Below are 139,541 nucleotides of genomic sequence, written 5' to 3'. Positions count from 1 at the left end.
CCGCTAGAAGACCTCAGGCTGGGTGAGTGCCAAGGCCAGCAGAGGATAGGTTCATACACACCACCAAGAACAAAACATCTCCCAGTGGACGTAGGGTATTACGCTCCGGCGGCCCGAACCACTCTAAATCGTGTGTTCTTGAGTCCTTGTCTCAGCGTAGATTCAGCCCCATCGCCTAGTACTTCCCCGAGTACTCCCTCACGGGGAATAGGCGGGTGCGCTCCGCCACCCGGCTGTGGGTACCCCTAGAAACCCCACGACACTTGAGTTTGGATGAGACTTCTTTATTGATCTATTTGGATGTCATAGTGCAAAATTATTAACTATTGGCCAGGTACATAGCATCTACCATTCTACCATTTGATATCTAACCTTAGTATCGTGATTTGAACTGGGTTAAAGTTTATACTACCATATTTCCATTACTGTTAACAAAAAAAACATTGTTGTTATCTCGGTACCTTGAGTTTGGGTGAGACTTCTTTATTGATCTATTTGGATGTCACAATGCAAAATTATTAACTATTGGCCAGGTACATCGCATCTGAGCATTCAAAATGCTCTGTAATTATTGTATGATGTTATGTTTATGATGGTTAACTATTCATCATGAATTTGGCTATATCTCAGTACAGATTTACTTGTCAAATTGTCACTTAAATTCTTATAAGCCATAAAATTGTTAGGCTTCTAGCTAGTAATTTGATGATGTTTGACTTGTGGTCTGCAGCTATTGCTAGTATCATCTTCTTCAGGGAGTTTTCAGTTCTACTCAAGGTATACTTTGTAGCATTGATAGCGACTGTATCAAAAAACAAAATTATGATGTTTTCTTCTTATGCTCTTAAGTATTTAATTTGAAATGTCCTTTTGGTACCCTACAGAGTTGCTGGTTCCCGAAAATTTTCATGGTCCTCCTCAGGTTAGTATAATTGTTTGTAGTATTATATATTCTCGAAACACTTAGCAGTTTTTGATAATGTTACTTGGATGAGAAGATCTTGTTATCCATTTGCATTTGAACTTTCTGGTAACCAGTGATGTTCAGAACTTCTGATAGATAACCTCTCAAGTATATTGTCTCCTAATAAATGAACTGTCTTTCTTGATCCATTGGTATTCTATCTTTGTACTACCCCCTGTCAATATTTCAGCGTTATAGCAGTAAAAGCATGACTAAGGACATGATGTTTACTTCATTCTTGACTTTTGGATACATTTTCATGATTTTTTTCCATAAAATTTTCTGGTGTGCATTAGTGTCTATCCTTATCCTCCCAAAACATGAAGAACTTTCCTTTTCAAGCATGGATACATAATTACATATTAATGATATGATACTTGATGTCATACTGATCTCATAGATGGATAGTTGGTTATGGATCACTCTTTATCAACTTAGACATCTTGTAGCTTGTGCCAGTTTTTTATTTCCTGTGTAGCAACTAGGGCCATTTTTTAGTGCACTGAAATAAATAAGATGTATGCGACTAATTTTGAATTGTGCTGCAGTGGCGTGGTGGCAGCCTTTTACTTTTACCGCATTGCGTCCGGTGCTCCCAAAGATCTCAGCAGCAAGAATGATTCTGCGAACTAATGGTAACTTTGATTGACACAATGATCACTTGGTTCTATGTGGTTTGGTTTCCCATGTGCATTGCACAAACATACTATACTACTATTACATCATCTATACACTTTGATAACCTAACTAGTTCAATCACCTGCACTGTGCAGCACTGGTATGAATCAGATGGCATCCGGAAAGTTGGACTTGGAAGATTATGAATCAGATGGCATCCGGAAACTTGGTGTCGTGTCTTAGTTGTCACAGCATGGTGGCACATGGATTCAGAAGAACTGCCTGCTTACTCGGCCTCGTTGCCCGCATTCCGTTCCTTTACTCATGTAATATAGATGGTAAGCCAGCAACATTAATAAATGACCTTGAAAGGTCATGATGTAGGTAGCTGTTTCAGTTTGTCTGTTGTTTACTGCATGGGGAAATAGTTGCGCTGTAACGTGTTCAATGTTTAGCGGAAACTGTCAAGCAGTATTCTTTTATGTAGTTTGTTGCTTGCATTCAATTACATCTGGTGGATGAGAAGTTGGTAACAATCAGAGGCATATGACCCCTTCCTGCTCTAGTTCTGTTACAATGAATTTAACGGGCCATGTGCTGATATGCAATTCTTACACGTTTGGAATTCTATTTGTTCATTGCTTGTTCTACAAACGTCTGCACAAAAAAAAATATGTTCTCAAAATGCCACGAGCCGAATATCGGCTCATTCGTCCTAGATACCTTACATTTTCTCGCAAAAAAAAAGATACCTTACATTTCAACACTGCTGAGCTTTGCGCTGCGCAAATATGCTCCGCTTTCCCTGCGTTGTCTACTAGGATAGATGGATCCAAGTCTGTCAACACAGGTGCCGAGAGTCTCAGGCCCAAACAGTTCCAAAAAGGGTCAGTTGGATCCATGCCACTCCAATTTTTTGAAATTGGATCTCATGTTGAAAATCATGCCATTGAGTGGCATGATTTTCAACATGACACCCAATTTCACGGAGTTGTGGTGGCATGAATCGAATTTTCCCTTCCAAAAAACATCACGTCGAATGTTTCGACACATGCATAGAGAACTAAATGAAGTTTATTTACAAAATATTTTAAATGGATGGGCTGTAAGTCGCGAGACGAATCTAATGAGTCTACTTAATCTATGATTTGCAACAGTGATGCTACAGTAACCATCCGCTACTTATTAATTAATCATGAATTAATTAGCATCATTAGATTCGTCTCACGATTTATAACTCATCTGTGTAAAAAAGTTTTGTAAATAGATTTCATTTAGTATTTCAAATTAAGGTGTGCTCTGGGTCTACGGCAGCTTCTCTCCAACAGAGCCTGAGAGAGACTCTGCCTGAGCCTGACTGGGCTCGTGGGGTTGCCACTCATTACTGCTCGGTCGGACGTTCTACTACAGCGACAGCGACGGCGACGGCGACGACACATCCAAATCTACTGTCCTGCCCGGATTGGGCACATCATTCACAGCCACAGCTGAGCTGAGCTGAGTTTTTTTTTTTTGGTTTGAAAACTCTGAGCTGCTAGAGCTACTGAAACGTAGCAATGCGATGGAGACCAGCGAAGTCGAGGGGATCGTTGAGGACGGCCTCCCAGCCGAGGCACCCGTCAAGGAACTCCGTCACCGGATCCGAACCGTAGCAAGGAGCCGCTCCGATCAGCTCGTCGATCGTCGCCGCGTCGTGCCACTCCCACTCGTGCGCGTGGGCGCCCTCGAGCTCGAGCCCCGCCTCCGACGACGGCGACGCCGAGACCGACGGCGGCGACCAGCCCCCCTGCTGCCCCTGCGACAAGGACGCCGCGTCGGCGGAGCCCAAGGAGCTGGAGCCGAAGTCGACGACGGCGGGCGGCGGCGCCCCTCCCTGCGGGTGGCCCGTGGTGGCGCCCCGGCACGTGTGCTCCCCGTAGTAGGCGATCTCGTAGGCCGCGGGGTGGTCCCGCGTCCGCTGCACCCGCCGGGTGGCGTTGCAGCCCTGCTGGCGGTGCGCGCAGCGGTAGTAGAGCCTCGGGTGCTTGCGCCCGTTGATGTCCTTCTGCCCGTACTTGCGCCAGATGAAGCCGTCCACCGTCGTGACGCTCGTCACCACCTCCTTGACGGCCTCCGCGCCGCGACCCCTGCGAAACCGAGCGCCGGAGCGATTTGTTAGAAACGCCGCCGCTTCGTGCCAATCCGCCCAAGGAAAGGCTCTACGCCTTTGCGCGCGGTTCACGACCCGATCGACACGTACGGTGGTTGGTCGGTCTCTGTCTCTCACCTTCTTTTGGGCGGCGGCCCCGGAGGAGGAGACCAGGCTCCTGGCGCCGGCGCTTGGTACTCGGCCGCCTTCCTCTTCCGGGCGCCGCTGGTGGCCCTGAGCGCGTCGATGACGCGGCCGCAGCAGCGGAGGATCTCGGCGGCGAGCTCCTGGTGCGGCGACGCCGGGGACGCGGCCCGGAGCAGGTCCCCGAGGTGCTCCGCGGACTGCTGCCCCATGGTCATGAGCTCCAGCACCACGGCGGCCGGGGTGTCCAGCGCCATGCTGAGCCCAAGCGTGAGGCTGCTGCGCTCGCTGCCTGGGTGCGTCCGCCGGCCGGGCTGCCTCACGCACTCTCGCGGGTCGCTCGTCGGCTTCCCACCAAGTCCAGCACCAGCCACCAGGACTGCAGGACAGGTCGTCTCTGTGGCCAGCGGGCTGGAGCCGCCGAAAGCCGAGGAGGGCGCGCGGAGCGAGATGCGGAGCCAGTGAGCTGCCGGGTCGCTGTATTTATAGGCCGTCGCGGCTCGGCGACGGGCAGGGGAACGAGGCCGCGGGGAAGCCGCAGGAAGCGGTCAGCGAAGGAGACGAGAGGGGGGAGGCGCTACGCGACAAGGCCCACCCTGCTCCGCTTCGCCTTTTCCGGGACGCAGCGGGGGCTACTGTGACGTACGGTGGCCGAGCTCGAGCTACGCCCTTGGCGTCATCCCGGTCACCTACCACCTCCGCTACGCGGCATGCCGCTGTTTTGTTTGCTCCCGGACCCGGAGCGGCACGGTCTCCTATCCTCCCCAGATCCTCTGGTGCCTCTTGGAGCTCGAGAGAAGCCAGCAGCTAGCAAACTAGGAGATGTCAGCGCTCTGGCTGCTCGGATAGATTATGGCCGGAAAAAGTCCTGATTAGATACGGCCTCGCACGCGGGGGCGACCCGAAGCCCCGACGACCGTCAAACACTCAAAGGGACCATAAAATACATACGTGGACCGTGTACGGTGTACGTACGTACATGCCCCCGAATCCCGATCGATGCCGTGGTGGTTAGTTGGCCCCAAAACGTGTTTTGCGACCTTGTTTACGCCACAATTATACGTAGGCACGCGAGTAGGAGGATCACCATCACATCACATGGGTTCGGTAGTGTTGGAGCTATCAGCTCGGTTCAGAGTTCCAAACAGCCGAGTCCTTGTATTATGCTCCAGTGATCCCAGTGCCGTATCGCTCCTATTCTAATTCTCCCCTCGATCGGTTAGGCTTAGGCCCCCGGAATGTGCCGGACGCGTGAGCGGTCAGCGATTCCGCGGTTGCCGGCGCTTACCGGCCGAGCGCGAGAGCGAGCACGGAGCCGCGGCGACAACGACACATGCACGCATCGGCATCGCCTACGCGCGCGATCGATTCCGAGCGCTGGTAAAAAGAGAGAAAAGACAAGTGTCCCGGGCGGGCGGGACGAGATCCCTTTATTCCGGGGAGGTCAGCGTGCAAGCACACGGTTCCGGGAATCCGATCAGGTTTAGTAGCTATCAGCCGAAGGTTCACCTATATCGAGTTCAATGTACTTGCGGGCCGGCCGGGTGGGGGAAAAGCCACCCTACTCAAGTACTCATTTTACATTGTGCAAACTATAAAGCTACACGTATAAGCTACGGGCCGGGGTTCTCAAATAACCACGTGCATTTAGCATTCTTATACTACCTCCGTTCCAAATTGTAGCTCGTTTGACTTTTTCAATACTAAATTTGATCACTCGTCTTGTTCAAAAAAATTCATGCAAATATTATCAAATTTAAGTTATTGTTGAAGATCTTGTATTGATAAAGCAACAAACCCACAACAAAAAGAAGTGATACTTTGTACAAATTTTTGAATAAGAAGAGAGTGATCAAACTTGAGTCAAAAAAGTCAAACAAACTATAATTTAAAACGGAGGGAGTAGTTCAACACCAGTAGGGTTTATATATAACTCAGTTGACGCATGGCCTTTTTTGGGTAATTCTGTTTTACTTGCCAAAGAGTTTTAGAGTTTGGTTCACTCACAATCGTAAATCCTCGTGCTACCGCTTAGGATGCACTACTACAGGTATGATTTATGCAAGCTCCTTTTTTTTATGCAGTTGAGAAGTTATCTCTCGCACTTTCACAACGCGTGCTATCATTCTCATGATATGTCTGATAAGATGTGTGAAGCTTGAGGCTAATTATATATTTTTTTAGATATAGATTAAACCGGTCTCTATACCTACATAGTGGATACATACAACTAAAGGTTATAAGAGTTCTTAGACTATAAAACTCAAAAAAAGGGATTTCACAGATACAAGAAAGCTCTAAAAAAAGAAAGGTTGGAGACTAAAATTCAATCTTCTTCTTCTAGAAAGCACAGAAAAAAGAACTCCGTCTAGTACACGGTTGCGAGAAGATCTCAACATCGCCTCTACGGAAGGAGTGGCACCAAGAGGAATCGATTGCCGTTAATCTAGATAAATGGTTCCTCGTAATTTTCCAAAAATATTTTTCACGTGTGTGTATATATATTTTTTGTTAATCCAGATCGATTGCCGTTTGCACGCGACAGGAAATATGCGCTCGAGAGGGCTGACTTGATGAAGGTCGATCGGGACGTGAGAACACTGTTCACACACGGTCTTCTGAGAATCTAACATATATATTACGGGGACTCTAATGCTCGCGTAGCGTGATTAGGTACCGTAGGACCAGCCACGCTTTCTCACTTGACTCGCCAACATGTGCGCAGTCACCTCGTTCTGGATTCTCTCGTCAAAGAAATTATGTGGCCGTGCTCATCACTGCCCTCTCGATTCCTTTGCTTTCAGTACTACTATACTACTACTTGACCTTATTCTTATGTTTTTTGCACATGCTACGATTACGTAGACGCTGATCAGCTGATGTTTTTTTTTCTTGCATAAAATTAACTCCCGCTGCGGATGGTAGTTCAATCTCTTTGTTGTTACTTCGATATTACATATGTGTAGTTTTAGATATTTTTTTCTAAATACAACTAGATTCATCATGAAAAGTAAATTCATAGTAATATATTTTTATTTAAAATAATACATCTTTATAGAAATTATTGAGATGGTCCAAATTGTACCATGTAGACGGTGTCGGCATTTGTGATCGGGAGGGAGTACAACCGTGCAAACATACTTGATGAGCGCTCTTGACCTCCGAAGAAGCCGGGTCATTAAGGCCATCAAAGGCTCTGTTTTGTGCGACACGTGTAATGCTTCCGCCAAAGTAGCAACATCAATGATTGGGCTCCTCTACGCCTCTGCTTCCAGCCAACACACCAAACCAATCCGGACACTGGAAGTGCTATCTCACCAAGTTGCCAAAATCCATAACCGCCATGCATGTACTGTTAGGGTTACAGTTCGTTCTGTGCTAGCTACCATGCAATTCTGTAGTTGTGTACTTCATTTGCAGACATCGTTAGATGTAGCAGCTGCGTTGATTTTAGAAAAAACAAACATTAGCCAGATCATCTGTGCATGATCTTACTATACTAGATTCTTAATACAGAAAGGGGATATAAATACTGCTACAAACTGCAGACTTTGACCCCTTTTTTTTTCAAGGAATTGACCCCTGGCCGAGGCTCGCTTTTGCTTGCATCATCCACCGGCCGGCAGCAATGCTTTGACCCAGAGTAGTCGCGCAAGGTTTTCACGTCCACTTGCGCGGATGGTAAGACCATCTTAATTATTATAGAACCTTCCAATAGAATTCCTGATGCGAAACAAGACAGTTCCACCTCTAGTTAGTTTCACGCATACGCACAAAACTGGGCTCAAAAGTCCCATTTTTAAACGACTAGACGATCATGGTCCGGGCAAGAAATCCGTTCGTCGTCTATTTTCGTGTTTTTGACCAAAATCGATCGATGTAGGTCGGCAAGTAAGAGACGGATACAGTAATATACACTCTTAACTATAAACAATTGGAAACGTACACCGACCTGGGAGAAATTCTCTTCCGCTTTTGACCCAGGCACGGTGTTAGGAAGTACGTTAGTATAGCAACATAATTTCCTCCAGGAAAATGAAGCACCATCTTCTAGAGCTTGGCCCATACGTCATTGGATGGCTGAATCGACGAGATACTCCATCCGTTCTAAACTGGAGGTCGCTTTATTAGTTCGCTCTGAGTCAAATTTATCTAATTTTAAGTAAGTTTATGAAAAAGTATATTATCATTATTATTAGATCAAACAAATTAAATGCGCTGTCAAAAAACATTCTATATCTAGTAGTCAAACTAGTTTGATGTATATATATCTAGCGGATCGAGCGTTGCTCGATTGGTGCGACTCCCAGCTGGGGAGCGCACCCGCCCGGGTTCGAGCCCAAGCGCCTGCACGCTGGGGCGCGGCCCCTCTGCGGCGCGTCCCAGGCCGCCTCTGGTGGCACCAGCGGGCCCCTCCGTGGTCTTGCCTAGTGAAAAAAAATACATCATTTGTAATTTTTTTTCTATAAATTTTGATCAAAACTAGAGAGAAGTTGGACTTATGACTGAGCTTAAACCACTTGCAATTTAGAGTATATAGAGGGACGGGTACTTGCATTGCGCAGTCATATACGCGGCATTTTGGGACCCAAGAGTGATTGGCGGAGCCTAATCAGCTTAATTATCAGTAGTGTTAATGACGTACGCGCCAACACGCGTTCCAGCCGGTAGAAAGCAGAAGCTCATAGTTTGCGGTTACTAAAAGGCAAGAAAGCGACGTAGCTCACATCAAGGGACGATAAAGATATTACTAGCTAGCTCGTTACTTTCCCTTTTGCATGCTAGGTCTTGGTCCCCCTTTGAAACGGTCAAGAACTACTCCAGAACCATGGGGCATGAGCTGCGTCCGAACTGTATCCAGTAATTAATTAACCAGAGCTAGCTGCTGTGTGCTGTGGCTGAAAGGGGTAGGGTTTCGATCAGTTAATTGGTTCCAACGGCGACATGTCATGGAGGCAGGCAAAGCTTATCCCGTGAGCGGCGGCAGATAGAACTGCTACTGTTTTAGCAACGCGGGGATAGGGTTCGATCCGATCCCCTTCTTCAGAGAAAGCTATAGCTAGATTCCAGAACGATCACTGGTCTGGTCATCAATAATGATCTCGCCGCAGCAGAAGAAAACCAAGAAAGCTTGGAGGCGGATCGGTGAATGGCTTGGTGCATGGACAGGACACTATGACAGGCATGCTTGCCATGGATGGCCATGGCCTCCGATCCGGATATCCCCATCGATCGAGAGCAAGGAAACTTCTAAAAATCGCACGGGGACCCGACCCGACGCGATCAAGCAACAAGCAAGCAAGCGCCTCGCTGGCCGCAGCAGGGCCGGCCGGCCCCGATCGAGCTGGCGCGCGACCATTGCTTGGCGCATGCAGCCGCAGTAACTGGCCTGGCGGTCAATTAAAATCATGGAGCTAGCAGTGACGACGATCGAGCGCAGGAAAACGTGTCGCGATAGTACGAAGAAAAAGAAAGAGGCAACACGGATGAGTGAGCGTGAGCCTATCACGGATAGGCTGGCTGGTCCTGCGGCGGCGTCGTCACGGCTTAATTACTTACCTTTTCAGGCGCAAGTAGCACGACTGGTGGGGTTTCAACAGTGTTGGGTTCAATTCAGCGAATGCTCGCCGGGCCGGGGTTACGGGACACAGCAGGTACGGTCATCAGTTCATCAGGGGTTAAAGAAACGGACGAGAGAGGGACGGGCGGCTAAACAAGCAAATTACGGTACGAACCAGTGAAAGAGCGGGGTGATGACGGGCAGTATCTGTATCTGCGTTGTGGAGATACGGACCCCACATCTCGCAGCAGTACTTGCAGAAGTTGTCAACATTTATTCTCCTCGGTGGAAAACGGAGTCGTCGTCAAATGTCAACGCGCGCGCGAGCTGTACGTACGTCGTGTCCGTGCTGGTACATTGACCCCAAGTTCGACCGTCTTCTAATAAGGGCAAATAGAGACAACTTATTAGGTACAGTGCTGGCTTGAGTGCTACGAAACCTTGTTTGTTTTTAGATCAGAGACTAATATAGATAGACAGCAAAGCTCCGGTTGCTGCCCTGTACTATATACTTCTATTTTGCACGAGTATATACTGCATGCGTTCTAGTAGCAACTAGTGGAGGAATAACAAATTTAGTCAAACAAGAAAAGTTCTATGGCTAGATTTTCTTTAAAATAAGTACGCACACTAATAGAGTATATGCTCCAGGTTGAAAAATATAGTTCATTCATTTGTCAACAAAAAGTGGGCAAACAAAGAAATTTACCTGATATATCTACATGATCTTAATTTGTCTCCGATCCACCGACGTAAAAACACGGATCTTTTGATTAATCACGGAAGGATGTCTTTTGGGAGCTTTTCACTAATCGTGCTTTAGAGTATACCACGCGATGTGCCCTTAATTCCGTAAGTTGTTTTATGGGCTTTGCAGTTTACATAAATTTGTATAGTCTTCGAGGTGAAGTTGTAACGACCAACATCTATAAAATTGTACTACTGAAAATAGAAAAAAAAAGTGTATTACAAAAAAAAAACGGCCGGACGAGAGGGACGGGCGGCTAAACAAGCAAATTGCGGTACGAACCAGTGAAAGAGCGGAGTGACTGTAACACCCAGGTGTTAATCAATTTTAATTAAGTTTAATCCGGGGCATTAGTTTCGAACCTAAACACTAAACCATGAGTTAGCAAAAATTCATGTCAGTCTGGGCCGAACCGGTCTGACCGGTCGAGGCAACCGGTCTGACCGGTCGAAGCTGATCAACCATTTTGGGACCACATCATTTAAACCACTCTCCTCTCTCTCCCAACCACTCCCTCATCCTCACCACGCCCAGCTCAGCTCCTGCCCGAGCTCTCTCCCTCTCATTCCCTTACCAAGTCCTAAGCTCTTCAATCCTCCCCCTCCCTTTGATTTCAAGGCCATGGGAGCTTCGGATTTGCGTAGGTGATCCTCTCCTCCATGTACTCCTTCCCGGGGTGAAGAGGAATCCAAGTTCTTCGTGGGGGAGAAGCCCATTCAAGGTAAACAAGCTAGGGTGGTTCGATCATCTTTTCTAGGTGATTATAAGTGAATCCCTTTGGTCAAACATCTCTAATTGTATTCATGAACTAAAGCCTTGAAGGGATGTAGAATTTGGTGGGCTCGTTAACTCATCCAAGGTATTTCACCTAGGGTTGGGTGAATCCATCCTTCTAGAGGATTTTAGTCGATTTCTTTGGGTCAAGATCATCTATATGCACCTCTGAACTAGTGCCTGGAAGGGATTGAGTTTTGGTGGGCTAGTTTAGCCGCGACTTGGGTTCTAGTTTTTGCACTGGTTAGGACCGGTCTGACCGGTCGGAGGGACCGGTCTGACCGGTGGTGTGGCTGGGTTAAGTGTGACCGATCTGACCGGTCGGATCGTCCGGTCTGACCGGTGGGGTGTTGGCTGAGAGGGTGAAAGTCGGGGTAGTTGGTACAATTGGTTAGAAGTTAATTTTGTTGTTGATTACTTGTAATTTTTACAAGTCATGAAAGCATTCTCTCATATCATATGCATATGCACACGTGTAGCAGCCGCGGCGGAGGAGGTTGTGTACGAGGTGGTTGCGGAGCCACAGGAGCCGCAGGGGCAAGCCCTGCAGCAGGGGGATCGTGGGGAGTCGGCCCAAGGCCCATCTCACCCTAGCACTGAGCAACAAACTAAAGGCAAGCCCCGGTGCACATCCTATTATTTGAAATTATGACACTTATATATATATTTATTACTTGTGCATTACGTTTCAGGAGTTGATTGGAACCCTGGTTGCATGATCCCTAGTTTTCCCTGAATTATACTAGCATATATAGGACGATAGAAATGCTATGCTTAATACTTCTCGATAGAAGTCGAGTGACTTCTTACACTCGTGAGATATAGGATACTTAGAAGTCGAGTAATTTCCGGTTACTCGCGAGATATAGGTTATATACTTATATACAGTACCTGAGCTGTTGAAATTGACATGGAAATATGAGACCGGGCGGGGAACGATGACGATGTATAGGTATGGCAGCAGGACAGGGTTCCTGGGTGTCTTAGCCCCGTCCGAGTTGATTGAGGACCGTACCGTTGTTGGCCCTGCTGATCATGATTGAACTATACTAACCGCATGCCGGGAGTAGGAGGTAGTCAAAACCGGTAAGCCTAGTGCTACCTCACTTTGAAAGTACAGGACCCCATCTCACCTCCTGGGGTAGTCGAGTCGTCGCGGAGAAATGGGATGCATGTATTTACTTTTGGTGGTCTCACGTTGAGCTCGGCTGACCATATGATGGTGGGGCGGTCCTGTAGTTCGAGGCGGGGAGGAGAATGGTTGGTGCGTGTGGTCCGACGGGGCTTATGCGTGCCGTGTTGGTTAGGTCCACCTTGCAAGGATTAAATCGAATCGATTCGCCGTCAGTCGCTCTCGGATATGAGCACTTTGGTCACTGAGTCACATCGTAGTGCTATGATGGGATGATAAGTTATATGTATATGAAGATTATTACCTTGAATTAATATTCATTGCACCACTATGTTTGTTAGAGTTGGTCTATGCAAATGTTAGATTAGAGTTAATTTATATGTAATTTGGGGCTAAAATCATAAAAGTAAGGAATTACTTTAGTCGCTTTTCTGCAAAATAACCACCAGCCAAATGCCTTGCATATCTAGGTATGTGGGCTAAGTTATACCCACTGGTCGGGTAAGTCTTGCTGAGTATTAGTTGCTCATGGTTTGTCGCTACCCAAATTATTTCAGGACCTCAGGACGTCGACTTCTGCCCCTGTTGTGTCAAGTTCATCCGTCGGGATGCAGAGGGGTGGCAGATCGTGGAGTGAGACCCTTAGATTAGGGAATTGGCGGGTTACACGCTTGAGGGCTGAGGGTGCAACCCCTCTGTTTTGCTTAGACCGGTCTGACCGGTAGTTCACGTGGGGAATCCATGCAGACCGATCTGACCGGTCGGTTGAACCGGTCTGACCGGTAGTGCAGTGACTGAACACTAAATTAGTTGTAGGTTGCTTTCCGTTTGAACCTGGTTTCCTAGTGTAAAGTTTTAAATTATTTTATTTATGTAAACTTTGTAAAACTACTGTATTTGAACTGGGTTTGTAAGAAGTTGTGTATTATTTATGTCGTGTTGTTCTATTTTTAAGTATATTGTCGTGCTTGTACCATCTGCGCCCACTGTCGCGTAGGACTACCGGTGTTGTTTCGATTGGGCCGTGGGTTTAGAAAGGATCTCCAAATTAAGCCGTTAAGTTAATGCGCCCGATGTGTTCAAATGACGGCCATTACGCTTAATTAGAGTTTTAATTTGGCGGTTCTGTCACAGCTGGTATCAGAGCCGAACCACACTGGGGGTGGTACGAGCATGACTAATTTTCAGATATTACAAATTAAAAATGAAATTCTGACTTAGGATAAGAGTAGTTTAGTAGTGTGGGTGGGAATTATTCGTAGTAAGCCCTATATAGTTTATGTTAGAGTTTTAGTTAGATGTCCCGTTTTGGTCGAGAGGTTGGCGCAGGACGTGCATGCATCATGCTGTTTATATTTCTTCCAGTTGCATATATGAGTTGGTTTAGGAGATCGTGCATTATATCATGCATCATGGCATTTATTATTTTCAAATTGCATTTGAAGGTTTGTTTAAGGGGTTGGCACACAACTTTAGATCTAAGAGTAACTTCTGGTAGGGACCGGTCTAATCGGTTGAGCGCAGACATAGGCCTCCCAGTTGTGTTCAAATGATTTGTTTCTTGCGATTTCTTCTATGATTCGGATATTTGTTGCGGTCATGATTATTTTTATGTAATAAAAAATGTAACTAATCCAATCATGGTTGAATGCAAAATGACAGCACCCCCGAACCCTCCTGATTTGGCCCAGGCCATTGCAGCCATGCTCACCGGACGAGACGAGCAGACGGCACTCCTTCGGGAGATTGTGGAGCAGGGCAGAGCGCAGCGGCATGAACATTACCAACAGCCCGCTGTCCCCAGATATGAGAAGTTTTTGAGCACTCAACTGCCATTGTTCCACAAACAGATGAGCCACTGGAAGCAGATAGCTGGCTCCGGACCATTGAGTCCAAATTCACTATGCACCCTTACAATGATGGGGACAAGGCAGGATTTGCAGCCCAGCAGCTCAGGGGTCCCGCACGTACCTGGTGGGACAATCACGTGGCCATGTTCCCTGAAGGTACCCGGTTCACCTAGGCACAATTTAGAGAAGCATTCAAGGCGCATCACATCCCTGCAGGGGTGATCAGAAGGAAACTCACGGAGTTCTTAGCCCTGAAGCAGGGTAATAATAGTGTGATTCAGTATGCCCAGGCCTTCAACACACTGTCTCAGTACGCCGGTTATCATGTGGATACTGATGAAAAGAAACAGGCGTGTTTCCGGCAGGGGCTTAGCAGCAAGCTCCAAGACCGCCTGGCCATGATCAAGTTTGACACTTTCAGTGAGCTAGTCAATGGGGCTATCATTCAGGAGGATGCACATCTAGCTCACAAGGCGGAGAAGAAGAGAAAGGCACCGGCAGGGGGATCTTCTAGCTGTGCTCCTTAGAGGTTCTGTCTGGTGCAGTCGGGCCCACAGCGAGCCCTTTTTCAGCACCAGCCACAACAGCAGTAGAGCTATCGGGCACCTCAGTACACACAGGCACAGGGGACTGTCAGACCTCCTGTTCCTCAGCAGATTGAGCAGAAAGTCTGGGTGCCGCAGCAGGGGGCGCGTCCCAATTTGTATCCATGCTACAACTGTGGGCAGATCGGTCACGTTGCACGTGACTGTCAGATGCCGCCCAAGCAAGGACAGCAGTCAAGTCAACAGAACCAGAAGGGCAAGGTAGCTCACTTTAAGCCAGGGCAGGTGCACTACACTACCCTGGAGGGCATACCAGAGGGAGCTCCAGTGATGGTAGGTACGTTCTCAGTTAGCGATCACCCGGTTACCGTATTATTTGACTCTGGGGAATCTCATACATTCATTAGCAAGGAGTGTGCCATTAGGCTGGGATTGAAAATAGAAAACATGCCGAGTCCATATAATATCCATTCGCCCGGGGGACAATTGATTACCAACCAAATTGTCAGGCGAGTGCCTCTCTAGATACAAGGGAAAAGATTTATCGCGCATCTTATAGTACTCCCAACTCAAAAAGTGGATATTATACTTGGCATGAACTGGATGAAGGAACAAGGAGTTCTTTTAGACACTAATGCACATTCTGTGCACATAAAACCATCTGTTCATGATTCTATGACCTTAACTCTGAGGGACTATATGCCCTCGACACTTATTCTGAACCAAGTTGAGGTCAAGAGCCTGGCTGACATACCAGTAGTACGTGAGTACCCAGATGTATTCCCGGATGATTTACCCGGTATGCCCCCAGATCGTAATGTTGAATTCATCATTGAGTTACAACTGGGCACCGCACCGATTTCTAGAAGACCCTATCGGACACCACCCAATGAGCTGGCGGAATTAAAGAAACAGTTGCAAGAATTGCTCGATAGAGGCTATATCCGTCCTAGCACGTCGCCTTGGGGCTTTCCTGCACTATTTGTTAAGAAGAAAGATCAAAGCATCAGGTTGTGTGTGGACTATAGACTTTTAAACGCCATCACCATCAAGAATAAATACCCGCTTCCCCGGATTGACATCCTATTTGATCAGCTATTCAGGGCCTGGGTATTTTCAAAAATTGATCTCCGCTCTGGTTATTATCAGATAAAGATTAGAGTTGAGGATATTCCCAAGACGGCCTTATCCACCAGATATGGGCTTTATGAATATCTGGTCATGTCCTTCGGGCTAACAAATGCCCCTGCTCATTTCATGTATCTCAAGAACTCAGTGTTCATGCCTGAGCTAGATAAGTTTGTCGTGATTTTCATTAACGACATTCTTATATATTCCAAGAACGAAGAAGAGCATGCAGAGCATCTCCGCATTGTGCTTCAGCGCCTGCGGGAACACAAGCTGTATGCCAAATTCAGCAAATGTGATTTCTAGCTCAAGAAAGTCTAGTTCTTGGGCCACATCATCTCAGATAAGGGGATTTCTGTTGATCCTAGCAAGGTTCAGGATGTCCTGAATTGGAAGGCTCCCACCTCTATTTTCGAGGTTTGGAGTTTCCTTGGGCTAGCAGGTTACTATCGCTGGTTTGTACCGGACTTCTCAAAAATTGCCAAGCCGATGACTGAATTGCTCAAGAAAGGGGTGAGGTTTATATGGGACGACAAATGCGAGCGGGCCTTTCAGACCCTGAGAAAGCTATTGATGTCGGCCCCTGTTTTGGCTCAGCCAGACATTACTCGGCCTTTTGGTGTTTATTGTGATGCATCAGGTACGAGTTTTGGCTGCGCTCTCATCCCTGTTTTGGTTTAGCCGATATTACTCGGTGTTTGACATTTAATGTGATGCAACAGGCACAGGACTTGGCTGTGTTCTTATGCAAAATCAGCAAGTGATTGCTTATGTTTCACGAGCTCTCAGGCGGCATGAGGAGAATTATGCTACTCATGACTTGGAGCTAGCAGCAGTGGTCCATGCATTAAAAATATGGCGGTATTATCTTCTGGGTAATCCTATTCATATATATTCAGACCATAAGAGTCTCAAATATATTTTTACTCAGAGCGAGCTGAATTTGCGCCAGAGACGGTGGTTAGAGTTAATTAAGGATTATGACCTGGAGATTCATTATCACCCGGGCAAGGCAAATGTTGTTCTGATGCATTGAGTCGCAAAGCCTGTTGCAGTTGCATCTCAGCTACAGTGGTGCATGCAACCTTATGCCAGGAAATGGAGAAGTTAAATTTGGCTATTGTATCTGAAGACACGCTTGCTAATATTACCCTCACTCTATGTAACATCCAAAAAAATTCGCTAAATTAAATCGTGCGATAACTAGTTTCAAAACCTAGTGTTCATCGTTGAGCTCAAAGTTTTCCATAACCCCTTTTTGTGTCGGGAACTCTCCCATTTTCCGCCCGATCTCCCGATCCCTGTTGGACCCAACCCCGACAGCCAAATCCTCCGCCCTGTTTCCCCCTCGACCCGCGCGTCGCGCTCACGCGCGCCCAAGCACCGCGCGTGGCCGACCGGGCGCTGGTTCCGGCGCGATTCCCTCCCCCTCCTTTTTTCTCTCTCTCTCTCTCCCATTCTCCTTTTTCCTTTTCTTCTTTTTCTTTCCCTCCCTTCTTCCCTCCTCCTCTGCCGCGCGGCCCGACCGCGCCACCCCTCCCCGCTCTGCTCCGCTTGGCTTGGCCCCGCTCCTCCTGCTCGGCCGCGCGCACGCCGCCCGGTCCCCGACCTCGCCGCTCCCGCGCACTCCGCTCGCCGCCACCTCGCCTACCCAGCCTGCGCGCACCGCCCCCGGCCCGCCCGTGCACGCACACGTGCGCACGAACGCGGCGCTCGGCACGGCGCGCCGCGACGTCGCTCGACCCGCCACCGGCCGCCTCCACGCACGCGCGCCCGGCCTCTGCTCGCTCGCCCCGCGCGCCGTGCTCCACCCCAGCCCGCGCACTCGCCACGCCTGCACCTCCTGCACCACTGCACAAGCGCTGCCGCCCCGCCTCGCCGCCTGCACCGACAACCTGTGCACGACGACCTTGGCACACCGCCGCCGCCTGCCACACGAAGCCGCCCCAATACGACGCCGTGTCGCACCTCACCATGCCCCACCCTGCTCGCCCAAGCACGCCAGCCCAGCTGCCCCGCAGAGCGCGTCGTCAACTCCGTCGTCATCTCAGCGCCACCGCCCGCACGCCGCGTCGCGACGCCGGAGCGCCATTAATGGCCGCCCATGGACCTCGCTAAGCCGGCCATCTACCCCGGCATCACCACCGCCTTTCTTGCCCTATAAAAGGACCGCCCACGCCGCTTCTCCACTCCACAGCCACCTCCGCCACCCCAGCCCTCCATTTCTAGCTTGCAGTGCCGCCGTTTGCCATTGCCGCCGCCGACCACCGCGGAGCTCCCCTCCCCACTGCTCCTCGGCCCGAATCGAGGTAGGGAATGGCACCCCCATGGCTCCCTGATGCTCCTCCCTCTCTCCTTGATCGCCACCGCACCCCCAGAAGCGCCGGCCCGAAGCCCCGCCGCCCGCTGTCGCACGCCGTTGCGGCCAGGCCGCCCCGGGCCACCTCCGCCCAAGCTACGGCCGGGGATCAACCCCGCGGGCTCCCCTCCTCCTTTCCCCTCTACCCCGAGCCGCCGCCGAGGCCCAGAGCGGCCGAATCGGGCCGCCGCCGGCGCCGCTCGACTCCTCCTCTGTTTCCCGTGGAGGGAGGAGGAAGAGAGGGCATATTTGCCCATGGCCCCTCCCCTTTTTTGCTATTTGCTAAAGAACCCCCCTGCCCTTGGCCTTTTACTAATAAAGCCCTAGCCTTTAATATATTTCCAAACAAACCCTCCACAATATAAACTTAATAAAAATTAGGACCCTACCCTTTTCCTGAATGACCCAAGCTTTCCCAGTAATTACAACCAAGTCCTTTCCTTTTCAAAAATAATTTGCAAATGAACCCTCGGACCCCTAATTAACCCTTTGGCCTATTATTTCATGCACCAAAACATCTCTGATCGACCCAAAACTGTACCACGCCGCATTTAACTTAATTCCGGCCATGCCATTCAGAAACCACTCAAAAATATTACTCTGTACTCCATATTTCATGTGTTCCCGATTCGAGCTCAACGATAGATCTTTATTTCTGTGTATTGATGGTGTGCTTGTTTGTGTACGCTGTAGACCACGGAGTGAACGAAGGAGAGCCCGTCAATGAGCAGTACTGTGAATAGGTGAACAAGGACCCGTTCCGCGACCCCGAGCCCGAAGGACAGGACATCCCAGAAGGCTTTGAAGACGGCAAGTTCAATCCCATCCTTTGATGCATGTTTCTGTCCTAGTCTTTATAAACACAACCTAATGGCCTGCTTTATAAAATTGCATATGTTTTGCTTACGTGAAAACACGGTTGGATAGCCACCCTTGATTTGTGATGACCATTCCTTGACCACCTAGATTAACGTCTGATTTTGCTTTGACGTTAATCGATATTAGAACGCTTAGGACTTTACTCATAATACGATTTATTTTATAAAGAAAATGTGTGCGTGTGGGATGGGATAAATGTGGTGTTTTTGTAAAGAAAGTTTAGACGGGATGGATGGCATTTCTACGGATTTGCCGTTTGGTGTGCTCGTGCCATTGTGGCAGGGCAAAGAAGGGAGGTATCCATCTTGTTGTGTCTAAGGACCGAGTTGGTGTGTCATCTCACCTAACTCCACCCTCGTGCAAACCACTCGACCGTTGAATGGGCAACGGCTTAGCATAAATCTCACTAGTTAATTTGATAGCCATCAGGAGAGCTGAGAGCAACGGGTGACTAAGGAGTAGGGATAAGCCCCGAGTGACTTATGCCTGGTTATACCTCAGAGTTAGGTTGATGACCCCTTGGTGAATCCCGTGATGGCTAGTCAGGCTTAGCTAAGGTGGGTAATGGCTATGTTGGGATCTACACCGACACTTCGGTGCTCGTGTTGTGGTACCCGCTTGTGGGTAAAGTTGCACACCTCTGCAGAGTTAAAAGCTATTCGAATAGCCGTGCCCACGGTATTGGGCGAGTTACGGTGTGGTCACATAACTAGTGTTTCATCGGGATGGGCTGGTGTGAGTTGTTTTGGTTCAATGTCCGGCAGTTGTGCCGTGTGCTACGACGAACGGGGAGTCCGGTAGCAGTTTAAAACTTAAACTCTGTGTTACTCAAAACAAAAACTGGTTTCTGAAATGTTTTCTGCTAAATAAACCCCTGCATAAAATTTAGCTTTCTGCAAATTAAACCGTAACCTTATCATTGCTTTACCTGAGCATGTTATTCTGATATAACCCCCTCCGTGGGTGTGGTTGGACTTGCTGAGTACGTTTGTACTCACCCAATTCTTACTTTTTACAGAAGAAGACCCAGACTTCGTACCAGACGACGCCGAGTAGGGTTATCGTCCTACACCCAACCTTGCCTGTGGAACCGGCCCTGTTCGAGATGTTTTCGCTGACGCAGTACTCTGAGCCCGAGCTAGATCCCATGTGGGTTGCGCTCTGGTGTTATGTCGTAGCTTGGTTACTTGTTATTATCATCTGTATCGAGTGTCCTCCTCGGAGGTTTGTACGGTAATGAACCATCTGATGTAATAAATGTGGCATCAGCCTCCTGGGACTGATGTTTGTATCACATTTAAGTTCTCTCTTATGAGGGGACGCCTCACAGGGCTTGCCTTGCGTCTGCTGCTCAGTACTAGGGTGAGATGGGCCTTGGGCCGACTCCTCGCGACCCTCCTGCTGCGGGGCTTGCCCCTGGGGCCCCTGTGGCTCCGCAACCACCTCGTATACGACCTCCTCCGCCGCGGCTACTACACGTATGCATATGCATATGATATGAGAAATGCATGCACGATTTATAAAAATTTCAAGTAATCAATACCCAATTAAATTTCCAACTAACTGTGTCAACAACCACCTATCTACCCCTGCTCAGCCCAGCTATACCGGTCAGACTGGTCCACCCGACCGGTCAGACCGGTCCCCCTTAGCCTACCGTGATACCGGTCAGACCGGTCCCTCCGACCGGTCAGACCGGTCCTACCCAGGCCAGAATCTAGAAACCTTGGCGCGGCGAAAATCGCCCACCAACTCCAAATACCTTCTTGGATCTAGTTCAGGGGTTCACGTGGATGCTTTCGACCAAAGGAAACCACTCAAAACCTTCTAGAACAAGAAATCATTCTTGCAGAAAGCATGTGGGTTGCGGTCTGGTGTTATGTCGTAGCTTGGTTACTTGTTATTATCATCTGTATCGAGTGTCCTCCTCGGAGGTTTGTATGGTGAGGAACCATCTGATGTAATAAATGTGGCATCGGCCTCCTGGGACTGATGTTTGTATCACATTTAAGTTCTCTCTTATGAGGGGACGCTTCACTCTAACACTTCGGGATCAAATTGTTGCTGCTCAGAGAAATGATGTGGGCATGGATAAGATCAGACAACGGCTCGGTGAGAATGATCCTCAGGTTCAATGCTTTCATCAAGACAGTGAGGGGGTTCTATGGTTCAAGAATCGGTTAGTGGTACCTAAAGATTTGGAGCTTCGGAAGCGGATTCTTTATGAGGCTCATCTCTCTAGGTATTCCATCCATCCTGGCAGCAACAAAATGTATCAGGACCTCAGACAGCGGTTGTGGTGGACGAGAATGAAGCGGGAAATCGCCCAATATGTGTCTGAGTGTGACATTTGTAAAAGGGTTAAAGCGAGCCACTTGAGACCAGCTAGTCTTCTACAGCCACTGACTATTCTGTCAGGAAAATGGGAAGATATTAGTACAGATTTTATTGTCGGACTTTCCAAGACTGCAAAGGGATACGACTCCATTTGGGTTGTAGTGGATCGCCTCACTAAATCCGCTCATTTTATTCCAGTCAAGACAGGGTATAAATCCCACCATTACGCCAAGCTGTACATTGCCCGGATTGTGAGTCTTCATTGTATTCCTAAGACCATTATATCTGACAGGGGCTCACAATTTGTTGCATGTTTTTTGGAACAATTGCATGCAGCTCTTGGTACTCAACTTATTCACAGCTCGGCTTATCATCCTCAAACCGATGGACAGACTGAGAGAATAAATCAGATTCTTGAAGATATGCTCAGGGCCTGTGCACTCACCTACATCCAGAAATGGGATGAGTGTTTACCTTTGGCTGAATTCGCCTATAACAACAGCTACCAAGAGAGTATCAAAATGGCTCCTTTTGAGGCCTTATATGGGCAGAGTTGTAGAACACCTTTGAATTGGTCAGAAGCCGGGGAAAGAAATTTCTTTGGGCCTGACGTGGTTAAGGAACCTGAAGAATAAGTCCAGCTCATACAGAAAAATTTAAAAGCTGCGCAGTCCCGCCAAAAGAGTTATGCGGACAAGAAACGACAAGCTATCTCATTCCAAGTGGGGGAGCACGTCTATTTGCGGGTATCACCAATGAAAGGGGTCCAACGGTTCGGGGTAAAAGGAAAGCTCGCACCTCGCTATATTGGGCATTTTCCTATCATTGAGCGGTGTGGGCCAGTGGCATATCGCCTGTAACTTCCTGCCCAATTATCCTCGGTGCATAACATATTCCATGTCTCTCAGTTCAGAAAATGCCTCCGTGTTCCTACCAAGATTACTGAAATGGAGAATGTGCAATTGGAACCCAATCTTGTCTATCCAGAGCATCCTATCAAAATTGTGGACCACAAGAGTCGGGTCACTCAAAATCAAACCAGTAATTTCTATAAGGTGCAATGGAGCAATCACTCCGAGCGAGAAGCCACTTGGGAAACGGAGGAATTTATTCAGTCCAACTGTCCCAAGTTGCTGCAAACTCACCAAGGTACACCATCTTCCATTTTCCTTTCAATCTAGAACCTTCCTTAAATCTCGGGATGAGATTTCTTTTAGGGGGAAGGGTTGTAACACCAGGTGTTAATCAACTTTAATTAAGTTTAATCCAGGGCATTAGTTTCGAACCTAAACACTAAACCATGAGTTAGCAAAAATTCCTGTCAGTTTGGGCCGGACCGGTCTGACCGGTCGAGGCAACCGGTCTGACCGGACGAAGCTGATTCAACCATTTTGGGCCCACATCATTTAAACCACTCTCCTCTCTCTCCCAACAACTCCCTCATCCTCACCACGCCCAGCTCAGCTCCTGCCGAGCTCTCTCCCTCTCATTCTCTTACCAAGCCCTAAGCTCTTCAATCCTCCCTCTCCCTTTGATTTCAAGGCCATGGGAGCTTCGGATTTGCGTAGGTGATCCTCTCCTCCATGTACTCCTTCCCGGGGTGAAGAGGAATCCAAGTTCTTCGTGGGGGAGAAGCCCATTCAAGGTAAACAAGCTAGGGTGGTTCGATCTTCTTTTCTAGGTGATTATAAGTGAATCCCTTTGGTCAAACGCCTCTAATTGTATTCATGAACTAAAGCCTAGAAGGGATGTAGAATTTGGTGGGCTAGTTAACTCATCCAAGGTATTTCACCTAGGGTTGGGTGAATCCATCATTCTAGAGGATTTTAGTCAATTTCCTTGGGTCAAGATCATCTATATGCACCTTTGAACTAGTGCCTGGAAGGGATTGAGTTTTGGTGGGCTAGTTTAGCCGCGACTTGGGTTCTAGTTTTTGCTCTGGTTAGGACCGGTCTGACCGGTCGGAGGGACCGGTCTGATCGGTGGTGTGGCTGGGTTAAGTGTGACCGGTCGGGTGGACCGGTCTGACCGGTGGGGTGTTGGCTGAGAGGGTGAAAGTCGGGGTAGTTGGTACAATTGGTTAGAAGTTAATTTGGTTGTTGATTACTTGTAATTTTTGCAAGTCATGCATGCATTCTCTCATATCATATGCATATGCACACGTGGAGCAGCCGCGGCGGAGGAGGTTGTGTACGAGGTGGTTGCGGAGCCACAGGAGCAGCAGGGGCAAGCCCTGCAGCAGGGGGATCGTGGGGAGTCGGCCCAAGGCCCATCTCACCCTAGTACTAAGCCGCATACTCAAGGCAAGCCCCGGTGCACATCCTATTATTTGAAATTATGACACTTATATATGTATTTATTACTTGTGCATTACGTTTCAGGAGTCGATTGGAACCCTAGTTGCATGATCCCTAGTTTTCCCTGAATTATACTAGGATATATAGGACGATAGAAATGCTATGCTTAATACTTCTCAATAGAAGTCGAGTGACTTCTTGCACTCGCGAGATATAGGATACTTAGAAGTCGAGTAATTTCCGGTTACTCGCGAGATATAGGTTATATACTTATATACAGTACCTGAGCTGTTGAAATTGACACGGAAATATGAGACCAGGCGGGGAATGATGATGATGTATAGGTATGGCAGCAGGACAGGGTTCCTGGGTGTCTTAGCCCCGTCCGAGTCGATTGAGGACCGTACCGTTGTTGGCCCTGCTGATCATGATTGAACTGTACTAACCGCATGCCGGGAGTAGGAGGTAGTCGAAACCGGTAAGCCTAGTACTGCCTCACTTCGAAAGTACAGGACCCCATCTCACCTCCTGGGGTAGTCGAGTAGTCGCGGAGAAATGAGATGCATGTATTTACTTTTGGTGGTCTCACGTTGAGCTCGGCTGACCATATGATGGTGGGGCGGTCCTATAGTTCGAGGCGGGGAGGGGAATGGTTGGTGCGTGTGGTCCGACGGGGCTTATGCGTGCCGTGTTGGTTAGGTCCACCTTGCAAGGATTAAATCGAATCGATTCACCGTCAGTCGCTCTCGGATATGAGCACCTTGGTCACTGAGTCACATCGTAGTGCTATGATGGGATGATAAGTTATATGTATATGAAGATTATTACCTTGAATTAATATTCATTGCACCACTATGTTTGTTAGAGTTGGTCTATGCAAATGTTAGATTAGAGTTAATTTATATATAATTTGGGGCTAAAATCATAAAAGTAAGGAATTACTTTAGTCGCTCTTCTGCAAAATAATCACCAGCCAAATGTCTTGCATGTCTAGGTATGTGGGCTAAGTTATACCCACTGGTCGGATAAGTTTTGCTGAGTATTAGTTGCTCATGGTTTGTCGCTACCCAAATTATTTCAGGACCCCAGGACGTCGACTTCTGCCCCTGTTGTGTCAAGTTCATCCGCCGGGATGCAGAGGGGTGGCAGGTCTTGGAGCGAGACCCTTAGATTAGGGAATTGGCGGGTTGCACGCTTGAGGGCTGAGGGTGCAACCCCTCTGTTTTGCTTAGACCGGTCTGACCGATAGTTCATGTGAGGAATCCATGCAGACCGGTCTGACCGGTCAGTCGAACCGGTCTGACCGGTAGTGCAGTGGCTGAACACTAAATTAGTTGTAGGTTGCTTTCCGTTTGAACCTGGCTTGCCCAGTGTAAAGTTGTAAATTATTTTATTTATATAAACTTTGTAAAACTACTGTATTTGAACTGGGTTTGTAAGAAGTTGTGTATTATTTATGTCGTGTTGTTCTATTTTTAAGTATATTGTCGTGCTTGTACCATCTGCGCCCACCATCGCGTGGGACTACCGGTGTTGTTTCGATTGAGCTGTGGGTTGGGAAAGAATCGCCAAATTAAGTCGTTAAGTTAATGCGCCCGATTTGTTCAAATGACGGGCATTACACTTAATTAGAGTTTTAATTTGGCGATTCCGTCACAGTGACGACTGGCAGTATCTGCGTTGTGGGGATACGGATCCCACATCATTAAGCAACAGTACTTGCAAAGTTGTCAACATTTATTCTCCTCGGTGGAAAACGGAGTCGTCGTCAAATGTCAATGCGCGCGAGCTGTACGTCGTGTGTGCGTGCTGGTACATTGACCCCAAGTTCGACCGTCTTCTAAAAAGGGCAAATAGAGACAACTTATTAGGTACAGTGCTGGCTTGAGTGCTAAGAAACCGCGCGCGCGCGCTGTACGTCGTGTGTGCGTGCTGGTACATTGACCCCAAGTTCGACCGTCTTCTAAAAAGGGCAAATAGAGACAACTTATTAGGTACAGTGCTAGATTGAGTGCTAAGAAACCTTGTTTGTTTTTAGATCAGAGACTAATATAGATAGACAGCAAACTTCTATTTTGCATGAGTATATACTGCATGCGGTCTAGCAACTGGTGGAGGAATAACAAATCTAGTCAAACAAGAAAAGTTCTATGGCTAGATTTACTTTAAAATAAGTACGCACACTAATAGAGTATATGCTCCAGGTTGAAAAATATAGTTCATGCATTTGTCAACAAAAAGTGGGCAAACAATGAAATTTACCTGATATATCTACATCATCTTAATTTGTCTCCGATCCACCGACGTAAAAACACGGATCTTTTGGTTAATCACGGAAGGATGTCTTATGGGAGCTTTTTACTTATCGTGCTTTAGAGTATACCAGGCGATGTGCCCTTAATTCTGTTAGTTGTTTTAAGGGCTTTGCAGTTTAGGATATTGGCATAGTCTACAAGGTGAAGTTTTAACGACCAACATCTATAAAATTGTACTACTGAAAATAGAAAAAAATGTGTATTACAAAATTAATTTTTATGATGAGTCAAAAAAACTTGGCTTTGGACAAATCTGAAACTGTTTAGATTTGTTTATTGGAGGGTTGCGGTGCCCAGCGTCAAGCTCGCTATCTATCAAGGATGATTGACCATAGGAGGTTGCCAAGCCCCAAACTATATGGGAAAACCTAATAAATACCTAATCGAGTCGGAGGATATGAACATTTCTAGACAACAAAATAAATAAACATTTTGGGTTGGGCTCAGGCTAGGTCTGATATACTATACTTCGAGATGTGGATATATATAGTTACTCAAGTTCGATCACCCTGTAAACATCAGCTTGTAGTGGATTTTTTTCCGCGATAAAGGAGAGAGATATATCTTGATTACTCAGAAACCTGATTACATTCTTTCACAATAAATGACTCTACACCACACTGCTGAATGTGTTGTACATTTCACCAACTGCGTGAGTTAGAAGCCAATTGTGCGAGTTCATGGGCGATCAGATTATGCTCTCTCCTCACAGTTTGGAATCTCACCTTCGGTAGAGATTTTTCTATAAATTTCAGATTGTTTATAATAAACGCCATATGTGATTTGCCAAACCTGGTTTAGAAGCTGTAGCAATAACCGTCGAGCAATCTGATTCAATAATTGTTTTACCACGCGTCCATTCTGCAGCCTGTAGCGGATTTGATCCATGCTCAGGCATTGGTCCCCTACCATGCGAAAATTCCATTAGTTAAACAGTAATTTTAACACTGATCATTGATTTAGCGACTCAATAAACAAAGGCTGGCCCCCTGACTCTTTGGTCAGGCTCCGCCACTATGTTCAAGCAAATCACTACTAGAAAAAGTGGCATTCGTCCACCTCCAATTAGTACCGGTTGCTTTAAAGCCGGTACTAATGCCAATTTAGTATCGGTTCTACAACACAGTGCTCTCCGGAGCCATTTAGTACCGGGTCATATCTCCACCCGGTACTAAATGTCACCATTTAGTACCGGTTGGTGTTATAGCACAGTACTAAATGTCTCCCGGGGGCCCAACTATTTAGTACCGGTTTTTAACACCACCCGGTACTAAATGGTCCACCTGGGTTACTTCAAAAGGATAACATCTTCCATCCACTCATATGAATTGTGTGGATAGAATGGTAAAGGAGACTACGCATGAAGCCACAGGTCACAAGTTCGAATCCCGACGCACGCGTATTTATCCGAATGTTTTTTAAAGGATGGTACATTTAGTACCGGACGCTACTAAATGTACCATCCTTTAGAAAAAATACATCCGGATAAATACGCGTGCGTCGGGGTTCGAACTTGTGACATTTAGTACCGGGCGCTGCAACCGGTACTGAATGGAGCATGCGCCCGATACTAATGGCCTTTTTTCCTGCAGTGAATCAAATAATTTCCGTTGAATCAAAACTGATGTTTTCAAATTCAAAATTTTCATGCTCTAGAAGTTTGTCAATTTCGAAAGATATAGGCTCTGTTTAGTTTCCAAAAAAAAATCTACAGTATTCGTCACATCGAATCTTTGGACACATGCATGGAGCATTAAATGTAGTTGAAAAAATAACTAATTGTATTGTCTAACTGATTAGCACGAGACAATTTTTTTAAGCATAATTAGTCCATAATTAAATATTAATTGTCAAATAATAATTAAAGTGCTACAGTATCAAAACTTTGATACTCAAAAATTTTCAAGAACTAAACAAGCCATAGTGTACCCCATAGGCCGGGCACCCCATTTGTGCTAAAAGAAACGACTTGCTGTAGTACGGTCCTGCCGAGTCCACAACTCCGCGTAACGCTCCCTGTTACCGTCACCAAACCACCCCCCGGCCCCGCCATCATATCCAGCCAGCTCGCCCTGAGCTGTGCAGCTGCCACGAGACTTCTTCCGCCCTCGCCGGCCGGCTGCCCTGCCCGGCTATATAAAAGCGGCGAGGACGCTGGCCTCTTCCTCTAGTTCCGCCCGCCCAAGCCCACCACCGAAGCTGCCGAGCTTTGCTTCCAGCACTCATCCGCTCGATCCGTACCAACAAACAAAACGAACTCAGACTCGATCTCTCACACGTTACTAATCGCCTGCTCGCTAGCTATAGCTCACCTCACCATGCAGGCGCAGTCCCGCCTCGGCGTGATGAGCGGCGGCGGCGGCAGCATGTCGGCGTCGGAGGGCGAGCACGAGGCGGTGATCCGCGAGCTGACGCGCGGGCGGCAGCTGACGGCGCGGCTGCGGGCGGAGGCCCTGCGCGCGCTGCGCGGGCAGGGCCAGGCCGAGGCCACCGCCGCATTAATCCTGCAGGAGGTGTCCCGCGCCTTCACTGTCTGCCTCAACATCATGGGCTCGCCCGCCGGCGCCCCGCCGCCCCCGCCTGAAATGCCCACTGGGCTGGGCGCCGTCGTGGACGCCGCCGCGGCCGCGCCTTCCCTGCTCGGCCCGCCGCGCCGGAGCCGGGAGGACAGCATCCCCAGACAGTGAGTTGCCTCCCTCCCTCCCTCCCTCCCTGTGCATCTGGCAAAGGATCGCATCGGGCTGCAAGCTAGCTTGCTTTCTTCTCGCTAACGAATTATTGCACGCCGACGATCTAATTAATCTGCCGGCGGCGCATTGCTAATCCAAAACAGGCAGACGGTGACACCCTCGCCGCACTACGACGGGTACCAGTGGAGGAAGTACGGCCAGAAGAGGATCACCAACACGCGCTACCCAAGGTCAATAATCTCCCCATTATTACCACCAGTATTTACTTGTAGTAGATTAGCAGTACTACTAGCTCAGCACGGAAATTAACTTTAACTATATATATTGACCGTTCCATCTCTACTCATGGAGTGCCTACCAAATCAAACCAGCTAGCAGTACGTGTAGTAGTAGTACTAGTGGTAACCTGCAACTGGCCTTAAACAACCCCCTGCTCCCCGAATAATTCCGGCACGGCCGCTGTAACAGAAAAGGAGTATCCTGCCATGTTGCCGCAAGGGCAAGCGTACGTTGTGAGCGCGACGCGTCTGGTCAGGCGCCGTGCTAGCAACGGTGCTCCGTTCCGATCCGCCGATCCGGCTGGGTGGACGGGGATCGGGTGTGCGCGGTTGCGGATAGCGACGCGTGGGGCCGGGGCACTCGTCTGGAGGCATCGCGCAAGCACCACGCCGCCCGGGCGGATGATCACCCACACGTTTGAAATGAAAGCCATCTAAAGCTTGATTAGGCCTCTAGCCTCTAGCAGAAAAAGCAGCTCATCAGAGATCATTCTGATGTCGACGCATGTTTATTATCCTCCCGGTAAAAAATGCTCCTCTACGCTTGTTTTCTTGACCCGGCTTTTTGTCCCCTGAAAGTTACCGGCCCTCTTGCGGCGTAATTCTCGTGCGACCGAACGATAGTCTAGTAGAGCTTGGGGGTCAGTGACGTGTACCAGTATTTTACTCAGGACATCTTGCTGGCGTCACGACTGGCTACCTCGAGTGACGTCGGGCGTGGCTAGCCGCCATGCGGTGATGTGCTGAGATAGTGAGATGGATAGGCTCTGATTCCAACAAGCAAGCGTGCGCTGTCTTTTACCTGCTCTCAATTTGTTTGTACGTGCGTGGCGCAGGTGCTACTACAGGTGCAGCTTCCACCGCGAGCGCGGCTGCCGCGCCACCAAGCAGGTGCAGCAGTGCAGCGGCGGCGACCAGCCCCAGTACCTCGTCCTGTACTTCAACGACCACACGTGCGACACGGCGGCGGCCCGGGAGCCCGAGGCGGCGGCGACGACGCGGCTCGACCTGCTGCCCGGGGCCGCCCTGCTGGCGCCGCGCCGCGGCGGCCTGCTGGACGAACGCGGCGTCCAGGAGGAGCACGAGCGCCAGGTGCTCGTCTCGTCGCTCGCGCGCGTGCTGGGGGGCCAGCACCAGTTCCACCAGCAGGCTCCTCCCGCACCTGATGCTGCGGCGGCGGCCACCAGCGCCGCCGTCGCCGTCAGCGTGGAGCCGGCGCCGGTCGTTGACGCGGCTTCGGGGATGCCGCGGATTGACGTGGACGTGGTGGGGCTGGATGTCATGGACTACGACGACGTGGCGGGCGAGCTGTGCTTCGGCTATTCCTACGGCCTACCTGGCGGCGGCGGCTTGTTGCCGTTTTGAGGGCGCAGGCGGCGGCGCCAACTATTCTCGCGCAACGCGGGTTGGTCAGAGTGTCAGACTCGGGAGGGTTCAGAGACTTCAGACCAGGCCCGACGACGGATCACTGAATCTTCGGTGTACAGTGATCTGCAATGACTACTGCTGCTACAGATACACGTTTGGGCATACCGTGTCGTAGAAAAGTACTGTAATTAGTGCAAGAGTTAAGTTATAGTACTTGCACTAGAGTACGACCGGGGGTTGCGTCTCTCCAGTTTAAGTTTTGGTCAGGCTGGCGTGATTAATTTCGCACGTGCTTTTGTGTCTCATCAACCAGCACGTAGTAGTATACCCGTTTCATGTCAAGTAGTAGTTCTTTATCGTTTGGCTATAATTTTTTTTTTGCAATGTTTTACATGCACCGCTACGGGCAAAAGAAAAGGTATACCAGCATATATATGCATAATCTTAAACCTTGTCAATTTTGTTGCCATTCTACTTTGGATTCTCGACCATTTGTCTGATGAAAATGGAATACCTTTGATTATTCATGCACCTGATATAATACTCCATTTTAAATTATAATTTATTTGAATTTTTTAACTCTAAGTTTGACCACTCGTTTTATTCAAAAAGATTGTGCAAAAATAGTCAAATTTAAGATATTTTTGAAGAACTTTTATTAATAAACTAATCCACAACAAAAAGTGATATTTTTGCACAAGTTTTTGAATAAGATGAGTGATCAAATTTATAATTAAAAAAGTCAAAAGAATTATAATTTGAAACGGAGGGAGCAACCAATCAAGTGAACAACCAATGCACACCCACATGTCTCTCTTACCTCACACAAGCCACCACTCTCACACCTTGACCTTGAGGTTCAGCCCCCTAGCTTGCTCGACTTTTACCTCCACACCATCACTCAAATTGCTGCCTCTTGCCAACCCCAATTACCACACTATCAGCATGCTGCCCATGTGTAACTCTTGCCATATTGGCGGCATCGCCCTTCTTCCTTGTGCTCAAAGTATGGGTAGGAACTACGATCGTTATTCATCATGTTCTCTTCATATGACCCAACAACCTTGTATTAATATTTCAAGATACTATTTATTGTGTCATAAGAAGATGAACAATGGAACATGCAAGATTACTATGTGCTAACACGGGATGAAAATGATCGGAAACGGTCGGTAGCGGTATCACAATACAAAAAATGAAAGCGGTCGGGTTGATATTTTCCCGTATTTATAAAACTAATAACATCAAATATGGTAAAAAACGACTATAAAATTAATTGTAAATGATAATTTTTATGTTTTCAAAAAATAGGAATGGTCGGAAATGGTATCATAATATGGAATACAGTGTCGGTCGGTACGGGAATTTCCCGTCCCACTTTCATCCCAGTAGCACCCGTGCCTCAGAGAACTAAATTGGCCTTTCCCAAGAGCAACATAACCCGACCCCGTTTTATCCCTAAGCATAAATGGCAGCCCTAGCCATAACGTTGTGATTCTACCATTAAAGATGTGAATGGCACCCTATAGCAGGAATCACGAAGCAAATCTCCAAAAGTGTAAAGTTCGTCCACTTCCCCTTTGGAGAACATCTTTAAGTTGTGGAACAAAAGAGATTCTGCCAGGCACTTTATGCGTCACGTATCGATAGTCACAATACTTAAACACACTATTAGGTTGGGAAAACATGCTTAATTAAATCGCCACCCTTTCTATGCAAGTGGCCGCATATACTATTAGTAAGTGGTAGCATAAGGATTACGAATAACAGGTGGAGAAAGGAAAGGTCACGGCCCTTTGCCCTTTTGGTTTCATATGCTAGTATCATAGTAGGCCACGAAATCAAAGGCACGGAAGGCCAAAATAGAAGCCGAGAGGTGTTGGAATTCAAGAGTCACGATATTACAAAAGCTAGCGCAACTTGAAGACAAGACTAGCATTCCCCAATGACTGCGACCGTTACTACAGCCAGCTTTCCGGTCTGACGACCGAGCAGGTTGGAAAGGAATTGGCTTTCCCAGTTTGCCACTGCCTGGTAGTAGTACTGGGCGTGTGGCAGCGCGTCGCGGTCTGAACCGGCCAAAACAGGGGTAAACAAAGGGGGCGGGGGATCGGAGCAGCAACATGGACCATCTGGAGCTGCAGGGCTGGTGTGAACGCACGCGGTGGCGGGCAGCGCTACTGTAGCCCGTGCGGTACAGCGCCCTCGACCACACGCACATCATGCGTGCACGCACTGACTCGTGACTCGAGATCACTTTGCATTGCTTTCGGCTGACACCGATCCGAATATCTGATCCGCGTGCAGCCGGCCGGCCGGGGGCGAGCTGCAGGGCTGGCTGATCGATGACGCGCGCGGCCGGGCAGCGGGTGGTACGGTGGCGGCCTGACGGTGACATCACGGACGCGGGCGTCACGCTGCGCCGCTGCGTCGACGTCACGCGCGTTCGCGTTGGTTGATTCTGTGGATCGCCGCCGCCGGATGGCCAAGTGTGTGGTCTGAGGATGGCGTCGCCCGGACGGGGTGTTTTCGGGTTTTGCTCGCGTGCAAAACATTGTGCCGCGCTACAGCCCAAGCCGTAACCTCGTGTGCCCACTCGCTGTCACTCACGTTCCCCGGCCCCGCGCTGCCTTTATTTCGCGATCCGTCGTCGTAGCTGCTGGCTGGCTGGCACTACATACGCTGGGTACGTTCCGACGACGTACCTACACGAGATTCCTTTCCGTGCGCACATACGTACGTGACGACAGCAGGACACGTACGGGTACCGTCCTGGGGATCGACGTTCTGTTCGACAAGTGCTAGGTACATACTCCCTCCATCCTCAAATGTAAGTCATTTTGAGATTCAAAATTTGTCCTCAAATATAAGTCCTAGGTTGAGAGTGAATCCAACCATCTTAATTGTGCATTATTTTTTGGTCTTTTGTCTTTTCTAATAGAAAGATGTGCATGCAACCATATAGGAAGAGGTACATGTGGGGGAGGTGCATGAAAAAAACATACTAGTTTAATTATCACATTCCCAATGCTTAATAATTAGGGGTAGGAGAGTTTTTTCTACACAACCATAATCTGTTCTAAAAACTCTAGAATGACTTATATTTGAGGACGGAGGGAGTACTCCTGTACAGTAGTATTTGCTTTTAAGAGACTACTCCCTCTGTTTCCAATTATAGGTCATTTGATATTTTTTTACACCAAATTTGACCACACGTCTCATTTAAAAAATTTGTGCAAACATAGTCAAATTTAAATTATTCTTGAAAAGTTTGTATTGATAAAGCAAACCAGAACAAAAGTAAATAATATTTTATAAAATTTTTAATTAAGACGAGTGGTCAAACTTGAATAGCAAAAAGAATCAAAGGGGCTATGGTTTGTAACGCATGGAGTACTACCGGTCTACCACTAGCCAAAGCAGAGCCAAAGATTTCACAAGTGAGACCATCATTGACCAGTCATCTATCTCGTCTTGTCAGAATCAGAAGCTTCGGTCTGTCCCGAACTGGCTGCGGCCTAATTTTGGAACCTACGACTACAAACGTGCAGCAGCAGCATGAGTACACAGCTGCTTGTTTTTGTCACACCGTGGGAGAAAAGACAGAACACACCGATTATTCTACCGGTCGGTTCTGACGGGGTACCAGCTAGGTGCATGCATCCAGCAAACTAACCTACCATCATCACGTCCCATTTTCAGCATTCATTTGCGAGCTGGATGGATGGCTAGATACCTCCGGGAGTCAACGGCTGCTCGTGCCGCGCGTGTGCCACTCGCACTCCGATCCGGCACCGGGCGCTACGGCAGAGCATGAGTAGTGCTTGCATATCACAGTGCCGGTCGGTCGGTCCCCTCCCTCGGCAACTCGGCTCTGGCTCTCGCTTCCTTTTGGTTTGCTTGGCTGCTACCTGCCCACCTCGGCGGGCACACGTGAGGCCGGAAGGGGACGCGGCACCACACGGCCCGTCTTGGCCAGTCGGTCTGTTTTTGCTGTGGTGTTTTTTTTTTTGCCAGTTTTAGTGGGAGTTTTATGAGCACAGATATGTAGACTGAAAATCAGGTGATGAAACTCTCATCACATCCCATGAAACTTCATACTTCTTTCTCCTTGCCACATCAGCAAAATTGATGACATTTAATGTCATGAAACCCTTCATAAAAGCCCCCATTGAGATTGGCCTTAAAGAGAACAAAAGTCGGTTAGCTGGTTAACATCGATCGGGGTAGCACGCCCGGGCCGAGATAACTAGCCTGAGGCTACTACTATGGTAGTACTGTACACCAACAATTACTCGGGGAAGCCCATAGTAATTCTGTTCGAGCCCAGCCCATCATTAGTGATTGATACTGACGCCAAAAATAATGCAGTACTACTGCTATTTTTATTCTAAAAAAACTACTACTGTTTCTAACATCCCCCCTTGCGAGGCTACTACTGTAGCGCTGTTTCTGCTTCGCTCACTGTTGTCATGGCTACTTCTAGTTATATAGGATCCGCCACACATGGTGGTCACGACTCACGACTTCATAACTACTAGTACTCCACAAGTGACCCAACACCGACACTAGCCAACACAAAACAGTACACTACTCTCTGCAATACCAACCGCCTACACGAACACTCGCGCGCTAGCTGCACTGACAGACGGACACTGATTGTTTGTCTGCAAGGCGGACCGGCTCGTTCTTTCTGGCCAAGCAACTTTGAACTTTCAGCAGCTCGCAAAATGGCGGCCGGTTGGTCGGAGAGATCACTGTCACTACCATTGATCCATATGGCCCTGCACTGCCCGATTCCGTGCGAGGACGACCTGCTTCGCGGAACATGCTATAGTCCCTTGTCCCCGGAGGCCCGGATTAGTGTGGGCGCGCGGCGTCAAGCTCGACGCCACGCACCGCACGTGTGCTCTGGCCACACTGTGTCCGCGAACCCGCCGGCATCGTCCTTGTCCATGTGCATGTCGTCCCGGTGGTGGTTCGCCGGGTTCATCACCACCAGCTGAGGCCCGGAGGCGGCTTCCTCGACGGGGCACAACGACCACCAGGGATCCCACGAAAAGCCCGTGTCGTCGACCATCATCGTCATCGTCATCATCGCCTCGTCGTCCGCCACGGTCGCCGAGCGTCCGGCCGCGTCAGGATCGCTCGCGCTCGCTTCGGGTGCTGGCGGCCACCCCGAGGACGGCGGCGGCGGCACGGATCCGCTAACGACGGCCGCGAGGCACGAGACCATGGCCTCGTTCTCTTCCGCGCTGCCGGCGCCATGGCCATGGCCTCTCGCGGTGTCCACGGCTCCGGCGAGGGCGTGGCGACGGCTCGTGGTCCAGGGCGACGCCATCCTAGCAGCAGCAGCAGCAGCGTCGTCGTCGCTGGCACGTAGCTCGTGGCAGGTGTGCTCGTTCACGTAGGTGACCTCGAACATGGGAGGGCCGGCGTCCTGCTGCTGCACCTTCTTCTTGGCTTCGCAGCGCCGGTGGCGGTTGCACTTGAAGTAGTACCTGCACAGGTGGTGGGTGGGCCCCAGGGTTAGGAATGTTGGCTAGCGGTTTGTGGGGGCACGGGCCCCACGCCATATTAATTGTTTCCGAATAAGGACAAGGGGACCATGTGCTTATTCTTTTCTGTGCATGGGTCGCGGATCGGAGGGTGGGGGTTTGCCTTGACCATGTTGACGAGGCAGGTCAAGTCGTCGGATGCAAGCGTGCCTCTCATGTGCTCTAGAGGAGCGTGTGACGGCACTGAACTGACTTAGTCGCGTGGTTAAGTGGGTAATTACTATGAAATAGTGGAGGATCAAGCGTAGTATCTGTTGATCACGCGTGAATACCTAGGACTTCCAGCAGACTTCGCAGCACAGGATTTGCATTATAATTCTAACAGAATTACTTATGAAATTCTTCCCTCTTTCATTTTTTTTAAAAGCCTTGCCCATTCCAACATAAATGGCACAACATGTACGTACTCTCTCCGATTTAAAATATATGTTTGAAATTTAGGATATCAGCATGGTTTGAAGGTGAAACTTTGAATATCGCTGTGTATAAAAGCATGATATTTCAAGCAAATATGATTAGTGCTGTTGAAGTACCGTACCTTTTTTATGAATCTAACAAACCTATCTTATGTTGTCAATCTATGTGATTGTTATACTTTGGTGATCAAAAGCTAATACTTTTGATATGTGAGAATTATTGAACGACAGATGTTTTGAATTGGATAGAGTATAGGACTTCACCGCGAGAAATTGCAGTTCTGAATTTTCTTTTGGCCATATTTTCGCCACTGGTAACCATCCTTATGTGGCGAGGGTGTAAACTCCTTCCTAATAATCCCCTCTTCCCTGCTCTTCTTGGTGGGAGTAACCACCCCTCCATTATCACTCCTAGAAAACAACATGGTGATTAATTATGTTTTTGAAACAATAACCAAGTAAACAAAGTTCTCACTGAAAGGAAGAAAAAAAAACTAAAAGCTGAACAAAGTTGGAAGCACGGAGTCAGAGTTGAGCAGGGTATATATCAAGATGGAACGCGCGCCTTCAGTAATCAGTATGTACCTGGCACGCTTTTCCTTCGCCGGAGTGCTGACGCCGGAGCTATTGCCCGTCCTTACCTCCGGCGCCACTGATGAGTTACTGTTCAGCATGGACAGGGATACCAAGAACACCCGCGACAGCTCTTGGCTGAAAGCCATGGCCAGCTCCTGGCCGCGGCTATCCAAGGGACGGCTGAGCAATGCTTGGAGCTGGTTGTTGAGATCGTAGCCGCTGGCGAGCACGTCGGACAGCTTAGCGTCTGGATCAAATGCCATCTTCGACTCTCAGGTGATGGCTGGAGCAGCCGGGGATGGTCGGCGACGGTCGAGGGCTTTTCTGTGGCCGCTAGCTAGCTTTATTTGGGTCTTGGACTCTTGGTGAAGCGAGTATTTATGCAGACTAGACCGCTGACTCCAATCAACTTAGCTTGCCAACGTTTGTTCAGAGATTGCTCACGTTGATTGACTAGCTCAAACTCTTTTTCATTAATCTAAGTTGATCACTAATGTCAGCGGGGAGCTTTTCATTCGATCCCGGTCTTCTGACCGACGGATCCATCGCCAGATTATATAGATGGGTTGACTGCTCTGTGTTGTATCATGGTACATGCAGCAGAAATTTCAGGCTCTGCTTCCGGTGGTCAACCCTGAGTCTGACCTGAGAGCTGGTAGTACTATAATAATTGAAGCAGCTACCGTGACCACACTTTAGGTTGCTGCAAACTGACAATATAGTACGAGGGCCAGAGCTTCCATTTCAAACTCCTGCCGTCCTGCGCAACGAATTTCCAAGTTCAGTCCCGCAAGAGACGTCGGACAGGGACACCGGCCCTATGGATAACCGTAACGCCCTCGATCTGTAGCAATCAAGAACCCGGCCGCGGCATGTCATGCAACACATGGCGCAGGGTCAAGGCGACCGCGCACCGCGTATGAGCTAGTAGCTTTTTATCCCACGCTGTAACACTGTGAGTGATGCCGGTCAAATCCATATGCTCAGCTGAATGTTTCTGCTAGTTACCAACTTTGCCGATCCTGACAGTCTAGGAAAGTGATCTCAGCGCTTGAATTGAATTTTCTCTTCTGACCTTGAAGCGGCGAGGTCATGGGAGAAACAGCGTGAATCTATGGCTCTCAGGATTCACCAATCAGGGTTACACTGGTTAGGGAAGGGGAGTTCTGTCGGATGGTCAATAAGAAAGGCCGGCGACCAAAACGACCTAACATTATGCTGACGCTCTACCAACCGAAGCCCAACCCCGTCTTAGATTGATTTGAGGCGATCTATTCAGGATTGCAGCAAGCTAGTGCCAGTTGGGATCTCAGGAGCACCTTCACCTTCTACAGCTAGCACAACATTATTGAGCTGAGCATTCTCTTATACAGCAACCAAGCACCAGCAGTTGGATCTTAAAACCAGACTAAATAAGTAATATACAAGTTTTCTAGATTTGTTTTTTGTATAACTCGGTCTCGAAAGCTGGATACGCATGATGTTGCTTATTAGAAACTAGCATGTGTAGGATGTGTTAAGTTTATCTCATGCAAATAGATTGAGCCCTAGGATAAAAAACGATTAGCGACTCTATTCACCCCTCCCCCTCTAGGGTCGGACACCCCGGTGATCCTTACACGCGGGTATCTAGATTTTCTACTAACCTTTGGTATCTTTTTAAAATTGAAAAAATAATTTTTGTTTTGTTGTTTCGAGACCAAGTAAATTCTTAGACAATTGAAGTTATATCAAGGTAAATCAAGGCTAGGGTAACCTCATAGAATAATTAATGTCATTAAATCATCATAAAATTCAGTGATATTTATTCTTTTGTTTTTTCAACTAATGTGATAATTTCTCTAAATTATCTTATTATTTAAAACTTATTTGTATTTATTTGTTGTACTCAATGAAGGTCTCGTCGGCACGTCTATTTTTATGAACTATTTAAAGTCTTTCTAATTTCAAGATCTAATCAACCTAAATATTTTTCCATAGATCAATTGATTAGTTCACATAGATCGAAGTATTTATAAGCATTTCAAAAAAATATATTAGGATTCCAATTTTTTATCATTACTAAACCACCATTCATTTAATGTAATGCTTTTTGCAATGCCAATCCAAATAGCATAATACAGACTCGCAACCCTTATGCTCAAATCTTTTCCCATCCATATTCTCTTCCTACCCTTTCTACTATAGCTCATCCAGGTCCCATCGCTTCAGGCCCCTTCCTCTTCTCTTCCGACGTCTCGGCGGTGGAGAAGAAGGAGGTGGGCTGGTTCCTTTCTCCTAGTGTATATGTTGGTATATTATCTATGGTCTGTTGTATTCGAACAGGTTTTCTTTGGCCGTGTGCCACCGCTCCCCTACATCTGTGTCCATTTCCGATGCGAATGGTGTTATCATCGTCTTCTCCATTGCGGTGGCTGCAGGATGAAACCAAATAAAATTTCCTTCTCTCCTTCTTGTTTCTTTTGCTCCGCCCGGCCACATCTCCTCACCGTTCTCTGTTTTCTCGGTCCCGCATGGTTCTGTTCCGCCAGTTCCTCCTCCTTCCTCTTCTCTCTCCTTTCTCTTGCTTCCAGGTTTCTACCTGAATATGCTTGTTTTAGTTTTTATTTTAGTTAGTCGTCACCGTAGATCTGCTTGCTCGTGTTGCGGATTTGCCTATGTTCTTCACATGAATGAATTTATGCAGTCTTCGCTTACTAATTTTTATTGTGATTCCGGTTTGCTTCACCTCTTTCCTTGCAATTTTTTTTATTGAAGAAGCTTTGAGCCTTTTTCTCTCCAGGTTCTCATGGATCTCAACCATTTGTTGTGTTGGAAGCCTTCCCATAGATTTAAGGACTTTGCTTTTCTTCTCGCTGGCGCCGTTTTCATCTGCATCCTTGGGTCGGAGGTGTTGGTCTTCGTCAATGGGATCTTCTTCCTCTTCAAGCCTCCTGGCAAGCTTCAACGACACTGGCCCAAGCATCATTATGGGCCAGTTTGGATGTCGGTTCCTCTAGTAGCCTTCAAGGCGAGCTTTATGGTAGTGATGACAATGTTTTGCAACTTATTTATGGATTCATCTAGGATTGCGCTTCTGTGATATGTGGAGGTGTTCATGTGTGTCTGGCCATTTGACCGGGTTTGTAATTGGCTCCTCTTTGAGGTGCCTTTATATAAGACCACAACTTCTATAATATATGTTATAGGTTTATTTTCTTAAAAAAAGTAGCATAATACAGTCAATCCTCATCTTCATCAATTTCTTTTCATTATCAGATGAGGTTGCGACTTAACACATCTGGTGTCTACAGGTTATGCTTCCCCTATCATCTAATTATACTTTGCAACAATGAAGTGTTGTCTAATGTTTAATTTTTTATGGAGTTTTATTAAATGTAGATCAATAGCTCATTGCAAATTTATCTATTTACTAATCATACTTGGCGTAGACTCCTTGGTCATATCCTAATTTTCTTAATCCTTTTAGTTCTGAAATTATCTATTTATTAGTTGTATTTGATATTCACCCTTAAGTTTTCTTCTTTTTCTAATTCCAAATTTATCTATTTATTAATCATACTCAGTATGGACTCTTTGGTCACATATCCAAATTTTTCTTAATTTAATTCCAAAATGAGCTATTTAATAATTGTATTTGATATGGACTCTTAAGTTACTCTATACTGTTAACTAATCATATTCAATATGTACTATTTTACCACGAGCTAATTTTTCTATTCTTTTATTATGAATTTAGGTATTCCAATCATATTCATCATGTACTCTTTGATCAAGTCCTAATTGTTATTTTTTAAATACCAAATTTAGCTAGTTATCAAGGACTCTTAATTATTAATCAGATTTGATATGGACTCTACAAGTTAGTTTAGATCGTTAGATCTTCATAAAATCCAATAACATATATTTTTCTCCTTTTTAGATAATTTTGAGTAATTTTAGACTCTCTCGGCAGACATGGTGACTTCTAACACTGAATCCGTTGTCGCCTTTTGCCTTGTTATTGGTCTTGAAGTTACATTAGGATTTTCATCATCTTTAATCTACAAATTTGCTAGCTACTTCCAGTAATGTCATGTCATGTCATTCCCCTTGTGCTTGCAAACGGAAAGCGTTGAAGGTGGCAAGTGATATAAGGATAATAAATAGGAAGATACATGATGCTAAGTTTTTTTTTATGAACTTTGCCAGTTTGTTAGGTTGGTTGGGTGAAGTTGTCCACTCGGTGCGAGTATTTGACTCGGCATGGATGCTTGTATTTTCTTTAGATTTATGCTAGGCATTAGCAATGATATCTTAAGCGTGCACAACAAGTCTCCTAAAGTAACTTTTCTTAATCTCAAGGTCAATCGGCTCAGTCTTTCCGAGAGTGCACATAGAGTAGTGTCAAGCGTATATTCGTAGAATTAATTAATCGTGAGCATATGTGTGCATCTGTGCTTTTACTTTGTTTTATAAAATTATTTTTTATAGCTGGAGGATAAAATCAAATAAAATAGTTTGTAAAAGAGAATCATAGGCAGCCGAATTCCATATCCATCTATTTACATAAATGCTATTGACGTGTATTACATAAGGTTTACACTAAAAAGGTAGATTACACGTTGCTAGTAGAAGAATGAAGTTATGTAAATTAGAACCCACCTGAAGTCCGTATCTTTGCAATTTCTAAATTGGTAATTTAGCATCACATATTTCTAAATTGCTAATTTAGTATCTCATACCATAATAAGCTTCTCATACTAAATGATATGAGATACAAATTTTCTTCTTTTAAAATTTCTAATTGTCTAGTCGTATTTGATATGGACTCTTTAAGTAAGTCTAGATCCATCGTATTTGGTATGGACTCTATGAGATAGTTTAGACCGTTAGATATTTATAAAATCCAACGGTTTAAATTCTTCTCTTTTTTAGATTAACGTGGGAATTTTTTGGTCCTCTCGGCGAACGTGATGGCTTCTTCTAACACTCAAATATGTATATAATAGATCTTTGCAATTCCTAAATTAGTAATTTAGCATCACATATTTCTAAATTGCTAATTTAGTATCTCATACCATAATAAGCTTCTCATACTAAATGATATGAGATACAAATTTTCTTCTTTTAAAATTTCTAATTGTCTAGTCGTATTTGATATGGACTCTTTAAGTAAGTCTAGATCCATCATATTTGGTATGGACTCTATGAGATAGTTTAGACCGTTAGATCTTTATAAAATCCAACGGTTTAAATTCTTCTCTTTTTTAGATTAACGTGTGAATTTTTTGGTCCTCTCGGCGAACGTGGTGGCTTCTTCTAACACTCAAATATGTATATAATAGATAGATATTTTTGTAACTGTGAGTCTGCCTCCCTGTGAAACAGAAAGGTAAGAAGTATAAGGAGAGTTGTTGCCAATTTCGTCAGAAATAAGACAAGATGATACAGACAGATGATGCTCGGTGAACTGCACCTTCAGCTCAAATGACCCTTTTGGATAAAGGTGGATTAGGCATAATTAAACCCCTTGAATTAGGACAGAAAATGTTTAAATTCCTGTACGTACGTATAAGCAAGTAGACATCGAGATTATCAGTCTCCCACAATTATACTTTCGGATATAAAGATTAATTAATCAAAAGGATGCCACTTAGAACAAGAGTCGTGGCTCTCGCAATGCTTCTTTACACTACCTTTGATCAGAAATCATCACAATCGTAATTACTGTTATAAGGTAAACGCGTGTGGTCGCCGAAGTGCACATGGCTGTCGAAATCATACGTGAAGGAGTCCCATGTCGGGAACATGTCGCCGTCGCCGTTTGCCGGCGGCGGCGCCGGCAGCCCCTCGTTCGGAATGGACGACGACGTTCCGGGCTCGGCCAGGTCAGAATGGAAGGCAGGCTGCTGATTGTGCGTCTGGCAACTCGAACCAAAGCTCAGCATCATGAACGGACTCCGACAAGTAGACTGGTGCTGCCCCTGATGCTGTTGCATCATCTGCGCGGCGCCGCCGTGGCCGCCGGCCGGGGAATCGAACCTGAGCACCAACCCTTCCCTGGAGGCCGCCGGCGGCGGCTCCGCCACGATATCCGGGAACGGGATGGGTGGTGCGCCGCAAGTGTGCTCGTACGTGTAGGTCACCTCGTACAGTGGTGGGTCGTCGCCGTTCTTCTGTTGCAGCAGCTTAGACGCCATGCATTGTCTGTCTCCACGGTAGGAACATCTGAAGTATAGCCTGCAGGAGCACACATTTCACTATTGAAATATTGGCAGAAACGAAAGTATAGCCTGCAGGAGCACACCTTATAGATTTTTGTATCACATAAATGAAACGTTGATAAAGTAACTCTTGGTCAAAGTTTTGATAGAAACTAAACACGCCTTGAAAAGGAAAAAATTGAGAGAGTAGTCATTAACTCATTACTTTATATGACAAATGTAATAAATCTCAATACTTTCATGTATATTAGGCCCTGTTTGGTTCCAAATAAGTCACCTACTTATAAACTAAAAAGTAAAAAAAATGACTTAATTTGCCAAACAACCCAAACTTATAAGTCACATCAACTTATAAGTTTTAAGCAGCTCCATCCCAACTTAAAACTTATAAGTCCCCTTTTTCTGCGTGGGGCCCACACCTTTTAAGTCACATAACAACCAAACACCCCTGACTTATAAGTCACTAGTTTGAAGTCACCTGACTTATAAATAGGTGGCTTATTTCGAACCAAATAGGGCCTTATATTGTTCAAATAATGATTTAAGTTTGATAGCGTGCATAGGATAATTATTAGACTAGTTTCAGTGTACAGTTAGTTACTAAGACAAATTTGTCGCATCTCATGAAACTCCCTTCTTCTCTCTTCTCACCATATCAGCAAAATTGATGATGTGGCATAGATTTAATGCCATAAAACTCTATATGAAATCCCCATCGAGACCGGCCTTATTAAGAACTAAGGGAAGTGCTCGGTTGTTGAAATGAACTATCGGCATAAGCTAAGTATTATTGGTGTCTACTCAATCCTGGCAATTTTGGGCGGACTGCTACTATGGTAAAAATATAATATGAGTTAAGAGAAAAATCTTACACTCCCTCCAAGGTCAAGCCCATATAGTGTTTGGCCTCTATCCCTGTATAGTCATTTGTTTCATTAATCTAAATATTCTAGACTAGACACATTGGAAGTTATATAGGCTTGACTAGCTTAGCCACATGTTTTAATACTTATATAGTCATTTGTTTCATTAATCTAAATATTCTAGACTAGACACATTTGAAGTTATATAGGCTTGACTAGCTTAGCCACATGTTTTAATACTTATAAATGAAATTAAATAAAAAATGAAACATAGTGGGAAAAAACTATACCTACAACTAGTAAGAACAATAACAAATGGAAATTTGACCATTTCATCATCAAATACGAATTGGGCATTAAACTTCTTAACTCTGAGTTTAGTTTTTTTTCCTGTGGGTTACAAGGATCAGTCCCTCGTGCCATTTTCACATACAAGTTATGGATATAATAATGCTTGTAAACTTTTTTATGAACAAGTATAATAACCCAAAACCTTGGGCCTCAAATTGCGCATATCAACACACTTGACAAGTAATTTTTACATACCTAGGGTACTCAGCGTCCTTGATTTTCTTTTGGCCATATTTGCGCCACAAGTGACCATCAAAATAAGGTGTATACGTAATTTTAACCCACGAAGGTCTATCCCTCCTGCAACAATATTCCAATAGTACATAGTAAAGTTGGACAAGTTCAAAAAAAAAATGTATAGGTTCCATAGTCTTAGTCTCTTAGATGAGTTTCAGGAACACTCACCAAAAAACATGAATAATAATATAAAATGGAGATATAAGCATACAACACTAAAAAGACCAAAAAAAGGTTCTGTTTAGATGTGGCCATACATATACAACATAGCAGTAGTGCCTATGGACAGTTGCAATGTTTAGGACTTGACAAAATGTTATATCTTGTGTTCGTTTCTAAAGAAGCTGAAGAAAACATCACATATGTCATATGGAGTTTGAGGATCCCCGATAAACCGTGTTATTACAAGGGCCCACGCCTAAACCACCTCAACACGCACATGTTTAACCAGTTCTGACCATTTTCGAGCCACATAAGGCCAAACTAGTTGAAACAATCTTATTCAAGTGCTTGGATTAGTATCTTATTCATCGTACGTGTAGCAGTGAAAAAATTACAATAGAAAAAATTAGCGTGACAACATTTAGACACTTTATCAGCATTTTTTTTAAAACCCCAAGTTGTATCTAACATCAACAATGACTACAATATTGGCTCCAAATTAATGAATGGAATGAATTGGTTAAGCATGTTGGATGGTATAAACTAATGGTATGGCTCTTTTTTTTTTACCTTCGAAGGTATAACTAATGGTGATCTAATCTGATACCTTTCAGTACTGTAATTAAGAGAGAAGTTAATGTCTCTTTAGTTCTATTATCCTTCCTCTTTGGATATATATAGTTGGATCCATGGAGGCATGCATGAAGATATGTAGGGAACTTAATTAGTATGCAGATTCAAGCAACCACTCTCATGATCTTTCTCCACGGCAGTCTGTGTGTGTGTGTGTGTGTGTCTATATATATATATATATATATATATATATATATATATATATATATATATATATATATATATATATATATATAAAATCATACAATTTATTACCTAAATCTTTTTTATCACCTGTCATTACATCAATATGTTCTCTACTACTACGTATACAGTAGGTAGTACAATGCCAATGAAAACTTTGCATGTCTGAAAGCCTTTAGGGGTGCATGAACACGAAACCATGCATGTATGTGTTTGAGGTTTCATCTTATTTCACATTTGGTAGGGAAACTAGAATTTGCTTGAGTCATAAAATATTAATCGTTTCTGGACTTCTGTTCAAAGGGGGGGAAAAAGAGAAAAGGTCCAGTATAGTGATGAAAGATATCATAGAGAGGGGTCACTATGTGCGCAGTCCTTTTTAATATAAGCATGATGAAAATGTGCAGAAGCTAGCATATAAAGTTAAGTACTGGTGGTAATAATCTAGGGCTCTTGAGCAAAGGAGCCCTCCACTATGGGAAAGTTACGAGAAAAAGTTGCTTTGGGTTCTAAGTCTCACTATAAATGGCCTTGGCTGAGTAATGGAGAATATGCTTTCTTCTAAGGGAAATATGAAGAATTCCCAGAAAATAAAGGATTATACGATGATTCTAGGCTACGAAAATTCTGTTGTATTTTAAGTGTAGTCTCTGGCATATCAGCTCCTTTTCCCAGTCCATGAAATATAACTCCACTCAGGAATAATGGAACATAACTAGCTAGCTAGAGCCAGTAGTCTCTGGCAGGCAGAAGGATGAATGAAAGAAGAAGAAAACCTGTTGGGGTTTCGTATGCATTATTCATTTAATTGACATCACTTTGTTGTACTGTTTTTAGCAGTAAACTATTAGTCCAAGTTGTAAACGTATTATGATGCCTCCAACGTCTGTACTCAAGCCAGAATTAACCTACTATCATCAACTATTGGCCAAATATGTTGCTGTTTCCTTTCTGAAATCTTGTCCATAAATAATTAAGGCACAAACGAGGAGGCAGAAATAATTAATAGCTCTAGCCCTTTACACACGCATTCTGGCAGATTCAATCGCAGACACGAACATGAAGAAGAAGATAGAACACTGCAAGACACACAACAAAGACCAGCCAGCAGGCATGTTCAAGATCTGAGCAACAGCTACAAAGGCACTCAAAAAAGTTGAGAAACAAAGGAGAACGATTGGAATCAAGCAAGGAGGCAACAACGATGACAATACACAGAGAGAGCTAGATATAAGCACGATGCTTATGTAACAAATTTAGAGCTGAGAAGATAGAGTGCCAATCAGTTCGTTGGTTTATGCACATACCTTCTATTATTCCGGCCGCGCGGCGAGGACTCCGGTGGGGAGACCCCAAACACAGCTCCGGGAGGGCTGTAAGACGACTCTGAGGCAGATCCCATGGCATCTTGAGGGCTGAGCTCCCCGAACTCAAACGACTGCTCCGTCTTCATGGGCGGAGATGCCATTCTTCTTCTTCTTAGCTTAGCTGCCTTAGCTTCTGCTGTGCTCAACTGCAGTAATGTCTCTTTGGGCGGCAGGTGTGTGGGAAACGGAGGAGCTTGGCAGGCACCTATGTCGCTTTCATGGTTACCAGACCGACCGGAGGTGCTTAAATTTTGAGCTAGACTACTCGGCGCAGTACAAACGCGGACAATACTTTATGGTTCCATTTTGTTCCAAGTCAAGAAGGTTGCGGGGTCTTTAGATAAGTTTAGTATTTACAGATATTAGATTCGAGCCGTTGAATCTGTCACCCAATAATCATGTGCCTATTATATGAGCGTCGAGGTGGGAATCCTCATTTTTTGGGGGGGATTTTGGACAGTATATGGGACTAAGGATACAGATGTTTAATTGCACTTGATCTATAATATGATCAAATTTCGTTTGATTGGCTGCTCTTGTTTGTTTTTGCGAGGGATTTCTCTCTACTAGTACTATGATTTGCCATGAGGACGAGTCCCTCCTACGTATGTGTGTGATCGATGCGTGCATGTTTATTTACACTCAATGCTGCTTTTGAAACAAAATAACTATAATAATAAGCAAATTGCAGAAAGGACAGTGCAAGAACAGTGGGTGACAGCCGAGATTAGATGAATTGCCAAGTGGGATTACAATACTGGCGGCTTTGTTAATCAGGACAGTGGAGGCTACCAATCCCGAGCCAGTCCCACGTTTCGGTGCTATTTTCACAACATTTTTCGCTGCAAACAGCTAGCAGATTGGGTGGTCTACGGCCTACCAGAAGTGATTTGCCGAAAATATAATGCTGTGATCTCTGATCTGGAGGGCTTCATTCATGCGCGCGCGTGGATGCAAATATTGTCTGACGACCTAGTGTGCTGTACACTACTTGAGCTAATACTTTTTTCCCTGGGGCAACAGCAGATTTTTGGAGATCAGTGAGGCTCTCAGCTATCCAGCTCATTGCTGACGAGCTCACTTCTGAAGACAGGTTTTTTCAGACCAGATGCATTGTATTGTATCACGCACACACAGCTCGTCCCTGAATCCCGATGAATGGGCCTTTATGCTTTTTTCTGGGGAAGAAAGCAGTTTGTCTCTGTGTCCAGGTTGGTTTAATTTTCTTCTAATTAATGTATTGTTTCAGGAGCTAGGAATTGGCAGCATTGTGCTCGTGCATTCATATGCATGCCTGAATGGCGATATAACCTGCAAAGCTCTGCAGTGAAGTGGTCAGTGAGGTAGCTAGGCGTCATACTACATACCTTAATCTTTTCCATGGTGCAGCTCCTGGGCACCCAGAGAGAGCCAGATCGCGTCGATCGAACCAGAGCTGCCTCGCTCTTTTTTGTCTCCTACCAGTTGGCAACAGATTCAGTAACAATCAACTTGACGGAAACGAAGAACCGCGACAACAAATCTGATGTTTAACTGGGCTGGACTATCGTGCCAGTACCGCGATCCGGAGCCGGAGAACGAGAGGGGACACGCCCGGCCATCTGCGGAAAGGCCACGCGTCAAAAGGGTTTCCGGCGACGCGGTGCCGGTCGGCGGCCTGTCGGGCCGCGGCTTGGCCGTTGGTGCAGGGAAGTCCGGCGCGCAGGGCCGCCGGGGTTTGGAGGAGGAAACAGCACTCGTGCGGCTCTGATCAAACGGCTCGTACGCGGATAGGAGAGTACACGACAATACTCCTTCGCTTGAGAAATTTCAGAATTTAGGTCTCAATTCGTGAGTTTTTCAGAATTTAACACCATGTTCAATGACTCGGATTGATCCCACGTGTCATTGTGATAAGGGTGTCCTCAAATTCTGAAATTTCTCGGCTACTACCACGAACACTCATGCTGAGTTCAGAACTAAACACGAACAATCAACAGAAAATGGTTAGCATGCTAATGGTACATACAAGCGGATCACGGGGATTGCAACCGGTTTAACCTTAGAAGTAAAGCTTTCACTCTTCATGCTTGAGCCATGTCTTTACATTAGTGTACGTACATATAGAATATCTAGAATTTAGAATTCTTACTTACCATGGATCAAGGAATGCGAGACATCAATGCTTAAAAGATTGCCCATGCTTACAATACAATAGTGTGTGGTCTTGGGAACAAATAAAGATGACGAAGTCAACCTTAAGCATGCCTCTCTCAAGTCTCAACCTTAGAGCTTGCGGGGACCCAATAATTAGAAGTTTCTATAAGGCCACCAAGACCTCCTCCAGGAAAAGGTTTCACCACCATGCAGATTGAGCATTGCAATTTTAAAAAGCACCACCACCAATCATGAGCTCGAAAAAAAAAGAATCAAATTATCAGGTTTCTCACGGGTGCTCAGATTTGTGTAACGGTAAGAAGTGAGGCGTGCAGGGGAGAGGCAGAGATGATTGCACACTATATTACCGAGGAGGGAAAAACAACTAGCGTAACTGAGTGAACATAGAGGGGCACACTGTAAGGTAGTTTGCTTATGAGAGTCAAAGGCATCCCTTCCCAGCTAAGCGGTAGGAATATACGTACCCTGAGGACTGATCATGAGTACTGTTCACTCCGCTTCTCTCCTCAAGTTGACCACGTCAAATTCAACCCAATGAGAATCCAAGATGTACCAATAGGCATCACAAGGCAAATGCGATCTGAGGAATGTTGAGTACTCTATCCTGCTTGTGATGAGTGAATTGTCAACCGTGCGGTGTGATCGTGCGCTTGGTCTTTGGATTGCAGGTACACAGGCGTCGAGTGTCGACGGGGAGCTGTCGTGGAGGTGCTGTGGCCGATGGACCGTGCGGTGGACGGCGGTGAAGGGCAGCCGGGACCGGAGCTCGGACCGGGCGGCAGCTGTGGCGTCCACTCCTGGATCGAGGGCGCAAGCGGCGACGGAAGGCGGGTTTCTTGGTTTGCGCCACAAAACCAAGGAGGCGGACGGCGGTTGAAGACGCCAAGTCGTGGAGGCACGGGCGTCGGTCTCGGGACTGACGGAGGCGACGGGCGTCGACGGCGTCTAGGGCCTCGCTGCGGGCGAGGAGGTGACGGGCGTCGGGCGGCGTCTAGGGCCGTCAGAAGGCCGAGGCGGGAACGGCGTCTAGGGCCACGGCGTGGAGGCGGGAATCTTCCCGCGCATAAGGTTTTGGCGGTTTTCTCAAAACCGGCCATCTACCCGGGTTTTGCGGACCCTTCAAAACCGCGGACTGGATCTTCATCAAGATGGCGGCATCGCGGAGAAGACTTCGTTTCGAAGAAAGAACCTCGGCCGTCGGATGAGATCTTGTACAGGGGGTGCTGCAGGCCAACCGGTCTGACCGGTCCCTGGCACCGGTCTGAATGGTCTAACACACCGGTCTGACCGGTCCAGCGTACCGGTCTGATCGATCCCGCGGGTATAAATACCCCTTCACTTGTGTTAGGTTAAGAGCGGCTTTTGTAATCTGTTCGTGGACTCTCTGTTTCTCCATGCCGCCGCCCCTGTGTTCTCCTCCCCCTGTTTCTCTCTTTTGAGTTGATTTTGTCCATGGATTGTTGAAACCTTATAAGGGATTTGATTGGGAAAGGAGGTCCTATCCTCCTCGTGCCCTCTGGGCTTTTGATTTGATTCAATCCCCTGGTTTTGTGCCTTGTGCAATGAATTTTCGATTTCGTTTTTGGCACACTTGACTGAGAGGAGACCTCGAGTTCTTTGATGTGATTCCCGTGCTCCCAACTCTGATCTAAACCCTCTGGAATCACTGGCGTGTTTAAATTCGAGTTCTTGAGTGTTTGAGAAAACCCCAATCCCTTTTGATCTCCCCCATAATTCTCACGATTCGTTGATCTTTGGGACGAGATCTTTTGGGGATATGTTCACGGGGTAGGGGCGAAGCAATCCCCCAAGTTTCATCGGTTTTCGTGGTCGTTTGCTTGGGATTCAACGTTTGAATCCAATTTCTCGGGGTTTTCTGGGTGCTACCGGTCAGACCGGTAGGCACGACCGGTTAGACCGGTCCAGCGCACCGGTCAGACCGGTCCAGCGCACCGGTCAGACCGATCCAGGCAGATCAGTTCTGCAGTTTTCCCGATTCGCTTCCGATTTGCTTTGTGGTTTCGCTCGCTCGTTCGAGGTCTTTTGTGTTGGATTAGCTTTTCCATAGCTATTCCAAACTTTGGCCAGAACGCTTGAGGGCTCGGGTGATTTTCGGGATATAGGCCGACGGTTTGAATTTCGGAAGAAATTTTGATCGGCTCCCATTCACCCCCCTCTGGTCGCCGGCTTCGGTCCCACACGATCGATTTCCTTGGATGCCCACAAGCAAAATTGTTACTTTGTTTTGGATGTGTCGTTTTCGTTGTGGAGCTGTGGAAAATGAAGAAGATTAATTTCTCAGAAAGCTTTTATTTGCATATTAATTTCCATAAATTAACTTTTCGAATAAGTTGATCGGCCCATCATATGTGCTTGCTACTATCAATCCTCCGTTCGCGGCTTGACCTTGACCTCTCCACAGTCTCAACTGACACCCGCATGTTAACCTGAGATGCGGCCAAGGGGTTGGAGACATGGTGACGAGGCACAGAGCATCTCATTTGGATCGAAATCATCGCCCTGTTCATGGTCCGGGTTTAGTGGGTTTTTTGAACCAACCTGCCCAGCCAGCGATGGAGCCAGGTTCGACAGTTTGAGACCCGCGGGTTCGACGGGTTTCGACGGATTTACTGTGCATGATTCCCGCAATCTCGCAGCGCATGGCAATCCCGCTCCCGGCGAGGAGATGTCCATCGCGAGCTGCTTGTGCTCGAGCATTAGCCGCCCGAGAATGAGCATCAACCCCCATATCGCGAAGCTAGTGCATGCTGAGCGGTAGTGTAATGGCGACATCTCGAGGTCGTATCCTTCTTCCAGAACTGCAAGACCGCAAGAGCTAGGTACACCGCGTGAAGGTGACTAATATAATGAACAAAACAAGCGGAGTGGCATGGGAAATCAATTTTTGGTGGATGGCAACAGCAGCTATTGCTGCCCGCAATAGATCTAAAGAGCTACGCTCCATTGGCGAAAGGGCAGAGAGAGAAATTAGGAGATGCAGTCCGAGGAGGAAGAAAGAGTATAACATTTCGTTTTTGCTTGTTGCAGCCGGCCGGCAGCGGGTTAAGCGGCAGAACCCGGACTGAACCTAACTCGTAGGGGCATGCTCAAATGGTTTGAGACGGGCTGGTTCCATGGGTTTGGTGGGTTGGAACCGGACCATGTACAGGGCGACGAAATCACTATTCTACTCTAATCTCGTCGCTGACATAGCTTATCGGCTCGGGTCTGCGATAAGAAAGAAGGGCACAATAATGCAAGTGGCGAGCTAAACAAAGCTGGACGTCGATGTCGACGACGATTAAACAAAGCCCCTCCCCCTGATGGTGACAGGGCATTTGCTTCCCTAAGCATCTGCCGAATTGTAAATCTAAAGGAATTCGCACGTGGTTTTGGGAAGGGAGCTGGAGCTCAGCCCCCCCCCCCCCCCCCCCCCCCCCCCCCCCCGCAGAAAAAAGAAAATGGCCGCTGGTCACTGGCACCAACCATAAACAAGCAACCTCTGCTGCATTTGCTTTGCTTACCAAAGAAAGAGGATTTCTCCAGATCTCAGCGCACCGGTCGAAGTCCACCGTCCACGTCCCCCAGCCTGAGACCCACGCGGATCTAGCGGCAATCTGGGGGCTTCAAATCCGAGATGCCACGGCGCCGGACAGTGCAAGCGGGTGCGCCGCCCTCCGCGTCGGCCTGAGATGAGATCTGGTCGCGGCGCCGGCGGGGCCGGAAGCTCGAAACGCTTGCGGTTGCGCCGCCGTCTTCCTCTTTTATCTGCCGATGAGCCGATCGAGCTGGCTGCCGAGCGGCGTGCGCGGGGCCTTCCTTTGCCCGGCAACCTCCGGACAGGGCGTGTGCCGACTGCGCTGCCCAGTGTGTGCGCTGCACCTGCACCCGCATCCAACACGCGCTCATGCTGCCACGCAGCTCCTGGACATGAGGTACCCGCCCATGGCCTGGCTGTCAGATCAGATACCCTTTGCCTCGTCCATACCAAAAGCAGCTGGCCTAGAGCCCGGATGTGACGCGGTTAGCATCTGTTTAATAATTGTAATTAGCGCAAGACTACGTCGACACGTCTGCCTCGTACATATCCTCAACAACCAATACGGTTCCCTTTACTAAATTACTATCCTATACTATAGTAATACTACAGTATTATCCTTAGCCCGAGGTCCTCATATATGTACCTACACATACTTTCGCTTTGCTTGATCCAAACTGAACCTTTCTTATTTCTTCTATCACTATTGCAGACTCAGTTACACAACTGAAATGGGTCTAGCGTATATCTATTTTTTATGATATTCCCTCTAGCTTCTCTAGATACATAATTTCTATTATTATTTAAACATAGCTTATATTTAGATTCATGTTAAAAATTATGAATAAAAAATATAGAATTATTTGTAACTTGGGAGCGATCAAGTATAATCTAGAAGTGCCAATCCCGTCAAATCATAGGCAAAGATTCTTATCTTTCTTATGATCAATATGTTATTATGGCATTCGGTAGGTCTAGCCACTAATGAGCTCGTGAGGGTGCCTAGGCACATAGTCCCTCCATCCAAAAAAAAAGTCATCCTAAAATTTCTAGAACAAATTAATAAAAAAAAGTAAAATGATCATGTTTGCTCTTATTTATTATCTATATTTGGCACTAATTGATTAGAAATGGTCAACTGCTTTATTTTTTTTAGATAAAAGACAAATCAACCTTCATATCCACATGCTGGATATATATAGCTAAAAGTTATGAGAGCTCCTAGACTCTAAATCTCAAATGAGGATTTTGACAATACTGGAAAAAAACTCCAAAACAAAGACCCATGATTTATCTAAGAGATGTAACTATAAGACCCATGATTTTTTTCCTCTTTAGATAATTGGAAAGAACGATCCGACTTTAATCCTTCAGCCCAATGTTAAACAGCTTGCACAAATCCATCGTGGGAAGCTTTTTTAAGAACAAAAAAAAGGAATAGAGAAGATAAATGGAAGATACGTACACTGAAAACAGCTAGGGCGTCACAAGCATCACACACCAAAGCTGCGAAACAGCCACCAAAATAGCCTGAGCTTATAAAAATCCAGTTGTTCAAAATTAACAATTCAAAATCAGGGTTAGACAATCAACAGCAAAACCAAAAGGCCCCTGGAATACCTTCTAGTAGGTTTTCCACACCAATACAGGTTTACTAGCTAAGTTTCTTTTTTGTTAGACTTTTCCACACCACAATGTGCAAACCTGTTAATTACATTGCAGGTAACTCCACAAAAACGCGTATGTACCAGATCGGTAAAATTGTATGGCTGCACCAAAAAGAAACTCTGCTAAACAGAGTACATATATTCTGCATAGAGTAGGTAAGCCAAAGATTTTTTTTTCTTTTTTGAAGGAATAAGCCAAAGATTGATTCTGAATGCGTTTAGTAGGAGATGATAGATCAACCAGTCTGCGTGTGTTCCATGAACCAACCCAAATCCAAAGGTTCGATCCAGTGGGACTCCAGTGGTTCGACAAAGTCCATTTTCAGTTCATCGGATGCCGCCAGCGGTACAGGTGAAACTGAAGGGATGGCTTCATAGCTGTTGCTGGCCATCAGAACAGGTGTGTTCTCTTGCATAGCTGCATGCCCCACATCCGATTTTGCAACATCACAGCCATTGATGACAGTGAGCAAGGAGGAGACAATGACATCTTTCTCTTCTTTTATCAATCCATCGCCAGCAACACAGTGGGTCAGAAGAGGTATTCCCGTCTCTGCCTTTATCAACGAGGCATCGGCAATCTGTTGGATGTGTATAGATGAAGCCATGTAGTCAGAGACACGGGTACTGCTGCATGTGTGCTCATTTGTGTAGATTACTCGGAACAGTGGCGGATCCTGGGAATTGCTTTGCTCCACATGCTTGGTTGCTGGGCAGCCATGATCCTGATGGAACGTGCACCTATAGTAGCACCTGCGTAAAACAACATCAAGAGTTATTTAAGGCTCACTTTTCCATGACCTAGGGGAAATGCTCACAAAAGAGGTCGCCAACATGCATGTGAAAGCCAAAAATTTGACACATGACAACACTTGGCGTTGTCCACCTGGCTCAGAATTGTTAATCATGCCGACATGCATTATTAGCTCCAAAGGAGGATTCCAATGCACGCATGCTCTGGATATCATGCCCCAATGCGGTGAGTATCCCCAAAGTACTGGATATCACATGCATCAACGCCAGAGAGGATCTAACATCATCGTTCATCGATACTTACTGATAATGGTAGAACACCACCTCTCATGTATGGGGAAGGCATACTGCATAAATGATAAAGTATTCTTTTGAATGCTTCAAAAATAATGATGCAGTAGCTCCTGATTAAATATTGGTTTGCCTCAAGTACTAACTCAATAACTTCGACAAATACAAATTTTGCAACATGCTAAATTTGATGATGTTTGTGGCTCCGCATTGGTTGTTTTCAGGCTTTATCTATTTTGGTAGTATAGTTTTCATCAATCTGTCTGTACTGTTATTATCCCTTGTTGTTGGATGTATAGCTGCTCAGTCTGAGCCTAACTTCTTTAACAGTACAATTGGAAGCTCTTTCATCTAAAAAAATGATAAATCAACATTACCACAGTAGAGGGAGTTTCCCCGACTGTTTCACTTTAAAAAATTCTGTAAAAACTGCTCATACACATGCTGATCTGTACATATGTTTGATGCTACTTATCGAAAATGTCACATCAATATGATGATCTATTGGCCTTTGCTAGCCCCCAGATAGGAAATGCTCCCCCTCACTACCAGAATTTGCATCGTTCTCAGGAATTCAATATTTATTAAGTACCATGCGTAGCATTATTTTGCAGAAATGCAGATTTTCGAATATTTGAGGAAACAAAGAAATAATAGTCTCTAAGAAATCAGTAACCTGCAAAGTGATATATATTGCCATTATATGTTTTCTTATTTGCCCTAGGCCTCAATTATAGCTAAGCCTAGCTCATTTGGTTCAAGATGTGGTCCTCATCAAGGTGGATGTACATGACTAGCGCCCGTGCCCAATCTGAAGTCATCATATAATAAAATTGATTCTTCCTAGAATTGATGATGTTTCGATCCCTATCTTCAAGTCCCAGTTGCCCTTGCAGAAGTTGCAAGTTGCAACAGGGATAAAGGTAATGACTGCAGGGTGTGTTAGACAATGAGTTATTTTAAAGGAAAACTAAATCACTTACTCGCATGGTCTAAAAAGGCAAAATCAGATATTAGCAATTCCAAGTTTCCTCTAAGTGAAATGTTCTTTACAAAAATGATGGTTGGAGCAAATTTACCTTTTCCGATCCACACCCCTCAATACAGAACTATTTGGAATTTTTTTGAAACAAAAATTGGGATTTTATTATGCCTAGAAGTTTTATAGGTTAGTAGTGGGGCTTAACCATAATGTGGCAGATCCATCATACTCGTCTGCTCATGTTCTTTCTCAAAATAAATTATATCCACATTATGCATTGGTATACAAACCTATGCAGTGGGTCATTGCATCCGCACAAGTATGGTACAATAGATCACCAATCATCCTTTTTTAGGGAATAATATATAACCAATTATTGCGAAAAACAAATATTATGTCTAGTTTACTCAAAAGCAAGTTGGTCAGGAAGCAAATAGGTATGTCATCCATGATTCTGCATTTTAATTTGGAAACAATTAGTGTTTTTAGCTAATAAACAACCCCCAATGAGTGCACAAAAGTAGTGTGTGATGAACTGATGATTCCCTCAACCTATGGTCCTTAGTTCTTTTCTCTTTCCTCTTGGGATTATTCCACTTCTTGAAAATTCCCATTATGGCATGTGACTTTTAGCTACACGACAACATAAAGGTAAACGCTAGAACCTGATAGGAACAGGTAGCTACTGGGGCAGGCAACAACCTAATAAACCATACATGCACATGCACTGGATTTCTTATTATTTCCAAACACACTTGCCATTAAAAAACTTTTATGCGATTAGAAAGCCAGGCTTGAAACGATAAGCTAATCACTACGTCTCGAAACCAGATCATCACTCACATGTACTTATAACTAATATGGGAAAGCCTAGAAATTAATGAGATTGATCATGTGTATAGTACTTACCTAATACAGGAAACAGCCGCTATTTACAGCTACTGTGTTTCAGTATTTGGATCTGATATATTTAATCTAGGCAAGAAATCCATCTTCACTTATATATCTACCCCCTTTTAAGCTATTCTTGTACCCATTATATATTTTGGGTGCTTCGGTAAGACCCAGAGAGTGTGGCTCGGTTGGAAAATGTATAATTGTATATGGATCGGTTCTATTTCGCCTAATCAGCAATGGTTAGCCTAGGTGTTCTTCTGTTATGAATTGTCAGACTTTGGCTTGATTAACATATTGCACAAATCTGTTACTGTCAGCTCCACTAGTTTGAAACTGTAAGATAAAAGAAATTGCATGATTGTATACCCATACCTCGGGTAGGTATTGCCCCGGATCATTTTTTGCCCGTATTTTCTCCACTGGTAGCCATCATGATATGGTACGTATGTGTACTCAGTTCTGGTGCTAATGTGGACCCTCCTACTTCAGGAAAGAGCTATTAATAACTTGAGAAAATATACATAAGAAGAAGTTGAATTGCACAGGTAACAAGAACTAGGATCATCAAATGGAATAAAAAACAATTGAAAGTCCATGACAACTAATTATTTCCTTCTGTAGGTTATACTTTTGTCTGTAGTTCACATACTTAGTTAGCTTAGCTCAAGACACATGGCCATGATTAGACTTACTTCTTAGCATGCTCCTGGGCATAGCTTCTAGAATCCTGCAGCAGCCTTTTATGGGCTCCGTTAGAGCTGCCGCTGGAGCTGGCCATGTAGTCAGCCCTCTTAGCCATGGTGGCTCTCCTCTTGCAAACGTCTTGAAACTGATTGAGAAGTGACCACTTTATGAGGATGCACGTTGGCTCCAGCAAATTACCTTGAATTTGCAGAGCTCCCAACAGATTTCCCAGCAGTCGGTGCTGAGTCCTTGGCTTGCGTGAACTGAAGATGATGGATTTTATTCTCCTTGTCCAGTGCTGCAGAGAAGCACAGCCTGTACCTCATATATGCTCACAGGAGAACCTTGACCTGGAGTAGGTGGCGCGTGCTTGTTTCCAGAATTTTTAATTCAGGCTTGACTCTAATAACCGCGTTTTGGACTTCCAAACTTAACATGTATGCAACGTGACATGCATGGTTGCACTTGTTCATGTCTCTTATATTTTGAAAGAAAGCAGGCACCAATAGCATACATGCAGCCTTTTGTTCTTGTTCTTGATTGAAACAGTTGTAACAATCCAAAAATTAGGGATTAAATAAAAATCAAACCTTACACGTGGACCCCACCTGTCATACTCTCACCTCCCTTTTTCCTGTGCTGCACGTTCGCAGTAATGGCGCCGACGCCTCCCATCGCTGTGTCGTTGCCGTCGTGGAGGCCGATCCCGGTTTCCCGGCCGTCGAGCGTCGCCAAGTCGTTCACGACGACTCCCCGAGCTCGCCACCTGCCTCGCTCCCTCCTGCACCTCGCCTTCGTCTCCTTTTCCTCCCTGAGTTCGCCATGGATGGCGTTTGAGCAAGCTCACCGTCTCCACCCGAATCCGCGAGCTCCGCTCCACGGATTTCAAATCCACCGCAACCAAAGCTCGACAACCTTCCTAGCTTCCTCCTCGACCCCTCCTTCACGAGCCCCCTCGACCAGAGCACCGGGAATCCTTGATTTCGCGGCCGCCGGTCACCAGTGAGCTCGAGCTCCGCCTCAACGCCGACAACCCACCTTCGACCACCGTTTTCTTCGCTTGACGGCTCAAATCGTCCCTAGGTGAGCCACTGGTGCTCATGCTCTCCACGTTCCTTCGCGTTCGCGAGGTTTCCACGCTCGTTCTCGACCACGCCGCCGCCGGCCGAACTGCGTCGCCGCCGCCGCACGCTGAGCGCCCCGCTCGCGCCGCCCCCCTCCACGTTAGTGCGAGCACCAGGGCCGCCCTACCCCACTGATGCTTGCACCGCCTCGCGCCGCCGCTGCTTGACCCCACCGTCGCCGGCACAAGCGCGCCGCCGCCTCCCCTGCTCTAGCGCCGCCGCCGTCGCGCTGCCCCGCTGCGGGCCCAGGCGCGCGGGCCAGAGGCCTCGTCGCCGCGCTGCTTGCCGCCGCCCGGCGCCGCCGCCGCGAACTTCTTTCCCCCTGCGCCGCCGCCGCCGCGACACCCCCTGCGCCGCCGCCGCCGCCGCCGTGGGCTATTCTGCTGCCCGGCGCCGCGCGTGCGCGGGCCCTGCCTGGGCCGCGGCTGTGCCCTGCGCGGGCCGCCGTTGGCCGCCGCGGGCCCTCGCCCCCCCCCCCTTCGCCGCGAGCCGAAATTATGAAATTTTTGCAGTAGCTTACTTTAAACATGAGTGATCCACCATAAAATTTTCGAACTCATAGGACCTAGTTTAATATATGAATGTAATATGTAACCAAACTTAATTATGTGTATAGGTATAATAATATTTATTTTACATGTAAATTTTTATACAAATTATAAGAGGCAAATAATATTGTCTTTGCTAGTCATATTTTATTTTATAGTAAATCATGCTCTAATTTATAATTTGGCCTCTAATTGTTCTAGCACTAGGGTTAAAGTTATCTATCACCATATTTGCATCCTTTTATGTAAATTGTTAATTTGTTTAATATTTATCCTCTAGTGGCAAAGTCATGTTAGCATTTACTCGTTGTCTCATATGCATAACATTTACTCATTATTTCATATGCATACATATAGAATCCGCGACCGAGGAAGTCGTATACGAGGTGATCGCGGAGCCGCAGGAGCAGACGGAGCCAGCCCCGCAGGAGTTTCGTGACGACCCGGCCCAAGGCCCAGTGGACACTAGCTCTGAGCAGCAGCCCGCAGGCAAGCCCCGGTGCACATCCGTTTATTTCAAACTATGACACCTATATTATGTTTCTATTACTTGCGCATTAGGTTCAGGAATTATTTGAAACCCTAGTTGCATGATCCCTATGTCTCCTCGAGTTATACTAGTGTGTAGAGGACGATAGAAATGCTATGCTTAATAGAACTCGGTAGAAGACGAGTGATTTCGGGCAGGGGCGGATCCAGCGTGGGGGCTGGGGGTGCGCCAGCCCCCCCTACATGCTTGCACATTAAGGAAAAATAGAGGAGGAATGAGGGGAAGAAGAAGAGAAAAAAGAAGGAGAGGGGGGGCTGGAGGAGGAAGAAGGATGTCAGCCCCCCGTCCATGAATTCTGGATCCGCCACTGATTTCGGGTCACTCACGAGATATAGGATATCTCGTTATTTTGAGTATATGGAACATTGGAATAGGTTGGATAAGGAAAAGAAAGTTGAGACCGGGCGGGGAAAGGTTAGTCCCGCCTGTGTCGGTTAAGGACCGTTCGTTGCCTGGCCCTGTGATCGAGTTTGAATTGTACTAACCGCATGCCGGGAGTAGGAGGTAGTCGAAACCGGTAAGCCGAGTACTGCCTTGTTTCGAAAGTACAGAACTTCATCACCACCCCTTAGGGCGAGTCGGGTAGTCGCGGAGAATTGGGATGCATATGTTTACTTTTGGTGGTCTCTCGTTGAGCCCGGCTGACTATATGTAGGTGGGGCGGTTCTGTAGTTCGAGGCGGGGAGGTGAATGGTTGGTTGTATTGTCCGACGGGGCAAATACGTGCCGTGTTGGTTAGATCCACCTTGCAAGGTTAAATCGGATCGATCCGCCGTACGTTGCATCTCTGATATGAGCACCTTGATCACAGCACCACATCGTAGTGATGCTATATGGATTTTAAGTGATGAGTAGTAAGGTCTGCCAGGAATTATTACTCCATGTTGTTATGATTGCTTAGCAGGTGCAAATAATAGTTAATGATTCATGAATATAGAATTTGGAGCTAAAAGAGGGAAAATAAGGACTCATTTCTAGAGCTTTTTCTGCAAAAGTAACCAACAGCCAAAAGCCTTGCATGTCTAGTTATGTGGGCTAAGTTATATCCACTGGTCGGGTAAGCCTTGCGGAGTATTAGTATACTCAGGGTTGTGGCTCAAACTATTTCAGGTCAGGATGAGATAGACTTCTGCCCTTGTTGTGCTAAGTTCATCCAGCTTGGCGCGGATGGTTGGGAGGTGGCCGGACCAGATGCTTAATCCTTGCTAGTTTCCAAATCACACACCCGTGGGCTGAGTGTGTGATTCGTTACTACGCTTCATGTATTATAGACGGCAAGTTTACTATATCGGACTTTGTTTTCAACTGAAGTTACTCTTGTATATTATTTTATGTACTCAAATCAGGTTTGTAAACTTGATGCACCCTACTCGGTATGGTAGTTGTATTTTTATGTACTCGACATGTTTGTACTGCCTGCGCTCACCTTCGTGTGAGACTACTGGTGTTTGTTTCGATCGGAATGTCGTTTTTGAAAGGACTATCAAATTAAACCGTTAAGCCAAATGTGCCTGATGTGTTCAAATGATGGCCATTTAGCTTAATTTTAGTTTTAATTTGGCGGTTCTGTCACAACAGTGAAGAGCTTCAAAAGCGGGTTGGGTTATCACATTCCGCTTTGCCCATCTACATGATCCTGAGCAAATAGAAAACCACAAGTATGATTCAACGATGACTAGTGCTCATGTACTGTAGTCTCTCTGCTGTTACCAGTTGCTGAAAACAACCGCTAACTTATAATGCAGTGAGTAAGAGTAACAATCAATCATAAACCATCCCCACAATGTCAGATCCACCCCCTCCGCCCCCACCGCCCCTTCCGCCCCCTCCGGATGCCACTCGCTCAGGCGCTAGATCCGCGTCAGATCCGCGTCGGCAGCTCAACCCCGAGGCCACTCCCTTCGGTCCCACCTCCGAGGCTGGTCCCTTGCGCCCATCTCAAGCCTCGCCGGAGGGTATTTGCTTTAGCCTCCCGTCAGATTCGGACGAGGAAGACGATCTCCACTGGATTCCCCCCTGTTCCTGTTGGCGTCCTGACCCGGCGGTCCGGACCCAACCAGTGATGATGCTGCGTGTTCCTCGTCCCAGATGTTGATGCAAGAGGCAATACAGTAACGCACGGGTTTATCCTGGTTCCGGCCGTGGGGCCGTACGTCCAGCAAAGGGGTGTGCGAGAGCACTGTACTATCTTGCACCGGGGGTGCTTGTAGTAGGGGGTACAAGCGAGGCGAGAGAGGGAGGGAAGCTCCCAAGTCTCCGCTAGAGGAGGAGTTGATTGAGGCGAGTGCCAATATCGGGGTTTAGAGGAGCGTATGTGCTTTTCTAGTAGTGCGAAGCGTCCTGTTCTACCGAATGGGCCGACCCCCTTAAGAGAAAGCCCGCCTCCTCCTTTTATAGACACAAGGAGGGACGGTGTACATGCACAGGGGATTGTGTAAGTCATCGTCTTCTCTCCGAATCGCGGGGGTGCAGTGGTCGAGCACTATGGGAAGTACACTGTGGGGTATGGCGCCGGGTGTGGCTGTCGTCCTGGGCATCGTCCTTGGTCTTGCGGAGATCGCGACGGCGTCCTGGCGGCTCCAGCGAGCGGCGTGGCAGCGTTCCGAAGGTCATGCAGGCCAGGGTCTTGTCCTGGTCAAGGCCGGAGCCGCTTCCGAGGGTCGTGCCCATGCCGTTCGGGGGCTCCGCGGAAGGGAAAGTACGGAGGAGGCATGGGGAGTTGGCAGCATAGTAACTGGAGCAGTGCCGAGCACGTCTTACACTGCGTCGCAGGTTCCCACAGTGTCACCACAGCGCCGGAGAGCAGTGACCAGAGTTGGCGGACGGGACTCCGGTCACAGCCACTGTGGGGAATGGCGGCCTGACGTCGTCTGACCCGGGCGCTGTGGAGGAGTGGTTGGCATTTAATGCCTTCGTACGGCGGGCGGGTGAGCGGAAGGGCCGTTTGTCATTTCTGCCGAGGGGTGGCCTTGCCCAGCGGCAGAAGAGCACGCCTCAACCACTCGCACTTAATACGGGTGGGTGAGGGAGCTTCCAGCGGAAGGCTTGTGCCCGCGCCCGCGTCCGCGTGACACGTGGCGGTTCCGGACCCCTCCCGAGCAGCAAGCTGAGCTAAGAGCTCACGGGGGTCCGGATAGTCACGTGGAGGTCCCGGACCCATCTGCGGGAATCCAAATGGCATGTGGAGGTACCGGACCCATCTGCGGGAATCCGGATGGCATGTGGAGGTCCCGGACCCATCTGCGGGGGTCCGGGTCCGTGGCCATAGGTGCTGAGTATTTCCACTTCTGGGACTCGTGGTGACACCGGACCCGTCCCCGAGCGGGAAGCGGGTCCGGGACCGTTGGTCCGGTGAGATGGAGTCGGACCCCAGGGGTCCGGCTGCTCAGCTCCTTAGGGCGTAGACGATCTGGTTTCACGAGGGCAGGCTCGCTTCCCTCGAGCGAGGCGGAAATGATCCGCCTTCTCGAGGGCAGGCTCGCTACCCTCGAGCGAGGCGGAGGCGCAGGGCGCGGTCGATGGCTTTGGCGGGGAGCCCTCGAGCGAGGCGGAGATCACCCCACGGGTTCGAGGGGGGTGCGGACGGGCCGCACTGCATACGTGGGCCGCGTGTTGGGCTTCTTTGATTCCTTTTCTTTCTTCCAGCTTGGAAGGAGGCTGTAGGGCTTTGTGTGCACGGTTGCCCAGCATGTGTTTGTGTTTTTGGGGCGATTTTAGTCCGATGATTAGGATGTCCCTAATCATGCTTTCCGACAGTTCTGTTGACGACGGCCGTAGCGGATCCCCCCCGGTCGCTCGTGAGCCGGCCGGTTTCATGGCCGATGCTCGCCGGTCGCTTCTCGCTTCAGACACCGCCGCTCGGTGGCGCCCTTCCCCCTTGGTGGATGAGGAAGGTTTCTGCAAGGACGTCAGCAAGCGTCGGGTCCGGCTGGAGGCGCGCCCCCATCGTCGCCCGCCCGTGCGCCGTCCGGTGCCCGGAGATCTGGTCGGACGATGCTTCAATTGCCTCGCGTTCGACCATGTCGCTTCCCGTTGCACCCAGCCTTCTCGGTGTCTTCGCTGCTAGGAAGTCGGGCATGTGGCCAGGAACTGCAAGCGCCCTCGCAGGTCGGGACCGTCGGCACCGCGCGGTCGGGGTCGCCTCGCCAGGAGGATCGGCCCCTCCGCCGATGTTGCGACCGCGTCACACCATTGCAGCTTGGAGCATTCAGCGGCCTCTGCCTCGACTGCGTCGTCAGGATCTGCCTCCACTGGTCGCGCCTACTCCGGTCCGCCGCCTATTTGTGCGCCATCTCCGGCAGGTCGCGCCTCCTCGCCGGGTGAACCTGGTGCCTCGCCAGATGCGACCTCTTGCTTCCCGCGGGGGCACCCTTCCCAGCGACCCGCTCTTGCTGTGCGCATGATCCCCCGTACGGCAGAGCTGCAGATGGATGAGGATTCTCTGGCATCCACCGCCCTGGTCGTCTTGGTCGTCGGCACGCGCCCCTACCTCGCCCCTTATTAGATTCGCCGCTTCGTCGTCGACAATTATGGAATCCCCAGCAGTAATTTCACCCTACATTGGTACTGGCCAGAGGATTTCCTTCTGATTTTCAGAAATACTGAAGATTTGCAACGTGTGCTGGCTGCTCCTCCTCCTCTGCGGGTGGATATGGTCCTGCACTTCCGTCGTTGGTGCAGGCTCTCGTGTTCTGAAAGCGAAAGAATGCGTTTCCGTGTGCTGCTGGAGATACGTGGGATCCCTTCCCATGCTTGGTCGGTTGCAACTGCGCAAACAATTCTAGGCGACGCCTGTACGGTTCCTGAACCCACTCCTTCCACGGCGGCGCGCGCTGATTTGCGTCGCTTTCAGGCTGCAATCTGGTGCAGTGACCCGGACCTCATCCCGAATGAAGCCATCATCCGTATTCCGGAGGGTGTTCCTGATTTGGGTGCGAATAATCTTTTCCTGAGACCAGAAGAAATTATACACCACGATCTCCCTTTGCTCCGATATAAGGTGGAAATTGAGATCCTTGAAATTCATGATTGGAACGACTACTCTGGTTCCTCGGACGACTCTGGCAACCTACCTGATCGCTTATTGTCTGATTCTGAAGACGAAGATGATTATCCAGGCTTCCACCAGGCATCTCGCTCTCACCCCTGGCCACGACGAAAGGTTTTTTCGTGTTCCTGGTTATGGCGGCAGCGGTGGGGACCCAGATCGGGGTACAGAGGATCCGTCCTCGAATGGCCCGGTTGATGGTACTTCGCAGGGATGGTCGCCTTTCCCCTTGCGCTTCGGCCGTTTCCCTCCTGTCGGATCACTCAGTCATGTTTCTCCTGGTTCTCAGGATGCTGCTGCTGCTGTTATGGTCAATCTGGATCGCCCGAAGCCGAGGGCTGATCGTACTTTCGACCCTATGCTTACTGAAGCTGCGGTTGGCCGTTCCTGGGTTGCTACTCCTGATGCTGATGTTAGCCTTCCCCCTCAGTGCAATTCACCGGCATGTGACACTCCCCTCGATCCCATGATCATCGAGTCCGAGCAACGGCCTCCCCCGTCGGCTCCAACTGTGGCCGTGGACGCGACTGCTCCGGATCCCCTAACTAGCTTAGGGGCGGCCGCCACCCCTGCTGGCTCGGTTGATCTGGAAGCGGTACGTTTTGGTATTCATGAACCTCCAGCGATTATCCCAGGCTCTCCCTCCATGCGTAATGTTACGGTCGGCAGGGGATCGCGGGAGGCCCTCCCTCTACATCTTTACGCTGATGCTATCACTCCGGTGAATGAATCTGTCTCTGATTTTGCAAGGGATATTTGCAGGGCGGTGGAGGCTCCACCGCAGGTGCTGGTCGCTTCTCCACCGCGGCGGCGTTCCAAGGAGCCGCAGCAAGTGTTTTCCATCCATCGCAGCGAGAGGCTCGCAATCAAGTCGCGCCTACGTGCAACCAAGCCCGTGGTCCAGGCGCAAAACGTGATGATGAAGAAGTTGGCTTTAACTTCAGACACACGCCCTCCGGATGCTACTTCGTTCCAACAGTTTACGGATACATTCTCCTCCACACTCACCGTAACCCAATGTGAGCGTTGGATGCATTGCTGCCTGCCGGGATGGGCTCTCTAGCATCTGAGGTGGCCGCACCTGTGCTGGTGTCGTGATCCCTTTGTCGTTGCAAAGGTCGCCAAACTGTTAGCAATGATAAGTGAACGATGTCTTGTGTGGAATGTAAGGGGTTTAAACTCCAGGGCGCGCCGGAATGTGGTCCGCGAGTTGGTCGATCAGGAGAGTATTTCTCTGTTATCCCTTCAGGAGACTAAACTTGATGTTTGTTCAGACGTTTATGTGCGGGAAATTTGTGGTGCCAACTTCGACTACCTCTTCCAGCCAGCCTCAAACACTTGTGGTGGAATTCTGCTGGCGTGGAAAAGCAACATCTGGTCGGTATCCAATCCAATAATCAGGGAGTTCTCTCTCACGGCTAGGGTCACGTTGTTACAGAGTGATGAAACCTGGTGGCTTACCTCTGTATATGGGCCACAGACGGACCAGGAGAAAATTCATTTCCTAGATGAACTTAGGGAGGTACGCACAGTATGCCAGGGAACTTGGGCGATTTGGGGGGATTTTAATCTGATCTATCAGGCAGAGGATAAAAACAACAGCCGCCTAAATAGACGTATGATGAGCCGCTTCAGGCAGTTTATTGTTGATGTGGAGGTTCAAGAGTTACATCTAAAGGGTCGTTCTTACACGTGGTCGAATGAACGGGACATTCCCACGCTTGAACGCCTTGACCGCGTCTTCGCTACGGACGATTGGGTGGACGCCTTCCCTAATCATGACCTGTCGGCTCTGGCATATCAATGTTCTGATCATGCACCCTTGTTGCTCAAAACTGACTGCTCTCTCCCACACTTTTGCCGCTTTCGTTTTGAGAATTTTTGGCCTAAATGTGAGGGGTATCTTCAGGTGGTCCAAGAAGCTTGGAACACTCCTTTGCCGTGGTCCCATAGTGAGGTTGATGCTTTCCGATGCTTTGATTTCAAGCTGCGTAACACAGCTAAGGCCCTCCGGAGTTGGAGTTCCAAGCAGGTCGGGTCGGTGCGTTTGCAACTTGCCATCGCTAAGGAGATTGTCTACCGTTTGGAGGCGGCACAGGACCAAAGAATCCTTGCACCACATGAGATGGCGCTTCGTAGGAAAGCAAAGTTATGCTCCTTGGGCCTTGCCTCAATGCAAAGAACTCTTGTCAGGCAGCGCGCTCGCATCACTTACTTGGCGGAGGGCGATGCCAATACGAGATTTTTCCACTTGCAAGCCTGTCATAGAAGTCGCAAAAATCATATAACCAAGCTGTATTCAGATGATGCTATCCTGGTTAAGGAGGAGGATATGGCGAATCTGGCCTTCCAGCACTTCGACAACATACTGGGGTCCCGTGGGGAACAATACAATTTGATCAACTTTGAGAATCTGAACTTGCCTTCCGTCCGGGATCTACTTCTGGATCATTGCTTTAGTGACGACGAGGTCTGGCAAGCTATCATGGATATGCCCACTGATAAGGCCACAGGCCCTGATGGATTTATGGGATTATTCTTCAGAACAGCCTGGCAGGTGATCAAAGAGGATATTATGACGGCTTTCCAAGCCATCTGGTCGCTGGATGGGCGTAGCTTCTACTTAGTTTATCAAGCTTACCTAATCCTTCTCCGCAAGAAGCATGACGCTTTCTGTTTAGGTGACTTCCGGCCTATTAGCTTGATCCACAGCTTTGCAAAACTGCTCACCAAAGTGCTTGCGCGTCGCCTTGCGCCACATATGAAGGGGCTGGTTATGTCCAATCAGAGTGCTTTCATCCAAACTCGGCTCATCCATGACAATTATAAAGTTGTTCAGTTAACAGCGAAGCTACTACATCGAAGCAAAACGCCGAGTGCCCTACTAAAGGTCGATATTGCCAAAGCCTTTGATACAGTGAATTGGCATTTTTTGTTGGGCCTGATGGAACATCTTGGCTTCTCGCACCGATGGCTTGATTGGATCTCACTTATTCTATCCTCAGCCAGCACAAAGATCATATTAAATGGATCCCCTGGAAAAAGGATATGTCATGCCAGGGGCTTGCGCCAGGGTGACCCTCTCTCACCGTTGCTGTTTGTTTTGGTGATGGAAGGATTGAATGCTATGCTGAAGCTTGCGGACAGCCGCGGCCTCTTGCTCCAACTGCACCCCAAAATAAAGGAGAGAGCCTTCATGTACGCCGATGATGTGGTAATCTTTCTGTCGCCGACGCAACATGATTTGTTGCTCACTAGAGTGATCCTCGATATCTTTGCTGGGGCATCAGGTCTGAAAACAAATCTTTCCAAATGCACCATCTCACCGATCCAGTGCAACCTAGAAGCCACGGTAGCACTCTTGTGTCATTTCCCAGGCAAGATTGCCCCATTTCCTATCCAGTATTTGGGCATCCCTCTTGGGTTGACAAAGCTGAGCAAGTCTACTCTGCAGCCTCTAGTTGACAAGGTGGCTAACCGCCTACCAGCCTGGAAGGCTAATCTACTAAACCGTGCTGGTCGGGCTGTTCTCATCAAAAGCACCCTTTCCGCAATTCCAACACATACGGCCATGGCTGTGAATATTTCCTCTAGGGCAATCAAATGCATTGATAATATTAGGTGCGGTTTCCTCTGGACGGGTGCTAATTCGGCAAAAGGCGGGCACTGTTTACTGGCTTGGCCCAGAGTCTGCAGGCCGCCGGAACTAGGCGGGCTGGGCTTGGTTGATTTGCAGCGGTTTGGGTACGCACTACGCTTGAGATGGTTGTGGCTGAGGCGCACTGATGATACCCGGTCGTGGCATGATTTGCCGAATGAAAAGGAACAGGTGGTGGAAGCTATGTTCCAAGCCTCCATTTTTGTGGAGCTTGGTGATGGCAATAAAGCCCTGTTTTGGACTGATCGATGGCTTCAAGGTCAATCACTTGCCGATCTTGCACCATGTCTTTGTGCTGCAGTTAGCCCCAGAATTAAGAAACAAAGGACTGTTGCCCAAGCCCTGCACGAGGATGGCTGGATAAGGGACATCTCTGGTGCCCTAACCGTGCAGGTGATTATGGATTACCTGCTGGTATGGAACTTGACAAGAGATGTGCAATTAGTCCCTGGTCTCCCTGACAACATTTGTTGGAAGTGGACTTCTGAGAAATGCTACTCTACCTCCTCCGCCTACGCTGCATTCTTTATCGGGCAGCATCCGGTCCTTGGTGCCAAGGTACTACGCAAGACACGTGCACCGGCAAAGTGCAAGTTCTTCATTTGGCTTGGGCTGCACGATAGATGTTGGACAGCAAACAGGCGTAAGCGTCATGGTCTGCAGGAAGATGACTCATGCGCCCTATGATCTCAATCATCGGAGACCTTTGATCACTTAATGGTCGCTTGCCCTTTCTCTAGGGAACTCTGGTTCCGCTTATTTCGCAAAGTAGGATGGGGGGCAATCGCTCCTACCTTACATGACCATACACTGGCTGATTGGTGGCATACTGCGAGAAAGAGAATTCGGAAAGATATGCGTGCTGCCTTTGACTCGTTGGTTGTGTTGACGTGCTGGATAGTCTGTAAGGAGAGAAACAATAGAACTTTTGATCGATGTGTCAAAACTCTAGATGAAGTTCTAGCTTGGGTGGTCGATGAGATTTTGTTTTGGCTACAGGCGGGGTTTAGGTGCCTGGAATATTGTTTAATTCCTTTAGGTTCGACAGCAGGTCGCACAGTTGTACCAGTGTAGCTTTCTAGGGTATGGTGGGATGGTTTCCCTTCTCCGAAACCACTCCCTCTTCTTTTGTATTCAAAACTCTTCCCCTCTTAATGAAAAACGTGCTCAGACACGGTCGCGAAAAAAATCAATCATAAACCACACGCATATGTCCAGATGTATGATGCAATAGATAATATTTTTCTATGTGAGGTATGGGTCTCAAGATGAACTTATAAACACAACCTGAGGCCTATTTATGTGAAGAACTGAAAGATAGACATGGGGAGATGGATGGACGTCTTCTTAGTCCATCATGCAAAGACTTTTCTACATATGTAGAGAGATAGTAGTGCCAAATCTAGTGTAGCTTAGATTCTCAGTTCTTGTTAGTGGTTAAACTCTAGATATTAAATGTGCCGGATCTAATCTTAGGCTCTCGGATCCCAGTTCTTATCATTGTGGTTAAATCAGGTTCATAATTTGCCATTTGAATACAGTTACGTGCTTTTCTTTGTATAGTTGCATGAAAATTAGTTAAGCAATCATTTACAAATGATGGCATGTGAGCACATCTGCAGATGGGACAGATCTACTATTTTAGGCCCAAGCTTGGTAGAATTAATATAAGTAAATAAATATATATAATCTTATACCTTTCTTTATTTCTCCAAATTTTGGCATTTTATAAAGGTTGCAGCATATTAGAAAAAAAATGAAGAAATAGCATATGAGTTTACTAGTAATGTAAACTAAAAGGAGGATTTTAAGAATAAAATTCCGCACCAACCTGTGAGTGATTTATGCTAAAACATGGGGTAAGCTTCAAGCAAAATAAATGAATCGGGCCTAATGCAACTGACAATTTAGAGCCTTTTGCTAACATAATAATATTTTCTAGGGTGATAATGTAATGTTCTTGGTGATGGCGATGGCAACAATATTACAGACCCATAAGTAAGCATAACCATTCTAAACAAGTAGCAGGCTAGCAGCATACAATACTTCTATTGATATTGTTAGATCATGACGTCCATTGAGTTCTTGATTTCAGCCGAAGGGACTGCCATACTGCATTTTTACACATATATATTTGCAATAGAAGTTGCAAAAGCTCACAACGTGCAAGATAGGTAGTATTATGCACTTTTGAGCACTTGAGTGAGTACACCAAGATGTATGTGTTGATGATCTAACAAGAAAGAACGAACTCTATTGATCATTATTCACATAAATATATCCTGATAGATCACTATCTGAAATATATGTCAACATATCAAGTGAAATGTGATACATGTTGTGTGGTTGGTGAGAGACTTTGATGCCAAATCTATGACCTTTTGAAGACAGTAAGCAAAAGGTACAGCTCAAAGTTGTCGTAAGTTTACCTGCCCTAATCATTCATTCTCAGTTTGACCCCCTTTTGATTCTAGAAAGCTTAGTCTGAAGCCTTGCGTAAAAAACTGATTGTGTTTGTATTCACGTTAATTCCACGTTCATTAATTTAATTCTTTTATGACTGAAGTAAGGTATAGGCACTAGGCAAGTCTTTCTCTCATCACACTCGTGTATACACAGTTATGACTATTAACCATCTTTGAATCCTAGGTCAAAAGTAGTTTGAAGGTGTCCCACAAGTTTTTGTTAATCTGATAAATAAAGATAATGGAGTACACGCTTCGTGAGAACCCACAATCTGAATGATACAAATATACTTTCCCAGGGAATGCAAAAGAGGGAAGAGGATGATGGGATTCTTACATGTTTCAGGTGATGTGAGCACGGGTGATGACACTAGTACAGGATAGTCATTAGCTTCACTGGTCAAAAAAGGTACCTATCCTGAGCATGCCTTCAGATATCTTTCTGAAAATGAGGCTGCAGCAAGTGGGCTCTGGATTCGTTGCAATACCACTTTCATTGATGACTTGATGTATATCCACAACTCAACTACAATATCGTAGACTTCATTGTGCCCATTAATCATCTAGAAGACTAGAACAAGTGGCAAACCGACAGTTGGAATAATTGTTTTGGAATAAAACTCCGTGTCACTGTAATAAAGGATCACAATAGAAAACCAGCATGACCGTCATGTGTCCATATGAGGTCATTCAGTCACGACACAGGCCACGATACTGAAAGTGATTATATCCTTTTCTTAAAGGAAGCCACAGCCCACAGAAATCTTCCCAAAGTAAGCTGATTTGGACAAGAAACCATTAGAAATCCAGAGTGTTGCAGAATAGTTTGGACGCACACACCGTTAGCCACTTATCTGTCATTACTAGTATAAAACTATAAAGTAGCACATGAGCGTTACACCATATTTTTATGATCATGTCAAAGTTATACGGGTGGTTGCCTAACATTCATTTCATCGGTGTATACATGCATGCAGTTATAGATGTGCTGAGTTGTTTACCTCATAATCTTTTAAAACTATGCTTGTTACAGATTGCGACCATATCTTAACTCGTTGAAAATTGATGTCGACTGCGGCCTTGGGCCTAGGAGACGATTCATCCAACATTTCAGCATCACAAGAGTATGCAGATGACCAAAGTGGGGCTGAAATTCTGGAATCCAGAAGCTGTTCAACGAATAGGCAGGGCTGAAGCCCCGTCCGGCGGAAGCCTCTCGGCGCGCGGCTCGATCGGACGCGGGGGATGCCGCAGCAACCGATAGCGTTGGCGGCCCATGGTACCCATCGCTACCAGCTCAGGTCGCGCCGTCGTCTCCTAGCACGATTTGTCGTAGGACGTGTCCGCGATGCCGCCTCACGGCGTGCCGGTGTCGCGCGGCCGCCGCCTCCTCTCCTCCCGCTCCTGCGTTGCTTTGTGTCTGTGTCAGTGTGTGGAGGAAGGAAGATTCCGTGGAGTTTTGTGGGCCGCCGCCGCCTCTGCCTTTGCCGCCCTCCTCTTCTCGGCGGTTTTTTTTTATTTTTTTATTTTTGTTTTTTATAAAAATATATTTTCGTTTTCAAAATTTACAGGAATATACCTCGGCCGCCCCGCTGTCGGACGGCCGGGATCTGGTCGCCCTGCTGCGGGGCGACAGGGTTTTTCTGCAAAAAATTTCGCGGAGAATTTGCGCTGAAGCCCCTGGAGGACCGGTCGCACGACAGCGGGGCGGCCGGCCCCCCAGGCCGCCCGGCAGCGGGGCGGCAGGCCCCGGCCGCCCGGTAGCGGGGCGACCGCCTCCCCCGGCCCTATATAAGGGGTTGGCTGCCCCCCACCCCCTCATTTGCCTCACTAAAAATCCAGAAAAAAAGAAAAGAGAGGGAGGGAGGGAGAGGCAAAGCGGCGAAGCCTTGTCGGATTTTCAAGCCGGCGACTGCAGGTAACTAAAATTTTCTACACTTTACAAATAGATTATGTTGTAATTATTTTTGTTGACACAGTAGATTAGCAATCAGTTACTATAGTGAGTAAGGTCAAAACCATATTTCTAGTTTAGGTGTAGTTACTTGTAGTGATTAGCGTTGACACATTAGATTAGCAATCATTTTAATTAATGTTAGTAGTGATTAGTGTTAGATTAAGGATTTAGGTTCGGTTATGTATGGATATGTATTTGAACCAGATGATAGCATGTAACAATATAATTTTATTATGTATGTATGTGTAGTTGAACCAGATGGTAGCATGTAACAATATAATTTCGTTATGTATGGACATATAGTGTGGTACGATGGTACTATTTAATTTAGATGTGTGTGATTGTATTGCATTGTTTTGATCTTACGTGGTAGGTATGGCCGGGGTTACTCCTGCATTGCTGGACCCAACAATAGACTCGGGTCACCGGTCATTTCTTGCTGTGGTTCAGCACCAACAACTCAACGTGCTGCGTCCACGTCCACCTGCAGAGTTGGTTCCTGTAGACCCACGATGGGTGCCTAGGTGATATGTCGTCTATTTTCTGTTTTCGTCCGTTATACATTTCATTATATAATGTACTAACGTTTATGCACTATATGATGCAAGCTGAGTGAGGCAGGTCTTCTTACCGTGGCTCGTCTTGCTAAGAGTGCCTTGATGAAGCTAGACAGGTCTCTACTTTCAGCTCTCGTTGACAGATGGAGACCTGAGACACACACGTTCCACCTCCCTTGTGGCGAGATGGCACCGACCCTGCAGGACGTTGCGATGCTGCTTGGCCTTCCTATCACCGGGGACGCTGTCGGGCCCCGCGTGGTACCTTCTACGTGGTTGGAGGACCTTGAGCAACGTTTTGTAGGTGTTGCCACCACGATTGATCCTGAAGACTTCAATGAGCACCCACAGTCGAAAGGCCCTTCGAAGTCATTGCTCCTACAGTTCCAGGTACAACTTCCTACAAAACGATGTGTTGATGCATTTTATAGCTTTGAAATACCTCATGTGTTTCTTATTCTCAATGTTCGTACTTCATTGCAGCCGGACCTATCGGCAGCCGATGCTGATGACTACAGCGTGACTAGATCACTCGAGGCATACCTGTTGTGATTGTTTGGGTACATCATGTTCAACAACTCATACGGCCACTGTGTGGATAGGGTGCTTGTGCCCTACGCACAGGAGATCGCCGATGCAGATGAAGATGCCATACCCTTATATAGTTGGGGTTCAGCGATTCTTGCATGCACATATCGTGGACTCTGCAAGGCATCACGGCAAAATGATCGCAATGCTGTCCTAACGGGGTGCCCAATTCTACTACAGCTTTAGTCTTACGAGAGGATTGCTATCGGTCGTCCCATGATTGATCAGTCACCATACAAACCGAATATGTACGGTGACACGGAGGACGATAGGCCCACCATGGGAACTCTCTGGTACTCTCGACAGGTATGGACCCGATAAAAGTTTACATTCTATGCATACTATGGTCATACATTGTTCCCTCAATACATTCGTTATGGACACATAATTTTTATTTTTGCAGAAAACATGAGCACATGTACAGACCCGGCGGTCTTATCCTGAGTTTGTCATAGCATTTGATCGATTGACCCCAGAAGATATTGTGTGGGAGCCATACAGACCTTCAGCTATAGCCACACGTGCACCGCTTGGGATATTTTCAGTTTGCACACAGGACCAGAGCCTATGGATGACTACTGCAGCTTTGGTGTACGACGTTGCAGTTGAGGCCCACTGCCCGGACAGAGTCATGAGGCAGTTTTGTCAACGTCAGTCTTTCCCTGTGCGTATAAGTCCCCATGTACTAATAACGTGTCACTAATTTCTATTTAACGTGTAGTTTGTCAAGGGCTGGACATCCTTTCTCCATCATGTGGGTCACTAGGTTACAACCGTGGGTGGCTGCGTGGGATAATGCAGACGAGCAGTTGGTTAAGGACACCGGTCCACACATTGAGGCTTCGTTTAGGGCGTACCTGACCTTGTACAAACATAAAACTCGTTGCCGCTTGACGTATGCTGACATGCATCCACAGCCGCATGTTGCGACTTCGCAGGATGGCTATGCCCAACACAGGGATGAGGCACTAGCTGGGACGGTGAATAAATATTGACGGCATTTTCAATCTTTTAAGATTTGTGGACTAAGTTTTCTTGGTTGCAGTTCGAAATGTGTAGGTTGCTTGAATTAGATTGCTCACTGAATGTAATGAGGATTCATGACGGGTCTACGATGAGCATACCGGCGCAACTCGAGGCCTAGACCACTCAACGTGATAGAGCCCGAGGCATCCTTTAGGCCTTTGGTACGCGGACGGTGTACGAGGATTCCTACGGATCGTCGCAAGCGTCCACGTCGGTTCCTTGTGGTGTCGTAGTGCAGCAGCCTCCCCCATACCACCCACAGTACGAAGGTATGGTGTGATATTTATCGATCCGTATGTTTGTAGGCAATATTTAAGTACGACTCCACACAGGCTACGGGTACCCCGGTTCTCAGCCCTATGGAGGGTCAGGTGCCTCGCAAGGGGCTCCGTTTCAAGGAACCCAGTTTACCTCTATGACACCAGCTGCAGGGACTTTAGGTAAATATGTGGTGCATAATTTTTTTTGCTTATATTTTATGATCGAATGCTCATACATTACTATTTACACTCAGGATCACAACAGTTCACCGGAGCGGGACCTTCTTCGTATCACCCTATGCCGCCACCAGAAGGATATCAAGGAGTTTATTTCTATCCACCACCACCTCCAACACAGGGTACGTACAATCATTTGTATGGAATTGCATTCACCTATTTAACATTGCTTAAAAAAGGTTTTTTGTGATCTGTAGGGTGGTCTCGAGACAACGACGAGGCCTCCTTTGATGACTTTACATGGTTGTTTGCTACGCCTGCCCAGGACGATGATCCCAACTTGCATACACCTCTGGCTCAGTTACGCCGTCCTGCCAGAGACGTGAGGCCACCGGACCGTCATATCTACCCTACAGATCACGTACACACACAATGTAAGAGAGGTCGGCACGGTATGGGTGGTTAGTTGTTGCCACTTGTTTCTCTATTGTTATTATGGACCTGTCGTCTTGGTTTTCATATTTTGTACTCAAACTTCGTTTATGCTACCTTGCAATGCAAGCACACTTTTGCAGTACCAATGAACTGTTAGACCATTATATGTTATATGAATAGTATTACGACAAACCGAGATTTTTTTTTGAATTTTTGGTGAAGCAAACGAGGGCCGGCGGCCTCTGGGAGGTGGTCGCCCCGCTGCCGGGCGGCCGGGGCCTGCCGCCCTACTGCCGGGCGACCGGTCCTCCAGGGGCCTCAGCGCAAATTCTCAGCGAAATTTTTTGTAGAAATGCCCCTGCCGCCCCACAGCGGGGCGACCAGGTCCCCTGGAGGAAATATATTTTTGTAAAAAACAAAAATAAAAAAAATAAAAAATAAAAAAACCGCCCTCTTCTTGCGGTTTTGCAGATGGAAGTTTTGGTGGGCTACGGCTCTCGAAGTAGTGGGCTTTCTCCTCCTTCAAGGAGAGCTTCAGCCGCTTTCAAAGTAGCGGAGCTTTCGCTGGGCTGTTCTCCGGTGATTTTCGTTCCGAAATGTTAAGTGCTGTCAATAAGTTTGTGAACCTGTCGATTTGTTGGTGGTTTGTTTTCTGAAAGTAAAAAAGAAAATGTTTTTGGCACCAACATGCGTGTGGGGAAAACGAGGTTGCCCGCGATTTAGCATCACATGTTTAATGGAATCACTTATTCCCATTAAAAAAATTGTTTGGATCCTGTAGCACACATAAATCACAAAGGGTTACAAATCAGGGCACATGTGTTAATGAAAGTAACCCATACTTTTGGGGCATCTATTGGTCGCTATTTCTGCGAATTGTGGCGGATATATGGCAGATGATTGTTACGAGCGAGCGCGTGGGATCTTAATCTGAAAATCTGTCAGCCGGCTCTGAGCACCGCGTCTCTTCCCCTCCCCAGCCTCGCCACCGCATGAGAGGGTCGCCGGAAGTCCGGCAGCAGCGAGGAGCTCCACAGCATCTTTCCCATTTCCCCTTCTTCTAGATGTAGATCGAGTTGTCATGTTGGTGGCAGCGGTGGCGCAGGCATCTGCAGGGCGCCGGCGGCGAGCCGGGCGTGGATCCCTGCGGTGGGGGCACGGTGGTTTACGGCGCGGCTCCCCACGGTGGGGGTGGCCCGGCGGAGCGACGCGGACCAATAGGTGAGGGGAGGGGTTCGAACCATGGTTGCGGCATTCCCACCAAAGGAGCACACCACTACACCACGCTACAACTTGTGGTATAGTATGAAACTTAACTCTATTCGAACTGTGTTAGACCGTCCAACCGGTTTATCTCGGTTCAGTTGCACAGCTGATCTTTTAGGCGGACCAAACCGGTAAAGGCTGCGGTTTTCGAGTTAACCGGTTATCCCGATTCAGTCGCACAGCTGATCTTTTTAGGCGGACCGAACAGGTAAAGGCTGCGGTTCCCGAGTTAACCGGTCGGACCGGCCAGTTCGGTCCTAATAACTAGGCCGGCGGCTCTCGTCGCACGCAAAGTCTCTCTCCTTAGCTGAGCTCAAGGTTGAAGACGTCTTCTTCGCTCCTCTAGCCACCGTCATGGGGGCTTTGCCTCTATCTGCCAATGCCATGGGGGCTTTGCCTCCGGCTGCCGCCTCTCGCCGTGGCTTGCTTTTTGGTATGTAGCTTCTCGGGCGAAAGCCTAGTTTGTGTTGGTGATGATGGTACCGTGGGTATCATTTTTCTTGTTGAAGACATCACCGTGGGGACCTCAATCTGAAGGGACAAATCCAGGTGAAAACCAAAGAATCAATTAAGTAGTTCGGACGGCGGCGGCATCTTAATATTGCTCTCCGCTTGAGACGTCGTCTCCGAGTCCTTGATAGCGACGGAAAGGCACACGACCATCGACGATCTTTACATCAAAAGTTTCTAAGAAGACAATTGATGTGAGATTTATATTTCGACTTGAGGATCAGGGGTTGAAGGAAGGACTAGAAAAAGATTGAAACTTAGTCTTTCGTTTTCTTTTTTATTTCTTCCTTTCTTGTCTTTTGTGTTACTCGGTTGGAGGTTTGGAGTCTAAGTACTCGTGTAAACTTCTGACTTTATGGTCAAATTTGTTCTTTATAGTCGTACATGTGAATGTTCAAGACCAAAACTTCCTCTAATCTTAAAAAAAATGAGCGAGCGCATGGGAAAGCTATTGGACCATAAATGGAGGCTCGTTACTTCGTTGCCGAAGCTGGAGGCCCATTTGGAAACCGGAGTTGTTTTAACATTTTCTGATTTTTAGAAACATTTGTAATTATTTAAAAAAAGTTCCGAGACATTTCAAAAATATAGAAAACAATTTCAAAAGGTCCAAATTTTGAAATAATTTCCTAGTTTTCTGGAAATATTTGTAATTATTCTGAAAGAAGGTTTCGATACAATTCAAATTGTTGAACACAATTCAAAATGCTCCGGATTTTCAAATTTTCTAGTGTTTTAGAAACAACTCTTAAAGTTACCAAATATTAAAAAATATTCTGAGACATATCAAAATGTTTAACAAAATTTTATGGGCCGACGGGCTTATACTAGAGTAGTGAATCATCAGCATAAAAAAAAGAAGGAAAAGCTCGACCAGCTTAATATGAGCCGATGGGCTAAAATAGGCCTCGAAAACTGACCCAACAGCATGGGCGCGGGAGCATGAAAAAAAAAAGCTTGTGTGACGCATTGGCGCGCAGTAGTGCGCGATGAATAGAGGCCGTGATATTTTCCGCCAAAAAAGAATGAAAATAATCATAAGCATGTTCATGATGAAGATGATGTTAGTATTGATCTCCACCGGGCCAGTCCAACGACTGGGCCAATCTTGACTCGCGTCCTGATCGGGAACGCCCAGCCCAATATGAGGCTGGTGGGCCCCTGTCGCGCAGCCCTATAAAGTGGAGGTGGAGATTAGAGGCTCGGGGAACGAGGTTTGCCGCCGCTACAGTTTCCCACCGTCCAAACCCTAACCCGATCTAGAGAGGGGGCCGTCAGCGACGGGAAGCACCACTGTGCCGCGCCGTCACCGCCACCGGCACCGCCATCCACAACTCCTGCGACCCGCTGCGTCAACGGCCCTCACCGACCTGGCCATCGCCACCGCGATGTCTCTGCGCCCTGCGTCGCTGCCCTAGAGCAGTCCTTCCCCAACGAACCAGTGATGGCAAGGTCGAATTCCTCAAGAATCATTGAGTACTCCCACTCGATCTACTACTAGTTGATCCAAAAGAACTAACAATGGTATCAAGAGCCTTCTCTAGTGAGTAGACTGAGTTGGAAGAGAGTGTTTCGAACTCGAATCGAGAGAATCAAAGGACAGATCGAAAGACACAGATCGGGTTTTGAACCAACCCTAACCCTAGCAAAGGAAGAGGCGGCGGGACTCACCTAGGTCTCTGCGGAGCCGCATGGGACAGCACAGAGCGCCGGCTCGCCGGGGCTCGGTACCCAGAGGAGCCGCCGCTGCCCGCCGTCGGGACGTCCGAGGTGTGCGTGCGCGGGCTCGCTAGAAAGGGCGCTGTCACCGGCGAGAGAGCCGCGGCAGCGCTGCCACCTCCTTCCCTGGCCATCCATGGCCGCCGCCGCTTGTTGGAGGAAAAGAAAGGGGGAAAGAAGACGGGTCACTGGCCATGGGCCGGTGGCAGGGCTGCGGCCACGTGCGGGCGGCGCTGCTCCTCACAGCCGCCGGCAAAGGGGGGGAGGGCCGCAGTGGCGCGGCGCCCCTCCGGCCGCTTTGGCCGCCGCCGCTCGGTGCGCAGAAAGGATGGAAGAGGAGAAATGGTTTAGGGTTTGGGGCAGCTGACCGGCGACGCCTGTTTTGCCCGGCCGGAATCAATGGAGGACCGTCGGATTTCATCCGACAGCCCTGAGCGACGCGTGCGGTTTTGGGCCAGATGAGGCTCAGGGGGGTCCGCAACCGGGCCGAATTCCTGGCCCAGGCCCAGGTTGCGGCCTAGGCGCGGGGGAGCGCGCCGCGCACTCGCGGGCCGTGGGCCACGCTCCGCTGTGGGCCGCTGGCTGGCTCACTGGGCCTCCCAGCACAGTACTAAAGTTCAACAGATTTTCAACATTTTTTTCCAGAGGCATTTTGAATGATATTTAGATGGTTTTGTTCACAGTTTGTTCTCCATTCAATTTTGCACCAACATGTATATTGCTTAGGAGAATAAAAGAGTACAGTAATGCCTTTGGACATAGAATTTTACATGTTTCCGCTGCAAAGTAAAGGTCTCGTCGTCTATTTAAATTAGAACCAACGTGACAATTTAAATAGAGGAGAAGAAAGATATTAGTTTAAAGTTAATTATGATATTGTTATTTTCTGACCAACGTTGATGATAACAATATTATAATTTCATTGTGATTTCAAGTTCAATGTAACTCTCTGACATTTTTGCATCAAAGTGATCAATTTTCAGAGAATTGAGAAAAAAAAGAAAAGCTTCTGAAAGAAAGAAAATATTTTCTGCTGCAATAAAGAAAGATAAACTCATATGAGTTTTCCCTGTGGGAAAAAGGTGCCCTTAAGTTTAAGGTTAAGAAAAGCTTCCACTGTTGTATGTCAAAGAAAGAATGTTTTGTCACCTTTTTGTCATTGTAAGTGTCAAGTTGAGTATTAGTTTGCTCTTTAAAGAAAAGAAATTTAAAGTTTATTATGATGTTGTCATTTTCTGACCAAAGTTGATGATGGCAATATTATAATTTTTATTCTAGTCATGTGTTCTATTTCTGCCCAACGGTGATATAGAATTGAAAGTAAAGGAAAGTTGTATGTTTTAATTTTGACCAACGTTAAATTAAGACATACAATTCTTCCCAAGTAGAGAGAAATTAACAGACAAAAGTTGATTCCGTTCAACGCTACAGATAAAGCTTTGATGTTACTCAGCTTGAGGTTAAGAAAGAAAAGTGCTTGTTTCATTATGACTTTTAGTTGATATGGAAAAGAGATGCAACTGTTTTCGAAAAGGTTTTGGTTTCTCTCACTAAAGTTTTGCGAATATTGTAATTCGTTAAATTTTCTGATTAAATTGGAACCAACGAGAAGGTTTAATCAGAAAAGAAAGTATATGTGCATATTTTTAGTCATTGTGACCAAAATTTTATCTCTATAAAGTGTTATCTTGTCCTTCAACAGTAAAGATAATAGTTGAAATGAGTTTGACGCACGTTCAATTTGACCAACGTTGAATTAAACATGCGTTGCAAATGCCTTTGATGTTTTATACCGCATGTCGGAAAAGTTTTTGTCACTTATATCCTGCATGACAGGAAAAGTTGTGACGACTCATGTGCTATTTGAGTATCACATAAAAGTAAAGAAGTCTGGGGGGAGCTCTTAAAGTTATCCCAACAATTCTCATGCACTACTATAGTGGCATGTTGGATAGTGACTTGAAAAGAATCGAAGGATAAAAAGAAAGTTGTATGCGAACCAAGATTGCAAGCATGACTTGCAAAAGTATAGCATAATGAAGAACTTGATGAGTTCTTGAAAGTGCAACAAATCAAGAACTCTGAGGACCTCTTGAAAAAGAACGAGGAAATGGTACTTCCATTATTTTGTATGACTTAGTCATATGAATAAAGTTCTAATAATCAAAGGCTCCTCGTTCACAAGTGTTAAAAATAGTTTCGAAATTATGGCAGCAAAGTTTGTGCCATATTTCGAGGGGGAGCAAGATTAGAAAGACAAGAAAGATTAAAATTTAGAGAGAATTTTCCCCGCAAAGTTAAATGCGATGCATTTTAAAAACAAGGATGATCTATCAAAGTGAATATGACCGAAAAAGGAGTACAACGGTCATAATGTTGATACCCCAACCATGAAAATAAACAAGATTCTTGGAGTTTTTCAGCTCTAAATAGAAAGAAAAGAAAGTTGGGGCTCAAAACACCCGAAAGAAAAGGTGGTTCTTAAAGCACCCTTTGAGGCTTGTAAAGAACAAACCCAAACAAAAGTTTGAAGATATTCCATCTTTGCAATAGATGGGATAATCTAGGGAGTAAAGTATGCCGAGAACTAAGGCTTGAAAAGAAGTGGGACTGTATGTTCACTCCTATGATTCAAGCACTGAAATTGTCTCAACATATGTTTTGACGTTGTATGAATGTCATAAATTGAGTTGTCTCATTCATCGACGTGGCGAGAAGCCATGGAAGATATAATGAGACCTAAAAGTTCCAAATTTATTTTGGAACATAGAATAAGTTCCTAATGGAGCCAAGACAGTAGGCTATAATGGGTCTACAAGATTGAAACGTGACTCCTGAGGGAATATGAAAAGTTGCTAAGCACGACTTATGATAAAAAGTTTTGTGCAAAGAAAAGAATAAGTTATAATGAGGCATTTTATTCAGTCTCATAAAAGGATTCTTTTAGAATCATAATGCAATTGAGGGCATACTGCTTTTAGAATTGCATCAGATGGATGTTGGAGCAATATCTCCCGACGGAGATTTGCACAAGAAAGTATATACATGACATAACCAAAATGGTTTTGTTGTGAAAAGAAAAGAATATTGCGATACCACTTGATGATATCAGATCATAGAATAGTAGTATCTAAAGTTTTATGAGAACAAAGAAAAGTTGGGTTTTAAGTAAAGGTCAATGCAAAATGACAATTTGCAAATATGCAAAGTTCAAAAGATGGGAAATCCTTTTCCTGAAAAGGTTCAAAGAAGGTTATTTTGATCTCTAGTTTTGATAAGAATAATCTCGGTGAAGAATCATTCGCTCTAGGAAAGGAAATTCACCGGAATAAAAGAAAAAGAGGGTATCAGGACTATCGCAGAGAGCATACTTAGACAAGAGTTCTAAAAGATATATAGTATGCATGCGAGTAAGGCTACGCCTGTCCTATTGTCAAGGGTAATAGGTTTGGAATTTTCAAGATTCCAGGAACAGTTATATGATCGATCAAAAGAAATGGTTCTATGTGCTTCAGCTGTTGGAAGCAAAATTAGTGCTCAAAAGAATTTATCCTGACATAGTGCAAGTATCCGGGATATTTTGGCAGAAGTCCAGTCCAGCAATAGATCGCTGGAATGGAGTTATAGAATGTATTGCAATTTTGCAAAATATTGTCTGCCTCATGCTATTTAAGAAAGAAACATTTACTCTCAAAAGATTGTGAGTAAAAAGAATCAAGTTTTGGCGAGTTTAATGAAGCCCACAGTAGTAGCTAACACTCGAGTTTGGAGTTTTATTGTGGAAAAGCTCCAAAGCAAAATAGTTGTGATATTGTGGGTCGTGTACCCAAAGTTTAGCATTATATGAGGCTACAGGACAGGCAAAATGGTTAAGGAAATCATTACCCGGAATTGATAATGGTAGACAACAGCAATATACCATTCGAATGTTTTCACTCCTATTGCAACATGTCAAGTGTGTTGCCAAATACATTGACAATGAGTTATATGTTGCAAAGGAGAAAATCCAGAATCATATGAAATCATGGAGCACCAAAATATCAAGCAAGTGCTTGCGGATCCGCTTACCAAAGGCCTACCGCCCAAGTCGACATGGGTTTTACGGGAGGCCTACGATTTCTGGATTTCTAAAGGGCCCAAAGAAAGGTTAAGGTCTTGTTTCAATACAGAAAGGTACATTGTGGCTGTTAAGTCTGACGGTAACTAATAACCGTCATGATGAGGTACGCTCTACGTACTGATCTGCAATGAGATGAGGCCAATAGCAAAGCAACTAAAGAGAAAGTAAAGAGTTAAGTTCAAATTGAGAAACTTTAAAGTACAAAGGTGAGATCGAGGGGGAGAATGTTAGTATTGATCTCCACCGGGCCAGTCCAACGACTGGGCCAATCTTGACTCGCGTCCTGATCGGGGACGCCCAGCCCAATATGAGGTTGGTGGGCCCCTGTCGCGTAGCCCTATAAAGTGGAGGTGGGGATTAGAGGCTTGGGGAACGAGGTTTGCCGCCGCTACAGTTTCCCACCGTCCAAACCCTAACCCGATCTAGAGAGGGGGACGTCAGCGACGGGAAGCACCACTGTGCCGCGCCATCACCGCCACCGGCGCCGCCATCCACAACTCCTACGACCCGCTGCGTCAACGGCCCTCACCGACCTCGCCATCGCCACCGCGACGCCTCTGCGCCCTGCGTCGCTGCCCTAGAGCAGTCCTTCCCCAACGAACCAGTGATGGCAAGGTCGAATTCCTCAAGAATCAGTGAGTACTCCCACTCGATCTACTGCTACTTGATCCGAAAGAACTAACAGATGAAGCATAAACATACATACAGACCCAGCCTTCGCATCTGCGTAACTTCTTGTGACTCAATTCATATATGCAATGCCGCCCCCCGGAACCTCAGCTAGCTACCACAAGTCCACAAACTGATCTTGAGAGGAAAGAAGCATGGATCCCAGCACAGGACGCACTGCGGTTACAAGGTCTGGCCGATCTCTTCTCATGTCACTGCTGCATCGCAGGCCCAGGCGTATCATCTTCACCGCGTCGAGCTTTGACTTACCATCCAGCTCCAGCTTAGCATCCACCAGCTGCTCACATATCATCTCTGTCTCGCCATCCTCACCTAGTTTTTCTAGCACGCGAGCTCTGATATGCTCTGGACCTCGCCCCGTGACTAGCTGCAGCATCACGATGCCCAGAGCGTAGACGTCAGACTGAGGGGTGAGCCTGTCACTCCGGATGAATTCCGGGTCCATGTAGTACGGGGTGCCAAACGCAGGAGTAACATGGCCCGGTGTTGCTGTGGCTCGTATAACGCAACGCGCGGGATAGTCCAAAGTCGTCGAGCTTGCAGACGTACTCCGCGTCGAAAAGGATGTTGCATGGCTTGAGGTCACCGTGAGCGATGGGATCAGGCCTGGCGCTGTGGAGGAACTCGAGAGCAGAGCAGATGCCGTGCCGGTGGCTACACGGACTCTTTCTTCCCATGGGAACGGTTCCTTTTCGAGGCGACCTTCAAGGGTGCCGTTTGGTAAGAACTCGTAAACAAGGGCGCGCCTTCCGCTGCATGCTCCAACGAGGGTGACCAGGTTCTCATGTCTGGTCTTTCTTAGGATCTCGACCTGCATGTTTCAGGCTGCTGTCACGGACAAGATATATATATATATATATATATATATATATATATATATATATATATATATATATATATATATATATATATTGGTTGTCTGAAAATTATAAGCACTACTTAAAGGGCACATGGCATATATCCATGGAGAACAAGAGAGACATGGAAGCTGTTGTGAAATCAAGAAAAGAAAAGGAGCAACGTGCAGTGCCGCAGCCAGTGAACAAAGGTCAGCTAAGCTATAAGCGTTGAAAGCCTGCTACCTCTGTTATATTTTCTCCAGCTATTGCTATGTCAATTTATAGATTGAAATGTTCCAAAGTAATCCCTTTCACTGTTTGCCAGTGCGGTAATAATTTTTTTTTTGATACCGTGTGGTAATAATTAGCAGCGTGCTATCTAGTATTAGTAGTCTCGTTTGTAGTTACCTCTTGGTTGAACTCCCGCTCTCCTTGCCAACTTCCATAATTGTTAATCTTTATAGCAACTGTCTTGTTCCGAATTTTGGCCTTGTAGACACTGCCATAGGCACCTCGTCCGAGATCTGTCCCATTCTCAATCGCATCATCAACCTCTGAAGGATTGAACTCGCAGAACATCAGTGTAAGCTGCAGGCATGCATTAAAAAAAATCAGAAGACGAGGGAATCAAGTGGTGATGTTTAGTTTGCACTACAAAATATCTTCTATTGGGGATTTTAACGGGTTAGCAAGCTTGAAGGTAGCTTTTCTATACTCACAGAAGATCTTTCCATTGATGTGTACAGCACGCCAATATGAAGCTCTTTTATAACTGAAGCTACTCCATCATCATCCACCACATCATAGTATATTGCACCTTGTGCAAGATTAAATTTTCCTGTGCCGCCAACAATTGCCCACTCCCCCTTGGGATTCCCTTGCTCGATCATTCCTGTTACGACAAGCGTGGAACCCGGGTAGCTTGACGCATACATGCAACAATCAGTTGATGCACAAAGTTATTTTTGGTGTACCCAAAGGGGGCACAAGTAGTGCAGAGAACAGCATGGAAGTTCGTTCAAACACTACACCAGAACGGAATTACCTTGGCGGTCAAAAACCACCAAGGAAAATACAAAAAACCGCCAAGGAAATGATCGTTGGCGGCGGTTTGTCCGCCAAGCAAATGTGATTGACGGCAAAACTTTCATTGAGCCAAGAAAATGTTATGACCGCCAAGGATATAATTTTCCATGGCGGCTATAAACCGACAAGTAAATGACATTCCTTGGCAGTCAAAAACCGCCAAGTAAATTTCTTTTCTTGGAGAATGCTTTTCCGCCAAGTGAATATCTTTCGTTGGCTGACATTAGCCGCAAGGTAACTTGATTTTCTTGGCAGCCGCTAATAGCCAAGGAATTATGGTTTAACTTGGCGTTGTAGCCGCCAAGTTTATTCTAATTTCTTGTCTCCCTGCCACCGCCAAGTTAATTCTGTTTCACCTATTGTTACATTGGCCAAGGAAATGTTTTCAAAGAATCAGAATAATATAACAAAATAATGGGTTGACAGCCACAATTCAATAGGTCCAATTTTGATTATATGATATTAGAAGTGATATACAGATCATATTGGAACATCCATTTGTTCATCACAAGTCCATCTTGATGATTAGAATGCAAACTTTGCTTGATGTGAGTATGGTGATGATTTTCATGTACCTATAATATAAGGACTAAAACAACTCTTATGTGCACTCATTCCATGGTTGCATGTGTATTTTATCCTTGTATTAACACTAAGAACAGGATGACGTATGTTGTGCAAAAACCATCTGCACATGCCATCATGATATTTGTACATCATATGTAAATTTTATAAATAATTGCAGAACTTTAGAGGTCCGTTTGGATCCAGTACTAAACTTTAGGCCTAAAGTTTAGTCCATTACATGATCCAAACAAGTGGACTAATATGTAGACTAAAGTTTAGTTCTCCCTAACTAACTAAAGTTTAGTCTATTAGTCCTCAAATACATCTAATTTGGACTAAACCAATATGCGAACTGCGAAAAAGACCAAACTACTACTCACAATGCGCATGTAGGCACATCAATAACCCAACGGTAAAAAGATACTACTTAATTGTGTCCCACCTAAAGTTTAATCCTTGGATCTAAATAGTATGGATTAAAGTTTAGTGCCAGATGATCAAAACAGTATCTAAGGTGTGCTTCAATTTGATAAAAACTAATTATTAAAATATAATATAACACTAGCAAAAATATATTAGCGCACTTTCCTTGGCGGTTCAACAAAAAAGCGCCAAGGAAATGGTAATTTTTCTTGGTGGTTTAAAAAACCGCCAAGGTAACTATAAATTTCCTTGGCCGCTTCCAAAATCCACCATGAAATTATATTTCTTTGGCCATTAGTAGAAACCGCCAAGGAAACAATATATTCCTTGGCGGCTAAAATTCGGCCGCCAAGGTAATCTGTGGCCGCCAAGCCAATTCCATTCTGGTGTAGTGAGAGCCATGAAAGTAGTTACTGTACAACCAATAGTGTGTACAACCGGAACGTACGTGCCATGAGCCATCCAAGAAGACGATGCTGCAAGAAAGGAACCAGCTGCCGCGTTCGTCGTCTTTGCCCGTCTGCATATGATGGCCTCGCGCACGAGCGACCATGTTAGCTTTGCTGGGATCTGGGCCATCGTAGATAGGCCAGTCATTAACCACGGTAACACCAAATAATCCTTTGCCGCTTGGCTTTAGCACCCTCCTTTGGTTCCGCCTTGCCCCATCATGCTCCTGGTCCAAATACAAGACGAGGTAGAGCTGTTCTTGCCTGAAGGCATGCTGCAGGGGAGGACTGGCCATGGCCATGATGCCTGCTGCGAGTGGGATGATGTGCGTGCGTTCCGCGGCTAGGAATGAGGGAGGTTGCCTGCTGGGTTCTTTGTGCATGAACCTTGCATTGACAGAATCAATTCCACACGCTTTGACGAAATCGAATGGAAGTAAGTGGCAGTAGTTGTGTTCCATCAGAAGAAAAATCCACCGGACTCCTGTGACCCTGCCTATCTGCCAACACCGCACACTTTGACCAGTTGCAGCCCCCACACGGCTACCGCAGAAAATTGAGGCCGCTTAAATTTTTGGATGTAAAGTAGTGTAACTTTCATTTGTATTTGTTAATTATTATTTCGTCTTAGATTAATTAGGTTTAAAAGATTCGTCTCGTAAATTATAAACAAATTATGTAATTAGTTATTTTGTTTAGCTATATTTAATACTTCATGCATGTATTGAAATATTTAATGTGATAGAGAATCTTATAAAATTTTGAAATTTTAAAGGCAAGTACCTAACATACTGTTCGACTGCTGCACGGCTGCGGCTGCTCGGCTGCTGCTGGCGGCTGCGGCATGAGTGCAGAACCAGCCAGCACCAGCCGGGCGGGCACCAGCCGAACACAGGCTGAGTCACCCGCCACGCAAATCCAATTCGCTCGGTCCAAGGCCTGCTAGCGCCCGACAGACAACGGGCCCACGTGCCGCACGTCGCCCACCCCGCACGCAGGCCGCAGCAGGTTCGTACTTGATTTTTTTCTTTTTCTTTTCTTTTTCTTTTTCATATTTCTTTTTCTCATTCAGTTAGTTTCTTTTATTATAGTAACATTTAACATTTGTACTCACGCGGTGCATAATATATATACATAAGTTGTCTAATAAAATTCTAATCTAAATTATAACAAAAGCTATATGTATAATTTATATCCGTCACCAAAATTGTGCTACAAAATTATTATGTAACAAGTTAGAATGACGTAGTTATACGCATAAATCAAATGTTATTTAGAAGCTGTATGTATAAATTACGTGTATAAATTGTATATATTTGAAAGTTATATATTAAAATCATAGTCCGTAATAAAATATTATTAATAAATTATATGTTAAAGTTATACACATAAGTTATCATATTCCAAAAATAAAAAATTGCAAAAATAAAAAATTTCCAAAAAGTGGAAAGCTTGCTGCTGTCGGAAATCGCTCGCCCTCGCTGCTTTCGGCAAGCGCCCGCTAATTAGCAGCCCCCCACCCGCCACCCGGTAAGAGTGGAGCTAAAGCCAGTCTCAATAGGAGTGTTATCGACATTGTTATCTAGACTGAAATCTTAAAAACTGTGCCAATGGAGTGTCATAATTATGACACTTCTCTTTTATCTCTTCTCGTACTATTAGTACATGTTAGCAAATTTAATATCAACGACACTCTTACGACACTCCTATTGAGATTAGACTAATGGTTGCGGCCGCTGGGGAAATAAAGTTAGTGTGGACAACATTTAATGTGGCGCTGGTAGCGGCAGAGAATAGCGCAGCGCTGGTCAGTGACATGTAGCCAATGGAATTGAGAAACGTTGTGGCACAGTGCTCTTTGCCCGCTTTCTGCCATCCTTTAGCGATTTACTCGATCCACTCTTTTCTGCTTTCTCTCTCCTCCACGTTAGATTTTGTCAGCTCCTCGCCGATCATAATCTTAATCTTGCTCTAACGAGTAACGACCCTTCAATCTTCTATGCGTGCGCTACATACTTTATTCAACTGCATTAGTTTGGTAGGTGGCTTCTTCACTGTGGAACCGGAAGCACCCTCGATCAACACAAAGCCGATGAAGTCAGTTCAGGTTCAGCATGGCGATGGCATATCATTGCCGTAGGCTGTGTGGGACTCAAAATTAATAAATTTGACTTTAAACTAAACATAAAAAAACTAGCCCCCATGTTACTGTGGTTTCTTGTAATTGTAGTGACCAGTTGATTTGCAACGTGCTAGGTGTCATCCATGCACCCTCCTTCGAATGCATCTTCTTGTTTTTCCTGCTGCCTGCGCCCAGGACCACGAGACGAATCAGCTCAGATTTCAGCATCAAAACGATCTGACTGATTTGAGGTGAGATTTGTTCTGAAGATGCCAAAGTTATCTCGTCATCCCGTTGGACGGGGCAGACTAGCAGCAGCAGACAAAAATATCGGCCCAAACTTGTCCCGCATGCATTGCTGCGGCCTGCGGAAGCTAGTGGGCTCTCATCTCCACCACGGCTATTGGGCCGTAAGATTTAAAAACAAAAACATCAGTTTTCAAAAAAACAAAACTTTCCAACCTCTTTAATGCCGTTGGGAATTTTGAGTTCTCTTGCATGCATCGGATAAAATAAAATTTTAATTTCCTCTCATGTCTTTTTAGTCACTCCGTCATTCAGGTCAGTGCATGAGATGAGACCTTGTAAGCTTTGTTTGTAATGACCAAATTGCCCTCATCTTCTTCATTAAGCTTTTCAGTCTTCCCTCCTGTGACCTGCAGGTAGTGAGCGTCTGGAGTCCTGGACTAGGCAGCGCCCAAGCCACATACACCAGGCTGAAGCTTCTTCCATGATGGTGTTCCGTAGGAGTACACATAACACCCCCACCTACATTTCCATCGTTGGTTCAACATTTTTTTTTAAAGGTAAATCGTTGGTTCAACAATGGTTGGGCATCCTCTCTATCAAATAGAGCCATCCTTTCCAGGGATTTTCAGAGGAAGGACACCCGATTGGGGATAAGGAAAAAAAAATCGGAGACAGGTGCATAAAGGCTATTTCATATCTTAGTCATTAACTGTGGTAGAATAAATGACAGAAGTTGATGAAAACTTTAGTTGTTGTTGTAGAAGGGAATTCAAAATTTTCGATGCTACAAAAATAGAACTCTTTCTCATAACATATAGGAAATTTACTCAAAAATAAAAACGATGCTATCATTACCTCGTTAGCTAGCAATCTCGAATCTTCGTCCTTGGATTTAGTTGATTGGTTAGCCACCCTTTTCCCAGAAGTGTCCATGTCGTTGAGGTAGGTGTCACTCCATGTATGGGAACCTACCAGTTTTATTTCTCGGACGTCCGCCGGCCCCACCAACCAAAAATACGAACTGACGGCCAGCAGCCGGCGGCCACACAATTTTAGGCTAGTCCATACTCCCTCCGTTTTAAATTGTGAATTATTCCAACTTTTTTGAAGAATCAAACTAATTTTATATTTGATCAAATTTATAGAAAAGATTACAAAGATTTACAACACCAAATACTATGAAAGTATGAAGGATTTTAATAATAATTATTTGCTCTGTATCACAAATATTAATAATTTATTGCATAAATTTGATCAAATTTGAAATGTTTTCACTCTAAAAAAAGTTGAAATGGAGTAGAGCACTGCATTGCATTGGGGCACGGCTACGGCCACAGAAGTCCAGACATCACGGGTGACTTCAGCTGCTACACGTAAGCACTTGTGGTTGATGCTGTCGTAGGATCCTCCTTCAATTCCATGTGTTCATTTTTTGGTACTATTATTGTTCCGTCTTCCTAGAGAGAAGTACGACCGCAGGTTTTCCCGAGTGTACGTACCGTACGTTCCATAGTTGTCACGATGTTGTGTTACACCGTATTTCACTTGCAGAACTGCACCTAATATCTGTACGCATGGACGACACTCCTTCCACATAGGTGTGTTGACCATGGTCCTAGTGGTCACTTCACAGCTCAATTTGTCTCTTAACTTTTTTAGTTTAAAATTATATGATATTAGAGTCCGACTTTTTTAGAACCCGGCCCTTAAATTATTTAAGTCAAATTTGACGACCGTTACCACCCTAGGTGCATTTGACTTGATCTTAGTACAAATCGAAAAGCAGGGCTATTGCGTGCAGGAATCAAGATGATAGTGGTGATAATCACGTGCAGAAACCAGTCAACTTAAGCAATGATGTTATATGCATGGTCGCCTAACTGATCATATGGATGTATAATAATTAACGGGACAAGACAACATGATGATGTGCACCTTCGATTGGTAATGTTTTAACGGGATCTTCTGCTCCGTTTTGTCATATCCGCACGTTCGCTTAGATGATTCGAGCCGTTGGATCGTGATAGATTATCTCACTCTTAATATTTCTTATACGGCATATATATGCATGATGATTCATGAATGAGAATCTCATGGTTGCTCCATCATCACTTACTCATTTCTAATAAATAAAGCGCACATATGTATTGTAAGCATGATGAATAGCACTGCGGTATTAGTAAAGTACAAAAGATTTAGATCTATCGGTGAGTCAATCTATAAAAAAAACTAAAACAATTGAAACTCTTTCTCACCAAGATTAGTCTCACCGTACCCTCACAGAGGCCCTACTTGTCAGGCCAAAAGGTTTGACTAAAGGGAGGGGGAGATTGGTTTTGTTAATATTTTTCATCAAAATTCTAATATTTTTTTACACCAGCAATTTTCTATACCCACCTTTTGTACCCACATAACTTTTCTTTGGCACACACTTTTACTTTTCTTTGCACATACATTTACCTATAATTCGTGTCATTAATTATTTTGGAAGGATAATAATTGACATCATTATTCTTGGAAGGAAAAAAAGATGTGTATTATTTTTGGAAAGAAAATAAATGGCATAGTTGCTTGGTAGAAGAAGAATCAATACGTGCATGTGGCACGTACATCTCTACTAGTAAAAAAATGAACAATATTTACATAAATAATTGCACCCAAAGTTCTTCCCATATTGGATCCTGTTACAAATAAGCTATGGCATTTTATTTGTTGAGTGTATTTAACCAGTAGCAAACATTATTAGGTACACATTTGTTTTATGTGTCGAGATTTGACGTATAAAAATGAAGCATTAAAAACTTAAATTTTTTGCAAAATTATCCTTTTAGGTGTATGAAAATGGTACATGCAGATCTGCGTCGAAAAGTAAGTTTCGAAAAAAATAGTTCATCATGTCGCTCTAATAATAATTTCATGGGCCCCACAGACACAAAGAACATCACTCTTTGCCTGTCTACTCTCTCTACGCACAAGCCGTGCGGGATAGGCCTGATTGGTTGGCTGCATGCAGCTCAACCAGGCCCGGTGGATGCAGACTCTGCGTGTTTGGTTTCCTGCGCCACTCCTTCGACCAGGTTGCGCGCATGCAAAAGGCTGCTCTCAGCCAGGCTCCGGAGGAACGAGAGAATCGACCGTTTCCCTGGAGCCAGGCTCCGATGGTGCAAGCGCGAGGGCGTGTGAGTGTGCATGGAAGAACGTGCAGACACAGAAATTCACTTTTGTATTGGATGTGCAGGCAGCCAAACAATGTCTAAACCAAGTCTGTATATAGGCGTACGCAAACCAATCAAGCACCTCTCGCACCCGGCGAGCCTGGCCACAGCGGGCCTGTACGCAGCATGCGAGCCAGGCTGTGGCTATACGCAAACCAATCAGGCCCTAACAGTCTGTTCGGATGCGCTGAACTCGCTGGGCGGGCTGGCTGCACTGGATGCTGCACCAGCTGCTGTGCCGTCCATCCCCACCGCCTCCGTTCGTACCCTGATGTTGTTCGGCTGTAGGGCCCATGTGAAGCTCCTAGGTCTACATGTCAGGGGCGTTCACAGACTGAGCTGGCATGTGCATCGGTGAGAGAGCAATTTATCCACCAGCCCAGCCCAGCCGGTCCCGCCAGCCGAACAGGTAACATGCGCAGAAAAAGGCCGGCCGGGCAAACAAAATGCATGTCAACCCGATCGGATGGTTGCTCTCCAGCCTCGCCGAGAACCATCCGAGACAGACGCACAAACCAATCGTCTCACGTAAACCAAGCCCCGGCCCGCGACCGAGAGAGATCCATCACCCTCTACAGAAAACGGCAACCCGGACATGGGCCACCAAGGCAAGGAAGCAGCGGACACATGGAACAAGTGTGCACGAGCAGAATTGCACTACGGCAGATCGCGAGCTGCATTTGTGGCTGGCCGCGATGCCAGCTCGCACGATGGCGGTGCGTGGTCGTGAGTGTGGGAGTGGGAGCATGTGCAGATGCTGCAGCCACTCGGACTTTCGCGCCTGCTGCTGCTTTGTGCCGGCGGGGTTCACCAAACAGTATTGCGGGCGTACGTCTCAAATGATGCATTGCTGATATCATCATCATGTGGAATAAATTATTGAAACATACATACATACTCTACATCTACGTATGGTTAAAAGAAATAGGAAGCACTCCATCCATCCATTAAAAAAATACAATTCTCACTTTTCAATAAGTCAAAAAAAGTTATATAAAAAAGTATTTTTTTTCTCGAACGCGAGTTATATAAAAAAAAGTAATACTCCCACCATCCCAAATTGTAGGTCGTTTTGGCGAATTTAAATATATAGATTTTACTATACATCTTAGTAAACATTGTGTCTAGATATAAAGCAAAAATCACACATCTATATTTGTCAAAACGACCTACAATTTAAAACGAAAGCATTCAAGATACAAGATAAGTACCTTCAGATTAGTTATATGATATATTTTATAATAAATTTATGGGAGACATAAGTGCTAATACTAATTATTATAAATTTTATCAAACTTGAACTAATTTGACCGGCACGGATTCTATAATTATAATTTTTGTGGATGGAGGAAGTAACAACCAAACACTTGGAATGTGGAGGGGAGTCAAAATAGAGCTCTCGATCACCTAGTAATTTGTTGTATAAATTTGGTTAAATTTAAATTTGTTTGAGTCCTCGAGGAATGAGGGACGGGGAGTATATCATCTTCCGGTCAATTCTCTCGCCGCAGAAATCATTGAGGCCATTTCTCCACGCCGGACTTGCACACACCGACCCTTCAAAGCTGAAACAAAGAGGGGAAAATTGGTTGTGTAGCACTGAAAGGTGGCGACTTCCGCAAAATACCATTAAAAGAGTTTGCCCCCGTGAAATACCACTAAAAGGTGCAACCGTTACCGTAAAATACCATTCCGTTAGATTTTGTGTGTAGAACTCGATTTTGGGTACCTTTTCATCGCATAACACCCATTTGCAATGACTATTCTACCCTCCCTAGTTTTTCCAGCCTTATCCCCTCCCGAGCAGAGCGCGAGGAGTCCAGCGCGACTCCCCTCCCGTACGCCTCTCCCGGCGCCGCCGCCCACCACCTCCCCCCCCCACCGGTGGCGCGCAGGCGCCCCCCTGCCGACGGGTCCCTGCGCGGACAGGGGGCCAAGGCGCAGCGGCATAGCCGCCTGCTACGGCGAGGGGAGGCGAGGGGACCTACATGGCCGCCTGCTACGACGCCCGCCAGACGCGTGCTCCCTGGCGTCCAGCTTCTGCAGCTCAAGCGCCCTCCCTTCTTGCCTCTCTGGTGTTCTCTCATGGATCCACTTGAGATCCCCGAATGGTAAGATTCAAACCCTAGATCGATGAATCTCTATTGTTGCATATGATTGCTCTATGGTTGATAGTAGATTAGTTCTATTGTCGAAATTTGATGGAAAATGCACGTGAAATCAAAATGTGTCCGATTTTGGAATGTATTACACATTGGTCAGTAATCAGTGATGATTATAGGGATTCTATGATTGTACGTGAACTGCAACAAATACAACATATGGGTAAGTGTTGATTTATGCCCTGCTGCTATTTCAGAATCGATGAGAACAATGCTTGCAGAGTTGTGATTGATGTCTGCTCTTTCTCAACTGTTGAGGATGGTCGATCTGTGTACCAGAAGGGCAGACCTTTGGAATGGTGGGTAGATTCAGATGAGTACTTTATCATAGACATGGAGAAAGATGTGCAGCAACATTTTAGTTGGGCAATTTATCAGGAGGCAAATTTTTGGTTGGCGGATCAGAATGGACAAACAAGTCGTCTTGGTAGTGATCAACAACTTCTAGCCTTGTTGCGGCCTTCAAAAGTTGTCAAGTTCATCATGACTGTTGATAGATGTGTCCATACTAGTGTGACTGAAACGGAGGGTCAAAGTCAAGTGATAAATGGTGATGTGCAGGTTGAAGGCATAAGTGAGGGGAATGAGCTGTTTGACTCAAATCAAGGTGTGCTTGTAGAATACCAAGGCAAAGAATGGACAGAGGACCCAGAACTCGGGGTTACCGCAGCAGGACCTGATAGAGTACATGAGGAGGAGGATCACTATATAGAACATGGCTTTGACCCTGAGGGAGATGAACCAATTGGAGCAGATGAGGAATGGAGGTATTTCAAGAGGCAACAAAAGGTAGCAGAAGGAAGAAGTAATGAGAAAGTGCAGCAGCAGGAAGGAAGGAGTAGAGTGGAGAATAAAGGGTCAGCATATGAAGGTACAGACCGACCCTGATGTTGTTCCAAGTGATGAAGCCACTATGATTGGTGATGCCACATATTTTGCACACACTACATATGACAGAGACAACCCTGACATAAAAGAAGGATCAACATTTGCTGATAAAGATGCATTCATGCTGGTTATGAAACAATATGCCATAAAAAGGGAGTTTCATACAATGGTAGTGCATAGTGACAAATCAAGATATAGAGCTAGATGTGCAGACTTAGAGTGTGAATGAAAAGTTTATGCAAAGAAACTTCTTGGCTGCCCTACATTCATGGTATTTATGTACTGTTTTCAGATTGCACATATATGTGTCATTTAAATTTTTTGCTCATGTATCCATACTATTTTCAGATTGCACTACCATTTGTCTTTGAATTTTCAGTTTCCTAATCATGTGTCTTTGAATTTTCAGATTGTTTCCATTTCAAAAAGTCATATATGTGCTAGCACAAGTCAAGTGAAGGGTAAGGAGGCTTCCAAAATTTGGATTGCTGACAGAGCAAAAGAGATGCTTAAGTCTGACCCAGCCATGGGAGCAAAGAAATTGAAAAATCAGCTTGAACAACAGTTTTCAATCAAACTATCATACAACAAGGTGTGGGAAGAAAAGCAACTTGCACTAAAAGGACTCCATGGCTCTAAAGGCTGAGGTATCTGGATTAACTAAGGACAACTATCCTTGGAGGCATGTTGTGGATCTTGATATGAAAACATGCTCATGTGGCAAGTGGCAGATTTCTGGTAAACCTTGCACCCATGCTATCTCTTTCATAGGTTCCCTGAGAAAGATTAAACTAGAGAACTATTGCCATGATTACTACTCACTTGAGCGTTTCAAGGCTACATATCAGTTTGTGGTAAACCCAATGGTTGAGAACTATTGCATGTGTTGTAATAGAGAGTATTCCTGTGCTGGGTGCAAATATGAGCCATGTGCTTCTTCTTTTTTTTTGAGATGATATGAGCCATGTGTTTGTTTCTTAAGTGTTGTGCATGTTCCTCGTTTCAAATAACGGTTTGGGGGTATTTACGTCCAAGATAACAGAGCTGCAGACAACATCTAACAGAATGGTATTTTAAAAAAAACGCGGGGGGGGGGGGGGACGGACCCCATCGTTTTTCATTAAGAGGAAGCAACACGGCTTCACCCAGCCGCGGAAAAATCCCCCCGAACGCTGGCCCATGCCCGAGAGGGCCAAGCCTTGCGGCGAGCACAACAAGGGGGGTTTTTTTTACCCACAAGCGAAAATTCATCCCAGCTGGGATTCGAACTCGCGACCTCGTGAGACGACCATACCTCAGCTCCTCTAACCAACTAGACTCGAGAAGCTTTGGTACAGAATGATATTTTACGGTAACATTTGCATCTTTTAATGGTACTTCACTGGGGCAAATTCTTTTAATGATATTTTTCGGAAGTGGCCACCTTTCAGTGCCACAACAGTCAATTTTCTCAACAAAGAGTCCCACCTGCAGCTCCAAAAAAAGAGCGCTGCCACTCACTGCCGGTGGGACCAACCGTGGACTCACTAACGCCGGCACCCCCACCAAACTCCCCTCCGGTCCTCCCCTGCGGCCCTACCTACCGCATCGCCGTCAATTCTAACACCAACTCCCCTGTCCCGCACCTATATATGCGCACGGGCGTGTCCCTCCTTCGGCTCTCCAGGAAGGAACAACCGCCGTTCCAGCGCGCCAACACAGACACACAAACAAAAACCACCAGTGAGAAGTAAAGGCAGCGTGCCCGCCATCCATCCCGGCTCCGCCGTCGCCATGGACCTTCTCTTCGCGGAGAAGCTCCTGGTCGGCCTCTTCGCGTCCGCCGTGGTCGCCATCGCGGTGTCCAAGCTCCGCGGCCGCAAGCTCCGCCTGCCGCCCGGCCCCGTCCCCGTGCCCGTCTTCGGCAACTGGCTGCAGGTCGGCGACGACCTCAACCACCGCAACCTCGCCGCGCTGGCCCGCAAGTTCGGCGACATCTTCCTCCTCCGGATGGGCCAGCGCAACCTGGTGGTGGTCTCCTCGCCGCCGCTGGCGCGGGAGGTGCTCCACACGCAGGGCGTGGAGTTCGGCTCCCGCACCCGCAACGTGGTGTTCGACATCTTCACGGGCAAGGGGCAGGACATGGTGTTCACCGTGTACGGCGACCACTGGCGCAAGATGCGGCGCATCATGACGGTGCCCTTCTTCACCAACAAGGTCGTGCAGCAGTACAGCCCCGGGTGGGAGGCCGAGGCCGCCGCCGTCGTGGACGACGTGCGCGCCGACCCCGCGGCGGCCGCCGCCGGCGTCGTGCTCCGCCGCCGGCTGCAGCTCATGATGTACAACAACATGTACCGCATCATGTTCGACCGCCGGTTCGAGAGCATGGACGACCCGCTCTTCCTCCGCCTCAGGGAGCTCAACGGCGAGCGCAGCCGCCTCGCGCAGAGCTTCGAGTACAACTACGGCGACTTCATCCCCATCCTCCGCCCCTTCCTCCGCGGCTACCTCAGGATCTGCAAGGAGGTCAAAGAGACCCGCCTCAAGCTCTTCAAGGATTTCTTCCTCGAGGAGAGGAAGTGCGTAGTTCCTTCTTATTTCTGCTTCCTCTCTGCTTTCTTCTTCCATTCCCTGCATTATTTTTGTTGGATTGGATCAGTCCAGAAGGAGCAGGAGCCTGCTGGTTTCTTTATCGACAAGCACCGTGCGACTCTGACGAGAAACCAGATGATGTGCTCACATGGGTGTCCGGTGGGTGTTTCTGCAGGAAGCTGGCGAGCACCAAGGCCATGGACAACAACGGGCTCAAGTGCGCCATTGATCACATCGTGGAGGCGCAGCAGAAGGGGGAGATCAACGAAGACAACGTGCTCTACATCGTCGAGAACATTAACGTTGCAGGTACGTACAGACTGTAGCCTAGAAGTTTCTGTCATATACTTCCAAGACGCAACGATGGCGCCATGTGAGGCCCAGGAAGCTTATGCTCAGTTTAATTTTTCCGCCTGACAGTCCAGCTGTCAAATGGCTGCTGCAACGTTCTCACCTAATACAAACGGGCTATCAATTCACTTTCCAAAAAACTAAAGTGTAATTAACCACGTAACCTAAATTTGTACTACAATCTCCAATGATTCAGCACATACCGGTGTGGCAACACGAACAAACTGCAAAAGCTGCTTGACGTGATAGCCCAACATACCAACCAGTTCCAGCAGTATCCGTGCATTGCAATTTTCTCATCACTCGTTCTGCTTCTGCTCTGTGTTGGCCTCTTCTGCAGCGATCGAGACGACGCTGTGGTCGATCGAGTGGGCGATCGCGGAGCTGGTGAACCACCCGGAGATCCAGCAGAAGCTGCGGCAGGAGCTGGACGCGGCGCTGGGCCCGGGCCACCAGATCACGGAGCCGGACACGCACAGGCTCCCCTACCTGCAGGCCGTGATCAAGGAGACGCTGCGGCTGCGCATGGCCATCCCGCTGCTGGTGCCGCACATGAACCTCCACGATGCCAAGCTCGGCGGCTACGACATCCCCGCCGAGAGCAAGATCCTCGTCAACGCCTGGTACCTCGCCAACAACCCCGACAGCTGGAGGCGGCCCGAGGAGTTCCGGCCGGAGCGCTTCCTCGAGGAGGAGAAGCACGTCGAGGCCAACGGCAACGACTTCAGGTACCTGCCCTTCGGCGTCGGCCGCAGGAGCTGCCCCGGCATCATCCTCGCGCTCCCCATCCTCGGCATCACCATCGGGCGCCTCGTCCAGAACTTCGAGCTGCTGCCGCCGCCCGGGCAGGACAAGCTCGACACTACCGAGAAGGGAGGCCAGTTCAGCCTCCACATCCTGAAGTACTCCACCATCGTGTGCAAGCCAAGAGAGTTCTAGCTTCCAAGAGCAGCGCGCCCATGATGGATGCTCCCAACTCCGTAGTGGAATCCATCTCTTGGTTGTCTTTATTATAGCTTATTATTCTCCTGAGAGTCACTTTTCAAAAAAAATTCTCCTCAGAGTAGATAAATGTTCAGACAAATGTTAATCGCAAGAGGGGTGAAGAGAGAGAAAAACAGGGATGAAATGTAGAGATCTGATAATTATCAAATGCAGCGTTCAATTGAAAAAAAAGTAAACCATTGCAAATGAGCAGGTGCATATATCCAAGGTTTTCTGAAGTACTTGTGGGAAGCATGTACGCACACAGAGTCACAGACCACTTACCACTCACGCCCAGAGCTCTAGCAGAAGCAATGCAGTCTTTCCCGTGAGATGATTGCAGAGTCTTCGCATGGCTTTGTGTAAGCAATACAATTTCTAATTTTCTATTGACCATTCCAATTTATCCAAAAAAGAGTATTGATATCATGACAATTTTTTTTCTAGTTTAAGCAAAGCAATAGTTGCCGCAGGCAGCATTGGTTCTGAACTTCTGATGTTTAATCCCTCCTAATTCAACTGTTTCCTTTCGGTAGCTGAATGAATTATTCCAGGGGGTGGTTTGGCACTTCCTTAATTTCACGAGCATGTCGAATGAGAAAACTATTGTGAAGGCAGCTTTTGGCTGTTCATCCCGCGGAAATACCTACCCATGTCTTGTGGTATGTGCTAATTATAGTATTTTTTCGTAACCTATGTTTCTAGTCGTGGGAGATGACCACATCTGAAGATGGTGAGACTCTTGTGTGGTATCCGTGGCGAATAGTCGACGAGGACAATAGAGTGGGAGGGAGGAACGGGGTCGAGTTGTCACGCCATTTGGAAGGTAAATCTGAATCAATAAACGCTGAAGGACAAGAATAGAATGCGCCTACTTTAGAGTGAAGAAATTTGTTAATTTGAAGGGTTGACACTTATCTTCAACCTGTTGTCTAGTCAACCTGCAAGTTCACAACAATCTTCAACTTTCTTGCGCTGAACCACTTGACCCTATTTCTTTCCGTCGCCATGCCCGATCGTCATGTACGCTCATGCCTATACTGCCCGTGTCAAAGCTTTTAGTGATGCTCTGCTATTTTTTGAGCATCCCTCTAAAGCCTCTAAGTATGGATCATCTCCCCAGCCCAACCATGAATAACGTGCACAGATTTAAGAAAACAGAAAAATAATAGAGTTAAATACATCAGCGGCCCTCGAACTTGTCATAAGATGCCACTTAGGTCCATGAACTCACAAAATCGAAATCTAGCACTTCGAACTTGTTAAGTTGTGTCACTCAGGTCCATAACCCTTGACGTGGCGCCACATGGTATGAATATATGCAAAAAGGCCCTCCAAATTTGTCATCTTCTCCTCTCCGGTCTCGGCGGCCTCCCAGGGCCGCTCGCCTCCGTCCGGCTGCCTCGCCCGACGCTGCGCGCCGCTCGCCTCCTCGAGTCTGTGCTCGCGGGCCTCGATTCCAGCATGCCGTTGGCGAGGGGCAGCCCCTGCATGAGCGCGATGCCGTGAACCGGTTGAAGGGCGCGTCCAGGTCCAGCGTCGTGGTGACCACCCTCACGTTCTGCTCCCGCATCCATGCCGCGAACGTGCCCGTGCCGCCGCTGATGTCCAGCCCGATCCGCACCGTGTCGGGCGCCTGCGACCGTAGCACGCTGTCGATGTTGGCGTGGAAGCCGAGCGGCAGTCATTTGGGCTCGATGGCGAGCTTGAGCTCGCCCGTGGGCTCCTCGAGCCACCCCCCAAAGTCCCTGGCCTCCGACTTCCCCATACTGGACTCGAGGCCCGTGAGCACAAACCCGAGGAGGCGAGCGGCACGCAGAGCGCCATCGCACCGGCATCCATACCGCGACTGAGCTTCGGCCGGTCGTCTCCACGCGCCGCCCCCTAGGGCCGAGTCCATCCAGTCCGAGCTCGAGCAGAGCTTTCATGTCCGGCCTAAAATCTGTCGCTCATGCCTCATCCCTTTCCAATTCCTTGCGCGTCGAGTCTCCTCACCATCTCCTCCATCTTCCCCATCCCCTAGTTGAGCTTCACCTCGACCAAATCGACGGAAATCGACCAAGCCACCACCAGCCACCATTGGAGCCCGCTCGAAGCTCCGGCCCCACGTCAACGGCTCATTTCCCGCCCTTCTCTGTCCCCCCAAAACCAAGATCATGGTGAGCACACGCACCATCCCGACCCTTTTTCTCTTTGTTTACTGCATCAATGACGCCGGAACGTGGCCATGCCGCCGCCGGCCAAACACCTGCCGCTGCCGCAAGTTGCGGGTCACGCTCGTGCGACCCCGCGCCACGCCACCGCACGCACCAAGTCTGCCCCGGCCGCGCTGAACATCGCGCCGCCCCGCACCACCGCCGGCCGGCTTCGCCGTTGGCAGGGGCTCCGCACCATGCGCGGCCCACCACGCTCCGCTTGCCCGCGCTGCGTCGAAAGTTGAATGGCGGACGGTCCACCTATGGGGGCGGACAATGCTGCCATGCTAATTCCTCCGGCCTCCATGTCGCGCGCCCGCCTCCGGCGAGCCGCCGACCTCCACGCCGCACGTGACGCCCTGCCCTCCTCTCTATCCCTCCCTCAAGGATGCGAAGGTAGAAGATGGTAAAATTCAAGGGCCTTTTTTCATATATTCATGCCACGTGGCACCACATCAAGGGATATGGACCTAAGTGGCACAACTTAACAAGTTCGGGGTGCTAGATTTCGATTTTGCGAGTTCGTGGACCTAAGTTGCATCTCGGGATAAGTTCAGGGGCCGCTGGTGTATTTAACTCAAAATAATACGTACTCCCTCCGTTTCAAAATGTAGGTCGTTTGATTTTTCTAGATTCATATATTTTGTTATGTATCTAGACATATATTATATCTAGGTGCATAGCAAATACTATAAATCTAAAAAATCCAAAACGATCTGCATTTTAGAACGGAGGGAGTAGTTGTGTTCGCATAGGAAAAAATTAAAGCTAAATTCGGCTCTTAGGGACAGTTGGTGGTGTGAAAATGCAATATCTAAATGTCAATTTTTCCTAGGACCAGAGTGCTATGATCGTGCATATCTTTCTATCGTCTTTTAGCGTATCAAGAAAATTAAAATTCTATTTGCCTCAGTGGTTAGTGCCAAAATTCTAAACTTTGAGCACAAATCTAGAGATTCAACTTCTACTGTTCTAGTACATGGCTACATGCTTGCTCTGCATCTTTTATCTGAAGAATCTCTCTTGTCAACACTCGTCACGCCTCAGTACATGCACAGAAATATAGAATACAACTCCCATGTGCATTCAAACTATGCGATTTGTCGTGTCAAAACACTTGCATTTTGTCCCTCGCAAAAAAAAAAAACTTGCATTTTCTTGCTAGAATGAGCTGTCTGTGTCCAGATCCTCTTATCATCAGAGGAAGGGGCAAAAGTGCAAATATTTTCTGCTCCCTCTCGCAGGTAGGCCCCTCTCCCATCGGGCCGGGTTTCCTCTTCCCCTTCCTCTCACCTCACCCTCCTCGACGCTACTTCTCGACCGCCCCGGATCTACCTCGCCGCGTCGGCGCGCAGGCCACCCACCGCCGCGGGGAGCCTATCGAGGCGGACGGTGGGCCGCGCGGGAATTCGGCGCGGGGTCGTGCACCGGAGGCGTAGAGCAAAATGTTCAAGTTCCTAAAGGAGGTGGTCGCGGGATCCGGATCGGGCCTCAAGGACTTCCCCTACTCCATCGGCGAGCCCTACGCCTCCGCCTGGGGCTCATGGACGCACCACCGCGGCACCTCCAAGGTACGCCGGCCCTACCCTTCCCCTTTGCTCCCGATCGATCAGATCCCCCATGGGGCCGTGCGGAGGCATTCACTGTGTCGCTGATTAGGTTCGTAGGCTGGAAGCGTTCGGTGTATCGCTGGTTTTGTTGTTCGACTTCGGGTTCAGAGAATCCTGAGCGCTATGCTATCGTGTATTTGGTGTGCAGATGCTAAGTGGCTGCATATTCTTTTGGTTTTGTGGGTGTGCGCTCTGTAGCAGTTCGAGCTCTCGGGATTCGGTGCTGTTTTGGGGCGGGTACGACTGTGTTGTACTGTTGCTGCATTTAGTAGCTCCTAAGGATCAAAATTGGTGGATTCCTTGTAGAGTTGACACGAGGCTAGTTTGATTTAGCGGATGGGAGGCATTTGGTTTACATTTTGTGCGATAGTTGTGTGGAGTTGTTCAAACCTGGGTATGCTCGTTTGATTTGGGTATTCATGTGAAACTTACGTACCACAACATGCCATCCAACTTGGTGAGGTTCAAGGGTAATGAGGATATTACTACTACCAACACCTATGTTGCATTTTCTAACGTGGAGTTTTTGGTGTCGTATCTTGATTTCTCATGAGATTTTTGTTATCTGGAGCTACTCTCTTAGTAATCCTTAATATACTGCCAAATATGCAGAGGTTTAGAGAGTCATGTTAAGATTCAGATGATAGCCAATGTGATATTTATAGCAGTTGATAAGAATTTTACTATTCATCCTAGGTCTACCATTAATACTTATTTTTCCGGTGCAGTTTTGATTTCTTAAGAAGTCTATTCTTTTTTCACTGAAGTATAATTTTGTCTTAATTTTTGTTACATATATATGCCCTTGCTAACACTGTTTTTGCCTTGTCCCCAGGATGATGGATCCCCTGTGTCAATTTTTTCTCTGTCAGGGAGCAACCCTCAGGACAGACACTTGGTTGCTGGTCGCAATGGTGTTAAGAGACTACGAACAGTAAGCTAATAGCTTTAGTCATTGAGTTTTGATGATCAATTGTGCTGTAAATTTAAGACTATAGCTTTAGTCATTGAGTTTTGATGATCAATAGTGCTGTAAATTTAAGACTTAAGGTGCAGTCTGTTGTGGCAAAATGTCAAGGCTTCAAAAAATCTCGATGGAGATGAAGCCTTTTTCTGAAAATCTGGACAATCCCTGTCTCTTGAAATTTCCAGACCGAATGGAAGGTGGTTTGTGAAAAAAAGGATTCTCGTGACATTTCAACATTCAGCATTATATACTTCTATGCAGGGGCGAAGCTGCCTTAAGGTGTCGGGGTCGCCGGACCCCGATGGAATTTGTCAAATCCAGTGTAAAGATACTGTTTAACACTGTTCATGTATGCATTAGACCCCAGTAATTGATGGAGCCGACCCCGGTGGTTTCATTTTCTGGCTTCGCCCTTCTATGTGCTGTTTTGTCCACACCACTATTAAATCGTTTCTGTTTTGTCCTCCTTTCATCGGATGGAGCACTTCTAACATATACAAACTTTTTTTTCTCTTTGGTTAGTTTGCTCTCAATGTCTGCTAATTCAGTTTACTGCTGTTGTGGTTACTGCAGGTGCGGCATCCAAATATCTTATCCTTTTTACACAGTACTGAAGCAGAAGTTCCTGATGGACCTGCCATGAAGCACACAATTTATATTGTAACAGAGCCTGTTATGCCACTTTCTGAAAAGCTTAAGGAACTGAATCTTGGTGGCACACAGAGGTAACCATGAGCTTCTTGTACTTTTGCGTTTATCATAATGTTCCTTCACAAAGAATTTTTTTTGTAGTTTCTGGCAATTTATCAATATATTTGAAGCACTCCTGTTATCTGTTTGTTTATTTTTGTTGATCTACATACCACTATGGCTAATAAACAATGGTGCAGGGATGAATACTTTGCTTGGGGGCTTCATCAGATATCGAAAGCTGTGAGCTTTCTCAATAATGATTGCAAGCTTGTAAGTTCCTGAATTAAGATTTGAAGTTCGGATTGCAATCTGGATAATCTTTAGTCTATCCTTAGATGCAAGCTAAAACCTAACATAATTTGTTGCTTTGACATTTACTCGTAGATTCATTGATGATTCATCCTCATCCGTTCTTGCTCGTGGTTGTGTATTTGTGGCATTTTCTTGTGCTTTTATTTAGTTGTAAATGTAAATGTTCGATCAATCTTATGTAGCATGTGGGTCTGTATTCTTGTATGCTGCTTGCAACAGGGGTTGTTCTTGAAGAGGGTTATTTTTTTTTGTTTTATTGTTCTTGAGTCTTGATTTAGGACATTTCCTTGTTTTGAATTTTTTATGTGGGTGCATTGTACACATATCATTGGACTATATAGTGCATTCAAATAAAAATAGCGCAGTCTTAATGCATAGTTGGAAACATTCAAATGCTAGAAATGCTTTGGTTGCCAAATGACCTGATTGCCATCACTTGATCAATTCAGGTTCATGGAAATGTATGCTTGGCAAGTGTAGTTGTTACACAAACTCTGGATTGGAAGCTTCATGCTTTTGATGTTCTGTCAGAATTTGATGCTAACAATGAAGCCTCTGGTAGCCCTATGTTGGTAAGGACTTGGACTTAATCCCACACCTTTATTTATATTAGTTAAATATATTCCCTACCTCTTCTATATCATTTGGTGAATATTCAAGCAGTTCTCCTAGAAAAGATATTCAAGATTGAAAACTTGTTTTATTTTTACATCTTTTTTATTAGGGTCTTCTTAAGGTTGTTTCTAGAAAGCAGGTTCAATACCTTTTAGTACCATGGAAATTTATGAAAAAAGATGGATTATATAAATAATTCTTTGATAAAACAACAAAATGTTTGAGTTTATCTAAAAGTTGTTCCCACTTTTGTATTTTTTTTTGCAGCAATTTGAATGGTTAGTTGGGACACAGTACAAGCCATTGGAGCTGACAAAGTCAGACTGGGCCTCAATTAGAAAGTCACCTCCGTGGGCCATTGATTCTTGGGGACTGGGTGAGCAGAACTAACTCTTAATTATTCCTTGTCCTGCTCCTGCATTGCATGCTTGCAGTGTTTGCGTCTATAAATTTGTTGGCTACTGTATCAGAGAAATTGTGTTCGAGCACTTACTATATGGGAGAAATTTATCTGCACTTATGTTATGTTCATACCTCCTAATCTTTTATGTTAAATGCTACTGAGTTTTTGCATTATTTTATTGATAAAGCCAGGAGGCACTAAACATAAACATCAAAGTGTAAACTGAGAAACTGATACCATTTGGACTTGTCTATTGTTTACCTTCAGTGCTTTTCATCATTTGGTTATTATCTCCTGAAAGCTGAAATAATGACAGCATGGCGCTCATTGCAGGGTGTTTAATTTTTGAGCTCTTTTCTGGAGCAAAGCTGGCTAGAACAGAGGACCTTCGAAATACTGCTTCAATCCCAAAGGTTTGTTCGCATCATTTCTCTTAGGCACTTATTTCGCACTGTCCTAACCTTTATTGGTTTTGGAGTTCCCCTCTGGTCTAACTGCAGACGTTTGTACACATTTATCATTTTAAGTTATTGACTATTTCTTCCTTGTAGTCTCTACTTCCAGATTACCAGAGGCTCTTGAATTCCACACCTTCTCGTAGACTAAATCCTTCAAAACTTATTGATAACAGTGGTAAGTTCAAGATTTTTTCCTTGTCATTCAGTCCACGTTTGGGGTGTCATTTTATTGAATTAATACATTTTTTCAGAGCTCAGTCTTATTACAAAATTTTGCCCCACAAATGGTAATTACATTAGCTTCAAAAGTTTGAAATGATGTCTTTGGCTCTTTGTTTTCAGAGTTTTTCCAGAATAAGTTAGTAGAGACCATCCAGTTCATGGAAGTTCTTAATTTAAAAGACAGCGTCGAGAAAGACAGCTTTTTCCGGAAACTCCCAAATATAGCTGAACAGCTTCCCCGTGAGATAGTCCTAAAAAAGGTACTGCCAAAGTCTCAAGTAGAACTGTAGAACCCTTGATTCCTTCTGTACATGATTATTCTTTCTACCTTCGTTTATTCCCCCCCCCCCCCAGGGTGACTTTACATGCTTATTATCTGGACTATACTTTGTGCGCAGTTACTCCCTGTATTGGCTTCTTCTCTCGAGTTTGGTTCAGCTGCTGCTCCCGCGCTAACTGTTCTGTTAAAGATGGGTTCCTGGCTTCCAGCTGACCAATTTAGTATCAAGGTGATTTTTTTCTTTTCACTTGTTAAAGATTTGTTATGGTCAAAGCTGTTTTGTGAATCATTAAATAGTCTGATTAATAGAGAATGCTGGATGTTTTCAGGTTTTGCCAACTATTGTCAAGCTTTTTGCCTCCAATGACAGAGCTATCCGAGCTTGTCTTTTGCAGCACATAGATCAGTTTGGGGAATCATTGTCAGCTCAAACTGTTGATGAACAAGTATGTGATCTATTTTGTAACAGTTGTATTTGTGTTTCTGGAACATTTTCTGCATAAATATACCTAATGGTCTCATGTTTTTTTTTAGGTTTTTCCTCATGTTGCCACTGGCTTCTCTGATACTACTGTTTCTATTCGTGAACTGACATTGAAGTCGATGCTCGTGTTGGCACCAAAAGTGAGTTGCTTCTAGACTCGTGTTGGAGAAGTCTATCGTCTAGATGTAAAAATTTGACCATACCTGCGTTATGAATATTGTTTTCTGTTTGTCATTTTTTCTGAATTCATTATTTATTTGGTCATAATTTATATTCCAAAGAAATCAAAGCCTTTAAATGTATTCCTTTGGTAAACAATTTTTGGCATGTGTTACATTCAATTTTTTTTTTGGCATGTGTTTAGTTTTGTTCTGGAAAGGTATTTTTTCGAAGGTTAAATATTACGTGAAGTTGGAGTTACTCCTATTATTTACTTTAGATGCAAGAGCGTGTACATAACACATACCTATTTACCCTCCTGGGATTTTAGATTTGTTATGTTTCCTGATGACTAATTGTCTGGTCTGGTACTGCAGTTATCTCAGCGCACAATCTCAGGATCCCTCTTGAAGTATCTCTCTAAGCTACAGGTGGGTTCTGCTCTTCTGATTGATTCCCCTTTGACTCTGTTATACCATACTGTAGTTATAGTAAGCACTGTTGTCTGTTATAGGTGGACGAAGACCCCGGAATCAGGACAAACACAACAATTCTTCTTGGCAATATTGCAAACTACATGAATGATGGGGTCTGTCTCAAATATACTGCTGTCATGTTACCTATTTTCCTTGTTGATTTTCCTTTAACGTGTTATGTGTTAGTAGCCATGGTGAACATATAGCATTATGGGATTTCACTTTTAGCTGTTTTTAACATGTGTCAGTTGTAGTCGTAGCATATTTGTTTCCTCATGTTTCTGTTAAAGACACTGGTTTTCACAGCTGACCTGATTGTATGCCTGATTAAGGGTATTAAGCACTATTTTACTGCTGTGGAAACATGATAAAAAAATTGATCAAAACTGCCTATATCACCCTTAATTGAAAAGCAGAACAATATACATATTAGCCTGGAGATGGATTTTATGTGCTATTCTAGAATAATCTTTTCCTCTTTGCTGACAAGGCTATGTTATCTGACAGACCAGGAAAAGAGTATTGATCAATGCATTCACAGTACGCGCATTACGTGATACCTTCCCTCCAGCCAGAGCAGCTGGTATGTACCTTTGCAGATGTGCTGCTATACTACTTTTAGATCCATCTAGCAATGGTTATCAGTGGTCATGTGTGCATGTTTTGTACCATAACTGACATTTACTCTTGCTTCATGGCAGGAATCATGGCTCTAAGTGTCACTAGTTCATACTATGAGATGACAGAAATTGCAACTCGCATCCTGCCTAACATTGTTGTCCTAACATTTGACCCAGATAGGTACAACCTTTAGCTCAGTCTCTACTTTCTCCTTGTTGCATGTTTTAATTGGTAATAACAGGCTTCATACATCATCCCTGTAAAATTGCTGGGGATCTATGGAAGAATGATCGAGTGTAAGGTTTTCATGGCGCTAGACCAGGTGTAGTTAGGCACTGGGAAGGATATGTGCTTTAGTGAAGATTGCGCAATTGTAGTTGGCCCATTTCTCACACATATGTTGTAGATAAAAGAAGGGAAAGAGAGGACATGAGGTACCACTATCATGTCTCATCACCACACTCAAGCCCAACAGCCCCTCATTATCAATTCCTCCTACCTTGTGGTACTGCCTGCCAACTACTAGTCTACTGCTACCAGGTCATCCGCCCAACCCCTTCACCAAAATGCTTTGGTTCCAAAATGGTTAAATTGGCATCCCGTTTGTAACACTACATTTCTAACTGTACTTTTCTGCATGATGCTTTGGTGATTTGGTATTTAAAACAAATCATGTGATGTTTGTTCAGTGATGTGCGAACCAAGGCGTTTCAGGCTACCGATCAGTTCTTGCAAATAGCAAAGCAACACCATGAAAAGGTATACATAACTAGTTTGTTGTTTATGATGTATCCACTTTGTTGGATCACATTAACCTACCAATATTTTGTTTTTAATGGTGTACCAGATGTGTGCAATTCTTATGGGTTACTAGCGACAGGCAGTATAGATTGTATTTTCTCTTTTGTTCTGAAACATCTCTTGTCTTAAGACGTGATTAAGGCAGAAAGTAAAAAATCAGTTAAAATATACATCTGGATAATGCAAAATCGAAAACGCATACTCTAAAAGCACCACTGCAATTGGTTCTAGATCCTTAAAAGATGGAAGGGATCCTCAGAGATCTCATTTGCATTTCGATGCAAGTTGTTTCGATTTTGTTCATTTTAATTCAAGGGCTTTGGTACTTTACTATTTTTAGAACTGCTCCTTTTACATTATTTCTGGGATATGGTAATCTTCTTTAATCTTTACTGGTAGAATATTCTATTTTACATTCTATTCTGTCAATTTTGCTATTCCTATGTTATCTGATGTTTTAATTTTGTGTACTATTAGCTTACTACGGGAGACACAATGGTGGCCGAAAGTACTGGTGTTCAGTTAAAGCCTGGAAATGCAGGTTTACTTGGGTAAGTTGTCTTGCCTCTGTGTTGGCCGCCAAAAGGAAAACAAATGTTGTTTATTAATTTGGGTGGGTGGCTTGGTTCTTAATCAAATCATTAACACTAGTAACTAGTTATTTTCTCATTGAAGCTTCGCCCAAATGCATTCTGAACTTCTGAGTGACAGTAATATATTTACATGCATGTATCATTTGTGTGATGTGCCAAGATCTATGCAACAGTAGGAAAACATATGCTGATTCTAAGAAGCAACCCCGATGCTGAATGATATGTTACTTTAGTCTGAGTTTACATTCTACTGTATTATTTACTCAAACTCATCTGAATCCAGGTGGGCCATGAGTTCTATTACTCAAAAGGGCAAATCTTCTGACCATGGCTCAATATCTACTGCAAATGCCAGTAATTCGCAAGTTTCTGCAACCTCGGCTGCCACTCCAGGTATTGGTAATTTTAATTATCGCAACTTCTTTAATACCTAAGCATCACCACATTTCTCACTTGCATAAAAGATGTCTGAAGAGAGGATTAAGAAAATACTCCCACCTAACAATCTGCAAGCTGAGACAAAAAAAAGGTCCCAGATTGTAACTGTTACAATCCAACAATCTTACACCCCCAGCATGCACATTGTAACAATTCTACAAGTTACAATCCACGACCTGCAAGCTAAAACGAACAGGGCCTTATTTTTGCTACTGTATTGACTGCGAACACCTCTTCTTGCGCTGTTCACTTTGAAAGATCCACAATTGAGCATCAATTCAATTGCCACAGGTACTCAAGCTTCTACTGTAGGGTATGCACCATCCACATCCGGCTCCTTTGATCAAGCTGCACCAGCATCAGCAAGATCTTCAGTAGATGGATGGGGTGAGCTCGAGGATCGTAATAACCAAGAGGAGAATGGTAGCGATAAAGAAGGATGGGATGATGTAGACCCGTTTGATGATAAGCCACCACCATCTCTTCTATCCAACATACAAGCTGCTCAGAAACGTCCAGTGGTGCAACCAAAGCAAGCAGGTAAGTTTGCTTTTGTCAAGTGCATTGGTTTGTTTCACGCAGTTGCGCGATCAACTTTAATTGAAACACTAGTAAAAGGTGATATTATTTAGTACCGTTGCAAAGGTCAAATGAGAAATTACCTCTGTCAATTACTTATAGCCCTTGACTCGACTTCACAATGGATGACATTTGCACTATACATCCTTGTGATGGTAGTGAGCTAACTGGTTATCAAAATAGCCATCAAATTCTTGTTTTTTCTTCTATTTATTTTGTCATTGTCAAACACAGTTGCAAACTCAGCCAAGCCACATCAACTGAAATCGCAAAAATCAGAAGATGATCCTTTATGGGGTCCTATAGCTGCTGCACCACCCAAAAGTGCATCAAAGTCTGCAGACGTCAAACCATCAACGTCAAATAATGATGAGGATGATCTCTGGGGTGCAATAGCCGCACCTGCTCCAAAATCACCTGGGAAGCCTTTGAAGGCAGCCGCTGCGAACAGTGACGACCTATGGGGTGCGATTGCGGCACCTCCACCATCAACCAAAGCTAGACCCTTAGCTTCATCAGGCCGGGGTCGGGGGACGAAGCCAGCCCAACCAAAACTTGGTGCCCAAAGAATAGGAAGGACATCTTCAACTGGGATGTGATGTCTTACGGTATCACGTGTTGTACAAGAATGCAAAGTGGTCCCTTTTTTTTCCCCCTTCCCCTCCGCTTTCTGAGTCTGTCCAGGATATCCTTTGTAAACTAGCCAAAGCATTTTTATGGACACGATTTTGACCAATGTACCGATTTTGACCAATGTACTAATATTGTTTTACTGCTGTGTATTAAGTAGTTCCAGAAGATGTATGTACATCACAGATACATTCTTGAATCTACACTATTATTATTACTACATTGCTCTTGCCTTATTTTTTTTCTTGCTCTACATTAGCAATTCCTTTTTTGTTAAGATTTTAAAATGCTTATGGTTTACATGAAACATATACTCCAGTACAACCCATGGGCTAAACTTTAGCCACTATATGACCCGAGGCTAATAGCCCGATACAGTTTCAAACCCATTAGCTGGGCTAGAGGAGTTAAAATTGGCTAATTGATCAAAAGACATACGTCCACCTAATCTTATCTATCCTCATCCCCCATGCTCTTTGTGAGGGGCAAATGGACTATTATTGTATCCAAAATTTAGCATATATATCCAAACAGGACATGACTATTTTTAGCCAGCTGAAATTTAGCTATCACTAAACTTTACCTTTAGCCCTTCTAAATGGGATCATATGTTACTTGAATGCAGACTAGATCTCGTCTCGGACTTTGTGAACGCAGCCTTTCCGTGTAGTTGTGCAAATCTGGGTTTCAGCGTCGCAGACCACAGTACGGTATGCGATCTCAAGTATCCACACATCAAATCAGCATGCTTTGCAAGGAGAGTTTGGCTGGACACCCTGGATGGTCTTCGAGCGAAAGTGCCTTGCACTGTCGCCTCGGTGCAAATCTTTCCTTTTCCAACGGTTTGTTTGTGCAGCGATTACAAATTACTTCCCTGATCAGTGTTGCGCTCCCCAGATTCTTCCATTGGAGTGAGCAGGGAGCAGCGACTCCTGTATCGGCACATTCAAAGTAGCCCCCTTGTTCTGTTGGTTGTCGCCCATACAGTATGGGCGTCGGTATCTGAATATCTGATGCTTGGCAGGCAACGACTTCCACAACGAGCACCAAGTCCTTCACCAGTAATCTTTGCAGGAGCAGACTCCACCCTCGAATCGATGGAAGCGACTGGCGTCCCTGACCAGGAACACCCGGTTGGCGATCCCTGAAACCACCTTCAAGAACGAGTGGCAGTCCCCGCACACTCTGAGGTTCTTGATCACTACGATCTCACTGCCGGCCTCAGTGTTCAGCAATCCAAAGGCCACAGCCAACTTCTCGCTGTGGAACCCGACCAGCGGCTGCGCCGCCACCTTCTCCGCGCCACCCTCGGCTGCCCCGCTCTCCCCGGCTCCTGGCTTCTCCTTGACCATCTGCTCCAGCCTGACCACAAGCTCGTATATCCTCTTCGCCTGCGGGTGCGAATGGTCGTCGGCCATGAAGAGATGCACCCGCCCCTTGTGCTCGACGTAGCTGCATCCAGGCTCCTTCTTGAGCCCGCGCTCCCTCATCATCGTCCGCACCCTCGCCACACCGTCCAGCTGCTCCGTGTCGGCATATATGTTTGACATGAGCACGTAGTAGCCCGCGTTGCTCGGCTCCAGCTCAAGGATGTGCTGGAAGGCCTCCTCCCCTACCTCTGCATTCTTGTGTATCTTGCACGCTCCTAGAAGGGCACCCCAGACCGTGCCGTCGGCAGCCATGGGCATCGACGAGATGAGCTCTCGCGCCTCCCCAAGACGGCCGGCACGCCCAAGGAGGTCAACCATGCATGTGTAGTGCTCCGGCGTCGGCCGCAGCTTGTAGGCGCTTTCCATTATTGAGAAATACCTGCGCCCTTCGTCGTACATCCCGGCATGGCTGCACGCCGACAGGAGGCCAACCATTGCGACGTTGTCTGGGCGGATGCCTTCTGACACCATCCTTTCAAAGAGATTGACGGCGACGTCGCCATGTCCGTGAATGCCGTACCCAGTGATCAGTGCTGTCCACGACACGATGCTCCTCATGGGCATTTCGTCGAACATCTGCTGCGCCCGGGGCAGACTGCCGCAGCGCGCGTGGAAGTTGATCAGCGCGTTGCACAGCTGCACGTTGGTGCGAAAGACGGGGAGCCTCTCGCGCACGTAGCGCTCGACGTCGAAGCCCACGCCACGCGCGCCCAGGTGCGCGCAGGAGGAGAGCACGCCGACGAGCGTCACGGCGTCAGGTTCAACCCCGCCGCCGTCGGGGCCACGCATGCGGCGGTAGAGCTCGAGGGCGTCGACGGCCAGTCCGTTCTGCGCGTGCGCCGAGAGCACGGCGTTCCACGACACGAGGTCGCGCGAGGCCAGCGGCATCTCGTCGAAAACCCGCCGGGCGAGGGCGGCGCCGGCCGCCCCGCCTCGCGCGTAGGTGGATATGAGGCAGTTGGCCACGGAAGTCTCGGCAGCGAGCCCGGCTCGGGCCGCGAGAGCGTGGACCTGCGGCACGGCGCTCAGAGGAGCGGCGGGGACAAGCGCGAGCAGGGTGACGGCGTCGAAGCGGACCGAGGCGGCGCGCATGCGGCGGAAGACGGTGAAGCAGGCGACCGGCAGGGTGTGGAGCGCGCAGCCGGAGATGACGGAGTTGAACGCGGTGCGGAGCGTGGTGTGGGGCGTGGACTCAAGAGGCATTTCGTCGAGAAGCTGGTGGGCGAGCGGGAGGCGGCCGAGGCGGGAGTAGGAGGTGAGCAGCGCGGAGAGGAGGTAGGCGTCGGCGGCAGGGAGCAAGCCGCGCTTCGCGGCGAGGGCGTGTATCTGGGAGACGCCGGAGGAGAGGGACAGCGCGGCGCAGGAGATGGCCGCGGACGGCAGCGCCAGGGCGTGCGGCGGCGGCGACGGGTCGCCGTGGCGTAGGAGGGCCAGCGCCTCTCGGTGCCGCCCGAGGCGTGTCAGGGTCCGAACCCGCGCGCTCCATGGCTCGGTGAAGTTTGCGTCGCCGGCAGGGAGCAAGCCGCGCTTCGCGGCGAAGGCGGCGGCGGGTGTGGGAGGCTCGGTGCCCATGGGTGATGGGTCCGTGGCCCATGAGTTAGCCTTGTCATCAGGGACAAGACCATTGGAGGCGTTGGATCACTCGTTGGCATGCGGGCCCGTTCTACCAGACAGGGACTGTTTCTTGAAGTAACGAAGCGTGTTGTTCTCAAGTCTGAGCGTCAGATCAGATCACGAAAATTACAAATCAGATCGAGTTTGGTAGCATAGACTAACATAAAAAATGGACAGCAATCCCCTCTTTACACAATGAATACAATTTCATTACGAATGTGTGCTAAAAGAATACACAATGGATGAAAAAAAACCCCGCGCATTTCTTCACGAAAATCCCCCAAAATTGATCAGACCCGTTGCGATTTACACCTAACTTAATGTACAAGAGAAATGCTCAGTTGTGCTCGTCGTACCGCCGGCTGCGAAGAACCGAGCTGACGGAGCTGTACCCAAGCACGCGGTGAAGCGGCCCCGCCGGCCGCGGCTGCTCGCCACTCAGGTGGCTCCACGCGAGCGCATGCTCGGGGTCCTCCGCGCCGCCGGCGGCGATCTGCGGCGCGGAAAAGATCCTATCCGGCCGGGCCGTCTCCGTCGAGCCGCTCGCCGGCAGAGTCAGCTCGAACGCTTCGCCGCAGCCACCGCACTTGAGCCTGGAGACTCTGCCAGCGGGCAGTGCGGCCGGCAGCTGCAGTATCTCCGAGCACCCGTCGCAGACCACGAACGGCGCGCCGCCCAGCAGCGGCCGGCAGTGGTGCGCCCGCGGCCCGAGGCCGCCGCGTCGGCTGCTCAACGACGACGAGGAGGACGAGGCGCTCGCGTCCCGGCGCCGGCGCGGGCGCTCCGCGGGCAATGCCCGCGTGAGCTGCGACTCCAGCCGGCGCATGAGGCGGGAGCTGCGCCTTGTGATCGGGCGCTTGCCGCTGCCGTCGCCGTTGCAGGACGCGCTCAGCCGGGGCACCATGCCTTGCCAGTGCCCTTCGATGCTGCGCGGATGGTCGACGGCGGCGATGAGCTTCCGGAGGTTGTCCAGCGCCTGCAGGAGGTCCTTCTGGAACGCCGGGTCACTCAGCGGCGACTTGTCGATGTTGATCGGCTCGAGTCCAGACAGGACCGACGCCACTTCGAGTTCCTGCGAGCTCAGCGGCGACGCCCGGCGCCGGTAAGACGTAGCCGGCGCCGGCACATCGTAGTCCGAGTCGTCGGTGCCCGATCCTGCGCCGCTGCGCGCGGCCACATCGCCGGTGCTCGATCGCCTGGTTCTCCTCGAGGACGGCCGGAGTTCGGTCACGCGACTGCGCAGCGGCGAACCGCTCCACTCAGCAGCCTCCGTTTGGCTGTCCCGGTTCAGGCCGGAGTTCGTTGCCCTGTTTCTCGGGCCTTCTCTGACCGAGCCAGACTCTCTGTACGGCGAGGACGAAGACGCGGCTCCAGTACCCTGCCTGCTGTTGGGCACGAAGCTTCTACCGGTAGTTGACCTGCTCCCCAGCGGAGGCCGCCGCGCATCGTCGTCGTCGTCGACGCCCCAGCCCGACCTCGGATTCGGCGGCTCAACGTCGTCGGAGAAGACCGACGCGGTGTCGGCGGAGAGGATCTCGAGCTGCGCGAGCGCGTACTCGGTCTCGTCGGTCGGCCGCGGGTTCTTGCCTGCAGCAATGCGGGAGAAGAAGAACCAATCAATCCATGGCGCCTCTGGTGGTGCCACTACTCGATTCGGGCGGCGGAGCCGTGGCCCGTACCTCGGATCGGCGTGCGGCACTTGCTGCAGTAGAAGATGATGGCGGTGAGGTCCTGGTAGATCATGGCGCGGCAGTACGGGCACCGCCCGAACCGCGACCTCACCTCCTCGGCCTGCATGGCACGGTGGCGGTGGCGGTGGCGCCGCCCCGGCGCGGCGCACCTGCGGGAACAGGGCAGGAATAATCCGTGAGCGCCGCCGACAAGAACTGCGCCGCAGCACGCCACGGAGAATGAACCGGTCGATAGGCTCACCTAGACGCCGAACCTCTTGAGAACTCTGTCAGATTTTCGTCGACCTCTTCATCCACTGATCTCCAGAAGGACAGCGACAGGAATTCCCAAGGAAATGAGATGCTCAGCCCCAAGAGAAACCCAGGCACGGACGGCAGATCCACCTCGCGAGACGTGAGGCCGAAGGAAGCTGGACGAGGAAGAACCGGGAGGATCGTCGTCGCCCGGAACAGCTAGGAAGCAGTCGCTGAGCTGAGGGCAAGCTTGCGCCACGACGAGAAGATTTGCTGCAACGAGACTAAAAAAACAGGGAGAGAGAGGCTGTTATGGCGAGATTGCTGCCTCCAAACTGCCGTTGACGCGAGCGGAAGGAGACGGTTGGTGCCGGGGCAACGCGCGCGGGAGTTGAAAGCGAGGCGGCGACCCGGTCTCCTTGCTGTGCTCGCGCGCCAGAATGAGCGCGTGCATTCCCTCACGCCACCACACGGTTCACACCAGCACCACACTGGTGGTGGCTTTGCCTGCGCCATGGGTTTGAACTGTTCTTTGCCCGGTGCCTCGGTTGGGTCTCGATTGTTATACTACTAAGCACGAACGGCAATTTACAAGGAACAAGGTTCTTTTTCTTTAAAAAAACATGCATTGTTCTTCTAAAAACTTTAATTTCTCACCTGTCACCGGATCACCGGAAAAGGGGAGGGGGCGGCAGGTTGCCTCGTACAGTCATACTACCAGCTGCAACGCATCAGTTCACTGTCTAAGACCTGAAGCAAGGCAAATCGAAGGGTCCATTGCCCTGTCGCCTGTCGGGACAAACCTTCGGGCTCGCGTCGCGCCCCCAGCGAGTGCAGTTGACGAGCTGTGGTGGAAAATAGGCTTCTTTTCCCTCAAAAGGCATTTAGGTCTTTTCCACTCGGCTCATCTGTTCCTCTAACGGTGATCGCTAACAGAAGTGATGATAGTGTCAAATCGGTGACATAAACTCATACTTGAGGACATATAGACAATAATTTAAGTTTAGGTGTCAAATAGGCAAACTCTATTATTTGTAGTGAAATAGGCAATCTCGAGATTCAAATTTGGGTGTCAAAAACGGAGAAAGGAGCTGGAGAATGAGAAGGTGAAACAGCCGAGGAAAAGACGCGCACGGTCAAAAGTCAAAACTACTCCTAGGAAGCCGTTGGCACCGGGAAGGCAGGACGGAGCGTGAGAGATATGACACGGGCGGGACCGGAAATTCCAGCTTGCCCACTTGCGTTCGGTAGCCATCGACGTCAACGCCGGGACGGGGATCATCATATACGGCTGTCGGAGTTAATCGGCGTCGCTGTCGTTGGAGTTGCGACCGTGTCCTGGCGTACGGACCGCCAGCCCAGGGATCGACCCTTTCTCTGCGCTGGACGTGAGAACATTTCATTTTTTTTTTTGCGGGTGGACGTGAGAACATTTCAAACTCGAGCTCTTTGCAGTTTTGCCATTAGACTCATATTTTATAGGTACAGATGGTCCCATAGTGTCATTCACTTAGAATGACAAAATCACAAGTGGTCAATGTTTGCATCCTAAGAGCATCTCTAAGAGTTTGCCATATTTTACTTGGCATATCTTGTGTTTTGCCAACTTCTAAAAAGATATGCCAAGTAAAAAAAGATATGCCAAGTAAAAAAAGAGTTTATCTCCAACAGTTTGGCATAATTCACTTGTCAAATTCAGATCTAACTTACATCAGGAACCCTGAGAGAGAAACAAAATTATATTTATGCCCTTCCACCTCTTGAAAACTTAAATCAGGAACCATTCTCTGTTATTTATTTCTTTTCTTCACCCTCCCACTTGACTATAAACCACGATGCCAACCGCGCGCCGCGCGCGTATATTTACGCGCTGGAGGCTGTTTTTTCCCAAATTGCCAAAAATTGCCAAGTCTTTTGACAAACTGTTGGAGGAGTATTATTTTTAATGTTTTTGTCAAAAATCAAAGATGGCAACTCGATTTGCCAAACTACTGGAGATGCTCTAATATTGCAATTTTTTCCCTCCGAGGCGGATCCAAGCAAATCATTTGGTTTTGGTGCAATGCCTAGACGCCTACATTGATTTGTTCCGAATTTCGCGCTACTTGCTGTGAAATGAAATGATTATTAAGCAGAAATTTGCAACAACAAAATATGGCCCATGCAGGTCTCGAACCTGCGACCTTCGCGTTATTAGCACGACGCTCTAACCAACTGAGCTAATAGGCCGCTTTTGATGTGAATCTTATTTTTAGTTTATTCTAACATGTCGTGGAAGATGGCTTCATATTTAGTGGTAGCTGATAGCCTCATACGTGATCGTTGCGGCATTGCTGCTCGTCATGAAGAACCTGCGTTATACATCAAATGCATACGCATCTAACGAGTTGGCACCAGCTGCAGTGATAGACCAGCGATGATGGCAGATAAGTCGGCTGACTCGCCGTGTCCCTTTCATGGCTTAGGTAGCGGCACTAGCGGGTGTGGACTGGTGCTTTTGGTTTCATTTTCAATACAACGACTCAGGTTGCAGAGGCCAGGAGTCCAGGACGCAATTGACGAGTCTCCTGACTTGTCACTGACACGTAGGTCCACTCGCAAACAGTCTTACATGTCAATCGAACAGGAGCTTAGGCATAGGCATGGCATCGCCTAGCTGTTCATCAAGCAGGCGATGGCAACAAAGGCAGAGATCTAGAGATCGGGTGCCCCGAGAGCCTGACCTCAGGAGACTCGGATAACATCATATACCATACTATAGTAGGTCACACGCCCACAACCACAACAAGCATCTTCAGTGAGAACCATCTACCAAATAACATCAACGCTAGCAAAGTTATCACAGCAAGCATAAGTCATCTCATTATCGTCGGCAATGATAGGTTGATGTTGGGCTAGGGCTCGATCCTAGAGGGATCGGAGAATGCACACGGACCACAAGGAATGGAAGAACATAATAGCCCCAGAAACAGTTTATGGGACAACATCACAATCATCTGCACTTGTGCAGGAAGCTGAATTTGGGGCTTCATTTCATCCCATGGCGTACTTCTGGGTCCAGCTGCGGGCTGTCGCCTCGTACTTAGGCCGGTCTGTCTTGTACATGTGAGCAATCTCAGGGACAAGAGGGTCATCTGGGTTGGGATCAGTGAGCAGCGAGCAGATAGAAAGCAAAACCTGAAACATGAAAGGATGGTCGTTAGTTGTGCAGCTATACAGTAATATGCAGGCTTTCAAGGATTACAAACTACATACTGAAAGGTAGTTGTAGATTATGTGAACTTGACGAGAGAATTACACAATTATCTGATAGTCCTGTAGCTGAAAGGTGTATAAATACAAAGCTACAGAGCCTAAACAAATATCATAATTTCTCCAGTGCTATTTGAGCACATGTAAATCTTGAACTAAAAGAGACAGTTGCAACCGCATAAACAAGAAATAGTACCACTTAAGACAATTTTTATTCTGAATCAATAGAATGCAAAAACAGCAGCACATCATCGGATCTTCTAACACTTAAAGATTGGTATCATTACCAGGTGGCAAAGACTTGCAATTTCAGATTTCAAGAAGCTATAAAGTACTACTAGAGTTGTTTCAGCACCTTAGAGATTGTCAAAGCAGGGCTCCACTGCTCCTTAAGAATGTCGAGACATATGCTCCCATTGCTATTGATATTCGGATGGAACACCTTCGTCTTAAAAGATACCTACAAAGGAGATAGTTAAATGACGGTCAACAGAAACAGGAGAAACCGTACAGAGAAAAACATTTTACAAAAAGAATCAGACCCAAATGACAATAATAGAAAAAAGGAATAAACATCGACATAATGACGATAAATGATAATATAAATAGAAGTGTTAGTTGACCCTACAGGTCAAAATCTGGGGGAGAACATACAAATGAGAATTAAAGTATTACATTCATGAAATGTCTAGGTAGCTAACAAGAGCATTTTTTCATCCTTTAATAAAAACATAAATAACAGAGAATTTAACTCTCTAATAGAACCGATGCTAACCTTTGGAGGCTTGAAGGGGTAGTCCGGAGGGAAATGAATGTTCACTAAGAAAACACCTCCAGCGTATGGACTATCAGGAGGACCCATGATGGTTGCCTGCCAGTGGAACATATCCTCACCAGCAGGACCTAAAAAAATAGAAACCTATAATCCATGAATGCCAAAGTGTGTAGAAGAAAAGTACATAAACGAGAGCAAAAATAAAATCAGCGCTCAGGACTCATCAAGTTATATTTTCTAATCTATATCTATACCTATTGCTAAAGCGAGTAAGGTTTCCACCCAAATTTTTGGTTTGGTACGTTGGTTTAGTCCGCCTATGTTATTGACAGGTGGGCCTTAGTCCATCTCGTATGTGAGTCAGACCAACCCCCTCCGTCTACGACTCGATCACGTAGATCCCTACAAACTAACACACGGGCACCAATACGTATCCGATACTTTTACCAACTTTGCCCGTGGCAACGCACGAATATAATTGCCTAGTAAATAAAGAGAAGTAAGATGCTCTGTTCTGGACACTTCCTTTTTGACCATCAAACATCAACATCAGCTATTAGTACAACATGAGACATTGACTAGATGGCAACAGATACATTTCACAGTATCCTGAACAAGACTGGTGAATAAACATGTTTTCATAAATAAATCTGTGATTACAGCAATTGGGTTCCCAGCTGACAAACTGCATTACAGATATACAGAATTCAAAATATCTTATGACGGATTCCTGACAGAACCAAACCCATGAACAATTCCAGTTTATCCATGGTCATTCGAAGTACAGAAATATATGGTAGACAAAAAAAATTGTATATAACTTCACAAACAAAATTCTATTCTCTAGCATAATAAAGACCTCCTACTATGAGCTTCTACCCTGTAACTTGATCAGAGACGAGCAGTTTAATTATTATATATCCACATGTATGAATGCTCAGATATGGCATCATTCATAAATCCACTGGTAAGCGAGCCCATACCTGCACTGCATGATGTTGGTGGGTCCTTTTGCAAGTCCTTTAATTCCTTAAGGATACGTTTCGATGCCATGAAGCCCCTACTTTCATAAAATTCACATTATAAACCCAAGAGATCAAAACAAGTTTTAACCTACTGCTACTTATATTAAATAAACTGGCAGCATGAGTAAACAGAAGGGGGGAAAAGTAAAGGGCATGGAATTATTTGGCTACTACTGTACTGTTCATCCTAAGTAAACCAGACATTAACATTAAATTCTATGTGGATTCACAAATACACCAAACTTTAACCTGATTCTCGTTCAATACAAGCATCTATGACATCAATCAGGTATTGATTGGACCGATAAGGTTACCAGTTACAAACTTAGCTGCATGAATCATGATAGCACTAGCAAAAATACACGCACCACGACCTGTGAACATCAGATCAACCCCCGCTACTGCTAAACCCAAGGCCAGAAGCAACGTTTGGGCACGGGAGTCAAGTTGAACACCCGAATGAATTGCGAAATTGAACCGGTTTCAATTCAGCACGCCACCACAGGGCAAGCAAATCCGCAACGAACTGGATGCATGAGATTTCAGGGTTCGCGGCAGAGATGATACTCTGCCGAGCAAAACGATCAATCCGCCTAAGCAACCTAGGGCTTCCTAACCAAACAAAAAAGGGATCGAATCCAGCCTTGGATGGATCTCCAATCCACGCCGGTGACGGGGGGCGCGGGGACGGCGAGGACGCCTACGGGGGAAGGGAGGGAGCCGCGGTTCCGGCAGAAGGGTACCTGGATCTGGATCGGGGCGCGTCCGGCGCGGAGGGCGGGCTGTGAAGAGCCTGCGGAGCTGGGGAAGGATGATGGTGAATTGGTGATGGTGGTGGGGGTGGTGGTCTATGGCCTCGGTTGGTGCGTGGTGAACCGAATATGCAAGGTGGCCCGGGGGTAATTCGGGAATCCCGTCTGAAATATGGGGGCTTGCCTTTTCAGGAACGGAGTTGTTCATCCTTCCTGTTCCTCCATCCCAAAATAAAATAATACACTTCTAGAATTTGAGTGAAGAGATCGATATTAGTAGAAAAAGATATCTAAAGTTAGTTTGTCATATTTCTGGATGTCTATATATTTTGGGATAAATTTTAAAATCTAAAAGTGCATATTATAGGACGGAGGAAGTACTTACAATGGCATAAATAAAAATAATAACAGCTTAAGAAATGACATCTATTATAAATTACAAGTTTGTTACGTGTAGAGTTTAAAATAAATGGTTTTTTCCCGAAATACAATACATTGTTGAAGGCACCATCTAGCACTAGAACAACTAGGTGTATAGCCCGCGTATTTGCACGACTAGTATTGAAATTCGAAAATTTGCATGTCGTTGTATTCTTACTTAAAGATTATACTATTTTTTTACTATACATCATCATGTTCATTATCGTAAATTATGTCTTATTGTTGATTAAAACAATTCAACTATGATCTACCTATAATAACAATTTGATTTGTTGAGCTTTAATAATATTATACGGATAATTATTCTTATTTTCATTTTATTTTGATTGATTTTTATTAGCTTTATTTTTTATTAATAGTATATATTTATAATTGATACATAGATAAATGTTATTTTATATTTAATTTTTCATAATGGCATTGGTGGGTGATTTTTAATTAGGCACAGGGGTATTTTAGGATAATTTTTATCGTAATGGCAGTGGTGGGTAATTTTTATTTTTCTATTTTTCTCCGATTAATGTGGAAATTTTTAGACCTTGAAAGCGAACGTGGAAGCTCCATTTGTTGGCCAAATAATAAGATAATAAAGATAGATATTTTGTTAAATTTTGTGCGTTTGAGAGACGATTCTTTAGTCCGTGTGCAACAGTTGTAATGTAATCGAGGGAGTCCAGTCCAAAAGCCTGAAGTGAGCATCAAATTTGCACCGTAGGTAAACTAGGCACTGGATTAAGTCATGCTTGAGACTTTCCAGTTTGCAACTTCGCGTTTAGCAGGGTCACTCCTGATTGCCATGAGAAAAGGCAGCCGGAACTCCTCCCCTCGTCAGTTTCGACACCGTCGGCCAGCGTCCCACGACCGCCACGTGAAATCGCGGCCCCGGCGCATGAATGCCATCACGGCTGCCGCCGACCCCGGCAACCAAGCACGCCGCGGGCCTACCACTGCCGTGAAGGCGCGCACGGCTACAGCCTTCCTCTGCCTCCTGCGAGGCTGCGTCAGCAGCTACGAGGCGGGCCGCGGGCGGCGCGGCAAGCATGGAGCAGTCTGAATCAAGAGCACAAGCGCGCGCATCTATTCCAACAGCAAGCGGTTGCTACGCACCGGGCACCAGCAACCAGGTAAAGCAATGACTTCGTTTGGTTCGATCTTTCCAACAGCTACGAACCAAAAACCCTCAAGAAAAGGGGAAGGGGAAGGGCACCAGATCTATGCGAAAAGCACTGCGAGATCCGACTGGTGAGTGGCGGAAATGTAAGGGAAATCAAATTCATTAATCACGCTGCAGAGATTATGTCAAATTACAGAACAACATTATCCTATGAAAATCAGAAGAGCTACTGATTTAACTGAACGACACAATGGCATGGATTATCAATCAGATCGCTACAATATGATGGGGGGAAAATGGACAACAGATTTACTGAAAACGACCGACGCGCTGCGCAGGCGGCTATCAACTTTGCTGAAGCTCTATAGGCAATTCACTATGCAACCTAGCTACCATGTCTGGCTAAACTATGCTGTACCCCTCATGGTGCTTGGGCAGTCTCCGGCTTGTCCTCCAAGGGCGTCCTTGTCCCCGATGAGTAGGAGTTCCGGATCTCCGTGATCCTCCTTATCACCTCCTCCATCTTAGGCCGCTGGTCGGGGACCATGGCCACACATGCCATTGCGACCTGGAGCATCTGAACCATCTCGTCCTCGACGTTGGGATGCCTTAACAAGTCCACGTCGAAGACCTCGGCGGTCCATTCTTCACGAACCACAGATTGCACCCATCTTGGAAGGTGCTCGATGGAATCCTCGCGCCCGGGAGATCTGAGAGGGGCTTTTCCGGTTAGCATTTCAAGGAGCAAGACACCGAAGCTGTAGATGTCGGACTTTTGAGTTGGTTTTTTGGTCTCAAGGACTTCTGGTGCTCGGTATCCGACAAGCCGTGGGGGCGCCTGTGGAGTGGTCATGAGCTGTGCCAAGCCAAACTCAGACACACAACCGTCCTGGTTCTGTGATAGGAGGACGTTCGATGCTTTGATGTTGCCATGTATGAACTTCCCACCTCCCTCGGCATGAAGATGGGCAATACCACTGGCTACATCAAGCGATATCTTGACCCTTGTCTCCCAGTCCAGTGGAGCTCTTCCAGCAGATTTACTCCCTGAAAGTAGTTACAATGAAAATGCAATAGTGTCAATTCATTTCGACGGTCAACACACATTAGACAATTTCTCTTCAACAAGGCATACTCTTCAACAAAGACTGATGCTCGTGGCATAGGCTAACAAACACTAAAAACATAACATTAAATCTCTGAATCTTTTTAATTTTTTGTGGAATCAAAATGTCTGAATCCTATTGATACACTTACAGTGAATGCTAATTCCCGTGCACAGTTTCTAACTCATGGTTTGAAACAAAAGGGAACATGTAATTAACTTGGAGAAATGGTAATAAGTTTAGTTGATTATTTCTGTTAGAGAAGGAAAAAAAAGCCATTCTCCATATGACCTCACAACGAAACAAGAGATAACACATTACACATCAATTATAGCACAAAATACAATACTACCTGACCCTATTTCTTTAACAATAAGATTAAAGAGCACAATCCAAACAGAAAAGTGATATGTGATGGTCTCTCTCTAGGAAAAAAAAATCAGATCACAAAAGTTAGACCGATGACAAAAATAAGTTTTATCTACTGAAGTCTGAAGGAATCACCCTAGATTATTAGTTACATCAAAGCATTAATCTTCACAAGGAAATTACAGAAGTTTTTAAAATAGATATTTAGCCCACTCCTGAACCCACTAATAGCATCTGATTTTACTGTAACAGTCAAAATGAATCTACAGTTTTGATTTTATGATTTTCTAGCTATATAGATATAACCTTGAACTGGTGCATATTAGTCAAACTAAATTGCCAATTTGTGGCTTCAGTATTGAGGAACAAGTTCAACAGGATAGAAAGCCAGAAACAAAGTGCTAATTGGTGATAATTAAATAGGCAAGCAAAGAACATACCATGCAAAACAGCAGCAAGGCTACCAGACGGGACATAGTCAAACACCAATAGCTTCTCATCCTTGGAGTAATAGTAAGCACGCAATGGAACAACATTTTGGTGCTGGCCAACCCTGCCAATTATCTCCATCCCCTGTTCAAAATCCTTCTTGCCCACCACCACTTCCTTCAGTCTCTTGACCACAACTGTGGTGCCATCCTCAAGAACAGCTTTGTAGGTGGTTCCATAACTTCCTTTCCCAAGAACTTCAGCAGAAGCTCTCAGTAAATCTTCCAAGTCAAAATTATATGAACTGCCCTCGAAGAAAACCAACTTATTCCTCTCTGCTTCCTGAACACCACTGCTGTAGTCTTCCTTAGGGTTTTCTGCCCTGCCACCTGCAACAGCCTTTCCTTTGGACGAAGCTGTGGTAGGTTCAGTGTGCCTCTTTCTCTTGAAAATACACATCAAGAGCACGAGAATCAAAATAAGCAACAATACTCCTCCAACAGCAGCAAGTGCAATTATCACAATAGTTTTGATCTTTTTCCATAAGCTCTTCTTGGTCTTACTGGGTGATGGTGGTGATACAGGAGAAGGAGAAGGTGCAGTTCCTGGACATGGTTCCAAAGGCAATCCACAGAGAAAAATGTTCCCCAAGAAGGAACTTGCTGGAAATTTCTGCAACGAAGGCGGTATTGGCCCACTGAGGTTATTGTTGCTCAAATTCAAATGTCTCAATTTGGGGAGTTGGAGGTCAGGGATGGGCCCAGAAAGTGAGTTGTTCTGGAGAAGCAATGCAGTAAGTTGAGTAAGATTTTGCACTTTCAATGGGATTTCTCCATCAAAAGTGTTGTATGACAGGTCTAAGAATGTTAAACTGGAAGAGAGGGAAGTTGGTATTATTCCAGACAGGTTATTATGCTGAAGGTAGAGGGAATGGAGGGCAGGAATAGATCCTACAGCCGGAGGGAGGTCAACAGTAAGGCGATTGGACCTAAGGCTCAATACCTCCAAGGCATCAAGCTTTCCAAGAGTGTCCGATGGTATTGGACCAAAGAGTCCTACAGCAGGTAGCCGCAGTGTATGTACACGGCTCTTATCTGGTGTGCATGTCACCCCGACCCAAGATGTGCAGACAGGTGTTGTGGAGCTCCAGTTGAGCTTCCTGCCATGAGGCAGTGAAGCAGAAAATGCGAGAAGAGCCTGCTTGTCAGAGTTGAGATCAGCACTTTTGGAATGAGGAATGCTTGCAAGGAGAGAAGCAGCCACAAAGGCTATCACTGTAAGAGGTTGCATGGTTGAGACTTGCTGGAAGAGAATTGGATTCAGCAATACTATACAAGCTTTCCCATCAGAACTTCAACCCTCTAGCAGCACAGAAAAAGAAACAGAAGTTAGCGAACAGCAGATAACATCAAGGGTGTATTTCATATAAAAGAAAGAATCCAGTATATGAAGCATGATGCATAAACTTTTGACCTCTGACACACTTTCATCACTAACTTCCTAATGAGAAGAAAAAAAAAAGAGAATCAAGAGCTGAGAAATTTGAGAAAAGATGGGCATCTTGCAAATGTTGGCAATGTTATAGAAAATAATACATCAAATATTTTAATCCCCAGAACACAACAGATCTTCAGATAGATAGATGGAAAGTAGGACATTTTATTGTACTAACAGCCTGTCAGTAGCATCTCTACCTAGCTCCAAATAAAGGCTCATTTCAAAAAAAAAAAGACTCCCTTGTTCAGTGAATAAATTGCAGATATTCTTACGGCCTACAGAACTGTGACACACTAAAACTACAAAAAGTACTGCACTAGAACACAAACAACAGAGTGTAACTTACTTGGCCCTAAGAAAACAGAGTGTAACTTGTACAACATGACAATTTTTTCAGAAGTTTCAGGGCAGCATCGAGAGCTACCCAAACTCTACCTACCTATGCTAGGACTTTGTACAATTCACTTTAGCAACTGAAATTCCCATGGTCAGAGCAAAACCTTTGTTGAAATGAGAAAAAAAACTGGATAAAGTGGTTCCATAGTGAGGCATACTATGCAGGGCGCCCCTCTGAAAGGAAACACACATGACCCTCAGTCTTTTCACCTAGTCTCAACCATAGACAACCATCAAACCGACCTGACATAGTTTATCTTCCTTATTTTTAAACGGGGCAGTTGGGGTTGGGGTTAGGAGCATATGACAAAAGCAAACCATCATACCTCATTACTTAACAAAGTAGCCATCATTCATCAGTCACGAGCCTCCTTTTAATAAAGCACATACCTCATTACTTAACAAATTAGCAACAAAAATACTCAGACACTATCCTCAAGCACTGGAATTATGACTATTAACCATCATAAGAGAACAGTGGCAGATGATGCCAAGAATTGTTTAGCCAAAGTCTCCCAGAGGGAAAAACTGCTAGATTCCTGTACTTGGAGGTGAATCTCCGTAATGTACTACCACATAATACTGCATTCTAGCTCACTCAAACCTTCCTTCTACACCTGATACAGCACTCATGCCGTTGCATTCTAACGAACCAAATGCTTACCAAAAGTGATGGCACATATACTAAAGGCTAGCACATAAAAAGCGAAAGCTCTCTGATGCAATGCAAGAAACCAAAGGAGGGAAAAAGACCAGAGCTTTGAACTTTTGGTGGGGGGCTGTGGTGAATTAATGCCGTTGTTCTAATGGCATGGATGGGCTAGCCTGGCATGGCCCTACACGCGAATCCATCCGCGCAACCGTTTGTGAACCCAGTAAAGTGAGGATATGACTGTCTCAACCACACAAATAGCATTTACAACATAATAGCATAAATCCTTTTCCATATGAAAAAATGGGATTACTAACACATCTAGAAAAGGAAAAGTAACCAAGAATTCATCACTCCAGAGAGTAGTACCAAGTACTTCCCAACTGGTTCTTTAAACAATGGAAGATTCAAACTAAACAACTCTTCAAACACTAAAAAAGTCGGTCAATTTTATCGTCTACTGAAGAAAAAAATAGCAGCTACTCGCATTTTATCAAATCCTAAACAGTGATCTTTTGCAAAAAAGGTCGAACATAACAAACTACATTTCAACAACCTAGAGTATCCCATACATATATCCTGCCTAAATCCTCTCACAAAGGTGGGGAATGGGAGCCAATCCAGACAAATTCCTAACATTGGCACCAAAATCGAGCACCGAAAGAAACGACTGCAGAAAACAAGAAAGCGGGCTGAAGAACGGGGGAGGTCCCAAACCTCCGGCGAGCAGAAAATCCAGAAAGCGCCGCCTCCCACTCTCCCTTCTCGCGCCTTCCGCCGCAAGATCCGACCTCCGGCCGGAACCACGCGAGGACGGCGCCGATTCGAGAGCCGCGACCGCGACCTCAGCCCGATCTGCCCCCGGAGAGGGACAGCATTGCGCCGAGGCGCCGCGGAGAGCCTCGGCGGGATCCCCACGCCGGCCCCCTCACGCTCTCTCCTCCTGCTCTGCTAGCTCGCTGGAGACCCGGGAGCTCGCCGCGACTGAGCTGTTTCCCGTGCCTGTGCGGGTGTGCCCCTGTCCGGAGTACCGCGGGTGTGGCGTGGAGCGTGAAGTGGAGTGTGGACGCGGCGCGGGCACCACCGGATAAGGCGCGGTGAGCCGGTGAGAACTCAAGTGTGCTTCGGGCTGTGCGCGTCGCTGGTGTTGTGTGTACGGGCCACGCTAAATTACGGTGAATTTTCCGACAACACTTTTTTTTCTGTTTTTAGAAACTTTTTTGTTCTTTTCTGAAAAAAATAAATTCAGACATTTTTTTATGAGCCAAAAAAAATTTCAAGTGAAAATTTGGTGGGTAGAAAAAATTTCAAGAAAAAAATTGGTGAGATAAAAAAAATTTAAGAGAAAAATTTTGACAGAAATGTACATCCAAAAAAACTCGGCTAATATTTTTTTAAAAAAAATTTGTATGAAAAAAAAACTGGATCGGACAGGGGGCGGAGCTGGTGGCGAGCGCCGCCGCCCCTGCCGGCGCACCGCGCCTCCCGCCGCGCCCCGCCACCGGGTCCCGGTCGCCGTGGTGCCCGCCGCCGGATCCACATCCCCCGCCGCCGGATCCGGCCTCGGATCTGCCGCCCACCACCGGCGCCGCAGCTCCGGGCCGCCACCACCGCTCCAGTGACGCGCGGCTTGCCCTCGAAGCGCGCGTCCACCTGGCGCAGCAGCTCGTCGGCGGTGCCGCAGAGCTCTGGGTCGGCGGCGGAAAGTCGGAGCACGGGGCGGCCCGGCGGGGCCGCCTCGGAGGGCGTGAAGTGGAGGGGCGCCGCCGCCTTGTAGAGGAGCGAGACGCGGAGGCGCCACGCGACGGGGCAGCCGTCGGAGCCATAGACGCGCACGACGCCCCCGTCCTCGGCGTCGACCGCTGCGGCGGAGACGGAGGGGGATCTGGCGAGCGCGTAGGGGGAGACGGAGATGGAGTTGACCGTCACGGTGGGCGCGGAGACGGTGCCGTCGAGCGGCGGGGAGCCCGGCTCCGTGGGTCGGCGGCGGCGCGGGGACGGGGAGCAATTGCCCATGGGGGTTGGGTGAGAGCGCGCGGGGGCAGAGGGTTTAGGGGGAGAGAGCGGGTGAGGAGGAGGGGGAATCACGGGAGTGGGCAAATGCGTGTGGGGAGAAGAGACAGTGGGCCCACCATGTGTTTTGGTGGAAAAAAATTGACCGGGAGAAAGAAAAGTTACGGTCTATCTGAAAAACAGCGTCGCGTGTGTGTACACATCTGGTGTGCATTTAAGAGAAGCGTGTTGGGTGTTTGGTTCTCGGGATTAATTGAGTGACGGATTTGCCCCCGAGCGGGACCGGTCGACGTCGGCGAGAGCCGCAGCCCTGCAGGAGATGTGCTGGCGTGGCGTGGCCTCTCTGGCACTGGCAGCCTGGCTCATTGACCGCAACAATCTTCTGCTGGCTTGGTTTTACCGTATGACCAACCAAAAACATGTATGCAGCCTGGCTAATTGATCACAGCAATCCAGCCATGTTTAGTTCCAAAAAAAATTTCTACATAGACCGTCTCATCAATTATTCAGACACATATATAGAGCACTAAATGCAGTTAAAAATTAATTAATTAATTAATTACATAGTATAATTATTTCATACTAGATAAATTTTTTTTAAATCTAATTAATCCATAATTATATATTAATTATCAAATAACAATAAAGTGTGCTACAGTATCAAAATTCAAACATTTTTGCGAACTAAACCCAACCTGGTAGTATGATTTGGCACTATCCAGTGCGCTCCAGTACTAGGTTGTTTTCTTTCTCCATTTTTTTGCAAAAAAAAACAGAAATTATACTCTTCCTTTCTAAATATTATAAATCCGAGCTTGAATTTCAGAAGTTGAGTATCTGAAAAGAATCTGGTGTAGACAGGTGGTAAAGGCTCTAGATTTTAGCCTAGAAAATCTAAATGCCGGACTCTAAAAGAGCTGAGCTCTAATCTTATATAATTTTGAACTATAAAAATTTAAAAGTTATATTGTGCTGTGAAGGATTACTTGGGCCAAAGACTCGTTACCACCCGTGTAGTATAATGATTCCGGTGTCGTTTTTCTCTTCTTATTCGAAGACAATTGGTGGGTACTCTAGGATATTGATCAAGGGATATTACTATGTCAGCCTGGTAGGTGTAGTTGGTGGAGTATGAGAGCAACGCAGCACAAATTTTATTATTGCTAACGTCTCCGATCAACAACCCACTAGCTCACTACTTCAGGAAAAGGCATCCGAACTCCAACGGCGTGAACAGATGGGAGTGAAACTGCAAGAGTAACAGAACAAAAGAGCTAGCTATGATGATGTGCAGAATACTCCATCAAATTTGTGCCAAAAATTCAAAACGAAGGTCTGCAGTTGGTTGATTGTTTAAAAGCTTGTCTCTCTGTGTGCGTATGTTTGGCTTCAATGGATTATCTTAAGTATCTTGTCTAAGAACCTGCCGGTTCTTCAGGCAATGCTCCAGTACGTTTCACTATTTGACAAGACAATGCAAAAGGACATCATGCTCCAACGCAACATAACAATGGAATGGTTTGCGATCTCGACGAGTGTGTTTCTATTGATATAGTAGAAAAATATAAGAATATAGCATTAGGAGACCATAACCAGGAAAAGAGAAAAAAAAACACACAATCACAACGCCGGCGGGTTGGATTGGGTCATCAATACGCGCCGAATACAACTCCACTCAAAAAACTCTAGCTGGTCGGATTGGGACATCGACACAAGCCACACAACACGTCTCTAAGAGACGCATGTCCGGTCGGATTGGGACGTCGACACGGACGATAACACACCTCTGGGGCCGCGGCTGACAACCTTCTCCACCTCTAGTAGCCACCGTCGAGCACAACCCCGCACTGAAAGGGAATCAAGAAAAACAGACCGCACCGCACCAAAGAAGGCTACCGCTATGCAGGACACACCGTCGAAGTGCCGCTGCAACACCACACACCAACCAACTGTTGGAGTAATGGGCTTGGCCCATTTATTCTAAAGCAATAAAAGAATTTAAAGCCCACTATTAATGCTAGGGAATCAATGTTTAATTCCGTACCGGGAATTGAGGAGGATCTCAACCGACTTAAAAGGTGGACTTCTTGTACACCACTTGTGAAGCCGGTAAGAGGAGGACGGTGAACCACACGCGCGCGCGCGCTCGCTCGCCGGGCCGGGCCGTGGCCGTGGCCGTGGCCGTGGCCGAGGCCGAGGCCGAGGCCGAGGCGCGGCGCGGCGCGGCGCGGCGCGGTGTGATGTGATGGCTATTTTGCCGTTGACAGCAATTAATCGTGCGATTAAACGTGCAATTAAATCTGTAATTAATGGCCATAACCGCATCACCTAAATGACTCTGATGGTGTCCAGGTTCAACGAACCTGAGCACCTGAGTCACTATATAAGGAGTGCCATGCCCCTCATCCATCCTGCACCAGAGCATTGAGGCAACTCGGCTCCTCTCTTCTCCCTCTCCAGTTGCAACAACTGAGTTCCCCAACGCTAATCTCTGCGCGCACAGAATTAGCGTGAGCAGGCCTCCGAAACCTTGCTCGCCTTGAGATCCTGCACGGGATAGGCGGGCAATCAGGTTTTTGGGTAACGCTTTAGCGTGACTGCTCAAAAATACTAAGGCTTTGCCCGATTGTACGACTACTTCCTGGTGGACGAGCCGAACAACTACGTCGACTACATTCTGGTGGCCGAACGACTACGTCGACTACATCTTGGTGACCGTTCGTGGGACTGCACTGCGAACATCTTCCTGCACCGATTTAGTTCGACTACTTCGACTGAGGCCAACCGAGTAGATGTCTACTCCAGTTGGTAACAGCGCAGCCAATGCCTCCGGCAACGGCCCCGCTTTAGGGTACTCCCTAAAACTTTGGTTATTTATATTGTTTATGCTTATATGTGTGATAAGTATAAACATGTTCACATGTTTACTTTTACTCCTTAAAGTCATAGAAATATTGCTAGTTTATACATCTAATTTTGGAATTAAAATATACCGAAAATTGCCTAGATTTCTAACAATCCAAAAACCTGATTGTGTTAATAGGCTTTCGGTATCTAGCTTTGCTGCATCAATCAAACCATCACCTTTTGATGGTTCAAATTACAAACGTTGGCAAGAGCGGCTTATACTGTGGTTAACACTATCGAGAGTGATCCATGTGAAAGAGGGTAAGCCTGAACAATTCTCTCCAGAGGAAGGGAGTGCGTTCGATGAGGCTGATATTCTCTTTCGAGGCTTGATCATTAGTGTTCTCGGTGATAACCTGGTGGATTCTTATATCCGGCTGCCAACTGGCAAAGCTTTGTGGGATGCTCTTGAGGCTCAATATGGAATATCTGACGCCGGGAGTGAGTTGTATATCATGGAGCAGTTCCTTGAGTACAGGATGGTCGAAGACCGTTCTGTAGTGGAACAGGCTCATGAAATACATACTCTGGCAAAAGATCTCAAAAATTGCAGCAAAGAGTCCCCATGTGTGTTACCCAATAAGTTTGTGGCTGGAGGTATAATCTCTAAGCTGCCACCTTCTTGGAGGGACTTTGCTACTTCTCTAAAACATAAGAGACAGGAGTTCACAATAGATGGACTCATAGGGACTCTTGATGTTGAGGAGAAGGCGAGAGCAAAGGACATACGTGGGAAAGGAGTTGTTGGTGCTTCAAGTGCCAATCTTGTTCAGAAGAACAACTTCAACAAGAACAAGAAAAAGCCACCGCAGAACCAACCAAAGACTAAGAAGACAACCACTTTTAAAAAGAAGAAGAAGACGGGAGCTTGCTATGTGTGCGCTAGTACGGATCACTTTGCTGCAAAGTGTCCGAACCGCAAAGGCAACAACTCCGCCAACATGGTTATTAGCGAGCCTGGAGGAACTTCGGGGTACGGTAATTTATTACCTACTGTTCTTTCAGTCTTTGGTTCACCCGAGTGGTGGGTTGATACTGGTGCTAATATTCATGTTTGTGCTGATGCTTCTTTGTTCTCTTCTTACCAGACCGGCGGGACTTCCTCCTTGCTGATGGGGAACGGATCACATGCGCGTGTTCTTGGTGTTGGTACGGTAAATCTGAAGTTTACTTCGGGGAAGACCGTGCAGCTGAAGAACGTGCAGCATGTCCCCACCATCAAGAAGAATTTAGTCAGCGGCTCTCTACTGTGTAGAGATGGTTTCAAATTAGTCTTTGAGTCCAATAAATGTATCTTGTCTAAGTTTGGTACTTTTGTTGGAAAAGGTTATGAAAGCGGAGGTTTGTTCCGTCTTTCTTTGTCAGATGTTTGTAATAAAATTGCATACAATGTTATTAACGTTGATGAAACAAATGTTTGGCATTCGAGGCTTTGTCACGTTAATTTTGGTTGTATGATGCGCTTAGCTAATTTGAGCTTAATTCCAAAGTTCACTTTTGTCAAAAATTCTAAGTGTCATGTATGTGTTGAATCAAAACAAACTCGTAAGCCTCATAAGACCGCGGAGGCAAGGAGCTTGGCACCCTTAGAATTAATTCATTCCGATTTGTGCGAAATGAATGGAGTGTTGACAAAAGGTGGTAAAAAATATTTCATGACTTTGATTGATGATAGTACTAGATTTTGTTACATCTATTTGTTGAAGTCAAAAGATGAAGCTTTACACTACTTTAAAATCTATAAAGCTGAAGTAGAAAACCAACTTGAGAGAAAGATCAAAAGAGTTAGGTCAGATCGTGGTGGCGAGTATTTCTCAAATTTATTCACTTTATTTTGCGAGGAACATGGTATTATTCATGAGAGGACGCCTCCCTATTCACCTCAGTCAAATGGGGTTGCCGAAAGAAAGAACCGCACTCTAACGGATTTGGTTAACGCCATGTTAGATACAGCGGGACTTTCCAAGGAATGGTGGGGTGAGGCTATATTGACTGCATGTCATGTCCTAAACCGTGTTCCTACAAAGAATAAAGAGATAACTCCTTTCGAGGAATGGGAGAAGAAAAGGCCAACACTGTCATACTTACGTACATGGGGTTGTTTGGCAAAAGTGAGTGTGCCAATAACCAAGAAACGTAAGCTTGGACCTAAAACTGTGGATTGTATCTTTCTAGGTTATGCTATTCACAGCGTTGGATATAGATTTTTAATAGTGAAATCTGGAGTACCTGACATGCATGTTGGTACTATAATGGAGTCCAGAGATGCTACATTTTTTGAAAACATTTTTCCCATGAGAGATGAAACAAGTTCATCTAGGCAAGAGTTCATCAAGGATGATGGCTCTGCTGAGCCGATAGAACACAATGAACATACACTTGTAGAAAATTCTGAGGAGGATAACAATGATGCTCCGAGAAAGAGCAAGAGACAAAGGACTGTAAAGTCTTTTGGTGATGATTTCATTGTATACCTCATAGATGATACACCCAGAACCATTGAAGAGGCATATTCATCTCCTGATGCTGACTATTGGAAGGAAGCAGTAAGGAGTGAGATGGATTCTATTATGTCTAATGGAACCTGGGAGGTCGTTGAACGTCCTTATGGATGTAAACCGGTTGGATGCAAGTGGGTGTTCAAGAAAAAGCTTAGGCCAGATGGTACTATTGAAAAGTACAAGGCTAGGCTTGTGGCCAAGGGTTATACACAAAAAGAAGGAGAAGATTTCTTTGACACTTATTCACCAGTTGCCCGATTGACCACAATTCGAGTGTTACTTTCCTTGGCAGCCTCTTATGGTCTTCTCGTTCATCAGATGGACGTTAAGACGGCTTTCCTCAATGGAGAGTTAGAAGAGGAGATCTATATGGATCAGCCGGATGGGTTTGTATCAAAGGGTCAAGAAGGAATGGTTTGTAAGTTGTTAAAATCTTTATATGGTCTCAAGCAAGCGCCTAAGCAGTGGCATGAAAAGTTTGATAGAACTTTGAGCTCTGCCGGCTTTGTTGTGAACGAAGCTGACAGATGTGTGTACTATCGCTATGGTGGGGCTGAAGGAGTGATTTTGTGCTTGTATGTGGATGACATACTGATCTTTGGCACTAGCCTTAATGTGATTAAGGAAGTCAAAGAGTTTTTATCTCAAAATTTTGAGATGAAGGATCTGGGAGAAGCTGATGTTATCCTTAATATAAAGCTGGTAAAAGAGATCAATGGTGGGGTGATTCTTACACAGTCTCACTATGTGGAGAAGGTGTTAAGTCGCTTTGGTTATAGTGACTATAAACCTGTCTCAACACCATATGATGCCAGTTTAATTCTTAGAAAGAACAAAAGGATAATGCGAGATCAGCTGAGATATTCTCAGATCATTGGTTCATTAATGTATTTAGCGAGCGCTACAAGACCTGATATCTCGTTTGCTGTAAGCAAACTGAGCCGGTTTGTTTCAAACCCGGGAGATGATCATTGGAAGGGTCTTGAAAGAGTAATGCGCTATCTGAAGGGGACAATGAACTATGGAATTCACTACACCGGGTACCCAAGGGTACTAGAAGAGTATAGTGATTCAAATTGGATTTCTGATGCTGATGAGATAAAGGCCACAAGTGGATATGTGTTTACACTTGGTGGTGGAGCTGTTTCCTGGAAGTCTTGCAAGCAGACCATCTTAACGAGGTCAACTATGGAAGCAGAACTCACAGCATTAGATACCGCCACTGTTGAGGCTGAGTGGCTTCGTGAGCTCCTTATGGACTTGCCGATAGTTGAAAAACCATTACCGGCAATCCTAATGAACTGTGACAATCAAACGGTAATTGTCAAGGTGAATAGTTCAAAGGATAACATGAAGTCATCTAGACATGTGAAAAGGCGGTTGAAATCTGTCAGAAAATTGAGAAACTCCGGAGTTATAGCCCTGGACTATGTTCAGACGGCTAAAAATCTGGCAGATCAGTTTACAAAGGGTCTTTCACGAAATGTGATAGACAATGCATCTATGGAATTGGGCTTGAGACCCACGTGAGTCATTCTATAGTGGAAACCTGTCCTATGTGATCGGAGATCCCGTGAATTAGGATGGTGAAACAAAACTAAAGTCTGACTGTGAGAAGAGAACCTTTGTGAAAAGGGCTCATTCCGTGTATAAGGTGCATTTCTCTTCTAATCTGTATGGCAGGTTGGTCTATACCTTAATGTGTGCCAAGTGGTTTCTTTTAAACAAATGAGTTGTTTTCTTGAAACAAAAGATGTTGTCCTACAGAACATCTGAAAGGAACACACCTATATGAGTTTGACCACTGGTCATGGTCTATGAGAATTGGGTATTCTCTAGAAACTCATGAAGGGCCTGGAGTATGACTTATAAGCTCCAAACCGCGGGGATGCTTTTGCAGCCTAGTACCAGTGTAGGGCTCTGGTCAAACTTGTTTGCACAAAACTGGCAATTCAAGGCATAGTCCATTGCACAGTTGTGATTAAGTGTAGCCTTTGTCCTAGATGGAAGTTCAACTTAACAGTCTCTGTCGAATACTGGTATATCAAAGAGAGAATGAGGGTATTTCTAGTGTGGCTTGAATTTCTTGGTGGGGATTGTTGGAGTAATGGGCTTGGCCCATTTATTCTAAAGCAATAAAAGAATTTAAAGCCCACTATTAATGCTAGGGAATCAATGTTTAATTCCGTACCGGGAATTGAGGAGGATCTCAACCGACTTAAAAGGTGGACTTCTTTGTACACCACTTGTGAAGCCGGTAAGAGGAGGACGGTGAACCACACGCGCGCGCGCGCTCGCTCGCCGGGCCGGGCCGGGCCGGGCCGGGCCGTGGCCGTGGCCGTGGCCGAGGCCGAGGCCGAGGCCGAGGCCGAGGCCGAGGCGCGGCGCGGCGCGGCGCGGCGCGGTGTGATGTGATGGCTATTTTGCCGTTGACAGCAATTAATCGTGCGATTAAACGTGCAATTAAATCTGTAATTAATGGCAATAACCGCATCACCTAAATGACTCTGATGGTGTCCAGGTTCAACGAACCTGAGCACCTGAGTCACTATATAAGGAGTGCCATGCC

At 46.6% G+C, this 139,541-nt stretch overlaps 13 protein-coding genes and 1 non-coding gene across 17 annotated transcripts in view; 4 read left to right on the top strand and 10 right to left on the bottom strand.

Moving 5' to 3' along the window:
- The window catches only part of LOC120708490 (protein FATTY ACID EXPORT 3, chloroplastic-like), a 5,382-nt gene extending 3,235 nt beyond the window's left edge, over window positions 1–2,147 (top strand). Inside the window, exons 4-7 of the mRNA XM_039993775.1 lie at window positions 731–777; window positions 885–922; window positions 1,513–1,599; window positions 1,738–2,147. Of these exons, the coding sequence (XP_039849709.1) occupies window positions 731–777; window positions 885–922; window positions 1,513–1,597 (170 nt within the window). The 3' untranslated portion in view covers window positions 1,598–1,599; window positions 1,738–2,147. The remainder of the gene's footprint in view (window positions 1–730; window positions 778–884; window positions 923–1,512; window positions 1,600–1,737) is intronic.
- A 937-nt stretch (window positions 2,148–3,084) lies between these two features.
- On the bottom strand, window positions 3,085–4,317 carry LOC120708489 (probable WRKY transcription factor 66). Its single transcript, XM_039993774.1, has 2 exons — window positions 3,849–4,317; window positions 3,085–3,708 (listed from the first exon to the last, which is right to left on the bottom strand). The coding sequence occupies exons 1-2, from the start codon at window positions 4,109–4,111 to the stop codon at window positions 3,123–3,125; spliced, it is 849 nt and encodes a 282-aa protein (XP_039849708.1). The 5' UTR covers window positions 4,112–4,317; the 3' UTR covers window positions 3,085–3,122.
- A 23,571-nt stretch (window positions 4,318–27,888) lies between these two features.
- On the top strand, window positions 27,889–30,588 carry LOC120708488 (transcription factor WRKY19-like). The gene is made up of 3 exons (XM_039993773.1): window positions 27,889–28,461; window positions 28,612–28,698; window positions 29,583–30,588. The coding sequence occupies exons 1-3, from the start codon at window positions 28,097–28,099 to the stop codon at window positions 30,109–30,111; spliced, it is 981 nt and encodes a 326-aa protein (XP_039849707.1). The 5' UTR covers window positions 27,889–28,096; the 3' UTR covers window positions 30,112–30,588.
- A 4,405-nt stretch (window positions 30,589–34,993) lies between these two features.
- LOC120710236 (probable WRKY transcription factor 14) lies at window positions 34,994–36,927 on the bottom strand. The gene is made up of 2 exons (XM_039995885.1): window positions 36,674–36,927; window positions 34,994–35,615 (listed from the first exon to the last, which is right to left on the bottom strand). The coding sequence occupies exons 1-2, from the start codon at window positions 36,925–36,927 to the stop codon at window positions 34,994–34,996; spliced, it is 876 nt and encodes a 291-aa protein (XP_039851819.1).
- Window positions 36,928–42,316: 5,389 nt separating this feature from the next.
- Window positions 42,317–46,822, bottom strand: LOC120710781 (probable WRKY transcription factor 62). Its single transcript, XM_039996362.1, has 3 exons — window positions 46,607–46,822; window positions 44,280–44,384; window positions 42,317–42,886 (listed from the first exon to the last, which is right to left on the bottom strand). The coding sequence occupies exons 1-3, from the start codon at window positions 46,765–46,767 to the stop codon at window positions 42,349–42,351; spliced, it is 804 nt and encodes a 267-aa protein (XP_039852296.1). The 5' UTR covers window positions 46,768–46,822; the 3' UTR covers window positions 42,317–42,348.
- A 7,354-nt stretch (window positions 46,823–54,176) lies between these two features.
- On the bottom strand, window positions 54,177–57,898 carry LOC120710780 (WRKY DNA-binding transcription factor 70-like). Its single transcript, XM_039996361.1, has 3 exons — window positions 57,644–57,898; window positions 57,324–57,431; window positions 54,177–54,781 (listed from the first exon to the last, which is right to left on the bottom strand). Exons 1-3 carry the CDS (start codon window positions 57,748–57,750, stop codon window positions 54,265–54,267), a joined length of 732 nt encoding a protein of 243 aa, XP_039852295.1. The 5' UTR covers window positions 57,751–57,898; the 3' UTR covers window positions 54,177–54,264.
- A 9,176-nt stretch (window positions 57,899–67,074) lies between these two features.
- Window positions 67,075–88,013, bottom strand: LOC120710235 (U-box domain-containing protein 70-like). Its single transcript, XM_039995884.1, has 5 exons — window positions 87,700–88,013; window positions 85,891–86,092; window positions 85,580–85,759; window positions 84,582–85,143; window positions 67,075–67,163 (listed from the first exon to the last, which is right to left on the bottom strand). Exons 1-5 carry the CDS (start codon window positions 87,996–87,998, stop codon window positions 67,075–67,077), a joined length of 1,332 nt encoding a protein of 443 aa, XP_039851818.1. The 5' UTR covers window positions 87,999–88,013.
- A 9,984-nt stretch (window positions 88,014–97,997) lies between these two features.
- Window positions 97,998–100,477, top strand: LOC120708487 (trans-cinnamate 4-monooxygenase). The gene is made up of 3 exons (XM_039993772.1): window positions 97,998–98,890; window positions 99,079–99,212; window positions 99,595–100,477. The coding sequence occupies exons 1-3, from the start codon at window positions 98,106–98,108 to the stop codon at window positions 100,191–100,193; spliced, it is 1,518 nt and encodes a 505-aa protein (XP_039849706.1). The 5' UTR covers window positions 97,998–98,105; the 3' UTR covers window positions 100,194–100,477.
- Window positions 100,478–103,662: 3,185 nt separating this feature from the next.
- Window positions 103,663–113,010, top strand: LOC120708484 (probable inactive serine/threonine-protein kinase scy1). Of its 2 annotated transcripts, none has more exons than XM_039993768.1 (21): window positions 103,663–104,004; window positions 104,879–104,977; window positions 105,584–105,735; window positions 105,901–105,973; window positions 106,465–106,587; window positions 106,898–107,006; window positions 107,367–107,446; window positions 107,585–107,666; window positions 107,834–107,973; window positions 108,112–108,222; window positions 108,323–108,439; window positions 108,528–108,617; window positions 109,014–109,067; window positions 109,151–109,225; window positions 109,620–109,695; window positions 109,814–109,913; window positions 110,423–110,492; window positions 111,012–111,085; window positions 111,411–111,520; window positions 111,857–112,105; window positions 112,379–113,010. In XM_039993768.1, exons 1-21 carry the CDS (start codon window positions 103,879–103,881, stop codon window positions 112,741–112,743), a joined length of 2,475 nt encoding a protein of 824 aa, XP_039849702.1. In that variant the 5' UTR covers window positions 103,663–103,878; the 3' UTR covers window positions 112,744–113,010. The 2 variants fall into 2 exon arrangements, with proteins under 2 accessions (XP_039849702.1, XP_039849700.1); XM_039993766.1 differs by having other exon boundaries at window positions 103,692–104,004; window positions 111,848–112,105.
- Window positions 112,800–115,873, bottom strand: LOC120708485 (putative pentatricopeptide repeat-containing protein At3g11460, mitochondrial). The gene has a single exon (XM_039993769.1). The coding sequence runs from the start codon at window positions 115,774–115,776 to the stop codon at window positions 113,830–113,832; it is 1,947 nt and encodes a 648-aa protein (XP_039849703.1). The 5' UTR covers window positions 115,777–115,873; the 3' UTR covers window positions 112,800–113,829.
- A 71-nt stretch (window positions 115,874–115,944) lies between these two features.
- LOC120708486 lies at window positions 115,945–118,263 on the bottom strand. 2 transcript variants are annotated; one of them, XM_039993771.1, is made up of 3 exons: window positions 117,751–118,263; window positions 117,498–117,658; window positions 115,945–117,405 (listed from the first exon to the last, which is right to left on the bottom strand). In XM_039993771.1, the coding sequence occupies exons 2-3, from the start codon at window positions 117,613–117,615 to the stop codon at window positions 116,156–116,158; spliced, it is 1,368 nt and encodes a 455-aa protein (XP_039849705.1). In that variant the 5' UTR covers window positions 117,616–117,658; window positions 117,751–118,263; the 3' UTR covers window positions 115,945–116,155. The 2 variants fall into 2 exon arrangements, with proteins under 2 accessions (XP_039849705.1, XP_039849704.1); XM_039993770.1 differs by having other exon boundaries at window positions 117,498–118,263.
- Window positions 118,264–119,898: 1,635 nt separating this feature from the next.
- On the bottom strand, window positions 119,899–119,972 carry TRNAI-AAU. The gene has a single exon. It is a non-coding gene; the product is annotated as a tRNA-Ile (tRNA).
- A 564-nt stretch (window positions 119,973–120,536) lies between these two features.
- On the bottom strand, window positions 120,537–123,701 carry LOC120708483 (ubiquitin-conjugating enzyme E2-17 kDa-like). 2 transcript variants are annotated; one of them, XM_039993764.1, is made up of 5 exons: window positions 123,539–123,701; window positions 122,754–122,830; window positions 121,771–121,898; window positions 121,351–121,455; window positions 120,537–120,920 (listed from the first exon to the last, which is right to left on the bottom strand). In XM_039993764.1, the coding sequence occupies exons 2-5, from the start codon at window positions 122,821–122,823 to the stop codon at window positions 120,777–120,779; spliced, it is 447 nt and encodes a 148-aa protein (XP_039849698.1). In that variant the 5' UTR covers window positions 122,824–122,830; window positions 123,539–123,701; the 3' UTR covers window positions 120,537–120,776. The 2 variants fall into 2 exon arrangements, with proteins under 2 accessions (XP_039849698.1, XP_039849699.1); XM_039993765.1 differs by having other exon boundaries at window positions 122,754–122,833; window positions 123,539–123,670.
- A 1,543-nt stretch (window positions 123,702–125,244) lies between these two features.
- LOC120708482 (probable inactive receptor kinase At5g58300) lies at window positions 125,245–130,657 on the bottom strand. Its single transcript, XM_039993763.1, has 3 exons — window positions 130,269–130,657; window positions 127,018–128,367; window positions 125,245–126,149 (listed from the first exon to the last, which is right to left on the bottom strand). The coding sequence occupies exons 2-3, from the start codon at window positions 128,294–128,296 to the stop codon at window positions 125,524–125,526; spliced, it is 1,905 nt and encodes a 634-aa protein (XP_039849697.1). The 5' UTR covers window positions 128,297–128,367; window positions 130,269–130,657; the 3' UTR covers window positions 125,245–125,523.
- Between the last annotated feature and the right edge of the window lie 8,884 nt (window positions 130,658–139,541).

This window comes from Panicum virgatum, chromosome 5K, assembly GCF_016808335.1.
Source record: "Panicum virgatum strain AP13 chromosome 5K, P.virgatum_v5, whole genome shotgun sequence".
Taxonomy (NCBI): domain Eukaryota; kingdom Viridiplantae; phylum Streptophyta; class Magnoliopsida; order Poales; family Poaceae; genus Panicum; species Panicum virgatum.
Note: the sequence above shows the minus strand (reverse complement) of the source record. Positions and strands in the feature narration are given on the sequence as shown.

Bases quoted from the DNA above. Each gene is read 5' to 3' on its own strand.
- LOC120708489 (XM_039993774.1), bottom strand. From the start codon at position 4,111: ATGGCGCTGGACACCCCGGCCGCCGTGGTGCTGGAGCTCATGACCATG. The intron at 3,709-3,848 runs GTGAGAGACAGA...TCGGTTTCGCAG, and splicing joins GGGCCGCCGCCCAAAAGAAG to GGGTCGCGGCGCGGAGGCCG.
- LOC120708488 (XM_039993773.1), top strand. From the start codon at position 28,097: ATGCAGGCGCAGTCCCGCCTCGGCGTGATGAGCGGCGGCGGCGGCAGC. The intron at 28,462-28,611 runs GTGAGTTGCCTC...AATCCAAAACAG, and splicing joins GAGGACAGCATCCCCAGACA to GCAGACGGTGACACCCTCGC. The intron at 28,699-29,582 runs GTCAATAATCTC...TGCGTGGCGCAG, and splicing joins ACCAACACGCGCTACCCAAG to GTGCTACTACAGGTGCAGCT.
- LOC120710236 (XM_039995885.1), bottom strand. From the start codon at position 36,927: ATGGCATTTGATCCAGACGCTAAGCTGTCCGACGTGCTCGCCAGCGGC. The intron at 35,616-36,673 runs GTACATACTGAT...CCACCTGTGCAG, and splicing joins GCGAAGGAAAAGCGTGCCAG to GTACTACTTCAAGTGCAACC.
- LOC120710781 (XM_039996362.1), bottom strand. From the start codon at position 46,767: ATGGCATCTCCGCCCATGAAGACGGAGCAGTCGTTTGAGTTCGGGGAG. The intron at 44,385-46,606 runs GTATGTGCATAA...ATATTGTTGCAG, and splicing joins CGCGGCCGGAATAATAGAAG to GAGGGATAGACCTTCGTGGG. The intron at 42,887-44,279 runs GTATGTAAAAAT...GTGCTCCTGCAG, and splicing joins AAGGACGCTGAGTACCCTAG to GCTATACTTCAGATGTTCCT.
- LOC120710780 (XM_039996361.1), bottom strand. From the start codon at position 57,750: ATGGCTAAGAGGGCTGACTACATGGCCAGCTCCAGCGGCAGCTCTAAC. The intron at 57,432-57,643 runs GTAAGTCTAATC...TTCCTGAAGTAG, and splicing joins GCCCAGGAGCATGCTAAGAA to GAGGGTCCACATTAGCACCA. The intron at 54,782-57,323 runs GTATGGGTATAC...TGTTTTACGCAG, and splicing joins CGGGGCAATACCTACCCGAG to GTGCTACTATAGGTGCACGT.
- LOC120710235 (XM_039995884.1), bottom strand. From the start codon at position 87,998: ATGGCCATGGCCAGTCCTCCCCTGCAGCATGCCTTCAGGCAAGAACAG. The intron at 85,760-85,890 runs GTGAGTATAGAA...GCATGCCTGCAG, and splicing joins CATCAATGGAAAGATCTTCT to CTTACACTGATGTTCTGCGA. The intron at 85,144-85,579 runs GTAACTACAAAC...TGAAACATGCAG, and splicing joins AGCGGGAGTTCAACCAAGAG to GTCGAGATCCTAAGAAAGAC.
- LOC120708487 (XM_039993772.1), top strand. From the start codon at position 98,106: ATGGACCTTCTCTTCGCGGAGAAGCTCCTGGTCGGCCTCTTCGCGTCC. The intron at 98,891-99,078 runs GTGCGTAGTTCC...GTGTTTCTGCAG, and splicing joins TTCTTCCTCGAGGAGAGGAA to GAAGCTGGCGAGCACCAAGG. The intron at 99,213-99,594 runs GTACGTACAGAC...CCTCTTCTGCAG, and splicing joins CGAGAACATTAACGTTGCAG to CGATCGAGACGACGCTGTGG.
- LOC120708484 (XM_039993766.1), top strand. From the start codon at position 103,879: ATGTTCAAGTTCCTAAAGGAGGTGGTCGCGGGATCCGGATCGGGCCTC. The intron at 107,974-108,111 runs GTACTGCCAAAG...CTTTGTGCGCAG, and splicing joins GTGAGATAGTCCTAAAAAAG to TTACTCCCTGTATTGGCTTC. The intron at 111,521-111,847 runs GTATTGGTAATT...GCATCAATTCAA, and splicing joins AACCTCGGCTGCCACTCCAG to TTGCCACAGGTACTCAAGCT.
- LOC120708485 (XM_039993769.1), bottom strand. From the start codon at position 115,776: ATGGGCACCGAGCCTCCCACACCCGCCGCCGCCTTCGCCGCGAAGCGC.
- LOC120708486 (XM_039993770.1), bottom strand. From the start codon at position 117,615: ATGCAGGCCGAGGAGGTGAGGTCGCGGTTCGGGCGGTGCCCGTACTGC. The intron at 117,406-117,497 runs GTACGGGCCACG...GCATTGCTGCAG, and splicing joins GTGCCGCACGCCGATCCGAG to GCAAGAACCCGCGGCCGACC.
- LOC120708483 (XM_039993764.1), bottom strand. From the start codon at position 122,823: ATGGCATCGAAACGTATCCTTAAGGAATTAAAGGACTTGCAAAAGGAC. The intron at 121,899-122,753 runs GTATGGGCTCGC...CTATTTTTTTAG, and splicing joins ACCAACATCATGCAGTGCAG to GTCCTGCTGGTGAGGATATG. The intron at 120,921-121,350 runs GTGCTGAAACAA...TTCATGTTTCAG, and splicing joins CTGCTTTGACAATCTCTAAG to GTTTTGCTTTCTATCTGCTC.
- LOC120708482 (XM_039993763.1), bottom strand. From the start codon at position 128,296: ATGCAACCTCTTACAGTGATAGCCTTTGTGGCTGCTTCTCTCCTTGCA. The intron at 126,150-127,017 runs GTATGTTCTTTG...AACTACTTTCAG, and splicing joins CCTTGCTGCTGTTTTGCATG to GGAGTAAATCTGCTGGAAGA.